A 116,038-nucleotide genomic window follows, 5' to 3' on the forward strand; every position below is an offset into this window, starting at 1 on the left:
TCCAAGACTCTGTGTCTATCCTAGTGAAACAAACAGTGCCAGGTCCAGCTCTGTTAGTCCTCAGACAGCTGGGGCTAACAGGAATGGCCCCTGTACTGACTTTTACACAGCCCAAACACTGTCTGCAAAAGCTCTGGCTGTGCTGGGCTGCAGCTCTGCCATTTAGCAGGGAAGAAAATTGTTTCCCAGTTTTCCTGGCCAGTGCCCAGGCTCTGTTTAATTTACCAATACAGACACAGACTGCATGTATCTGTTAAACTCAGGACATCTGAACTAAGCCTGGGGTCTGGAAGGCTTTAAATAAAGTCACATGGTTTTAGGAAGGCTAGCTGAACTTTCCCTGAAAATAAGGTTTACCTGTGAAAGCAAAATCAATCTTTACTGTAGAAGAAAAACCAAATTCCTTGCACAGCCTCTTTGCATAATTTCTGTTGCTGTTTTTTTCTCAGAAAGCTTTTGTGCAGCTCTGAAGCTTTTCCAGGCATAATCACGAGCAGGTACAAACCTATATGGCTGTCAGATTTGAGAAACTAAGAATTTGAGCTGTTCTAAATAACACTCATAGCTGTGAGCAGTTTTTTAAACAAGGCACAAGCTGAAATCCCTTTAGCACAATGTGCCTTGATTATTTCAAGACTCTCAAACGTATTTGTGACTGTTACAGGCAGTTCAAACACTTTTTGCAAGCTGACAAAGGATGACATTTGCCAAATTCCTCTTGGGTTGCAGACTTCTGGTCCAAGCTGATGTGAAAGAGTGTGACATCCCTGGCACTGAGTACCTTCATGGTTCATGGTTGGTGTTTACCAGCACCATTTCCCAAATGCCACCCTGGCAATCCCCTGCAGTGTTCCAGATGAGGTAACTTGGCTGGCATTCCCACACTGGTACCTTGCAGGATGCTGTTCTCTCCCATCCAGACCAGTTCAGCTGTATGAATTCCTTGGATGCTGTCTTGTTATCTGTGCCTGTTCCTCTGGTTTTAGACTGTCTCATTTTATGTTTTTAGCCTCCAGCATGTCCTCCTGTGCTGTAACTTTGTATTGTGTTATGGTAGCCAAAAATCTGGTCCTCCATGGGTGTTCCTGAGAAAATATCCTGGAATATTTTTTTGTCACTCCTTTTTCTGTTAAATATGCTTTTTCCAGCCTTCTGCTGGTAGCATTTAGCTGGAAGTTGCTATTCTTAGGAATGCTTTCAGGCTGTAGTATCCCAGTAAAGAAGTAATTCTCTGGAGACTCAGTGATACACATAGATGAGATAATAATTTTTTCCCTCCCTAGCTCACAAATTAACTGATGATCTCTCTTTTGTCACTGCTTTGGAACAGAAGCATTTAAAATCCATCCCGATTATGTGTTCATCTACTGCAAAGATTTTTAATGTAGTCTCAGGTTGGCTTTTTTTCTCTCTTTACATGGAGATAAATTCTAACAGGCTGGTACAAAACACATTCCCAGGTTAATGGGCTGAGCAGGCAGGTGCTGTTGTGTTGAGCAGCACTTTGTGAAGCTCTGGAGGCTTCACTTGGAGGAATAATAAGGCCAGGAAGATTCTGAAGATTCAATTTTCAAATCCTCAGTTTTATAGCCATATATAAAGAGCCATAAACTCTTTGAAATCAATGCCACTATTACCATTTGAACCAGTCACAGCCTGGCTAAAAGTTGTGTAAGAGGCTCAAGGTTTCTAAAGGTCACTTGAAAATTGAATGTATGATTTTGGTTGGGATTGCAGGAAGACTTCAGTGTCCTGTTGGCCTCCTTGTTCTGTTTTCACTTGTTTTGAGATGTTGCTTTGGTTACTGTGTGCATTAGTTAAGACTTTAGGTCCTTCACACTTCTTTTGTTGTTTTTCTTCGTGGAAACTTGCATATGATCTGAAAAACCCTGAAGGTTTTTAAAAACAACTTGAATCATTATTATTTACAATTAAATAAAAGATTTAGAAAGCAGATTCTACTCTTAAGAAATTGAGAAGGTTCCATTGTTGCAGGTCAAAGGGAGTGGAAGGAGGCTGGTGCTGAAATCCTCTTCAGCTCTTAGAATTTAGAGCACAAAGTACCTATTTTAATTAAAAGAGAGGAATATGTGCACATGTAACAGGGTGAGCTGGTTATGTAAGTGGGAGATAATGAACTTGAGTCCAAGAACTGGATGTCTCAGGTGATTGACAGCTCTATCCACACTTCTGTGTCAAACTCCGTGCTCCCAGCAGAAAGGAATGTTTTATTAAACACTTGTTCCTGTAAGGAAGTGTGGTACATCCTGACCTGTGCCACCTCAGTGATCCTCGCAGAGGGGATCCTGCCTGGCCTAGTTACACAGTGCTGGCTGGATTTTGGGGTTCTGAGAACTGGGGGAGGCCAGCAAAGCAGATATCCTGCTGGGAGTCTGTTACAGCCCTCCCAGCCAGGATGAGGAGGCAGGTGAAGTGTTCCATGGGAAGTCTTGTCACCAATGCCTCTTTTCCTGTGGGAGACTTTAACTTGCCAAACTTCTGCTGGAAATACAACGCAGCAGAGAGAAAACAGTCAAGGAGGTTGCTGGGCTGTGTGGGAGGTAATTCCTGGCACAGCTGGTGAGGGAACCAGGCAGTGGTGATGTGGTGATGCCCCTCTGGACCTGTTTGTGAGCAGAGAGGCGCTGCTGGGGTTTGGGGTAGCTGGAGATCCTCTTGGGCACCGTGAACACGAAGTGAGAGGCTTTGGTTCTTGGGGAGATGAGGGCTGGCAGCAGAACTTGGACTTTTGGAGGGCAGACTGTGCCTGAGAGCAGGCTGGCACAGTGCCTTGGGAGGCAGCCCTGGAGGGCTGAGAGGTGCAGGAATGCTGGGGATGCTGAAGAAGGACACCCTAAAGGCACAGCAGGAGCCGGCCATCCGTCCCCGTGTGCCAAAGGAGGAGCCAGAGGGGCAGGGCTGGCCTGGCTGAGCAGGGAGCTTTGGCTGGAACTCAGGGAACAAAGCAGGATGTGTGACCTTTGGGAGAAAGGGCAGGCAGCCCAGCAGGGCTACAGGCACACTGTGAGGTTGTTCAAGGGGAAATCAGAAGGGCCAAAACCCAACTAGAACTTAATCTGGCTACTGCTGCAAAAGACAATAAAAAATGTTTCTGTAAATACAGCACTAAGGAGAGTCTCCATCCTTCCTTGGATGCCACCCTTTATTTCCTACCAGAACAGCCCCACAGGGTGCAGCTGCTCAGGAATTTCTGTGTGCACATCCACTTGTGATGTACGATCACGTGCAAAGCTGTCGGGAACTTGAAGCAGGCAGAAAATGACACCGTGTCACGTCCTCTGTGACAGCCTGTGACAGGCTGATCACTGCAGTGCCACACAGCATTGCTGAGCACATTAATTAAGTGCTGAGTGCCGCTGGAGTTAATCAGGAGCTCTGCCATTTGTGAGCAGGGGCATTTTCAGGGATCGACTCCTGCTGCCCCCCTCTTAAATTCCCGTTCCCATGATACACAAAGGGGTTGTTGTGGTGTGTCCCACTGGGTGATTTTTGTCAGCCCACGTTTCACTCTTCATGTTACACGTCTAAAAGTTCCAGGTTTGGGCCTGCAAACATAGCAAGCTTCATTTTAATTCTGTTTAATGCTTTATTTCTGTTTCTGTACATATTTCACGTAGAGTTTCTGAAGGAGACATTGTACCGTAGAGCACAAAATTTAGCTTCAGTCTTTTTGTTATTTTGAAATCTTATGACAAATGATAATTTTATGCCGTTGTCAGCTGTAGAACCTTTCTTTAACAGATTTAGATTTCTGTTGAGACCTATAAAACAAAGGGTGACCAGCCAGGATGTGTCTCCTGTGGCACAAAATGTGGCCATGGCTCAGCCTGCATTCTCTGCTGGTTCTTTTTTGTTGTTTTTTTTTTTTTTTTTTTTTTCCCTGGGGGCTCCCATGCAGCTCAGCCCATGCCTATCAATTGTTTGTGTCCCTTTTTTTCTGGCTATTCATGTCTGCTGTCCACGTGGGGTGTGGGAATGAGCTGTTTGGGAAGAGTGCAGGATGGGTAAAGGTGGAGGGATGGCTTTGGGGCTTCTCTGAGCTACCAAAACCCCAGTGTGCTGGATCTCTGTTTGTGCTTCACTCAAAAAAATTCAAAAATGTCTTTTTCAGCAGATTGCAAGGCAACATGGAAGCTTCTACTTTTAAAGGTTGACAGGGTTTTTCTACTTCAGTGGCATCTGTGATGTCACTTTTTGTGACCCCGTTGTAGCTTATTTTAGTGGCCCATTTAGGGTAATCATTATACAAACTCCTTTCTGTTACTTCCAGAAACAAACTTTCCTGGCCTCAGTGATGATAATTATACCGACCTTTCCAAATGTGAGTTAGTTGTTGAACAATTTAAAAAAAAAATTATCTTAAATTATGGCAAAAGCAAATTAAATTTGAGACAATTACACTGATATATCTTAAAAGAAGAAGATAACAAGTCCTGCAGTGGGGCCAAGCCTTTACCTGTGTCAGTAAAGATTTATCAAATACCTTTTCTGAGTCAGTTGACCTTATTGTGAGATCCTGCCCTTGAACCTGAATTATTTAACATTTGGTTCTTTTGTTTTTCAAAGCAAGAGTCAATGCAAGGTATGATTTAAAATCAGCGTGCTAAAGTGTGCATATTCTGAATATCTAATATGTCATTGTTGTCTCTTGTTTCTGTAATGCATTTGCATTACTATGAATCAATTTTATTCTGCTTCTCTAGAGACTATTGCTGCCTGCACGCTGTGATATATTTGCACTGTTGTAGATATATATATATACATATAATGTAATTATATTATACAAACCATGTCTTTTTCAGGTTGCTTGTTACCTTTGTAGTTTATGCTTCCTGGTACAGTGGACCTGAGTAAAAATGTGGGATGTGGGGCATTCTGATGATATATTACAGTAATAGAGAAATCTTTGTATATTTCTGTATACTTAATACCTGTAAGAAGAGATTTGTATGTGCATTATTTTCCAAACTTAGGGCTTTGTTTTCTGAGACTAGAGAACATTTATGATAATGTAACACACACACACACACACAAAAAATCAAATAAAGTGTTATTATTTTCAGACAGATGCGTTTGTCCCTGTTCTCACTCTGAGGGAAGATGTGTTGGTAGTGATACATTTTTCACTGCCTGCTCCTTGATCCTGGCAGCCAGCAAGGACATGGAATTGCCTGTTTCCAATTGTGGTGGTTTCAGATAACCCCCAATACAGGTGGGTTACAGAGATACCCAGTAAAAATCCTTAAAAGCATGAACTGCACTCACACTGGGGGGTGGAACTAAAGTATATTTGAGGTCCCTTCCAACCCAAACAAGGCTTTTGACACCCCCAGATCAGGGGGTGCTTCTCTGAGAAACCCTACACAACTGAAGGACTTCCTGAACCAGTGGAATTAATTACCTTTGTATTTTCACCCAGTTTTGATTAATTTTTCTGCCATGGATTTATCTGTTCATCTTGCCCTTGCTGCCTGCAAGAGGGAGATGTTCCCTGTGCTGCTTCATGGCAAGAAGCAGGAAAGGATCATTCCCTGTTTGCCTTCTGCTTGGCACTCTGGAATGGGTGGGTTTCTTCCTCCCTTCTTCCCAGAACAAAAACTCTGTTTTATCCCTGCCAGTCCCACCTGTCCATTTCCCATTTTAGCAAACACCCTCATCCTGCCACAGCAGCTGTGTGATGTTCTGCAGCCCTCGGGGCATTTCTGGCACCGGGAAAGTCTTCAGCTGGTTTAGAAAGTCAGTATTTTCGTTTCTTGTGTTTTTCCCAAGATCCACATTAGCCAAAAAGTGACATGCTGACTGTTTCTGCTGCTTCCTCCTGCACTGGCAGGGAAACCTTGGGCAGAAATCCTGACCTTGTAGGGTCCCAGGAGCAACCCCAGTGCCAGGAGGAGGGGTCAGCGTTGGTGTCCTGTGCTTTGGCAAATACTCACTTTGCCTGGGTGGTTTTCCGTGCATTTTTAAGGCTGTATCATGGTGTTTGTGTCTGGTGTTTTCTGAGATTCCCGACGAAGGGAAGGAAATGAGAATCTGACTCCATGTTCTTACAAGGCTAATTTATTATTATATTACATTACAATATAATTTATATTATATTATATTATATTATATCACTATAATATAATATAATATAATTATATATAATTATTATCATATAATTATATGATGATACATAATAATATATCAATATTATTATTGTATATCAATATTATTATATTAATACATTACTATATACAATATTAATATATTAGTATTATATTAATATTTATTTATATTTATATTTGTTTAGTATTATATTAGTATTATATTGCATTATATTATATTATACATATAATATATGGATAATTATATAACATATATATATATAAAACATATATATATAATTATATATTATATGTATATAATTATACATATATAACATTATACATATAACATATATATAATTTTATTATATTATATATATTATTATTATTACGTTATTATTATATTATATTATATTATATTATATTATATTATGCTATACTAAAACTATACTAAACTATACTAAAGAATACAGAAAGGATACAGACAGAAAGCTAGAAAGAATACTAATGAAGAACTCGTGACTCCTTCCAGAGTCTTGACACAGTTTGGCTGTGATTGGCCAATAAGTAATAACAATTCACGTGAAACAATCACCTGTGGGTAAACAATCTCCAAACCACATTCCAAAGCAGCAAAACACAGGAGAAGCAAATGAGATAATTACTGTTTTCCTTTTTCTCTGAGGCTTCTCAGCTTCCCAGGAGAGAAATCCTGGCGAAGGGATTTTTCCAGGAAGTATGGTGGTGACAGTTGTGTGTTGGATTGAGGCCAAGCCTAAACAACAACAGTGTCTTTGTGCCACCCATCCAGACCACCACAACAACCAAATCACCTGCCTTGCTCACCACACCTCAAAGGAAACTGCCACAACTTCTACAAGTGCCCACTCATAAATAACAGGAGCAGGGATGCTTAAAGCAAGGATTGCCCTAAGGATGCAATAGGATCACGTTTTCAAGACAGTTTTCTCATGATGACAGAGATCATACTTTTATGTCATGTTTTATAGCCCTGGAAATAATACTAAATTGAAGGAATTATGTTCCCAAAATCTTGATGCCTCCCAGTGCCAGCTGTTGTCCACAGATCAGGAAGGGAAGAGGAGGAACAGGAGTCCTTCATAGCCTGAGTGGCAACACAAATTACTTTAAGCGTTTTTATATGGCAGTTAATGCTATTAAATAACCCAACCATAAACTTCTCATTAGCAGCACTGCAAAAATTAATACACCTCACGTGCAATTCCCACCCACTCTTTATGAATGCTCTCCAAACGCATTCATAAAGGAAAGAGCACTTGCAACCAAAGGAAGCTTTTGTTTTCTGACAGCTATCCATTTAAATCCTGCTTTGGAATGCAGTCTGAGAGGCTTGGGAAGCTGAGGGGTGGGTAGAGTGAGAGATGGGCTGGAGAGCACAGCAGGTGAGCAGCCACCAGCAGTGACATCTGCCCATGGGACAGCCTTCAGGAAGGGCTTGGTGGGAAGTGCTGCCAGCTTCATTTAGGGGCAGAAAAGCTGTTCCAGGCTGGATTACTCAAACTGACACCAGCTGCATCCATTTCTGTTGTTTAGTGCATTTTAAGTTTCATAGCCGCGTTCGGTTCTGTGTCTCTTTCGTTTTTTTCTGTGCCTTGTAGATCTTTTCAGTCTCTCTTTTTCTCTCTTTAACTCTGTGTGATGGCTTTTCTGGATTCCTGACATTCCTGTTCTAGCCTGTGCCTGCACACACATGGGAAGGCTGAGTAAAAAGTCAATGTTCTCTCTTCGACAGTCAGAAAATATTATCAAGACATGAAGCCAATCCATTGTCAGCTTCTGGCAGCTAAAACACCCCTCAGAGTTTGCATTGTTTCCCCCAAATCTTTCTAGCAGAGTCATTCTCTTGTCCCACTGCCTGTTTTGCTCTGCTGGACAGACAGAATAAAGCTCCATCTGTTCCTAGGACCGTTTTTCTTATCCCCATGGCATCTGTAGAATCAAATATGAAGCAGATTTTGTGGCTTCATCAAGAGTCTTGCAGGTGCTTTTTGTCTTTCTCCTGTGAAATAATCAGACAATAACCTCAAAGTACTTAAAGAAGAAACAAAAGTGACAATAAACTCTTTGATTTTGCTCCTTCTCTTCATTGAAACTCATATTCTGTGTCTTGGTGAAGCATTCCTTGGATGGGGCATGATGCCAAGTCTCAAAAAGGGTAAGAAGCAGGCAAAAATCTCACTTTGTGGCAGGAAGGAGCTGGGTTTTACTTTCCAAATTTACTTCTCATGAAGCTTTCTGAAATCACCACAGACTGGAGTGTCAGTCCACACTGGTGGCAAGTCAGACCCCTTGGGAATTTTCCAGAATTTCTGCAACAGCTACTGCAGAAATATCTTTCTGCAATTAAGATACTTGGCTCAGCTACAGTGAAATATTTTAATTCAGGCCTTCCAGATTCTCATTTCAATTGTGGTGTTCTGGTACTGAATCCCTCAAGGTTGCTGTTTACCAAAACAACCCTCTGTGTGCTCTGAGACAGAAAAGCACACGTTGGAGGAGGCCTGAGGACCCTACAAGTGAAATGAATAAATGGGGCAGGAGATCTTTCTCCTTTTTAATGCCTTTATTAAAAAGAATCAGCTCAGGTGGGGACCCTACAATTGAAATAAATGGGGCAGGAGATCTTTCTCCTTTTTAATGCCTTTATTAAAAAGAATCAGCTCAGGTGGGGAGAAGCCAATGGGTCGCGCGCACGCCGCCGCTGCTCCCAGGAATGGCACGGAGGATGATGATGATGATGATGATGCAGCTGTGTCTGCTGGTCTGCAGGCAGAGCTGGGGATTCCATCCTCACAGGAGATTAGGAGATTCCGCTTTTTAGGTCTAACATTTCAGGTCCTTTCTCTAGTTAATATATTTTCAACTGAGGGTGAGAAGTAAAAAGGATCTTAGCAGGTACTGGATTAAGTTCCTCATCCTTAGACATCACTTAGGTCTCTTAATTCTATGTTGGCTCGTTGTTTTTAGGGGTTTTCCTGGAAAACTGCAAAATTTGGTGCAGTGCATTCTCATCTGCATACTAGCTCTGATGCCATTCCCATTCTCCTGGTACCTGCAGGGTCTGGTGTCACTCCCTGGTGAGCACCATGGGGACAATGGCTAATCACCAACCATTAACAGGGAATTGAAGAACAACTCTCAACAATGAAGCTAACTTAACAGCAACCGGTTCAACTTCTTTTAACTCTGCAACCTTAAAAAAAAATAGATAGCTTTTTATTCATAACACAAGGACCCTGCCAGGGCCTGCCTTTGTCTGGGGGCTTCTCCAAGGGGGATTTCTGGGTGCCACAGCGGGTGTGCAAAGGGAGGTCACAGAGCACAAGGGGTTATCACAGCTAGGTGGATAGAAACACTGCTCTCCAGCAGAAAAGCACTTTGTTTTCTTACCCTGCCCACCTCTGGTGGAAATTTTATGAAATTAAGTTTTATGAAGTGAAAAAGGGGAAAATTTACCATTCGCTGGCAGGGGAAGGAGCACCCGAGGATGGCAAACACTGGAAAAAAGGAGCATCCTCTTCTACAGCACCTGAGTGCTGCCCAGCTGCTTCTGGAGCCCGAGTGCATTCTGTGTTTCAGCACGAATATTTTGCAGCAAAGTCTGTTTGTCTGGCTGTGTTTTTCTAATACTGAGGACACATTTTTAGTCCCTTTGTGTCCTAGGTGAAGTGGGCTGGGACAGGGACCATCCATGGATGGGAGTTGGGCAGCTCACCTTCATACACCAGCACTGGTATATGAATGATTTATATATTTCTAATGCTTTAAAAGAAGGCTCAGATGAGGGAAAAAGCCTGCAGAGAAATAATGGACTCTTCTGCACAGAGAGGATTGTTGTTTCTGGCAGAGAGATGCTTGGAAAAATCACCTGAGAGCTTCTGAAACTCTCACCTGAACTTTTTTCCTAAGGAAGGTTTAGCAGCCATCACCCCAGAGTAGTGAATTTTCATTTTTAGGCTCAGTCTGGCAGTGAAGGCAACCTCTTGGAAACTGAATCTGGGTCTGGAGATCATAATTCTGCCTGGGTTTTTAACACAGGGAGCCAGGCTTGGTCCTTGTGTTTTATTTTCTGTTCTCCAAGCTGTTTAATGGCATCGTGGTGGAGTTTTCAAGCTTTAGCAAAGCCAGGAACTCACACAGAGACCTGTGGCAGCACCGTGTGACCTAGCTGCTCTCAACAGAGGAAGATTTCCATTCCCATATTCTTTTTCACTTCAGTTTAGCACCTTGTCTGAAATCTTTCTTTTGAACACGAGCTTTGCCAGGGGAGGTGTGTGACACTGTAGCAGGATCCATGCCCTGGAATGCCATTTGGGAATGGCACCTGAAGGAAGTGGTACATTAAAAAAACCCTTTTTTTTGGAGGTGTTTGCAGTTAAATCCCTGTTCACATGGCTACAGGTTTGTCCTTTGTTGCTAGCACCCACCTGCTCTGAACTCCTTGTCTGTCCTAGTTTTCTCCCCTGTTAGCTCTCCCTGGCAGCCAAACACAGCTTTCCTGATTACATCAAAATGAACGATTTCCCAGCCCTTTCCCTTGGTGACAATTGCTTTAAAAGCCAGCAGAACATCTCCACTCTCTGAAGCACCATTGCAATCAATCTGCAATGTCAAACACGCTCTATTCAGCCTTTATTAGAAGCTGGAGCTTTGGTGGCACTCAGCTGCCATGGTGGCAGTTTAGGACTGTTGGTTATTTGGGATTTTCAATGTCATTCACCGCATAATGGCCCTGTGAAAAACGCCAATCACTTGTTTTTGAAATTTTAAAAGTTTAATAGTAGTAATATAATCAGAATAATAAAGTTTGAACAACTGAGATTAGAACAATACGAGAGAATAAAAACAAAGAGATACGGATGTCAGGGTACCTTTTTCTGGGCAACACAAGTCTGAAATAGGACCCAGTTAACAGAGGATTAACCCTTAAAAACCATTGCTTGTTGCATATTCATACATCTCATACATGATGCATAAATTCCATTCAAACACAGGATTCTGTCTGGTCACTGTCAGCTTCTTCCTCTTAATCCTCATGCTGTCTTCCTGTCTGAGCGAGGTGGGAAGAAGTTCGTTTTCTGCTGATAAGGGAGCAATAAATTCCCTTTCTCTGAAAGATTTAGGTGTCCTGTGGCGTCTATCTGGTGCAAGTCCTTTCTTAACCAAATATCTTACATAGCATAGTTTCTATTTTAACATTATTTTATAACCTAAACCAGAATTTAATAGTTAATTTAATACACAAGAAAATTAATACAGCATAACTTTCTAACACAACACATCCAATATTCATTTTAATACTTGCGAAAAGCCAATCATAAAATACACATTTTTCACAGGCCCCATCACCACAAAGCCTTTGTGCCACAAATTGACACAAATGGGCTCCTGTAGCACCTTTGCTGACGAAAATCACTACTTTTTGCCCCTTCAGAAAAATATTCAGAACTTTGTTTACTTATTTAGCAGTGGCCACGTGGCCGTGCAGAGCTGCAGGTACAAGGGGTGAGTCTCCATCCAAGGCTTTTTCTCTCTGAGGCTGTAAACGAGGCCCATGGACACTGACTGAGGTGAGGAAGGTTCCTCCTTTTGTAGCCACGTCTCTGCAGGTCCTGCACACTTCTCTTGGGTGGGCACTCCTGTTTTGGGACCCCACTTGGCTCTGCCTGTCATCTTCAAACCCTCAGCGGCTGCAGCTTCCACTCTGCTTCTGCCAGATTTATTTTCTCACCAAAAATGTTAGCTTTTAGAATTCTAGGCAGTTTTTTTTTCAGGTTCATTTGTGTGGGCGTTGATAACAGTCTACCTAGAGAGACCTCGAGCTCTTCCCGAATGTAAATTCCCAGAGCTGACATCATCCCTTTGGACTCAGTGATGCCATGTCCTCAGGCAATAATTACTAGTGCTGTGAGCAGCTAACTCTGATTTATAACCCCAGCCCAGGGGTGGCTTAGCTCTTGGGAATTCTGGTTCATGGTTCATGAACATGGTTCATGGTTTTTGCAGGTGACATCATGCCCAGGGATGATGCTGGGGGCACTTTGTCCAGCCTGGAGAAGAGGAGGGTGAGGGGAGACCTCACTGCAGTTACAGCTTCTTGTGAGGGGCAGAGGAGGGGCAGGCACTGATCTCTGCTCTGTGGGGACAGTGGCAGGACCCAAGGGAATGGCCTGAAGCTGTGTCAGGGCAGCTTTAGGTTGGGTATTGGAATAGGTTCTTCCCCCAGAGGATGGTTGGGCACTGAACAGGCTCCCCAGGTTCTGCTCACTGCAGCAGGACAGAGCTCAAGGAGCGTTTGGACAATGATCCCAGGCACATGGTGGGATTCCAGGGGCTGTGCAGGGCCAGGAGTTGGATTTGGTTTTTGTGGGTCCTTCCCAGCTAAGCATTTTCTGTGATTCTTTGAAACACCTCCAAAGGCCTTCAGCACACTGCTCAGTTTATGGCTCACAATACAACAGGGAATACTGGGTAATATGGGCAACATGAGTATGGACCATATTCAAATTATTATTGAGTCTGTTGGAAGTGGTTGATGAATGACAAATTTTTTACCTGCCTGGATAAAGTTACTCATCACTAAAGTGTGCAGGGGTAAATCAGATCTCCAAGGAGACATGGAAAAGAGGAATATTTTTACAGTGGGGGTGGTGAAAGGCTGCAACAGGCTGCTCAGAGAAGTGAAAAATCCCTGGAGAAGTTCAAGGACAGGTTGGATGGGACTAGGAGCAACATGATCCAGTTGAAGATCCTTGCTCACTGCAGGGGGGTTGGATTAGATGACTTTTTCAAGTCCCTCCAAATAAACCGTCCTGTGGTTCTGTGGTTCTGTGTCTCCATCTTTTCCTCTCTCCCCTGCTGAGCCCTGAGCACAGTCTGCTGCTGCTGCAGTCTCAGGGTCCCCATTTTATTCCCAACACGGCTCTCAGAGGCTCTTTATTGAGCTCTCACTCAGCTGAAGCAGGGAAGCACTCGGGCTGCTGTGCTGAGCATTAAACACTGCCAGGAGAAAGCAGCCACACTCAACACCAGGAGCTTCTCCTGTGTCTGGTGAGACACAGCAGCTCCATTTCAGGTTTAGGCCAGGGCTGGGTGCTTTTAGTTTTGATTTTATTTTATTATTTTATTTTATTTTATTTATTTTATGTTACTTTATTTTTATTTTATTTATTTTATTTTATTTTATTTTATTTTATTTTATTTTATTTTATTTTATTTTATTTTATTTTATTTTATTTTATTTTATTTTATTTTATTTTGTTTTATTTTTAAATGCAGCCTCTGTGCTGCAGACCCATTTCCCAAGTGTGACCCATGGGACCTGCTTGTGATGAGCACCAGGGACAGGGAGATGAGAGAGCAGGAGGTGTTTGAGTCAGACCAGCTATCAAAGGCACCCTTCCCTATGTCTCAATGGGAAATAAAAGCCCAAACCCACAGCTAAATTTATATAAAGGCAAACTCTGAGTATTTCCAGCATTCAGAAGGATGGGTGGCTGGTGTGATGCCAGCTAACAAATTCAAGCAGTCACTTGCAAGTGTGAAGAGTAACTAACACAAAAAGCTGAGTGCTGTGTTCCTTTTGGAAGCACTGGTGCCTGCTCCCTCATCAGCAGGTTGCTGACATGCCAAATTTCCTGGGAAATGGAGAAATACACAGCTTTTAAAATAGAAAATAGAAATAGAGACAGCAAAAAAACCCAAAAAAACTCAAAAACCAAAAACCAACAAAAACCCTCACAAGTTGTGTTGTACTTGTTTTATTACAGTGAAAACCTGTGCAGTGCTAGCCTACAGAGAGAATAAAAGCTACCAGTAACTTTTCATCAGAAAGGAGTCAATCCCAGGTAAGGAACAGCCTAGAAATCGTGGCTGTTGCAAAATACAAAGTCTGAGTTGGGACCTCCATCTGTCGTTCCACTGGAGTAGATCCAAAGGTTGCCAAGTTCTCGATGGAAGTTTCTCCTTTAACAAGCTGGGGAGGTAAAGAGGAGAAGCAGATTTAAGGTTTTCTCCATAAATCACACAAGATGCAGGAAGTGTTTTGCCTGGGACATCCAAAAGGCAAATTTTTAGCCATCTCAACCAACCCCCCATATGTAGATGTGTTTCCCAATTATGATCCAGATCAGTAAAGCCAAATTATGGTGAGCTGTATGAAGTACAGAACACAGTGTGGCTGAGGCTACTGGTTATTAAATATGCTGAAAGGTCAATCCTAACTGAAACAAAGTTAGCTGGGGATCAGAAATTTCTCTAAGTTTCAGTCCACATTTCCAAAGCAAAGCTTTTTATCTCTCATGATAAGGTGGATGTGATTTGGGTGACTGCAGCTCTACTCTGGGATTATCTGGGGTCTTAAACTCACACTGCCCACAAACCCCTGGCTCAGATGCACCAGCAGCACCCCACTCTCTGCTATACAATAAACTGGTTTTTTAGGGTTTAGCCACCTTTTCTATGCTCACACCCTTAGGATTCTCCAGCTGGCACAGCACACCAGGCCTGGGCAGAGCAGGGACACTGGCAGGAGCTGTGGAGCACCCCCAGGGACACGGGGGGACACCTCCTGGGGACATTACCTTCCTCCACGACGCGGTGGTAGAAGCACCAGGGCACGCCGGCGGGGTGTGCCCTGAAGCAGCAGCCCTTCCTTGTGCACTCCCTGGGCTTGATGCCAGGGTGGCCACAGTTTATCCTGGTGTAGGGATCGTTGGGACACACTTTCTTCACTGTGTAAAGCAACAAAAAAACAACAAACCCCAAATCAAAACAAAGGAAGGAAGGACAATGTGTTACTTCGTGCTCTGTCTGCCCGGTGCTGTAATTCAAAATAAAAGGACACAAAGGTGAGGGCACTGGGCAGATGGGATGGCCACTGTGACCTTCTCTGAAACAATTTCAGCCAGCAGATTCACCCAAATCCTCACCCAGCCTCCTAGGAATATTAAATTCCAAAGGGTGATGAAATGCTGATGTGCCCAGGGATAAGAGGAGGGAAAATTCACCCCTGGAAGTGTCTGGCAGCAGCCCACCCTCAATCCAGCAATGGGCTGACAAGTCCTGTGTCTCCTGCAGTGGTGTCACACACGCTGGCCCCTGAGCAGGCATGCCCATGACCTGACCCCATGCTAAGCCCAGGGAGGCCTGGCTAGCACAGGGAAAGGACCACCCAGCCCTCTCTGCACGCCAGCTTCAGTTATAGAAAGGAAATACGTGTTTTAGGAGGAAATCACAGCTCTTCCAGGCACTTAAAACTAAAATCACAAGTAGAGAGATTATACCACCCAGCTTAAATACTTCAGTTTTGCTCTCATGGAGCAGTTCTGCTCAGAAAAGCAGTTCTATGGGAATGCCACCCTAAGTTGCTGCTTCTCCTTTTTCAAGGTTTACAAGAGTTGCAAGCAGTGCTCAACAGCAAAACTATTTTTTCCTACTGGAATTCTGATCCCTGTTGACTAATTCCATTTTATATCAGGTTCTTCTGTTGGGTGACATTGCCTTTGCACCCTCATTTCCTTTCATGTCACCTGTGCAGCTGCTGAGACTGCCCTGAAGTTCTCCCGAGAAGGAGTCGTGCTGTCAGCTCAGCAAATGTAGCTTACATTGAGTTAATTAACACAGCTAATTACACTCCATTACTTAACACGGTTATGTAAAATATACAGCTAATCCTAGAAAGACTAGGAGAGCAGCTGTTATCCTCCCTGAGAAAATAATGGCAAAAAATAGAAGCAGGATTTGTTTGACAGACGTCAAATAACCACACAGCAAACCCACTTATTTAAGTGCTGAGTACCCCTTGCTGTACCCATGGACAAGACCACAAATGACACTGAAATGTCTCTAAGTAATCAGCACAGGCTGTTTGATAACTAGAAGCCTGAAGGAAGAGGAAATGTGTGAAGAGGATGAGGCAGAAGTCAGGTAAGCAAGGCTGAACTTTGCATTTTATTGCCACTGGTCTCCTAACAGAGGTTTGTGCCCACTTTTCTTGCCTAAGGAAAAGCAGAACTGCTCCCTGCTTGTACACGTTTCTGGATAGTCAAACACGAGGTAAATCAATGTTTCTGGCAGAGATATTACCTTTCTTTGGCTTAGGATTGTAGCACCAGGGGACGCTGGGGACTGAGGCGTTGAAGCAGCACCCAATTTTCTTGCACTCTGCTGCTGAGATACCTGGGTAGCCACAGTTTGTCCTCTCCTTGGGAACCACTTTACACTGGCATTTTGCTGTTCAGGACAAAAGGAGCACAAGTTACACGTGTCAGTTTGCACACTTCTCATGGAGGGTTGTTTATCAAATGCTCACAGGGAACAATGCTCTTTCCCTAGATGCTGTCCATCATTTCAGTCCCCTGCTAAGACCACAACCTGAGCGGTTTAAAAGTTGCTTTCAAACCACTACCAATTTTGGTCAGGGCTGTACATGACATTTTGAGAGTCTGTGGTCTCACTTGCAGCCAAGCCAGCCCAGCACAGTGGGGTTTGTGGGCTTCGAATCGACCACACCAAATGGGAAATCCCAAGAACTTCAAATATTAAACTATTAAATCTTTGCTGCTTTGCCCATCTCATGTGAAGAGGAAAAGACTTAGGCTTCCAGTGGATATTCAATAGGTGTAAAGATACGAAATCTTTGCAATATTATAAAGTATAGGATGATGTGCAAATAGCTGCAGCCATTCATTTAACATTTTAAGTCATTTGCACAGTCAGCCACAACCAAGAAATTCTGGAGCTGTCCTCCAGCTGTCATTGAGTGACTTGCTTTCCACTTCTGGAGCTGTCTGAACGACTTGCCTTTAATGAGGAGGCAGACAGACTCCTTTAAAACTGCATTCACATGGCAAAGCAGCATAAACCAAATGTCAGAAGAAAATTTAGACAAAGCTGGCTCGTGTTCCAGCCCTGGCGCTGTTCTAGCGATCACCTCTGCCTTTGCAGTGGGCTCCTGGTTATTCCAACAACCCAAGAGTCCAGCTGCAGTCTTTCTTTGCTATCGATCTCTCTGATAAAAATTAAAAAGTAGGCTCCACTTTGGGGATAAGCAGCAGCACAGGAAACCTTTGCTGCCTGCTGTGCCAAAGCTGCCAGGCTCTGGCTGCAGTCGGTGGGATGAGGGTCCCACACGTACCTGGAAGGCAGCAGCGTGTGGAGGTACTTACTTGGAGGTGCAACTCCCTCTGCCAGGCTGCTGAGGGCTATGATGAGGGTGATGGAGAGTGCACAGAGCACCTTGAGATCCATGGCTCTTGCAGGAGGAGAGGTGCTGCCTTCCCTGGGAGCCGCGGGTTTTATGCGCTCCGCGTGTTTGCCCAGCGAGGCCCGATAACATTGTTCCATCTGAAGCTTCACCCAGAAGGTTGGGTTTTCTTTTGTTTGGTTAGGAAGTGTTGCCATGCATATTTTGATATCCCAGAGATAAATTTCTGCGCTCCCATGAGCTATTGATCACATAACTATTACGTACCTATAGATCCACATCTATTACGTGATCCCAAAATCAAATGGATGCTGCTGGGTGCCTCTGTGTGCCAGAGGCTCTGGCTCTGAGTGCCAGACTTCATTGTGCTCTCATTTCATTGCCTTAAGAGTATTTTAAGCCTCTAGGCAGTTTTATTTTCCAGCCACTACTATATTTTCAGTGTATCTTTTCTGCCTCGATTTTTCCCTGGCCTTAAGGTTTTGGTTATGCTTACTCTGAATCAGGTAAGGGAGGAGGGCTGGAGCTCTGATACCTCCAAGCTTCAGGAGACCACTGTGCACCTGAAAAAATACATAAACACAGAATCTGGAAGGTGGAGCTGGGAAATACTGAGTACATGTTGGTTTCCACACAAGGGGATTTAGGAAAAGAAGGTAAGATCAAGGCAAAAAACAAACCCCCAAAGCCCCAGAGGTCCAACAGCAAGAGACACAAGAGAAGAAATGAGAGTTTCTGTATGATCTCAGCCTGCCCCAGAGATCATCCAGGCATCAGTCCTGAGTGTCCCAGCTTTATTTTGGAGTTGCTGCCCTGTGCAAGGTCCTGTTCCAGAGGTGCCACCACAGGGGCTGTCCCCATCCCCTCTGCCTGATCCCCAGAGCAGAGCACCACTTCCCAACCTCTCCAACACCACCTGCACATGCATTGCCAAAACCAGACTTTTAAAGCACCGTGTTTGACCTAATGATTCCCTGATTGATTTTCTCCTGGTTTCAAAGGTGGCCTCCCAGGCAGATTTTGGGTTGTTTTGGGACAACAGGCATTGGGACTTGGACTGCTGAAGGCTTTAATCTTCCTTTTGGACAACTTTCTACCATTTACTGTAACATTTCTTAACTTCTAGCTACTTGTCAACTCTTAAAGACAATCAGAGCAGTGCCAGGGAGGGAGGAGAAGCAGTGGGGTGGTGGAACCATCTCCCCACAGGAGGCACCTGCAGAGCAGGCAGGACAGGCTGCAGCCCCTTGGGTGCTCTGCAGCCTCACTTTTCCTACAGGAAAACCACCAGGTAACCCTTCCTGTTCATCACCAAAATAAAGAGATTTCAATGCACTTTTTGGATCTTTGACAGAATTGTGTCTTCTTGCTTTTGAATATTATATACAAATTAGTTTTGTGCATATTTCTGTTACAAAGCTCAAAGTGAGAACTTTCAGCTTCTATGGTTGCGATATGGAGGAAATTTATTTGTTGAAAAGTATTTCCAACAAAGTGGGAGGGATTTTGTCCTACAAGAAGAAAAAAAATAGGGTTCTTTTTCCTAAGGGTTAACTTATTCAATACTTTATGGACTCCATTTATATCCATCCCTATTTAAGACATGGGTGGCGTTTCTCATTGACAGTCACAACTGATAAATTAGATATTTTGTGTATCCTCCATGCCAAAAGAGGATGCAGGAAGAAGAGGGAGGTGGAGCAGAAGAGGGAGATGGAGCAGAAGAGGGAGATGGAGCAGAAGAGGGAGATGGAGGAGAAGAGGGAGATGGAGCAGAAGAGGGAGATGGAGAAGAAGAGGGAGATGGAGCAGAAGAGGGAGATGGAGAGGGAGATGGAGAAGAAGAGGGAGAAGGAGCAGAAGAGGGAGATGGAGCAGAAGAGGGAGATGGAGCTGCTGCAGCTCCATCACTCAGCAGCTCAGATCACATTTCTCATCTCCATCACTTAGAGAAAACATCGGACTGAAAACACTAAAATGCAGTTTTCCCCTTATGTGCAAAGGTCCACCTTGATGCCTTGTGCAGAGAAATCACGGGGAGCTTTTCCAGCAGCCTGGGAGATGGGCAGTGGGGTCGGCTGCAGGAGGAAAGCAGCGATCCCGAGGGGGACCGTGGAACTCTCAGTAGATTATCAGCCCATCGTGTGAGTCAGCTGAAACTGCAGATAACGTTTGTCGCCTCTGCTCCTTTCTGGACATTAATTAAACCCTTATCTGCTGGCTGTCGCCTCTTGGGCCCGATCCCAGCTGCGGGCACAAAGGCAAATCTAGCCCCGAGCTCTCGCTGCGGAAAGAGCGTTTGATTGGCATCTCAGAGCAAACACAGGGCAAGGAATGAGCTGCCTGCTCTCTGCCAGGGGATTACTTAAAGATCTTTAATATGTTTATATAGCAAAGCCTTGAAAATTATCTGGGGTTTCCCTGTAAATGTGTTTCCTTCTGTGAGGCCGGCGCCTGCCTAAACCTTTCGGTAAATCTGTGATGGATCTCAGGCTTTGCAGGTGCCCGTGGCCAGGAGGGGCTTGGAGGGTTCCTTCCTCCTCTCCAGGCTCCTTCCTCCTCTCCAGGCTCTGCTTTCTCCCTCATCATCCTCCCCTGGTCCCTTTTAGCTGCACTGTGGTGCTCTCATTTCCTTCCCAGCAAGGAGAACCCACAGCTGGAATTGGATCTTGCTGTGGATTGGTGGCAGCCTGCAGCTCTTTATTCTCCTAATCCAGAATTTTTGAAGGATAAGGGTACTTTTCTCTCTATCTTTTCACTTAAAATAACAAGCAAACAGTACAACTTTGATTTTCATCCTAAAGGGGGTGTTTTGCCCTGAAGGGAATTTCCTTTTGTGGTAACTCTTAGTTTGAATGCTGGCATGAAGAAATCTGTCACTGGGCCAACATCACTGCTTATGAGCCCACGAAGTAAATCCCAAGTTTTAAGTGCTCTCTAAAATAAATCATCATAACAGAGAAAAAAAATTCAGTGGCAAAGGAGAGGGGTGTCTGCAATTTGCTCCTTCCAGCTGTGCCAGGCACAGAAAAGTATTGAGTTGGCACATGAAATTCCTCAAACCAGGACAATATCTGTCTGTCTGAGGAGTCAAAAAACGAACAGAGAAACCCCTACATCTTTATTTTGAAAATGGACAGTTCAAAATAACCCCTGAGATCTATGGCTTTGATAAAATCCCTACCAGAGATGTATTAATGCAGTTGTCAAAATCAATGTTTACTTTGTGAGTGCAAACTCCTTCAGGGGAATTTTTTCAAAGAATATGACATTTCTGCAAACCACAGACAGGGCTGGAAGAGGACTTTTGTCACATTTCTGTGACAAACATCCTTGCCCAAGGTGAAAAGAAAGATTTAATTACTGAAGTGAATCAAATGTGTAACTCAGAGCTGAGTCAGATCTAAAAGCCTGAATTTCAGCACCCAAGACACTACAGAAAGGTCTGGTTGTGACTGCAAAGCCCAGTGCCAGTTTAGAAATACTGATCTGAGCCAGTAATTTTCCCTAATGCTTCTGGGATCTCTCAGCATCGCCATCATTTTCTGTGAGCACCAAAATAACCCCAGAAAATCCTTATCATTCCTGAAACGAGGTGGGGACCAGCCTGTGGAGAGGAGGACACGCTGGCTGGAGCCAGCAAAGCAGGAAAATATGTGCAAGATATATCTTTTCTAGATATATTTTTTCTAGATATCTTTTTGTTTCTTTTCTAGACCCCATCAGATTTGTAGTGACCCTCAGAAATGCAGATCTGATTCAAAGGGGCCGCTGAAAGGTCTTGTGATAATGGTGATGATACATTCCAGTTTACCACAGGCAAGGAGGCAGCCCAAATCCTGGCCTGTTACCATCTAAAAGAGGAAAAATAAATCAAGAAGACTTATTAAATTGGGCTTAAAGGAAGAGTAAAATGTGTGAGATGCTGGCAAACAGCAGGGTGCTGTTGAAAGACACAATATGAAAAACTCAGTAAATATTTACCATAGAACAAAAAATATGAGAAGGATGCCCTCAGGCACACATATAAACCCAGAATAATTGAGAGAAAAAAGGAAGCTACTAGAAAAAAAAAGACCTTTTTTTTTCCTCTCAAAGTAAAATAAAGAAAAGATAAAAAAATACTGCAGGGAAGTAAATTCACAAAGTGGTAAACAAATAACTTCAGAGAGGAGACAAATGTCAGCAATCACAGGGGAGAGGAGAGGATTTTTGCTCAATACACTCATAAATGATCAGGAAAACTTGGTGAATAATGAAGCAATGAATATGCTGATGAGTCAGAATTATTTTCCTTTTTTTTTTTTTTAATTTTTTTAAAGTGCAGCTGAACAGTGGTGGAAATATTTTACAAGATTGACTGGGTGATAAATGGTAAATGAAATAAAAAATAAAGGCATGGAAGAAGAGTAACCTAAGTATATAATCACCAAGATGGGCTGCAAATTAGCTGCTGTCACTCACAGAACTTCCCATCACTGTGCATGTGCCAGCTGAATATTCAAAGTGAAAAAAGGCAAATTGCTTTCAGCAGCTATTAGGAAAGGAGTACAAAGGGGAAAACACAATTCTGGTTCTGTCCCAGCCCCTTTGTGACGTTCTGGCTGCCCTGGGTTAAAAAGGAGACAGTGTAATTAGGAGAGATGCTGAGAAAAGCCCTCTGGCTCACGAGAGCAATGAGCTACGGAAAAATGTTTTGAAGAGAGAAGGGATCGTAGAAATTAAGCAATCCCAGGCCAGATGGTGAAATTGTCTCCTGGATAAAAACAAGCAGAGGGCAGGATGGTTTTCTCTGTGAGGAGAGGCCATGAGAGGGCTCCTGTAGAGTTATGCTGGGACATTTGCAGTCTCACAAACCACCTGAAAGAGGAGGTGAGAGGGAAAAATCTGCTGGTGACACAGAACTTCAGTGGCAGTGAAAATATGAGGCAGCTGCTGGGAGGGATTGTGGATTCCAAAATGGAATAATGACTGCAGGGTTGGATGGCAGGTGAGGCATGGTGTCAGGAAATGTGGAGCGATGCACACCTGGGAAAGGAGCAATCCCACCTTTTCAGCTCCAGCAAAGAACCCTGAGCTGATTGTGATCACTCAGGTGAGTGCAGGAGCATTTGGAGGATAACAGACAGTTTTGGGAAAACACCAGCTCAGTGCTTAGCAACCATGACAAAAGCAAATGACAGGCTAACAATTCTTAGGCGAGGAATCGAGAATCGCAGATTTACAAAGTTTTTCCATTTTTTAAACCCACTCCGTGTCTACTTTTTCATGCTGTGCTCTCAATCTCCAGCCTGTAAAAAGTTCTGTGGAGGCGACAGCAGTGTGGGACAGCATCCACATCAGGAATATTTGTGTACAACGGGTCTCTCCAGGCCCAGACAGGTCACAGCAGGCACAGCTCATGGTGTCATCTAACATAAAAGCCTCAGTGGTAAGGTAGAAGCACATGAAGGAAGGTGGTTCATCACCTAGCACAGGGATGTGGTGCAATTCAGCTGTGGATGCTAAAACTTCACACAAGTCTGAAAAGCAACTGGATGAACTCAGTGAAGAAAAACTGTTTTGGGGCTGTAAAATCCCCAGACTGCACATCTGTCTCAGGAAATGTCTAAGCTGCAAATCCTTGGAGGTTGGAAGGGTGTTTTTGGGAAAGTATCATTGCCTGTGGCTGGCTGGACTTTAGCAAAAGTTACTCATCAATTCTCAGAACAAAACAACCAGAAAGCATTTAATAAAATGATGTAGCAGGATTGGGAAATGAGAATAATGTGAGGGATGACTGCATTACCTTTGATCCTTGTTGAAGTTTTCCTGTGAGCACCTGTGACTGGCTCAGGAAACTGGGCTAGGGAGGGATTAATTTAGTTTGGCCAATCCCATGATGTTATTATTGCATCTTTTGATTTTCATAATTTCTCAAGGACATCTTTTCAAATCATCTAGTGAAAGTTTCAAGCTCAAAGCCAAGATAACCTAGTTTGGGTGTAATACTGAATCTGGTAAAAATGTCCTGGTTTGGAGAATGGAAAATGCTGATGGGTGGAGCTTCACAGATCATTCAGAAACTCACCAAAACCTGAAGCAAACCCACGCCTCTGGATTGGTTGTGATTCCCAGAAGACCCAAATCCAGCACCACTCGTGACGTGGAGAGGGTTTCTGGGTCTGTTCCCTTCCACAGTGACTGGTGGGAGGGAGGGAGGGATTCTTGCAGGTGCAGTGAAAGAGCAACACCTGCAAGGGGCACGAGCCAACACCTCTCACTGCACACAGGGACAGGGGTGCTGTATTTGCAGGGAATGCCCCAACAAAGGCAGGGAGGAATGATGCATCTGACTCCATGCTCTCAGAAGGCTGATTTATTACTTTATTATACTATAATATATTAAAGAATACTATACTATACTAAAGAATACAGAAAGGATACTTACAGAAGGCTAAAAAGATAATAATGAAACTCATGACTCTCCACAGTCCCAACACAGCTTGGCACTGATTGGCCAAAGAGTGAAAACAACTCACAGCAGAATCCAGTGAAACAATCACCTGTGGGTAAACAATCTCCAAGCACATTCCATATGAGCACAACACAGGAGCAGCAAATGAGATAAGAATTGTTTCCCTTTTCTCTGAGGCGTCTCAGCTTCCCAGGAGAAAAATCCTGGGCAAAGGGATTTTTCCAGAGGATGTGAATGCCACGCAGGGGGTCACTGAGATCACCCAGAGCCCCAAACACGGATGTTCTGAGGGCAATGGCACAGAGCAGCTGATATATCTTGCCCATATTGCATCACTTTAGCATAATTCATTCATTAATGCCAGAGCAATTAGCAGTGGAAATAGGAGCAGGGGTCAGCAGCCATTCACCCTGCAAGCTAAAAGGAAATGTTACTCCTTTATTTTCCTGGCAGTTTCTTAGAGCAGATTGAGAGCTCTGGGTTTCACCTCACATGTCAGGGACCGAATATTATTTGGGACACATGAGATATTAAAAAAAAAAAAAAAAAAAGAAGAAGAATCCATGGCTCTCATTTGCTACTGTGGGAACAATGATCAAAACTTTGAAAGCCAGGCAATGCAGGCAAAGGGCTGCAAGGTTATTCCTGACACAAATAGCTAAAAGATAAACACAAATGAGAAATGCCTGAAAGAGGAGACTTAGGAAATAATAAGTGAGCCTAAGACTTCGTGTGGGAGGAAAAGGTCATTTTAGAGAAGTTTTGCCCTAGTGGTTTCAAAAGTGGGCAGCAAAAAGATGTTGCTTGAACAGCTGATGGTGAGGACTGGAAAGGCTGAGAAGGATGAACAGTGTGACAGGGCCTGTAAAAGAATTGAGGTCAGAAAGTGACCTGGGCTGGCTCAACTGAGCTGATAGCGAAAATTACCTACAGAGCTGGCAGAGTGGAGTCGAGATTATTGCTGTTTTTAGCAAGTTTCACTTACTGCTCTTTTCATTGATGGCTGGGAAGGGAGGAAATATTGGCTAGGAAGTGTTTCTTCTGCATCAATTAAATGTGGTTAAAAATAGAGGGAGAAATATTAAGCTCCAATGTTAGCAAGGGCTGATATATGATGATTAGTGGGAAAGCTACTTCAGGGAAAACTGTGTCTGTATTCAGTTCAATTCTTCAAGGGATTTAACAAAATGATGCTGGAAAGGCTGAGAAGGATGAACAGTGTGACAGGGCCTGTAAAAGAATTGAGGTCAGAAAGTGACCTGGGCTGGCTCAACTGAGCTGATAGCGAAAATTACCTACAGAGCTGGCAGAGTGGAGTCGAGATTATTGCTGTTTTTAGCAAGTTTCACTTACTGCTCTTTTCATTGATGGCTGGGAAGGGAGGAAATATTGGCTAGGAAGTGTTTCTTCTGCATCAATTAAATGTGGTTAAAAATAGAGGGAGAAATATTAAGCTCCAATGTTAGCAAGGGCTGATATATGATGATTAGTGGGAAAGCTACTTCAGGGAAAACTGTGTCTGTATTCAGTTCAATTCTTCAAGGGATTTAACAAAATAATGATAGAGAAAAGTAGAAAGTAGAAAGAAAAGAAGTAGAAATTTCAACAGAAAAAAGAAAGGCTAGCTACAAAATTCCTTTGAAATCCTCACTTTAAAGATTTTAAAGAGACTGAGCATATAAAATGAACTGTAAAGTTCTGACAAGAATCAGAAAAAAAAAAAAAAAAAAAAAAAAAAATTCTCTTGAGATGGAAAAATCTTAACAAGAATGTCTTATTTTACTGTGTTTTTTTTTTTTTTTTTAAAGTTACTGCAGATGAGAGCATTGCAGAAGCCAGAGCTCAGCCTAGAGGAGCACACGGGAGGTTTCCAGCTGGGATGAAGGATGCCAAGGATGGCACAGGAAATGGCACCTGAGGCTGCCCTTGCTGTGTCCTGCTTACCTGGAGTAACCCCAGGAAAAGTGCTGCAAACACTCGCTGACCTACAGCAGAGGAGCAAGAACTGGATCGAATGCACCCAGCAGGATCAAAACACAGCTGCTGGAGCTGGCTGGGATCTCTCCAACACAAAGTTCTGTCAGGATGAGTGGATTGAAGCAGAAATTGATGCCTGCAAGGATCACGTTGGCAGAACAGCAGTGATGGCTCTTCCCACCTGAAAGTGCAGACAGCAAGCAAGAGGGGTCCTCGTCACCTCAGCAAAAAACCATTTGCAACGGTTCCTGGCAGGGAAAATCCATGTGGGCTTTTAAAAACACCAAAAATACCTCACCTGGTTGATGAATTCCCTGAGTCTGGAACAGCCAGCAGCGGGGAGGACACATGGAGAGGGCATTTGCCCTCTTGCTGTGGCCAAGTGTGTCCAGGGCCCCAGGCAGCACAGCTTTGCCCTTCCACACTTGCCAAGGACGTGGCTGCCTCAATCTTCACCACTCTCTCTGAAATCCTATCTCAGATCTTCAGGGCAAAGTGAAAGCCAGAAATCCTCTTCGATACTGAGAGCACGAAGCTAGTGTGGTGCAAATAGCAGAGCAAGCAAATGTTGATGGTGAAAGCTTTTGTTCACATTTTCTCTATATGTTAAACAGACAATGCAGTAGCCCAGGAGGGCTCTCACGTTGGATCACTGGGTTAATTCTGTCATTTGTAGCACAATAAAATTAATTGTCAAACATATTTCTGTCCACAGCAGCAAAACAGCAATTAATCCATCCCATAAATACTGGGGGGGAAATGCTAATACTGCAGTAAACCAAGCAGCTTCCCTCTCTAACATATTTTGCTTTTTGTAAATGAGACCTGAATTCTCAATGTCTCTCTGCTAATGGGAAAATTCTCAAAACCTAATTAAAAGGACTCTATTCAATGGGCTGTGGAGAATTTATAGCAGTGAAGCTGCCTGTGTCAGACAGATATGCTACTGATAGTCCTGTGGGAGCTGATGATGAAGGGCTGCAAGTCAGAATGGAGAGGAAAAGGAACTGGGAGAGCAAAAATAACTGGGCAGCAGGGTGGGCATGGCTTCAGACAGCTGTGGTGGTGAGCAGGGAGGCTGGGGAAGGGACAGGGCTGGTGTGAGAAATAGCTACTCCCTTTTCTTTAATTTGGAGAGGTTTTTAAACCTTATCAAAAATACAACAGAAGACTGAATAGAGAAAATGTTATGGTGCCAGGAGCAAAGGATTTTCCCCCCCATGTGCTCACCCACACAATGGAGGTTTTGCCTTTTAACTCTTTAGCCCCTCCCAAAGTTCTGTCCATTGACTCCTTCTTCACTGTCCAGTGGTGGAGTTTGCTTCCTCAAATCCTGACTGTTGGTGAGATATCACCATAGTGACAAGCCAACCCTCCCAAATATTCCAACCCCAGCTGTCCCTTGATAAAAATGCAGGGGGCAAAAAAACCCCCCCAAAAACCCCAAAACCCTTTTCTTAACCCATATACCTGATATTTGTCTGTTAATTGTGAGGGTCACCCATCACATTACTCGTCTATCACAGCTGGGGGCGTGCTGGTGTCAGCTCTAAAAACGTGCTGGTGAGATCCAGTGGCTGTGCTAAAAGCCACTGAGGCTTCTGGAAGGGCAACAGCAGCAGCAGTACCTGTGGAGGAAAAAGAGATGTGCTGAGAGCAGGCTTTGCCACTGATGACCTGCATGCAAACCTGGTGGATTCAGGGGGAGCTCACAGCATTTCTCATTTCACCAGCCACAGAACAAACGCTGCTTTTCTCCCAAAGTAAAACCAGTTTGCCCAAAGCTGGAACAGGCTCTTGCCCAGCTTTACTGGCATGTTCATGCCAGGCAGGTAAACAAAGGAAAGCAGCCCAGCTCTTTCACCAGCCCTGCCCCACTGAAAATGCTTAATTGGTGGCAAATGTCCCCCTCCTGCACCTTTAGAGAGCCCTGAGCTAAATTCTGAGCTGGTCACCAGTGCAGAGCACAGGCACACAGCACTTTGCAGCCAAGGGTCTCTCACTGGAGATATTCCAGAGCCATCTGGACACAGTTTTGTGCTCTGGGATGCCCCTGCTTGGGCAGGGAGGAGGGACCAGGTGAGCCTGACCCATCCTGTGCAGGGCTTTGCAGTGGCAGCACCCACTGCTGAGAGGAGGCCAGTGGGGTTTGATTGCTGATAAACTGAGCTACGAGTTTCTGGTTGCTGGAACCCACTGTTCCTCTGTTCTGCAAATGCTCTTTCTGGGTTTTAGTCCCAGCCCGGTTGGACTTTGTTTGGAGTGGTTCAAAACCTCTTTACTCACCTCCTCGATAACAAAGGAGAGGTTCGGAAATGTGGAGAACATGAGGCCCCTGTAAAAAAATAGGGGGGCTGATTTCTGAAGAACCCTTCCCTGCCTGCTGAATGTCCTCCTCATCTGGCAACAGGAGCAGCCACTTTCACCTAATGCCCATTTAATTGTTAGCACTAAGAAGGGCCACCTGCAAGGGGAGAAGCTGAGAGGGGAATTATGTGAGCCAGAATGAAACCTTGGGAGTTGGGAGCCCCCAGCCTGCTGCTCTCACCTGAAGGTCTCAGGATTGGGGCTTTTCCCCTCATTCTCTTCTCCAGGCTGGACTCGAGGTAAATCCCTGGCTCAGTCCCTTTGTCCCTTAAAGGTATTTTAACTTAATAAAATTGCATTAGCAGTAAGAAAAAAAGTCCTGCCAATGATTTAAATTATTTGTTGCCACCTCTACAAGCCCTGCTGTTTGTGCTGGGATCTGTTCAGAGTAACTGTTATTTAGTAAATGATTTGTTTGCTATTCCTTAGAGTAGTTTTATACAAACTTTGATTAGAACATTCCCTACCAGTTATGGGAGTGAACACACTGGTCAGGAATTTTTAGTCAGAGGTTTTCTTCCCATGCTGGAACTAAACTTGGCCATTGTAACTGCATGATGTAACAAAATAATCACTACTGCAAGGCCTAATTTGGTGAATTTCTTGCTATTACATTGGTCTCAGAGATTTGCAATGTTCAAAGCAAGTGATCCCTGTTGCTGGCCTCAGGGAAGCACAGGGCTGCAGGGGATGTGAAAAGATGAGAGACCCTCAGCTGAAATGCTCCTGAAGAACAGCTCCCAGACAGATTTCAGGTGAGAGGACAGCTGGGGAGTTCTTTAAAGGGCAGCCTTGGCAATGAGGCTTTCTACCTTTTTGAAGGAGCCTTTCACCTTTCCATGTCCAGACATGGAAAGGTGAAATTAATTTGCTTTAGATGTCACCAGGGTCAGGATCAGCCTGGTGTGAACATTTGGCTCCCATTCACGTTAGCTGGGTCATCCTAGTGCCAAGAGGACTTTCTGGGACTTTTCTGACCTCATTCATTTAACATTTTAACAGAAAGAAAGAAAACAAGTTTGCTTATATCCTTGGAGAGACCAATTCCTGTGCCATGGTGGCAGCAAAGTGAATGGGGACAGGATGAGGACAAAGGGCTTTGTGCGCTCCATCTGTCATATTTATGTTCCTCTAGGATATAAAAATGTGAGTCATCTGTCTGTGGGACTGATAGAGAGAAAAGGAAGCCTTAAATAATCTCTTTTTTCCTCTTTTTAGTTTGTTAAATCCAATAGGCTTTGTGCATAGAGACCCCTACAAAGTGCCTTAAATCCTGCCCTTCACTAAAGTTTGGGCCACTCCTCTCTTGAACTCATCCCTCTCTCCTGCCACAGCTCAAAGGAGATTTAGGAGAGGGAAATAATTTTCTTTTAGCATCCTTTTACCTTTCTAGACATTTTAAAACAAAAAATTGCTCCTGCCATAGTGAATACTTGCCTGAACAGCTGCAGGGCTCCTGCACTGCAGGTCACCCCTCTGACTACAAGTCACCTGAAGCTCAGGGTGGGTCACTGGTGTGACTGCTCATGGTCACCAGGGAAAACAGCCCTGAAAAAGCCCCATCCTAATGCTTGGGCTGGTGGATTTCAGCCTGGTTCCAGGAAGATGCTACAACAAGCCCAGACTGAGGTGGCCAGACCCTTTCCCACCTCCCTGCACAGTCCAGGAGGGAGCAGGGTGTCCTGAGCCCCTCATTCCTGTTGGGTCAGTAATTGCTCCTGCAGGAGCAAGGCTGGAATTGCTGGATCAGCCTCATTCCCCGGTTTTGGGAGCCAGCCTTTTGCTCTTGCCTACCTCATTTTCCTCACAGGACAGAGTCAGCAATCCCTCTCCTCAGGAAAGCAGTGGGATGAAAGCAGATTTCAGCAGGTTCTCTGCTTCGTCCCTTGCCATCCAGCTAAACTTAGTGTCTTTCTTCTCCAGTCCTGCATAACAAACCTAAAGCAGTGGGATGAAAGCAGATTTCAGCAGGTTCTCTGCTTCGTCCCTTGCTATCCAGCTAAACTTAGACGGTGTCTTTCCTCTCCAGTCCTCCATAACAAACCTAACAGTTAGCAAAACTGGTTTTGAAATCTCAGATTAATTAGGTTAGAAAAGACCTCTGAGATCACAGAGTCCAAAAAATTCTCCTCCGCGTGCTGTGGGGTGTGGTTAATTATTCAGAGCTGAAGTCATGGGAGTAAAACCCATCTGAAATGTGAGATCCCTGCAGGAGATGGGGAGGGATGAAGACACAGCCCAGCCCTTTTTGCCCCTCTTTCCCTGGAACCACAAGTGCCCAGGGATAAAGCAGCAGGAGTTCAGCTTTAACTGGGCCACAGGGAGGGCAGAACCTGCACCAGCCATGGCTGGACCCTGCCTGTCCCTGGATCTGGGGCCATCCCTGACCTGGAGGAGCTGCACCTCTGGAGCCACTCCTGAGGGCTGCATGGGGAAAGGCTGATAACTGCAAATTCCATTTTTCCTCCAGCTTTCCTCTTCTTCAGCACCATGGGGGCAGGCAGTATGAAGGGATCAGTTACCAGAGATAGAGGTTTTTATTTTTTCTTGACAAACTGAGCACATTTGGGTATGCCCAAGTCCCTGAGTGCTCTTTCTCAGGGCTCAGTTTTGTTGTCTGCACCCTTGGTGCCAGCTGCAATAGCCCATCCCATCTCCTGGGAGGATGGAGGACCTGGGAAATTTGCACAACACCCCAGAGTGAGCACCCCAATCCATGCCCAGCCCCTCTGCCCAGCCGTGGTTCCTGTGCACAGGCGGGTCAATGCTGCTTGTTTGAAAGATTCCCATAATCCAGGGGTTCTGAGGGGTCAAGTTTCCCCCTTCCCCTCCCTCCCTCCACCAGCATCTGAGCACATCCATGCCTGAGCTTGCTGCAGGAGAAAGGAATTTATTTTTTCTGGTTAATTTATGTACTTAATTATCACGGCAGGTTCCCGCTGGGCGCCGTGGCCAGGATAACTCAGTGGAGGCTCAGACCAGGTCCGATCTCCCAAGCCATTCCCAGCTGCAGGCAGCCAAGCAAGCTTAAGCGATTTCAGCTCTTAGTGATAATCAGCTCTGTGATTTCAGCTCTTTTTGCTTGCTAGGTGCCTGGCAGCAGATGCAGGGAGAGAGAGGAGAAGAAGCTGCATGAAGGTTCCGCAGGATTCTTTATTAGGGCCTTCCACGAAGGGTCTCAGTGACAGCTCTTCTGCCGAACCAGGCAGAATTGGGGGTTTTTACACCCTACAGGGCTTTTGGAAATTGTCCAACAGTAAGGGTCAAGGGAAAGGGACCTACAGGCTTACAGAGAGCTAAGAAGGGTCCAAAGGTGGAAGAGAGGGGCTTCTAAGTCATCCTGACTCGGCATTTCCTATCTCAGGCTTCTGACCGCCAGGGAGGCCTTGCAGGCCCTGGGCCTGCCATACTTAATGACCTCGAGACAGAGATGTTTTCCTTTGGCTCCGGCCAGCACCAGGATTACCCTGAGCTCCTCCTAGCCCTTGTTCTTGCCCCCCAGCCATGCTCAGGAGATCTCTGCTGTGGGCACACACTGGCGTTTGCCTCCCCACCCAAGCGCCTCCTCCTACGCCACAGCCCTGGAAGAAGGGACACCACAGCACAGGCTGTCCCTTGAAGGCTGCACGTCACAGAATCATAGACTGCTTTGGCTTGGAAAGGACCTTCAACATCATCTGGTTCCAACCCCCTGCCATGTCACAGGGTCCTGCTTTTCCTTGGTCCCTCTGTTCCTGTCAGGGTCACACGTGCCCTCGCTGGCACTGATGGGTGGCCAGCCCTCCATCTAAAGCAGCCATGAGCTCAGGGCTGCACTGCAACCATAAACAGGCCCAGCACAGGTCAGTCCTCTGAGAAAAGGGCTGCCTAGTGAAGTAGGTTATGGTCCTGGCCTGCTGTCAGAAGTAGAATATATTAATCTTCACGCTTTAATGTGGTATTTTTTCCCCTCTTCATACCAGTCCCTCTCTATGCCTGCAGCCAAAAGGTTGCTCTGCAGGCTGCTGTGCCCCTGAACAGCACCCTGAGGGGGTGCCACTGCCTTTCCCTGTGGGAACAGGCAGTGCTGGAAGCTGGAAACATCAGCTGTTCCGAGGTGTCAGCACAGGGGGTGGGCTCAGTGTGTTGTGAGAGTGATGCCAGGAGGCTGTGGGCAGTGCCAGGGATGGTCCATGGGACACAGGATGGTCCATGGGATACAGAATGGTCCATGAGATACAGGATGGTTCATGGGACAGAGGATGGTCCATGGGACAAGTAAAAGGCTCAAGAAAAACCCCTCAGCTCCAACATGGCACTGATGATGGGTTTGGTGGCTGATTTTGGCCTGCCCTGAGGCAAACCAACCCTTCTCCTCCATCCCCTGGCAATGATCTGCTCCAGCCACCTTGCTGAGGATGCCCCAGGGGCCAGAGGTCCAGCCAGGAGCTCTGAGGCATCACAGCTTGTGCCACCCTGCCTGGGCACAAACACCTCCAGCACAAATGCTTTTAGCCTGTTTCACAGAGTATTGCCCAAAAAACACCTGAGAGACCCTGCCTGTCCCTGTGCTTCTCCTGCTGCTCCTTTGCCAGGGTGGCTAAAGGCACCTCCATAAGAAACCTTAAAGATTTCTCCATAAGAAATCTTTCTGAGCTGTGTACAGCATGGATTATACAGGATGATGCCACAGAAACTTATTTAAATAAAGCTTATGCTATTAGCAGATTAACTAAATGTTTAGAATCTCTTTTCTCTTCTCAATATTGGCTTGTTTTTTGAGTTAATTTATCTTGGAGAATGGAATTGATTCGCTCTTTTGTAGCACAGTCCTTGGGGTATGTTCTCAATGCCACTTCATTTTTCCTGATGTCACATACACAACAGAGTGAGAGGCTCCCATACAGAATTTGAAAGCATCAACACAGCTCTACTCCCTAATTCTCTGCTGGTAGGATGGGGCTGCTCCCTTTGAGCTACTGAATGGTTTAAATCAGCTTTTCACCAACTCAAGGAAGAAAGAATCTGCAATAATTCCTGATCTGATTCAGAAAAATGTTATTTTTGATCTGCTCAACAAGCAGCACTGCTGGGACAGCAGATCTCTGCGTGACTGTGCTACCACAGCTCAGAGAAACACAAATCACTGTTGTCCCAACCTTTACCCCCTGTCCTTTTCTGAGGAATATTGCTCAAATTGCCTCCATTTGCTGTGTCCATCATGTCCACCAAGATCCCATACTGAGCTACATTTCACTTTGCAGGATGTGTATCCAAAGCAAACAATCCTTTTTGAAGCTTTCATTTTACACTGGTTGTGTTTATTCAAACACACTGATTTTCATTGTGGAGCTTTGTTACTGTTTTAATTTTTTTTAGTCACTTTTGATTAACCTGTTTTTAGCACATTTAAAGCAGGCTGGTGGCTGATCCTGGGCAAAGGGAAGTTCAACCATCAAGCTGGGCATTCTCACCAGCCTGGCTCTCATTTATCACTGGGTGTGTGTGTTCTGCCACTGCTGAATAAGTTATCCAATACAGTGAATCACCAGATCAATGCTTTTATATGTGTGTGCAGCAATATTTTCTATTTGCTTCCTCAATTATGAAAGTGATGGGGATCCTTCAAGCAGTGCTCAGTGCAAGGCACAAAATGAACAGGGGCTGCAAGTGATGGGGGGAAAAAGGAAGAAATAGTTTTTTTTCTTTGTGAGGCAGATATGTGAGGCAGACAAGAGCTTCCTCAATTATGAAAGTGATGGGGATCCTTCAAGCAGTGCTCAGTGCAAGGGACAAAATGAACAGGGCTGCAAGTGATGGGGAGAAAAAGGAAGAAATAGTTTTTTTCTTTGTGAGGCAAATATGTGAGGCAAACGAGACAGGATTTGCAGAGGGGCTTTTATTGTTCCTCCTTTCTTTTACCAGTGTTTGGTAGATTTGGTACCTGTGCTTTCAGGTAAAAGGCAGAGCAGTGGTGCAGTCCTTCCATTCCAGGCTCTCCCTGCCTTCCTGGATAATGTGCAGAGGTTGTAGCACTGGGGAAATCGGGGTCATGGGTCTGGTGGAGCTGCAGTTCTGCTGCACAACCATCATTGGCAAAAAAAGCCTGGGAGAAACCTCATTCCCGTGTGTGCCTGTTGCTTCTGGGAACTTCCACAGGGCCTGAAGAGAGCTCATTCACTGTTACACTCGTTGCAGTAATTGCTACCCACAGGGCTGATTAGGGCTCAGTCAACAGTGCAGGGCAGGTGACGTCAGTGGGGTACAAAAGGTGACACTGCTGCCTGCCAAGCTTTGGGGTGGAGGGGTTACCCCAGGCAGGCACCAGCTGGGTGCAGGCAGCACGGGGGAACAGGCAGCCCTTGGGATCAGGCAGCCCTTGGGAACAGGCAGCTTTTGAAACAGGCAGCTTTTGAGAACAGGCAGCCTTTGGGAACAGGCAGCTTTTGGGAACAGGCAGCCCTTGCGATCAGGCAGCTTTTGGGAACAGGCAGCCTTTGGGATCAGGCAGCTTTTGGGATCAGGCAGCCCTGGGCAACAGGCAGCTTTTGGGAACAGGCAGCTTTGGGAACAGGTAGCTTTTGGGAACAGGCAGCTTTTGAGAACAGGTAGCTTTTGGGAACAGGTAGCTTTTGGGAACAGGCAGCTTTTGAGATCAGGCAGCCTTTGGTAACAGGCAGCTTTTGGGAACAGGCAGCTTTTGGGAACAGGCAGTCCTGAGGAACAGGCAGCTTTTGGGACCAGGCAGCTTTTGGGACCAGGCAGCTTTTGGGATAAGACAGCCCTTGGAACAGGCAGCTTTTGGGAACAGGCAGTCCTGAGGAACAGGCAGCTTTTGGGACCAGGCAGCTTTTGGGATAAGACAGCCCTTGGAACAGGCAGCTTTTGGGACCAGGCAGCTTTTGGGATCAGGTAGCCCTTGTGAACAGGGAGCCCTGAGGAATAAGCAGCCCTTAGGCACAGGCAGCCCATGGGAAAGAGCAGCCCCTGCAGGACTGCAGGAGCCCTTCCTGGGGGGAAGGATGCCCTGTGGGCTGGGAGCTCTCCCTGACATCTCCCCTGTCCCTGGGGTGGCTCTGGCTCCATCCCTGCTCTGCTGCACTGCTCACACTTGGATTGTGTTGGTGTCTGTGTGATTCTCATGAGTGACAAATCCCCCTGTCATGCAGGTCCCTGTGAGGACAGGTCTCACAGTGACATCCCTGTGTCTCACAAAGGGATGCTGGCAGTGCTCAGGGAGCTGTCAGGAGCAGCAGTCATCACCCTCCTGTCCAGCAAATCCCTATATCAGGCAGGGACCAGGATTGTTGGGTCCCAGAGTCTGCATTTGCAATGGGAAGGGAATTAAATAATCACCTGAAGCAGCATTTCTGAATTTCAAGTCCCAATCTGTCGGTGACCAGAGATGTTGATGGCCAGCACAGCAGCTGCCAAGGAAAGGAAAGGAAAGGAAAGGAAAGGAAAGGAAAGGAAAGGAAAGGAAAGGAAAGGGTTTATAAATATGAGCACATGCCCAAGCATGTACATGGGTGAACAGGAGAAGGGAAGTCACATAAATACAGAAGCATCTCTACTTGTAAATAAAGAACCATTTGGCTGCGTGGTCCAAGATGGTCCTGACTTTGTTTAAAATGACTGTGGCCCTCTGGCTGGAAAAGCTGGGAAGGGCTGATCCACAGGGCAGCACATCTGGCACTGCACAGCTGGCAGAGCTGGCACTTGCCAACACATAAACTGGGATGCTCCCAGTTTGCTCCATCTGCTGCTGGCAGGGAGGGGAGCAGCTCCGAGTCCCACAGCCCCCCGAGGCAGTGAGGTGTGCTCTGCCTCTGCTGCCACTGACCTGGCCTTGAGTTTCTCCGTGGAGCCCAATCTCCACCAAGCACACCCTTTTGGGAGCTCCTGGACTGAGAAAGGGGGAGCAGAAGGTCCTGGATATAAACCACAAACGTAAAGCTCTTTAACTTTTCCAAGGCATTTTTTTCCCTTTTTGTTTTCTGGCTTATGTTTATTTTCAAGCCTATCTGCAGTTTGAGGCTTCATTCCTTTCTCTGCAAACACCCAGGAGGCTCAGCTCCAGAAGGGTGAAGAGTGAGGTGGCCAGTGGGGCTGTGGCTCCCTTGGGAAGGTGTCACCATCATATTTTATGAAAAATCCCTTCACCAGGATTTTTTCTCCTGAGAAGCTGAGAAGCCTCAGAAAAGAAATGTAAACAGCAATTATCTGCTGCTTTGGAATGTGGCAGGTGCATCTTTGATTGGTTCCACGGGAATTGTGTTGACTTTATGACCAATCCCAGCCCAGCTGCGTCGGACTCTCTGGTCTGTCATGGGTTTTTATTATTCTTTCTTTTCTAGCTTTCTGATGTATCCTTTTCTCTATAGTTTAGTAGAGTTTTAGTATACTATATGATATGATATGATATACATACCATAACATAACATAATATAACATAATAACTGTAACATAACATAAGAAATATAACACAACATAGATATGATATGATATGATATAATATAATATACATACCATAACATAACATAATATAACATAATAAATGTAACATATAACATAAGAAATATAACATAACATAACATAATATCATATCATATCATATCATATCATATCATATCATATCATATCCATATATATCAGCCTTCTAAGAAATATGGAGTCAGATTCATCTCTTCCCTCACAACACCACCAATGGGAAGGAGCAGTGCTTGGTGCCCAGATGTCACTGGAGCAGGGGACCAGGGTCTGCTCAAGTGACACCCGTGCAAGGACAGCAGGACAAGTCCAGGGATGCTCAGGGACTGACTGGGACTGTGGCAGGGGCACAGGGCAGTGACAAGAGGCTCCATCCCAGAGGGGTGAGGAGCTGAGGAGAACAGGGTGCTGCCTTAGGAAGGGAATGACAGCTTAAAGTTTTCTTACACCTTGGGGTTCTGCCTGTTTCTTGCAAGCAGGGAGCACATCTGCCCTCCTCCCTCTGGGCTTCCCAGTCCCCCAGTCACTCCATGCCCTGGCTTTGGCTGGGACAGAGTTAATTTTCTCCTCAGTAGCTGGTGCAGTGCTGTGTTTTGGATTTAGCAGGAGAAAAATGTTGATAACACACGGATGTTTTGGCTGTTGCTAAGTAGTGATCACCTTAAACCAAGGACTTCTCAGGCTCCCATGCTCTGCTAGCGAGGAGCTGCACAAGAAGCCACGAGGGTCAGGACAGGTGATCTGAAATAGCCAAAGGGATGTTCCATGCTGTGGAATCTCATCCTCAATGTAGAAAGTGGGGGCAGCTGTCTGTGAGGGGCTGGGCTGGGCATTGGTCAGTGTGTGGTAAGCACTGGGCATCACTTGGTTCTCCTGGGTTTTACTTCTCTCCCTCTCTCCTTTCCAGTGTTGTTCTTGTTTTTATTGATATTATTATTTTCAGTTATTAAACTGTTCTTATCTCAACCCACAAGGTTCACCTTTTCCTTCTGATTCTCCTTCTGAGGCAGCTGCGTGGGACTGGAGTGAACCCTCAACACTCCTGAACCTGCTGGACAGAATTTGAGAGAGAAACTGCAGGAGAAACTCCTGGAACGGTGACACCAGCATCTGACAAATTTTGTGCCAATTTGTGGCTGCTCCCACTGAGGGAAAAGCAGGGATGTTGCAGGTTTGGCTTGGCACCAGCTGCTGGGCTGGGGGTCTGGTGCCTGCCCAGCTTCCTGCCCATGGGCAGGGGACACGAGGGACAGCCAGCAGGGGAAAGGCTGGCATTTAGGGACAAAGACCCATGGAGAAAGCAAAGGGCTTGTGAGGCAAGAAGGTCTCTGAGAGGCAGAGAGGCTCTGGGGTATTGCAGAGGAGGAGCTATAAAAATCAGGGATTATCGTGGAGTGGGTGGATGTGGGATGCAGAGCCACGGAGGGACAGGGACACAGAGCTCTCCAGCTGCCATGGACGTGTCTTGGTCCTCCTGCAGGGAGAAGCAGGAGGAGGAGGTGATGGAAATCTTGAATCTTGAAGGAAATCTTCAATAGGTGTCACCTTTCTCTTCCCTCTTCATTGCAGCCATGGTGCAATGAATTATTTTGCTTCTAAAGTTTAACTTCCACTTCTCTACCAGGGAATTTTTAAAATTCAGTCGTCTGTACATGGCTGTAAGTGTCTAGCACTTACAGGTACCTGTGCAGAAATATTTTTATGTGATGGTCTTATTTTACCCTGAGGACTGTAAGTTGTGGTCCCATCTCAGTCCTAGCAAAAGTGCTGATAAAAAGGAAGGTTGTTAAACCTCTAAATAAACTTTTTTCTTTCTGTCATCAGTGAGTGACAAAATAATTTCTAAGAGAAGAATCTTTTTTCACTGTTAATGTCCAATTATAAATTCAGCCTCCAATGGGAATATTTGGAGATGTGGATAATAAAATGCTCAATAGATCTCTCTGGGTCAGAGCCAGCTCTGCAGTGACATCTTACTGCTATTCCACTGTAATATTTTTAATATTTTGAAAATAACAATATAGCAATTGAATTGACTATTTGAAAATAACAATAAAGCATGAGGAATCCTGAGGCTGTGATTTCCAGGGCATCCCACAGCGTGAGAAGCCAGCAGCACTAGCACACAGCAGTCACACAATTTGGGGAGCTGGGGCCAGCACCCCCAGAGGAGACCTGGCGAGGTCTGGGGATGCTCTGACCACACTCCCAGGTGCCTCAGAGTCCTCTCCTCTGCTGGGGGATCTGCATCTCCTCAGTGACCTCTCCTCAGACAGCCAAAAATGTGACAAGTGCTGTAACTGCATTTGCGTTATCCACTGCTGGTGGCTGAGGCACGAACTGGTCAGCGTTTATTTATTTATTTTTAACGGAGGATGGAGGCGAAGTTCTGCTGTATGCTGCCATCTGCTGTGGGCTTCACACGGTTATGAGCGTTTCAAATTTGTTTCTGACAGAAATAATGCTGCTTAGGGTAAAGGTAACCAATTAAATGACACATGGAGTTGTATGACAAGGATCTAAAACTCCCTTCCACTTGACCCTCTACGCAAAATATCCTTCAAACAGCGGGAAACCTGTAGGAAGGAATTATGATTGACCGGTGATTTTAAGGGCAAATTATTTCCTCTAAGTGCTTCATGCTGTGGTGCTTTAAGTCATTCTTGTTCTTGTCTCTTTCCTTCTCATTTTCCCCCCTCCCTGCCTTCCCTCTCTCACCTGGAAGCTCCAGGGGGATGAATTTATGGCTGGCAGCCTCGAGCAGAGCTGTGACCTGGGTGCCCGAGGCAAGGCCAGGCTCCTGTCTCAGCTGCCAGCCCTGTGCCTGCATCTACCTTGAGTAAATACACTCCAGCATTAGGAGGTGGGGAAATCAATAATCTTTTTTTCCTCTGGCTCATTGCATTTTGCAATTGCATTGCTCAGACTATCAAAGCTCTCTTCAGGGAAATTAATTGGTGATGGGGTCAGTTTTCTTTTGATCAGGAAATACTGGTCTCTTGTATTTTGACAGCCCATAAGATTGGTGCATTTTTTTACCTCTCCCTTGCCAAAAATGATGCAAACTATACAAAAACTTACTCATGTACCTGATGTCCTCTACTGGGGCTGGAGTTCCACCAGCAAGAAAACGTGTGACAAAAGCAACAAAACAAACTTGGAAGCCTCTGCTGGTGTTAAACACATCAAAAGAGAGATTAGAGGCAATGATCAAGTGTGCTCTTTCAGTCCAGATAAGAAACACTTCCTTGTACCTTCCCTAAAGTCAAACACACCAGGTAAGCTCCTTTCTTACCGTGCTTTATGTAATCTGGGGCTCTTGGTGCCCACAACTCTGATACTGCTTCTCACAGGGCTTTTTGTTGGAGGAAATAAATTTGGCCTGCAGGTCTTAAACCAGTGCTGCACTCCCAGAGATGCTGGGGGTGTGCACCTTTCAGGGACCCAACCAGGCTGGAAGCAGCAGCAGCAGGATGCACAGTGCAGCACTCAGAGTGAAAGCTTTCAGCCTGCTTTGTTTGGGTACTGAAGAGTACTTCACTCTAAGAAGTGAAGACCAGATGTGATTTTTGGAGGAAATAAATTTGGCCTGCAGGTCTTAAACCAGTGCTGCACTACCAGAGATGCTGGGGGTTGTGCACCTTTCAGGGACCCAACCAGGCTGGAAGCAGCAGCAGCAGGATGCACAGTGCAGCACTCAGAGTGAAAGCTTTCAGCCTGCTTTGTTTGGGTACTGGAGGCACTGTAAGAAGTGAAGAGCCAGATATGATTTTTTTTAAGCTTAATGTGCAGTTCTTAAATTTGCATTTACAGACTCACTCGAATCTTGCCCTAAGAGCAGAGCTGGGCAGATCCCCACCTCTGTGCTGGGGTGTACACAGTGCAGGATGTGTTAAAAGCATGTCAAAAGCAAGTTAAATGCATGTCACCTCTTAGAAGGCACTTTGCCTTCCTCAGACATCAATCTTAGGCTCTTGTTTTTATGCTTAGCTCTGACCCTTTACAGAAATTTCCTGCTTATTTGTACACAAGTGGAAAAAATTATTATTTTTCACAAGTGGAAAAAAAATGTTTTGGATTGGCCAAAGGAGAGTTCATCCATGTGATATTTCTCAGAATGTCTGGGGAAAATGCATATTGAATACAAGTCACATGTGGTTCATCCAAACTTACCAGCTCTGTCTCAGTTTCCTGGCTAAACTGTCACAGTGACAGGAACAGATGATGAATGGCAAAGGAATTTTTCTTCACATGCTGGACGTGTCTCACAAAGTCCAGCATGTGGAGAACATTGGATTCATTTCCTGACAGTCTGTGACACGTTGCTGCAAGGCATCCCCACAAGCAGGCTGTGTTTCTAAGGGATACTGTGGTTGTAATTTAACCCCGTGTCACAGCAGTGATCTGAGTTCCCAAAGCAGAAGCTGTTTCATCAGCCTCTTTAATAACGTGGCAAACAGACACTCCCCTAATAGAAAGGTGTTAAACACTCCCAAGGTGTTTACCATGAAACCCTTAATCAGGATTACTTGAAGCAGAGCTGCCTTCAGCCCCACCTGCTTTGGCAGCCCTCTGTACCTGCACATGTGGTGTTGAAAATGATTTTTGCTGAATGAAGAGAAGAAATCTCAAGGAAAAGGAGAAGTTTGGTAACCTGCCTTAAAAACTCTTTGAAAAGTTGCTCTTCTGTGCACCAGTTCATTCCAGTTGTAATACTGATACCAGTCCATCAGCCCCACAACTCTGAATAAAACACAATGCCCATGTCCATCCAAAACACCTCCCACAGCAAAAGTCCTAAACCCCCAGGTATATTCACTTGGCTTAATAGAAATAATTATGTTAATATTTGGATTATATTTATTTTAAAGCCTCTGGCATGAACGTTAATGGCATATGGAGGGGCAGGAAAATCCAGCTGTAGGGAGAGACTCTTTTATGTGGCAAGGAGAATGAAGAGAAGAAATCTCAAGGAAAAGGAGAAGTTTGGTAACCTGCCTTAAAAACTCTTTGAAAAGTTGCTCTTCTGTGCACCAGTTCATTCCAGTTGTAATACTGATACCAGTCCATCAGCCCCACAACTCTGAATAAAACACAATGCCCATGTCCATCCAAAACACCTCCCACAGCAAAAGTCCTAAACCCCCAGGTATATTCACTTGGCTTAATAGAAATAATTATGTTAATATTTGGATTATATTTATTTTAAAGCCTCTGGCATGAACGTTAATGGCATATGGAGGGGGAGGAAAATCCAGCTCTTAGGGAGAGACTCTTTTATGTGGCCAGGGGATTGGAGCTGGATGATGTAAGGTCCCTTAGAAACCAAACCATTCTGTGATTCTGTGATTCTACACTGTAGGGAGAGACTCTTTTATGTGGCAAGGAGATTGGAGCTGGATGATGTAAGGTCCCTTAGAAACCAAACCATTCCGTGATTCTGTGATTCTACATCCTGCCTGTGCATTATTAAGACAGCACAGCAAGGGGTCTAGCAGAAATCAGAAGGAAGAATGAAGGAAGATTTGCAGGCTCACTGGGCTGGGAACACCCATAAGTGATTGTCATTGATCTGGGGGTCAGCGTGGCTTTTGGTTGGGAAGATTTCAGTAGCTTTCCACATTTTACCCTGGATTTCTCTTTAATACAAAAGCAGACTACAATGGATACTTATCATACAGCCTTTTTATAGAAACAGAAGAGTTCAAAAGGAATTTTCCGGGGTCCTTTCAGAAATATGAAATAACAACACTGTCAGCTCCAAAAGCAGCACTCTCGTCTCCAGACTGCTGATACTACTAAAATATCAGCCATGCTGGGCTGTGAAAATGTCATGATAACAAGCAATGAACATTAAAACTCTTCTGAAAATGTCTCAACTACACAAGGGTTCAGCATACTTTGTTGTAGTTCTGTCATGCTTCTGTCAGTTGAAATTAATTCCAGTTTTGGTGTCAGCTTTGCAATAACGATTCCCTCTTCTTTTTAACAACATGCAGGCTTGGGAATTGCTGTTTCCATTGCACTGCAGTTTCTTCAGTCAGGGTGAAAGGTTTTGGAGCAGTGTCCTGTGATATCAAGGTTTGTATCCACAGAACATGGAGCCTGACAGTCCATGTGGGTTTGCTGTTTTCTCTTGGATTTGACCCGATGCATTGCAGCAAAAATTAAGTTGTGATTCTGCCGGCGCTTTCTTGCAGCAGTGGTGATGAAAATACTGATTGAGAAGCACACAGACTGCATCCAACACCACCTCTCAAGCAGATCACCACACCTGATCAGATGATAAGATCAATTTTGGCTGATGTTGGAATGCTCTGACAATATTATCCATTATTCAGCCCACACCATCCTTGGTGATCAATTCTGAAATTACACAACTTTCACCCTGGGATTTTTACAAAGGGCAAGTTCAAACAATCAGGCATTTTCCAGCCTAAAAATAGCTGAGACTGTTGCATTAAAATGGAAATCAGGAAACCACAGCAGCATTTCAGATATTTTGTCCTTTGTCTGGCTGGCATCAGTCATCCCCACACTGATGTCACTAAGAGGCACAAAGGGTGGGGGATCTGTATTGTCCCATTAGCAGAGAAAAGGAAGGAAAGCAGGGCAAAAAGAAGCTCCTCTTCCATTTAAGTTCAGTAATCTCAGAACTTTCCAGTCAAGTTACAACCTGTTGCTCATTTCAGAGCTATTTACTGCAGGAAAACACAGAAGAATTTGATTTTTATGAACTTTGTTCACAGCTACATGATATTACATTTGAATTCAGAGATTATTTTTCCTAAGGGTTGAACATATTTGTCAAAAGTGCCAACTTTCTGCTTCCTGCTTGCTTTTGGATTCAAAGGAATTTGCTGCTGCCTGTGCAACAGAGCACAGACCTCTTGTGTATCTATACCAATACTTTCAGGAAAAAAGGTATTTTGTAGTCTGGTTCTTGGAAGGTAAGTACTAAAATAACAGTGAGCAACCTGATCTATAGTTGTTCTAGACTTTTTCTGCAAAACTTTATCATGATGGCATGCAGGGTTATCAGTCTTAGCTTTTTCCCTCCGTGTAAAATCTGTAGCTGACAGTAAGCACACACGCTGATCATCCATCATCCACCTGCTTCTTGCACCCAAAACAGGCCGGGTGTGCAGCAGTTTGCATCAAATGCAGTTGCCAGAAACAAAAAGAAATGGTGAAAGGCGCTCTGTGAAGGTCCAGAGCTCAGAGCAGGTGACCAGAAGAGTGGGCTGGGTCCTCCTGCAGGGCTGGAGTGTGGTGTGGGTTTTCAGGAGCCCAGGGCAGGGCCACTCCCCTCAGGTCTGCAGTTCTTCTCTCTGGGGGAAAGAAAAACATTTATGCATCTGTTGCAAATGCTGGTGTTGCCACAAGTTAAACTCTGAAAGGGTTTTCCCACTGCACTCGGGTCTCCAGGGGGACTGAGGGGCTGCTGGAGCTGGATCATAGAAACATGGAATGGCTTGGGTGGGAAGAGACCTTAAAGCTCATCTCATTCCAAACCCCCTGCCATGGCAGGAACACCTTCCACTGTGCCAGGCTGCTCCAAGTCTCATCCAACCTGGCCTTGGGCACTGCCAGGGATCCAGGGGCAGCCCCAGCTGCTCTGGGAATTCCATCCCAGCCCCTGCCCACCCTGCCAGGGAAGAATTTATTCCTAACGTCTAGTTTAAATCTACTCTCTGTGGGTTTGAAGCCGTTGCCTCTTGTCCTGTCCCTCCATGCCCTTGCCATTAGTCTCTCTCCATCTTTCAGGCTCCCTCAGGCACTGGAAGGCTGCAATTAGGTCACCCCAAAGCTTCTCTGCTCCAGTTTGATCTGGGCTATGCCCCAGTACAGCTCTGCCAGGTACAAGCCATTCCCTTGGCCACACTTCCAAAGGCACACTAGTTCTACTTGCTTTAGGTTTGCTTCAGAGTCCATTAAAAAGTGTCCAAGTCTCCATGCTGCACCTGAAAATCCTTTCTAAGGGGATAAACTTACATCTGAAGGATGTCCTTCTGAAAAATTCCAATATTTTAGCACTTGGCTCAACAAAGACTTTGCTGTACTTTTTTTCCTCCTTTGATTGCTTTATAATGGAGATCTGTGATTTCATGTGATATGAGCTCTTAATCTGAAATGTTTGTATATGCAAATAAATCACAATGATATATTCAGGGGGAAGAAAATCAGTAATACTACAGGTGTTGAAGACTCAGAAATATTCTGTTTTCCTGTTTTCTCTGAGTGACAGATAGGCTTGTGATAGCACAAATCATCATGTGCAACACAAGTTGTGAAAACAGTGTGTGTCATCCAGCATTCAGAGGTGGGCTGAGCTGAAATTGCACACATCACCTTATTTTGGGCATTTGCTTGTCTGTGAATGTTTGATATTGGCAATATCAAACAAGGAGGAAGTCTCACATATTTCATAAGTGAGATGGCCCCAGGGCTGGTTTCAGCACGTCCCTGCACTGCTGGGTTGCTGCTGCTGGAATGGCACCGTTGCATTTTCTCATCCCCCAGGCTGGCTGTGGGAACAGCAGCTCTGTCTGCCGAGGCAAGGCTGCAGCAGAACAGGATGTTCACTCTGTGGCTTTGCCACATTGACAGGAAAATCACAACTAAAAGCCTGTGCACAGCTCTCTACCTGTGCAGAATCCTCCCAGGGCACTGCAGGAGGGTTCTCCTTCCCCTTTCCAGTGCCACTTGAGGTGCCTTAGTGCACTTGGCACCACCTGAGCCTTTGTAGGGTATCTGAGCCATGGATGCAACCCAGGGTGAGCTGCAGATCCTTTTCTCCTGCAGGAACACCTGTGAGCCTGGCAGGACAGCCTGAGATCTCTGAAATGGCTCTGGATGACCCTGCCTAGGCAATGGAGCCTGCCTGGAGTCCCACCTGGAGCACAGCACCTGTTTGTGCTCAGCTGCCTGAACCCAGCACCTCTCTGGCAGCACTGGAGAGGAGGTGACAGCAGCAGAGCTGCTCTCCTCTCACTGGGCCACCCTTGGGTCAGGTGAAGGTGGCTGCAGTGTCCCCTCACTTCCCTGTCTCTGCTCTCCTTCCAGCCAACATGGTGTTCCCTCTGCAGTGTCTTTGGCCAGGCTCTCCAGGCTCCTCTGGAGCAGCCCCACAGCTTCAAACCAAGTCACAGAATCACAGAATGGTGAGGGTTGGAAGGCACCTTGAAGATCAGCTCATCCCAACCTCTCCTCCCACTGTCCCAGGCTGCTCCAGGCCTTATCCAGCCTGGCCTTGGACACTGCCAGGGATGGGGCATCCATCACCTTCCTGGGAAACCTGAGCCAGGGCCTCCTCACCCTCACAGTAAAAAATTTCTTCCTGCCTAACCCAAATTTCCCCTCGTTCAGTTTCTACCCATCACTCCTTGTCCTAACACTCCAGTTCCTGACAAAGAATCCTTCTCCAGCTTCCCTGTAGCCCCTTCAGGCTCTGGAAGGTGCTCTGAGCTCTCCACACAACCTTCTCTCCTCCACGCTGAACAGCCACAGCCTTCCCAGCCTGTCTTCTTTGTGGAGGTACTCCAGTCCTCTCAGCAATGTTGTGTCCCTTCTCTGGACTTGCTCCAACCTTCCCATGCCCTTCCTATACTGGGGGCACCAGAAGTGTACATGATATATTCCTCAAGGATCTCTTTCCTTGCCCCCATCTCCTGACTCAGCCCTTCCTGACTCCCTGTTCTGCTCCAGTCCTCCTCCCCTGTGATTCCCACCCCTATGGATGTGCTGTCATCTCCTCTGTACCCCCGTGGGGTGCCCCCAGCCCCTCCCCAAACCCCTGCACCCTGCTCTGCCCCAGGGCCAGTCCCAATCCCCAAACACCCCCTCCAATTTCACACGTCCATACAACACAGCTCAGCTCTGACCAATATGGGCCAAACCCCGTGTGGCACAAAGTGACAACCAGAGGTGACAACCAGGGCAAGCCCAGACCTCCATCTGCTCGTGGATCCAGTCCAGGAATGAGGTGGTTCTGCTGTAGACACCTGGCTTGTTCTTCTCTGCACAGCCCACTCCAAAGCTGGTGGTCCCCACCAGCTTCCAGACACTCATATCTTCACAGGCTAAAGGGCCCCCACTATCCCCCTGAGGGAAAAAGAATTAAAATTCTTGTAATTCCAGAAAAGGAGGGAATTGTCTGTTTGGGGAGGTAGGGGGAGAGACATACTCCAGTAATTCAAAATCTTTTGTTTCTGCTCTGTTCTGGGTCCTGGGAAAAGCACCTCACAGCTGGGCTTGGAGACTTTTGGGACATGTAGAGGACCCTGTTTTTCTTTCCCTGGCTCCTGGCTATTGAGCTGAGCTGAGCCCAAGGTTGCAGCACCAAGCTCACATCTGGCCTCCACCCCTGCCTGCTTTTCCAGCCCTTCCCAGGCACTTTGCTATGCAGGCTCAGCTCAATGGACTCACATCCAAGTACTGAAAACTTCCCATTTCTTCTTTGCTGGGGCAGTTTCCTGCCCTACGAGAATCAGAGCCAGCACAACAATTGGGAAAAAGGGAATTTGGAACAAGCCTGTCCCACTGGTGAGCAGGGCTCCTCGTGTCACGTGGAGCTGTGTGCTGAGCACGCTGCCTTTGGGCAGCTCTCCTGGGCACAGCTGGTTCCAAGTGCCTTTTTGGGGGAGGTTATGTGCAAAAAGGGGACGAAATTCGGTTCTAGACACCCACTGTCTTTGCTTTTTTTTTGGCCCCAATTTTAATTGGGATGGAGCAAATCTGGAAACATGAAGTTCCCAGAATCATAGAGAGGTTTGGGTTGGAAGGGACATTGAAGTACATGTAGATCCAAGCCTCCTGCTTGGAACAGGGACATCTTCCACTAGGAATTCCTCTCCAGCCCTATCTGGCTGCTTTTCACTGTGGGCTTTCTGCACCTTGCAGGTCCCTGGAGCTGCTCACAGTGCTGGGAAGTGCAATTCAGTGCAGCGCAGAGGTCACAGCCAAGGCAGAGAAAGGATGGCACCGTGCTGCAGCACATGCAGAAAAATATGTCTTAAGCAAATCTGGCTTCAGAAGTATCAGATAAGGCCCAGAGAAGAAGTATAAAAAGGAAATTGTAGCGTGTGAATGCACACGGTCAGTGATTGATAATTGCGGTAAGCAGAATAAATGGCACAAACCCAAATGTTTGCCCAAGAAAAGCCTGGGAGTGCCTTCTGATAACTTATCACTCATGTTTTTCCATTTCCAATGAGCGCAGTTGCAGTTTGGAAACTTCCATACCTGGCAGGTGTCCACCCCTCCCTTTAGGAAACCAGCACAAAGCATTGAAGAAGTTATGATCCCACCGTAGACATCCCTGTGATTGCAAATTGCATTGGAAATCAGAGGAACACCTGCATAATTCATGGTGTCAGATGTGTCACCTGTTAAAAAAAAAAAAAACAACAGAAAAAAACAGTTAAAACCTTCCTGTCCTTGAAATTAATCTCCATTTATAAACAGAGAATGTTTTATATACAAAGAATTGGCAAGGAAGGATGAAAGAAACATGGTTAAATGGCAAAACAAAAGTAAGGCAACTTGGTGTCTCATCACTTGCAGAACACAGCAATTATCCACTCTGCAGAAGTGTGGGTTATCACAGTGTATAAACTAACAATAAAATCTGCACATTGTGTGTTTCCACTTCAAACTAGACAATTAATGACACTAATAAACTAAAAAGCTTGTTGAACATTGTGTTCAATACTAGTGCCAAAACCTGTTCTGAATTTATCACCTGTTCTGTTAGTCAACAAATCATCTACAAACATCTGATTTACTTTATAAATATTTATTTTATTTAATTCAGAGCCTGAACAGATCCTTTCTACAAATGGGAGTATTTGCACACTGCCTATTGTCAGTTTAGGGCTGGGGTTTTTTTATGTAGCAAACCTTGCTTTCATTTTCTCCCCACCTTTGGCTGTTATCTGTGGGTCAGGTAATGTTCTGTTCTTGTTCTCTGAACAACAGGAACACATTCAGTGACATGAATGAAGAGTGATAAAAAACAATTAATGGGTGACAATTCACCCATTTTCACGTGAAGGTGGTTCAGTTTATGTTATTGATTAACACCACCCATGAGTCATGGGGAAAAAAAAATTTCCCTTTTCTTTTTGATTTTGTTTTATCCAATTTTACATCACCCAACCTGCCATTAAATAACACATATGCTTTCTCTAAAAAAAGGGGATGGTTAATTCTTGAATTCACGCTGTGCTTCCTGTGCTTGGAGTTCTAAAGGGCACAGGCTGTTTGACTGAGGCTGGGTACAACACTGGGACATTTTATGTGTGTCATTTTCAACTGTTTCAGAGGATACCCATCCATTCCTTGTGACAAGAGTCTGCACAGTGCTTCTGCAGTACAGTTTGTGCATAAATTTTAGTAATATGTCTTCTTTCCCCCTCCAGATATTCCAGAAAATTTAGTGTTAAACAGTGCCCCAACCAAATCCTGTATTTACTGTATGTAAGATGTGTGCACATAGTGAAATCATCAGCAGGCAATTTAAAATACCTCCTTCCACAGTTGCTCCCCATCCTGATACCCAACACATTTTCCCTGCTGGGAAATGTTCACCAAAATTGGGCAGACAGATCGGTTCGATGTGACCTATTTATGAAGAAAAAAAAAAAATAAAAAGGAGAGAGAAGAGAATCAAAATTTAGCAAAAAAAGTTTATATGTCTCAGAAAAACTTGAAGATTTGGCTTGCAATGAACTTGTGATGAACACCACCCACTCCCCACATAAATAGCCTGGCAGTTTTCTGCAGGTTTTTTTGTCTTGTGGACAACACTGAGACTTTGAGACAACCCCCACAGTAGCCCCAGAGAGTTTTGGGCATGAAGCAACACGAGGAGCAGCTCAATAAATTGAAGAATGAACAACAAGAAATGAAGCTGAAGGGCAGATCAGAGGCCCTGGGTCTGCTGGGGTGAGACAAGGAGCACTTCTCAAGGGTGAGAAGGGTGTGCACATCCCCGAGAGGGCAAAAATATTCTTGGATCCTTTGCTTCCCACCCATCAGCTCGCAGAGTTTCGGGACATGGAATTTCATGGGATAAAATCAGAGCTTGATGCTTGCAGGGACAAATGGGTGCTGAGGAAAGGGAGGGAAAATACAAAATATAACTGGGCAGCTCCCAGGGGTTCTGTTCTGCACAGTGCAGTGATCCCAGCTCAAGGCATCAAGCTCCTAGCGTGGGACACAGTGGGATCATGCTCAGGTGCACAGCCACTACTATTCCTTACTATTCCTTCCTACTATTCCTTATTTCTCAATTATCCCTTAATATTCCTTATTGCCAAAGCTATTCACGAGCAGAAGAAATCAGCAGAAATCTGAGAGAAAAAACAGAACAAAATCAAGCTGAATTTTCATTAAAAGTGAAATTTTAAACCATTACAAGAGAATTGATTTAGAAAGGGACTGCCTAGATGTGACAAAGAGCACCAGCTCCCCTTGCAGCCAGCTCACAGTGATTAGGAGGCATTGGCAGGTATTTCAATTCATACAACATTATTACATATTATTTCAACTCATTGTATCAACAGCAGGTAGCATCCTGTCAAGAAGATAAAAGTAGTTTTCATTTAAATAATCATTATATTTAAATCACCTTCTCTTCTCTTTGAAATTCAGGCTTGATTTTCAGCTTTGGACACTTGTGGATCCCCCAGTACTCATGGAAAGGACATGATAAAAATCTCAGTGACCTCCAAGCAGAATGAGGCAGGGTGTTTATTTTAGATAGGAAGAATATTTAGAAAGAATAAAGTTAATGTTTGCCTATTAATAAATGCCTGCAGTAAATCAATACCAGAGTGGACTGGGAACACTTTGCAGCACGTTGTTGCTGTCCATGGCTGGATATGGAATACAGAGGAGGTGCTCACACTGAGGCTGGGGGGTTTCTGCTGGTCTTGGGTGGACAGGGGTGTGTTAGCTGGGGAGGTGAGAGTATCAAATGCAAGCTCACAGAGATAAATTACCATTGAGAGCGAGAGGTGCTGCCAGTTTCATCAGTGCTATGTCATTCCCCATAGTCTTGGGTTTATAATTCCGATGGTAAATGATTTTTTCCACTGAGTGGGGGTGAACCTGGGTGTCCTGCTGAGTCACAAAACCAACCTGAACACTCCATGAGCTCGGCAAGTACAGGCTGGAACAAAGAGGTAGAAGAGAGGGTCAGACTTCCAGGAAAACCCTCAGGTTTTTCTAATTGTCCCCTGAGCTTATCCATACAACAGGCAAATAACCCCAGTCTGCTGTGCTGGCTTACCTACCTATTAATAATGGCCATGTTTTGCATCTAATTTTTAAAAATGTAAAACTATTTTTATTAAGACACTGGGTGACTGATCTTAGTAAGACACTGGGTCACTGGTACATTATCAGGGCAATTATATGTATCTCACTACAAATATCTGAGAGTTTTTCATCAGCACTGTCTGTGCTCCCGTGAGACCCCACAGGTGCTGCCTGGCACACCTGCACTCAGCCAGACCTCAGCAGCACTTGTGGCAAGGCATTTTCAAGGAGAAACTTCCCTTCTGGAAGGTGTTTCTGCCCCAGTCCACGAGCTGGCACATCCTTCAGCCTCCAGCACATGAGCAGCTCCTCTCCTTTTGGCCTCACTTCCCTGGGAAAAGGCTCCAGGGATGGGGGTTGTGTTGCCAGCTCCCATCCCCATCACCCTTCAAACACACCACAACCACCTGGGCTGGGGTGAAAAAGTCAAGGACAAAGGTTCTAAAATGCTGAATTCATAAGTAATTTTTTATGGCAACACAGGGCTCTAAATAGGAACTTGGAGTGGGGTTTGTCTATCCCATCTCTTCTCTCTATTGGGCATAAAAGCATCCTACAAGAACTTACTCAGAAGAAGACATCCATGTTGCAGGTGCTTAAAAGTGGGCAGACAAATCCCATTTTAGCTGTCTAAATGTCTTTGGTGAAAGTGGTCAGGAGTTTGTAAGAGCAAGAGGTGCTCCTGCACTATTAGCATCAAACAAGACTGCAAAACCAGACAGCTCATTATGAATATGTTTGTAATTACACAAAGAAGAAGAGTTTAAATAACTATTTAGCATCTATTTACCACCTGAAGACCTCTTCAGCTGCATAGAAAGGAGCAGTGAGTAAGTGGCAAAGGGCACAAAGCACAGTACAACTGACTAATAATCACTGATTGGTCCTGTCAACTTGAAAAGAATCCTGTAATTTATTTTGGAGCTCCAGTGGGTCAGAGAAGCCAAATACAAATTCTGTACATGCAATTTACAGAAATTGCAGGTTGGGATACATAAAATCTAGCACTTAAATCTTGTTTTAAGATGTTTTCCCAGGATGCTGGGAGTGGCTTGATCATGTGGAAACAGGGATTCTGGATTTAGATCACTTCTTGGGGAAGCTTTTTTTTCAATAAAGACTCATGCAAAAAGAGAGGAACAGCTTAAATGTTATGAGGCCTTTTGGGGACTACCTTAAAACAGATGTCAGACAAAATTAGGGAATAAAAAGTAGTTCTATTTATTGAAGGGCCTTCAGGTACATTTAGGAGAGACAGAGCCCCCCCAGGGGCTACACCCAAAAATGGACAATGGGTCACGGGTTTTCACACTTTTATAACTTTGGTCCATTTGCATATTGGGGGTGTGATAGATGAGTAATGCAATGATTGACTCTCAAAATTAAAAGGCAAATATCATGTATATATGTTCAGGGTTATGTTTTACCCCCCCGTGTTGTTATTATGGGATGGCCTGGGTTTGGGACATTTGGGAGGGTCAGCTTGTTACTATGGCAGCACCTGATCCAATCAAGATTTAAGGAAGCAAACTCCACCGCTGGATGGTGAAGGAGTCAATGGACAGAACTTTGGGAAGGGCTAAAGGGTTAAAAGGCAAGACCTCCATTGTGTGGATGAGCACATGGTGGGAAAGATCTTCTGCTCCCTACCCCATAATATTTTCTTTATTCAGTCTTCTGTTGTATTTTTGACAAGGTTTTAATAGACCTTTTCGAATTTTGGAAGTGAATATCATTTCTCACAGGGGTTAATATTCCAATCACAGCTTCAGGAAATGAAGTCATTGATCCCAAGTTTGCTCCCCTAACTCACTTTTGTCTACATTTCTTGGGGTTCAAGACAGCGAGGTATCCTTGATTCCCAGGCCTGGAGAGGAATTATGTTGTCTGACCAAACTGGGAGAGCAGCTAACACCCTGTACGGAGTTTAGAGCTATACACTGAAAAATCACAGCGTTACAAACACATGGAAAACACCAAAACCAAACCCTAAGGATCAGCCACGGATGAGGCAGCGCATCCTGCGGGTTGTTTCTAAGAGCAAGCAGAGCGTCCCCGGAGCAGGGGGCTTTGGGCACTCACTCGTAGACGCAGTGGGCGGCCGTGAGGATCCAGAGCGGGGTGATGACCGAGCCCCCACACAGGTGGTGGCCCTGGAACTGCAGGCTGACCTGCCACGGCCACTGCTGGGGTGACGACGCGTTGCCCCCCACGATCCGCGGCCCGTAGCTGGCCCGAGTCCCACACGCTGCCAGGAAGCAAAGGTTACGGTCCAGAGAGGAAACACAGCCCCAGTTTGGGTCACGTTCAGCCTTGCTGAGCTCCCTGCAGCTGGAGCATCCTCACCCCATCCCCATGGCCACATCCCAGAGGTTTCTCCTCCTCACTCCCATCCCTGCAGGTCACTCGTGGTCTGGGCTTTGTGGGGTCCATGTTTCTCCCTTCCCTGCAGGTGCAGTGCTCAGCTGAGCTGTAAAACCCCCCTGCTCTGCTCTCCTTCGTCCTCAGGGTCCCACACAGGCAGGATCAGGCATCTCCTCTCCCCTCATGGTGATTTTGCTGTTGTATTTTGAATTTTTGTATCCCAGTCTGGAAATTAGGTAGCATGGAGAGGTGCAGGATGAGAATTCAATTAAGACAGAATTTCACTTTTCCTGCCAAGATGCCAAAGACTTGGAATTACAGTGTGAGCCCCTGGACTCAACACACAGTCCTTAAATATACACTTCCTACTGGGATTCTCACTGAAATGCTCCTGCTATCTGATGTTGCCAATCTGTCCTCCCAGCCTATTTTCATCTTCTGAGATGCTTTCAAATTTTACATAAAAAATACAATTTTTCTTTGGTGTGATAAACTGATAGTATAATATGCCCTTAGTACACAGCTGCTCCCAACTCTTGCTATAAAGAAGAATAGTCTCTGCTTTTATTTTCACTTTTTCTGATTCTTACCCAAACACTTTAAGATGATCACATTGCCAGAAGTGCATTCCTCCCTGAGATGAGAAGACAACGCAGCATTAGTCCTAATTCACAAATACCTTGTGTTTTTTTCAATATTATATCCTTTTCCTGTGCCCATAATTATAAGTAGCTCAAATACTGAAAGAGGTACAAAGGCATGAACTCATCCAATCTAATCAGGGCCTTTAACTGGAATACTGAGGTCAGGAGCTTGGCCACCATCAGGAGGCTGCAAGCCACATGCTGCCCTGCTGAAGAGGGCTTCACTCTTCCACCAGGAAGATCTGAAGTCTCCTTGGATCCATTGCTCCCTTCTCACTGGAAGGTAACTAAAAAAAACCCCCAGCATTTGTCAGGAGGAGTAAATGGACCATAAAGGGTTCATAAACCCACTGGGAAACGTGTAAGGATCTGCAAACTGAAACAAACTGCTTGATAAGGGGAAAACAGAAGTGCCTGGTGCCTATCCATTTGCAAAAATGGCATCATGGGACAAACAGTCATTCCAAACAGCTCATTTGAAAGCCTTTGTTGATTTTAATTGGTCCTGGATCAGACTCTCAGTTTATATTCCAGCAAATTGCTGCTGAACCTCAGTCTAGCATGTGTAACACCACCAAACACCTACAATGTGCCTGAAAAACAGCAACAACCCTAAACTATCAATAATTCCCCTTCTACTGATTGCTCTCTTCCTGAAGCAGCTGAGGCATACCTGAGGCTGGTGGCATTGTGCAGGGATGTCACTTGATCAGCTGAGAACCAGTGGCTGAGGGATACGAAATGTCTTTGGAACTGTTTTTCAACTGCAGCCACGGGCAGGTAACCTGAACTCACATAACTGCAAATAAACCACAAACACAGCTTCTTCCCCAGACAGCATTGCAGCAATCTGCTTAAATAATTCACCAGTTCTGCTAATGAAAACCACAATAATCAGATTCTGGCATTCGGAAAAAGTAATTATTTCCTCCCCCTATGCTCCTTACCACGTGCATGTATTTTTGACATAATCACGTGGGGAAGCCACACATGCTGAGATGTATTTAACTGGCAGAGAAAATAAATTTTAGTTGTAATACTACAATGAACTTTTCATTGTAAGTGGTTGGCACACTACCTGAGCTGCCTGCAAGCTCATTGTCTCCTTTTTTTAGAGTTATGTTTTGTGGCAGGGAGGGTGAATAATTTTAAATTTTTTCTTCTCTTTGTTGAAAAATTGAGATGTATTTTATCCTAAAGGCAACAATAATTTATTCAAAGAAGGTTGATACTGCTAACTATAACAGATATCAGAATGATGCCATGGTAAGAAATAACAGAGCAACATGCCAAATCACGACTTCAAATTTTTCTCAGTTTTATGAAAGTTTGTGAAAGAAAGAGTGCTTTTTCAGGAATGGGATTAAGCCAGCAAGAACTGCCTTGCCATGTTCTTCTCTAATTATGAGGTGGACCTTAAATCCTGTCAGATGCCATGACATAAATTTTATATATATTTATTATAGGTATACAACTGTATATTTATTATTAAGAAGCGGAAAATGCTCATATGTTTTTAGTGCTTATCTGACAGGCTACTGGAGTGACAAATAGGATTTGGGCACCTGCATCACACAGGGAAGATTTAGCCAAGCCATTCTATTTAGCCATCATGCAGGATTTATAGCAGTAATAAAAGGTATTTGCCCTGCACAAGTACATCATCTCAAATCTCCTCAATCGTGTGGCTCACAAAGGTGGATTAAGTCATTTTTAAGGCACAAACTAACACAAGGTTTCATGAGAAAGACTGAAGAGCTCAGAGCTTGTTCAAAACGGGAAATGAAGCTGCTGGCCCTTGGTGTCCATACCTGGAGAAGCCCAGGTGCCTGCAGGTGCTGTTGCCATACTCTGCCCTCCAGTCGTCGGAGCAGACCGTGCGCCAGGAGCCAGAGGTGAACACCTGCAGCACTGCCCTCTTCCCACTCAGCCTGACTTTGGGATGCAGGACAAGAAAAGCCTCAGTCAGCTGTGAAGATCATAGTCAGCTATGACATCAGGCACAGGACAGTGCCGAGGCACCGCTGTGGTGTCTGTTTTCTGCCTCACTGAGCCACTACTTATCTTTTTCATCATTTGACAGAATTTTTCTGTGCTTTTCTTTATTTTTTTTTCCTTCCATTAAAGAAGGGAAATAAGGTATCCTGAGCTAGGACAGCTAGAGGAATACTCTAATACAGGTGGTGGAGGCTGCCTGGCCCTCCAGGGAGCTTTAAGCAAGTCTTGCTGATTGCAGTGAGCTGGAGGTGCAGATGCTTTGCCCTGAGGGTACCTGTGGTCAGGGTAAGGCATGAAGGTGGGCATCTCCTGTGTCAGAGAGGTGACACTGTCCTGGACCTGGGAAAGGGCACATCTGTGAGGGAGAAGGGAGGCCATGCACATGGTCACTGCTGATCAGGGCTCTCCCACACGTGCCCAGATTCCAGTGTTATGGAATTGCAAAGAGGTGTTGCCACTGGCTTCACAGACACCTCGAGCCTCCCTGGGGAAAACTCTGCAAATGCTGAACACATTGTGCAGGGTTAGCTGGGGCCAAAAGCTCGTGGTTCTTGTCATTCCTGCTGTTGCACAGATGGAAAGCTGTGCTGCCTCCTTACCTGTAGGTACAGGAGCCAGGATTACAAGTGCTCTGAGCTAAAACCCAGTAATTCTGTTTATTAATGTTAGAGTCCTTTCCCTCCAGGGGCTGTGAACATCACAGTCACCTTCCATAGCACAGGACAGGGAAGTAACATTCAAAACATCCTTGTGATTCCCAAAACTACCACAGAGAGAAACTCAGAAATAAGTTGTCCATCTCACACGTGAAGCAGCAAATTCTTCAGCACTGAATGCACAAAAGTCTGATTTCTCCCATTCCCACATCCTTTAAGATAATACCAGGATTTTGCAGTCTTCAAAAGTGACACGGCACAACGGCGTGCCAGTGAATTCAGAGTATTCTGTATTTACACACCATAAGGCAGTGGGGTTACACCTTGCAGGCAGTGGAAATGTGAGAAGTCAAAAAGCATCTGGGCTTCTACTGGAGATAATTATCAAAAATGGCAGTAACAATATTCAGCAGTCATCACATTTATCCAAAAAGCAGCCTGATTTTTCTTAAACTGTAAATCAGTACCTCAGAGAGACTGTTCCTCTGAAGTGGTGATTTAGATATTCCATTGGTCTCTGTCTTTCTTGTCCCACCCAAAATCTTTACAACAAGCATTCCTTGATAACTTGCCAGTTCTACGGGAGGAGTTAGGAGCGATTTATAATCAAAATTAAATTACCACATCTGTATTCATCCTCCCCTTCTTTACAGTTGAAGACACCATTGCACCTGGCTGATTTCTGGATACACTTAAAGGACGATCGACAGCGAAACTTCCCGATGCAGTTGTACTGGACTAAAAGGAATGAAAGAACACAGGGCAATGAAAACACACTTGGATTTTAATTTAACACTTCTGCATTCCATTCTCTGTCCAGGTTTCAGTCTTGCTAAGGAAAAGGCAGCTCCTGTACTCCAGGAACTTTTGAAATACAACCTGGAGGTTGCTACATGGTGCTGCTAAAACTCATTTATTAGTAATGACAGGTAGGAGGAGTCAGCCTTGCTGCGTGTGCTGACTCCTTCCCAGCTCCCTCTCACAGTTTAAGTTTCACTCGAGGGTCAGTTCCTGCCTGGTGCCTCAGACCCTGAGCAGGAAATTAGGGAGACCCTTGGAAAACGCATCCAGTGTTTGCTCTCCCCAGGGGGATGCCTCAGCCTCTCACAAGCTGCTCCCTATTCCAGGTGTGGAGACACAATAACCCCTGGACACGGGCAGGTCACACTTCCCAGCCACAGCTAAACTCATTCTGCATTTTCTTTTCCCTTGTAGAAGTTGTTTTTGATAGGGGGAAGTTCTTTAATTCCTTGAAAGCAAACTTAGAGAAGTGAATTACAAGACTAAAATATGGTGTGGGCTACCCACAGGAGCCTTTTTACCTCCAGTTTCTAAACTCAGCTCATTGCCTGATGGGAGCTGACAAAATTTTACTGGAGGAAGGTTTCCTGAAGCTGCAGGTTCCCCAGTGTTGTAAATATTACACCAATCTTCTCAGGAGCGCCAGACCTATTTTATCTCTACATGTAAATAAAATTTAAGCCATCACCTCAACAAGATTTTTTACTTCCACAAACAAGCCACAGTAGCAGTTTAATTCCATTCTCAGTAAAAGGCTCATGAAAAATTAAGCATTTGAATGGCTAAGTGAGAACTTAATAAATAACTAATGGTACTCACCACCCAGGCCAATGGCAACTGCTAGGATTACTGCAAGGAATAAACCACAGATATATGGGAAGTATTTTAGGGAGACAAGAGCATGGCACATTGAAGGTGGTTCAATATCTCCTGGAAAACAGACAGAGAGAAAGCTTCTGTGAGGTTAAACCAGCTGAGCTGGCAATCAAAAAGATTTATCTAACATTAAACTAGATGTCATCAATAACTCCTGAATATGCTTCCTGAGCTGATCTCACCTGAAGGGATTTAGATTTGCTCTTTCAGGGAATGAGAAGGTTCCAGGTGCTTTGGGGCTGCTGCTGCTCTCAGACATCCCTTGAGCATTTGCCTTGGGAGGGTGTGAGTTGTGCCCTGCAGAGCACCTGGCCTGTCCCCAGTGCAATCAGCAATGTGAGCTCCAAATTTTCATTTTCATGGGCTACATCACACTGGGAGCTTTTCAAGCATGTGAGCACCTCTGCTGAAAACTTGAGTTCTGGGATAAAAATGAAATTCAGACCTCTTCTCTTTGTGTAATCAAACCGGTGTGCAGCTCATAAATAAAAGTTCAAGACAAGAAAGAGGAAATTCACTGGTCCCTTTGGTCTTGGAAGCAAGGTCAACTGAAAATTACTGAAAGCTAAATATGCAAAAAAAGGAAAAAAAAAAAAAAAAGGAAAAAAAAAAGAAAAAAAAGCAGGATCCTCCTCTACCTAGTCTCAAAAACTGTGAAAAATTGATTTGTTCAAAGTTTTGCTGTAAATGCAAGAGTGATGGCTTAAAGTTGAGTCTTGAGTTTACAAGTACAAAAAGCTGCATCTAAAGTTAAAATATACATCAGCAGTTATTACAGAATACATTTAATGAGCTGGATCTGTTTACCAACCACTGGCCTCCAGATCTGACCTCTGCTTAGTGATATTGCCAGTCTGGAAGATGACAAGAGATTCTGCTGAAAATAATGAGTGATTCACTTGTCTCAAATGCATTCTGATATACAAAGGGCAAACTGTGGGGAAATAGCAAACACAGCTGGGTCAAGAGTGCACACAGGCACTGACAGAACCTTGTCTTCAATTTTAGTTCTTACAGCTCTTCACTTCCCCATTCCTCAGGCTTTATAATTGAGATTGGCAGATACAATCAGTCAAGGATAAGGAGTGTCTCCAAGGGTTTACAGACTCTCTAGGTAAATCCCAGCTTCCTCAGACTCTCAGGAGCAGCTGAGTAAGTGGTTTTGGCAATGGAGTTGGTGTCTGCTATGCCAAAAATCCTAGCTGTAGCAGCTAATGGACTAGAAAATTAAATTGCTCTATTTTCCTTCTGGAAGCTCAGCCTGTCTCTGTTGGAACCCATGGTTATTTTGAAACCAATGGGAAGCAGCAAACAGACACGCTAATCCTCCAAGGCTGCTGCATTGTATGTTCAGGTTTTTTGACGGACCAATTTCCAGGTTGGCAAAATTTCAAACAAACCATTCAAAAATGTGTCTGGAAAGCGTGGGGAAACATTTGTTTCCGTGTGAATAATGTGGCTGTGAAAAATGCTCGTGTGTTCAAGTCGACACAAGATGTCATCACATCACTGAGCTGGCAAACCTCACACCTGGAGAAGGGAGGTCGTGTTTCCTCCTCCTCCTCGGCGTGATTGCTTGCTCTGGGTGGGCAAGCACAGCTTGGCACACAGTGGCCACTGGGATTGCAAAGGCCAGAGGGCTGTGGATTGTCCCTACCAGATCCATCTGCACTCGGGTCCACTCTTGCTTGTGGTATGAAGAAAAATCTTTTGAAGGTAAACTGAATTTGTGGTACTGGCGGTTCATCTTCTGTAACGGAGATGATTTCAAGACTTCCAGTAGTGGGATTTGTCTCTTGAACCTGGATCAGCAGGAGAGGGGAAAAAAAAAAGAAAAAAAGCAAGAAAATAATCATTATAATGTTGTCACAGAGGCACAGAATGGTTTGGGTTGGAAGGGACCTAAAAGATCTTCCTGTTCGACCCCCTGCCATGGCAGGGACACCTTCCCCTGTCTCAGGCTGCTCCAAGCCCCATCCAACCTGGCCTTGGACATTCCCAGGGATCCAGGGGCAGCCACAGCTGCTCTGGGCACCCTGTGCCAGGGCTTCACCATACTCACAGTGAAGAATTGCTTCCTAACATCTCATCTAAACCTTCTTGCAGCCCTCTTTGAGTACTGGAAGGCCACAAGGTCTGTTTGGAGCCCTCTCTTCTCCAGGATGAACAACACCAACGCTCTCAGCCTTTCCTCATAACAGAGGTTCCCCAGCCCTCTGAGCATCTTTCTGGCCTCCTCTGCCTCACTCCAGCAAGGTGCATGTCCTTCCTGAGCTGGGGACCTCAGAGCTGGACACAATACATCGTTATGTACTTAATTTTCATGAGAGAAGCACTTATAATTAATTTACCGTATTTTCCCCATAATTTTTCATATTTTTGTTCAGATTTGTCTAAGCACCAGAGCTACTTTTAATAACTCACACTGGGGCTGTGAATCCACCTGCTGCTCTATAATTGCAATAGAAAACAAGAGAAAGACTAAAATGCATAGGACAGCAGCACAGTCCTGACAGGATCCTCATTCAAGGGAATTTTACTCCAGTAAACTTTTGATGACTTACTACACAGGGAAAAAAATAAATTTAGCTACACTAGAATTTGGGGCAAATAGATTTTAAATGCTAATTTCTGACTGGGTTCTGCACAATGGCAAAAATAATCAGATTTTTGATCTCAGAGTGATGTGAAATAGGTCCAGGTTTGTTAAAGACAGTGGAGCTGGTTAGCTGTAAAAGCAGCATGTTTGCAGGGTCAGTCCCAGACAATGCTTACAGTGACACATTTTAGGCAAAGAATACATGTTTTATCTGTGACATTATATCTATAATCGAAAATACCCTGGAGTATTTTTTCATGCTTCAGCAATAAGGTTTATGCTCTTTCATTTGGTAAAATTTCACCTACATTTCATTGAACATATATTAAACTTTGAACATAAATTAAATTTATTGAACATAAATTAAACTTTTTAGAGAATCTGCCAGCATGATCTTTAAATATTAAAAGCAAAAAAGCCTTCTAGCTGGTGCATAATTTGCCCACCAGGAAACAAAACAGCATTGCGAACTAAATTACACGCAACACTGACATTTCGCTTATTCAGAGGTTATCACGTGCTCCCAAAGCTTCACTCACCTCTTCCTGAGAAGTCATAGTTAAAAGCAAAACTGTTTTCCCTCTTCATTATCAACAGCAGCCCAAAGGAAACTCAGAGTTTGCTGAGCCTCTCTGCTCGGGGAGGGTTTCCAGCCGGCCGCTGCGCGCGGCATCAAGGCCGCAGCCCGTGTAACCCAACCTGGAGAGGGGTATCGGGTGGCCCTGGATGGCATGGCTACGGAAAGGGGCAGATAAAAATTCAGCACGCTGTTTAATTAGCTGAAAAACACCAGGCAACGCTGCGGGATGTGCAAACCTTCCCGTGAGCCGTCAGCAAAGGAGCCCCGCGAACGCCACGTGAGCGCTCGCTCGTCCTCCGCCAAAAGCCGGGGCCCTGAACACCAAGAGCTGTGGGTGGCAGGGAGCAGCAGCCCCAGGGCTTCATCTCTTCATCTCTTCATCTCTGATCTCACAGACTCACCTTTTGCTGGGTTTAGCCTTTGCCACGTGCCTGCAGAGGGTTTGTGAAAAAGCAGCGTCTCGTGTTCCTGATGGATCAGCTCAGTTGTACTCCGGGATTTAGCAAATGGAAATGTAGGTTCAGCTGCAAGGAATGCTCGAGGGTAGTCATAGTTTGGCTGGGTTGTTTTCACTTAGAAGAGAGATTCCTGACAGAGGGAAGGATGGAGGGAAGAAGGAGAAGGAAGGATGATGCAAAAAGCCACAGGACTGTAAGTGAAACAAGGCTCCTGAGAGGCCAGCGAGGAAATGAAAGTTTTCCATGATAAAACCCATGTCCCTGGAATATGGCTGAGACAAACTCTTCAGTCCTATTTCTGTGCACGATGGAGACTGGCACTTCCAAAGGAGAGGACACCACCTCATGATCTTGTTAACTTAAGCCATGACGTCAAGAATCCTTCATCATCTCCTGTGTCACTCTTTCAGCAGCCTTCCCTGGAAATGGGGACACTCTCCCCACCAGGCTTCAGAAAGTTCTGATGGTTCTCCAAATGGCTGGAGAACCAGCTCAAGCTGGCCAGGTGTCCCAAGGGGAACTTCAGCCAAAGTGGGGAAAACATGAGGGCTCATTTCAGGTGACCAGCAGCTCAGGTGATCTTTTCAGTCCATGGGGTGAGGTGTCCTGTCCTCCAGAGGGAACACTGATACCTGCAGTGAGGACAGAAAAAAACTGTCTCCAATCAATTCACCCACTCTGGCCATGCTGGAAAGGCTGGGGACCAGCCAGGGCAGCTCTGCAAAGGCTCCCACAGTGGGACTGGCACCACTGGAAAGGACAAGTTCTTCTCTCTGCTTCCATCCTGGGCTGCTCCAAGCTCAGCCTCAGGGTGTGATGTCTGGACAGGACATTGGGTTTAATCTTCCACAGTTTGGGTGCTCATTGCCTTTGGCTGAGAAGACCAAAGCAGGAGCCACATATGATATGGGCAGGAGGACTTGAAAACTGAGCCCAACTTGAAAGTTTTGGCCTCCAGACTAACTTCCTACACGCTGCAGGACAGCCCTACTTGTTCCCCCCGGTGCAGTTGTAGCTCAGGTGGATTTTCTGGCTTCCAGAAGACAGTTTATAGTGAAAAGCTAAAAGATTCCACGTCAGCCCCTTCAGCAAGCCCACTCTGACTGTGGTGGCTACCTTTGGTCTCCTCATCTTGCTCTGCCAGGGCAGATAGGAAAAGCTTTTGCTTTTTCAGCCACCCTACGACAAAAACTCAGAGGCGCAGATTCTATGAAAACAGGATGTCAGTTTTTGTCAGAAAAGATCACAAGGGGTGTAAGGTTGGGTTTTTTTTTTTTTTTTTTAATTTCATCTGCCTCCTTCTCTCTCTCTGTTTCATTTTCTGACTCCCTCCCTCCTTCCTTCACAGCCTCCTCCCACCTCCCAGTTTGTGTCAGCGCTGTGGGCACGCGGAGAGGCGAGGACACGGAGGAGATGGCGGTGGCCGAGGCGCAGCTGTACGCAAAGGTGTCCAACAAGCCGCGGGGCAGGAGCGCCTCTGCCCTCCTCCAGCCTCTCCTGGCCAAAGGATTCCCGGCTCATACCGCGTGAGTAGAGCGCTCAGCTGCCCTGCCACTGCCAGATTTAGTTAAGATATGAGGTGTTTGCCATAAAATCCCAATACAGGCAGCCTGGTTTTTTTGGTCTGGAGATTGTGCTGCTCTGGGGGGGTGATGTCCCCTTGCAGGGATCAGACCTGTCTTGCTCTGAATTTCATATATGAAATTCTGATGTAGAGTATGATATATAAAATATAATTATGAGACTAATTATTCTCATGTAATTATTCTCATATATTCCCATTTATATATTCTTATATATAGCATGTATTGCCCACACAGCAAAACCAATCTGCTCAATATCCAATATTTTGAAATACTGTGTAAATCTAAAATACTGTGTAAATCTAAATGTATTGTATGATATATGACATATATTCTCATATATATATTCTCATATACAGTGTCTATATGGTTTTGTCCACACAGCAAAACCAAAATATCCAATATTTTAAAATACTGTGTAAATCTAAAATACTGTGTAAATCTAAATGTATTGTATGATATATATTCTCATATATTGTGTGTATTGCCCACAGAGCAAAACCAATCTGCTCAATATCCAACATTTTAAAATACTCTGTGAATCTAAAATACTATGTAAATCGAAATCTATAGTATAATATATGATATATATTCTCATATATATATATGTATATATTCTCATATGTAGTATGTGTTGCCCACACAGCAAAACCAATCCACTCAATATCCAATATCTTAAAATACTGTGTAAATCTAAAATACTGTGTAAATCTAAATCTATAGTATGATACATGATATATATTCTCATAAATATATTCCCATATATAGTGTATATTCCCCACATAGCAAAACCAATATCATCTGCTCAATACCCAATATTTTGAAATAATGTGTAAATCTAAAATACTGTGTAAATCTATAGTATGATATATGATATATATTCTCATATGTGTATATATATATTCTCATATACAGTGTGCATTGCTCACACAGCAAAACCAATCTGCTCAATATCCAATATCTTAAAACACTGTGTAAATTTAAAATACTGTGTAAATCTAAAATACAGTGTAAATCTAAATCTATAGTATGATATATATTCTCATATATAGTGTATATTGCCCACACAGCAAAATCAATCTGCTCAACACCCAGTATTTTAAAATACTGTGTAAATCTAAAGGCACAAACCCTTCCACATCCTGAGTTTTGAGAGGCTTCTCAATGAGTTGAGAACTTGACCATGGTTTGCTCTTGGGATACATCCTCTTTCATTTTTTTTCTGCTTATTACTCTTATTATAAGGGAATTAAACATGGGTGTAATTTCTAGCCAAAGGTTTTCTCAGGCCTGGCAAAAATCTCCTGCTGGTTGGTGTCACTGGAAACTGTGTATTTTAAAATACTGTGTAAGTCTAAAATTTTTTCTGAAAGTTTTTTCTCCTCAAGATGCCCCCTAAGTCTGTCAATTTTAATTCCTGTCTTGAATCAGGATCTTGTTCCAAAAATCATGTCCTGCCTAGAAAATTTCATAGTAAAGAATGAGGCTGTATTCTTGGCAACTCCAATGGATGAGAGGGTAACTGGTGGCAGGTAAACAAGTTAATGCAAAAGAAAAATGCCAGTCATTCCTCTCCCAAATATCTCTCATGTTGGATGGGCAAGTTTTGGGGAGAATTTTCCAATTTCTGCATGGCAAGTAGGGACATTTTCATACAAACTGTTCAAAAAATAAATCTTATTAATTAAATATAAAAGAACCCCTCATAAAAATATTTTAGAAAGAAAGGCAATATCTGTGTACCTTTTGAATCAAAATTGAGTGAGTGGAAGAGGTTCCAATTGTAAGTGCTGTGTTGTTTTTTGGGAACAGCTGTGGTATCAATCAGTATCAGACACGATGGGCACAGCTCACAATGGAACTGTCAGTCCCTTGTTCCCAGTGATGCACAATGGAATTTTAGCTGAAAATATGGCTCATAATTTCTCTATTAATACTGTAACTTCGGTCAGCTCAAAGTAATGGCTATTTTTTGAATTTTTTTCTGTTTTATGTGATGCTTTTCCAATCCCCTTCAAAACACTTTCTGCTGTTACTGAGATGACATTGTGCTTCCCAGTTCAAAATCAAGAAGCAGCAGCAGAAATACAGTGGAAATTGATGTAAGATAACAAAATATCAAAAATAAATTTTATAAAATTTATTTCCCATTATCGACCTTAAGACCTTCAAAATTTTGGTTGCATTTTTAAAAAAACTTTTAGCTGTCTATGTCCTTCCTCAATTAAACCATGAATGAAAGTACTGAAAAGTTTCTTTTGGGATGTCCTGGCCTAAGAAATGTGAGGTGGGGTGGAAGTATTACAAAATTTTCCATCACGCAGAACCAACAGGCCACAGCATCATTTCCCCAATAAACAAAACTCAAATATGTGAGGGTCAAGTCTAGCCTAAGATCAAAAAATTTCCACAAGAAACTGTGCCAGCCATTTCTATTCTAGGGAAGAGCCAGCTTATTCTCACTGTAGATGCATTTTTAATCTACTTTCATTACAGATTCTCAGTGGTTTATTCTTCTCTCTAGCTGAGATAAATTGGTACATGCAGAACTTACTCTTTGCATTATTTTTCAGTTTTAACTTCTCATCTTGGAAGTGTCAGCTTAGTCACACCCCTAGTGCTAAGGGCTCTGTAAACCTTGCTGGAAATCATCCTACTGGAATTTCCTGCTGGAAATCACATCCTCATATGTGATGAGACAAAAGGTGGGACAGGTGTGGAGAGGAACACGAGAGAAGAACGAGATGGGACTGAGCAGGATGGCAGTTCATGGCCTCAGGTCTCACTTGTATTATTGCATTTAATTTTGAAGGCCCCATGGTAAAGAAAAGCTGAAGCCAAGCTCGGTTTTAGCTTCAGAGCTGTTTGCACTGAGCTTGTGCCCAGGTGGGAGAGCAGCATGGCATGAAGTGGTACAGCACTCCCTTGGATGTGCACTGAGTGGCTCTGAACCCTGGCATCACTGCCACTGACACTCCCACGAGGCACAGGGTGGGAAATGAGGTGTAGGGAATTCTCTGAGCCTGACAGAAGGCTCACACAGTGTGCATCTGTATGCAGAATTTGAGATAAGAAATGCTGATTTAGAAATGCCATGGAACAGGACAGATATTGCTGGGAGAGAAATGGAGTTAGAAACAAGTTTCAAAGGATGGCTTTGCAAATAAGACTGGATATTTTGGAGAAACAGAACTGTGAAAGATGAATTGTAGTGGGAACCACGAGGGGTAATTTTAGATGATTGGCTTTAAGGCATTTACAGTGCGGTGTGGCTAAAGCTGATAGGCCAAGAAACACTTATAGTGCATTGTAAGTAGGAAATAGTCAGCTTCTGATTGTGATGGCATGCATTGTAACATCTGTATTGTCACCCTTCACATGAGACTGAAAATGGAATAGAACTTTTTAAAATGCCTCTCAGTTGCCCCATCTCTGGGTCAGAAAAGGGCTTAATCTGACAGCACATCAGGAAAGGCTGCGTGAGGAGAGGGACAGAAGGAGGGCTCAGCAGAGGCACAGAAATTAAATGTGCAGTATTCAGTTAAAGAGGGCCTGGGCTGGCTTTAGACCTCGTGGTTGTGCATTGATCTGGCCACGGGAGTTGATTTATGGAGAAGAGAGGTAGAAGGTAAAGTTTGAGTGGAAAGGCTCATGTTTGTCCTCATACCTGTTGATTCCCACTGAAGAGCCAGCAATGGCTGCATATAAATGTTATTTACAAGCCCAAGTGTAGTTTTTGCACTGAAGAGAGGACAGAGGACTGGGAGAGAACATAAGGATGAGCCTGAGTCCTGGAGCTCAGTGCACACACTGCTGATGTGTGATGGCGTCACGGGGATGGATGAAGAACATGAGAGGAGACACAACTCAATGCCCTCAGAAGCCAGTGGCCAGAGAAGATGGCCTCAAAAGAGACGGAAAAACATCAGCAGATGGCAAGAAATTCAGTAGTTTTTTTCCAGTGTCCTCTGTCTCTACTTCCCCTTCATGTTCCTTCTGAGAAGTTTGTAGGTGGCTTTCAGGGGTGGAAATGGGGTTCATGAGAGCAGCTGCTGATTGAACACTGGAATCCTTCACCCATCATCCAGTATTTAGGAACAAAGATTTGCTCATGTGAAACACGTAGCTTTTTGAAAGCCCTAGTTAGAAAAGGAAACCAAATCCTAGCCCAGAGAACAGAAGTTGCATTAACAGAGAGAAAGAAGAGATTTCATCCCTCACCTTGGACTGAGCTGCTGGCTTAGATCTGGCTCTCTGCTGGCTCTGGGGGTCCTCAATCCAGATTCCAAACCCCAATATAATTTTGCTTAGTTTTAATGTATGGGTTTGGCCCTGGCATCTTGAATCAGATCCTTCTTGCTGTGAACCAAGAAAACCCTGTTCTTACAGTGCTTGGATGGATGGTTCATCTCACCCCAAGGAAATTCATATAGTCAGTGAGGCTGCTAAGGAAACACCTCCAGAACACAAAGGAAGGCATCTCATGGGGAGGACAGGTTACCAATCTTCAAGGAATTAAAGACCTGCAGTGAGAAAAAAGCTATTTGGAAGGCTTCAAGAACAATAACATTTGCTAGGAAAATCCTTCTTGTTAAAGGTCCTGCCTGTGCTGGAAAATAGACTTGATGAACAAAGTCACTGGGACGCCTTTCCTTCATAAAAGTTTTCTTTCAGGAATTCTGAGGGACCAATTTTGTGCTTTTTCTAGGCAAAAAGCCTTGGTTGCTACTGGACAAAAGACAGTAGAAGATGCAGTAAAATGGTAAGTACTGTGATTTCTAAGGGGTGCCTTTACATTCAACCTGCCTAAAAATCCTTGTTGATGTCCTCATTCTTCACTGAATTTGAAGTCAGGTGCCATAAAAAAAAAAAAAAACAAAACCACAAACCTGAATTTAAGATTTTTTTTTCATTTATTTCACTCAGAGAGAAAAATATTTATATTTGTACTTATTCTAGGACACAAGGAAACTTGCAGAAGGTCCAGGTAAATTAAAAACAAGCAGCTACTTTTATCATTGAGTCAGTTCACAGGACCAGCTGGTCTGGTCAGAAAATCCTCTCAGCTTTAAGCCTCCTGAGAGAAAGGAACAAGGAAACAGGAAAATTTTTGTAAACCCATAACTACACTTACAAACACATGCAGAAAGGACAGCTGAAGGGGAACAGAAGGGCCCACCACAGATTAAGGTGAAAGGCTGATGGTCAGAGGGAGGAATTATTACAATTAAAATCACTTCTCAGTTTTGAACACCACAAAGTTTTCTCTTCTCTACCAAGACTCTCACAGAGTATTTATATGTCAATCATGTGCTGATAACTGATTTTTTTTTGTTGTTTAATTCACCCTACACATTAAATACAGTCTTTATTTGCACTTTCTTTTGGGTTTTGTTTTGCCTTTTTTTTTTCTTTGCTCTTTTTTTTTTTTGCTTGGTTCAGTTGCTTTTTTTCTTTTTTCTACTATTTTCTTTTCTTTTGTAAAAAGCCAGAGGAGGCATTTGAGAATGGCGTATTCTTTCCAAATAATTTTTTTCAGGGATGCTGCCACACTTCCCAACAGTCATTCCCAATCCAACAGCTGCAAAGACAAACACACATCATGTGAAAGACATGGTGAACGATATCATCACATGGCATATAAATTTCTGACCTTTCCTTGTGTGTTTCTGATTTGTCTTGCTAGCTTTTCTTAGGGCTGAATAAAAAGGCTCAATCTGAGTGTTTTTTTAATCTTCAGCTGGTTTTCATTTTGTCATTCTTCAACATTTTCCATTCCTCCACTTCTGTTTCCAGTCATGAAAAAGGGAAAAAAATCCCCAAACCTAAAAAGCTTTTTTTTGCTTGGTTCAGTTGCTTTTTTTCTTTTTTCTACTATTTTCTTTTCTTTTGTAAAAAGCCAGAGGAGGCATTTGAGAATGGCGTATTCTTTCCAAATAATTTTTTTCAGGGATGCTGCCACACTTCCCAACAGTCATTCCCAATCCAACAGCTGCAAAGACAAACACACATCATGTGAAAGACATGGTGAACGATATCATCACATGGCATATAAATTTCTGACCTTTCCTTGTGTGTTTCTGATTTGTCTTGCTAGCTTTTCTTAGGGCTGAATAAAAAGGCTCAATCTGAGTGTTTTTTTAATCTTCAGCTGGTTTTCATTTTGTCATTCTTCAACATTTTCCATTCCTCCACTTCTGTTTCCAGTCATGAAAAAGGGGAAAAAACTCCCAAACCTAAAAAAGTTTTTTTTTGTTTTCACTCATTTTCAGACATTGACAGAAGTAAAGGCACATGCTAAAATGTAAAGTAGTCATAAAATAAGCAGGAAAAAAAAAATTCTCGGTTATTTAGTGCTGCAGAGAGAAAAATGAGCTTTTACTTCAGCTTTTCATTTGAAAGAAAGTAATAAAAGTGTATTTCCTTTTTGTGATCTCTGGTATGGAGGCCTTCAGCCACAGGAAACCAGAGCGGTGCACACACTCACTCTCAGCGTTATGCCCTTGATTTCAGGCTGCATTCCCACTGCAACGACCCCTCCTTGGATGACCCAATCCCCCAGGAATATGCCCTTTACTTGTGCCCCCGGGGCCGCCTGCACAGCCGCCTGCAGGACTTCTGGAGGGAGAGCAAGCGCCAGTGCGGGAAGAACAGAGCGCATGAGGTTTTCCCACACGTCACCCTCTGCGACTTCTTCACGGTGAGGCAAGCAGAGTGCAAGGGTCGGGTTTTAGCTGGGTGATATTTGGTGAAACTGGGCCACCTGCTGTTGTCTGACACCAGAACTTGTTGGTGATCGAATGACGTGACCCAGGTTCAGGCACGTTGCTTAATGTCTGAGTGATGCTGAATGTCTGAGTGATGCTGCATGTCTGAGTGATGCTGAATGACTGAGTGATGCTGCATGTCTGAGTGATGCTGAATGTCTGAGTGATGCTGCATGTCTGAGTGATGCTGCATGTCTGAGTGATGCTCAGTGTCTGAGTGATGCTGAATGTCTGAGTGATGCTGAATCTCTGAGTGATGCTGAATGTCTGTGTGATGCTGCATGTCTGAGTGATGCTGAATGCCTGAGTGATGCTGCATGTCTGAGTGATGCTGCATGTCTGAGTGATGCTGAATGTCTGAGTGATGCTCAGTGTCTGAGTGATGCTGAATATTTGAGTGATGTGAGTGTGCTGAATGTCTGAGTGATGCTGCATGTCTGAGTGATGCTGCATGTCTGAGTGACGCTGAATGACTGAGTGACGCTGAATGACTGAGTGATGCTGAATGACTGAGTGATGCTGAATCTCTGAGTGATGCTCAATGTCTGAGTGATGCTGCATGTCTGAGTGATGCTGCATGTCTGAGTGATGCTGCATGTCTGAGTGATGCTGAACGTTTGAGTGGTGCTGAACGTTTGAGTGATGCTGCATGTCTGAGTGATGCTGCATGTCTGAGTGATGCTGAATGTCTGAGTGATGCTGCATGTCTGAGTGATGCTGCATGTCTGAGTGATGCTGAATGTCTGAGTGATGCTGCATCTTTGGGTCACAGTTAATGTTTGAGTGGGACGCTTCAGGGTAGCTGGCAGCTGGTACTGGAATCAGATTTATTTCATTTCCTGAGCTGTCATTTTCTTTGCTACAGTCATCTTGCCTTTGCCATCTTTAAGAAAATCTCTGCCTGCTCAGCACAGTGTTTCAAAGAGCATGGTTGTTTCCAGTGCCATTTTGGTAGATCCATCTAGAGCAGCCTTGTGCAGTCCAGCTGCTGTCAGGCTTCCATGTGTCCATTGCTGCATGGATTTAGGATGATAAACCTTCCCAGCCAGGGCAGCAGTGGCTGCCATCAGCCAGCAGGGACAGTGTTATCCTAGGATGCAGACAGCTTTGGTACAAGCCTGTGGGAATCTCAGGAAAAGTTCTGCCTTCCCTAGAGAGCTCCATCAGCTGCTCACTGCTATGGTGGTGTGTCCCAGATTTTATTCTTTTTATTGAAGCTGAAGATTTTGTGAAATCTTTTGTGATGTCCAGCACTGGACCGCTCTGGAAAACAACTCTGGAGCTTCCTGGAATCCAGTTTTAGCTTGTTGATGGTGCAACACATGGACATCAGCTGTGTCTGGGATGTGCTGAAACAGGCTTGGGCTAGAGCAGCTGGACAAAAATGACTTTGTTCATCATACTTTTGTGTTAAACCATTAAGTGCTTCCTTCCCCCTAAGGGTGGGTCATCTCAACCATGCCAGAAAGTAGAGACAGAGAAAATAAGCCTATTTTGTTGCAAAATACTGAGTGGTGCTCTGTGACCATTAAACACAATTATACAAAACAAAAATCATGAATTAATAATGAATGCCATGCTTTTTGGAGGCATTAAGTTTAAAGGCCTGTCTGGAAGAGACAACTGCATTGCAACCCTCACCTTGCACAGCTCAGTAAAGGACTGTAAGATAACAATAACACAAATTCCTACTTAGAACTGAAGAAGGAAATCATGATCCCTGTCTCATTTCAGACTGGTTCCTGCATACCTGACAGATGGCAAAATATTTAGATAAACCAAGCTAGATAAACCTTGGGTTGAAGGCTCCATCTCCTGTTACAGAACCAGGACACTGTGCTGATCCAACTGCCAAACACTGCTGGGTTTAATGCCAGGAATTTCAGGCAAATTCCTAGGTATTTTGTGTTTCTCAGGAAGTTTATAGCCCCACAGTTTTCTGGCAGTGCTCTATGACAGAGGCTACAACACTGGCTGTGAGCTGGTGGGTAAAGCCTGCTCCTCCTCTGTTTTCTTTCAGTGTGAAGACCAGAAAGTGGAATTATTGTATGACATCTTAATGCAAGTCGGTGACAGCTTTTCCCAGAGCTTTCCACCATCCATTTCCCTAACACTACATGCATCTCCCAGCTACCTTGGCTTCTTCATTGATGACAGCCAGGCAAATGTCCTCAAAGATTTTGCTGTGGCATTCTCATCAGAGGCTTCAGCCCTGGCAGGTAGGACCAACCCCAGAGGGAAAACGGGAAGGTTGCAGCACAAATGTGTAGCCACAGTACTGAAAACATTCCCTGTGTCTTCAGGGGAGCTTAGATGATGTTTTCCTGCCAGCTAACAGCCTTTGCTCCTACAGATTTGCAAGCAGAGTAGCCAGAGGAGCATGTTTTAATCTTTGAAGCACTTTTGCCTAGAAGCTGAAATGTGTGCAACTCCAACTTGGCAGGTGATTGATCAGGATATCCAGGATGGGCAGGGACATAACACATCCCAGATCTCCACCCTCATGGTGCTGTGGCACCAGGATGGCCTGGCTGCATCCCTAGGAACAGGGCCTAATACCTTTTCCAAGGGAAACTGCATCACCAGTGGAGACTGAAGGGGCACAGCCCCACCACAGCTTTGTCTGGGAGATATGAGCTCAGTACACCTCAGGCTGGGAGAGGAAATCCAGCCATGATAATTTCTTTTCCTCACAGATGAAGCCAGGAAGCAAATCCAGTCCATATTTGTGAATGATTTTACCATTATTAAAACCATTACACCCTTCAAAACCATTATTCAGTAGACCTACTCTACCACTAGTTACTATAACACTTCTTACATCATGCAGATTGTGTAGGACAAAACAAGAGGAGCTTTAAATGACCTTTGTTCCTATGTTGTGATGTGATTGTTTCATTCCTAGACTGCCACGTGAAGCCCTCCTTGAAGCAGTTCCACCTCACCTTGGCTCACAGGTTTTATCCTCACCACCAGAAGACTTTGGAACAACTGGCCAAATGCATTAACCCAGGGGAGCCCTGCCAGTGGGTGGCTGCTCTCTATTCACGGGACATGCGTTTTGTGCATTACCAGGTACTGCAATCAGATTTGTTTCATTTCCTGAGCCTGTCATTTTCTTAGCTACAGTCGTCTTGCCTTTTCCATCCTTAAGAAAATATCTGCTTGCTCAGCACAGTGTTTCAAAGTGCGTGGTTGTTTCCAGTGCCATTTTGAGCTGAAAAACTGCACTCCTGAATCGGTAGATAATAACTTTACTTTGGTAGGTTGCTTGACCTGCATGTCTCAAAATCTAATCCCAAACCCCAAAGGAAAAAAACCTAATCTTACCATGACATGAGAAAATAAGAGACAGGAAAGTATGATCCCTTAATATTTTCTAGGATTTCTCAGTTTACAGTTCTGCAGCAAAATCCCCCTCAGCAAAATTAGTTTTCTTGATTGTTCCAGCTGTGATGAAAACTGCAGCTGTGAGCAGGGGTCAGTTCTCGCTGATGATTTTCTGCTTGGCAGACCCTTAGTTGAAACCAGTCAGCATTTTTTCAGTTCTCATTTCCAAATGTAAATTACAGAATGTTCAACAGCTTTTTGTCAGATCAGTAAATCACTTTGTCACAAGTCTTGTGTTGGATTTTAGTCACACTCAGGAGAGCTGCACGCAATCACAAAAATAGGTCAGATCTATGTTTGCTTTCAAATAAAAGCAGTTAGAGGGGGGAAAAAAGTATTTTTGCGAAAACCAAGCGCCTGTTTTTAAACACATTGTAAGTGTGATAGTGTCTTCCTTTTCTGCTGGAATCCGAAATGCAGGGAATTCTCAGAACTTTGGGCCTGGAAGCCAAAGAATTAAACACAGGATTTAATCTGAGACCTTGGAAAAGGCTTCCAAACTGAGGTGCTAGAAGCAAGAATGTTTATTTATAGTTTAAAGCAGAGACATGTTAAGCTAAGGAAAGTTTGGAGTTTTATAGTTTAAGATATAGAATAAATAAAAGTAGTTACAAAGGTAAACAAGAAGTTTAGAATGCAGCACTGTAGGTTTGTGTCTCATAACATGATTGGCTAAGAAAGCTCACACTGTAGCGTGAGCCCATAAGACAAAATATTTAAGGATTGGGTCAAAAACAGAAATATCCTTCTTGGCAGTGTTTTATTGGCCAACAAATCCTTAAAAGGTCTCTAAAGTAGAGGTCTTGTGACCTTCTGAACCATGCAGTAAAGATGTGAGCCAAACTCACCCTTCCTGTCTATGTAGAAGAAAAATAAATCGCATCATCTAAAAACCTGAGAGATCCCATCTCAAATTCTTTCCAAAACCCCCATGGGTTTTTGGAAACTTTTCCTCTGCCAAAGTGCCACTACAGAGCAGGCTGCAGAGTGGAAAACAGAGCTGGTTCTGTGTCCAGGAGAGGCGAACAACCATCCCCTGAGCAGCTGCAGCACGGGGAACGCCTTGACCCTGCTGTGTGTCCCCGCAGAGGCTGAGGGCTCTCTTCCAGTACAAGCCCCAGAACATTGACGAGCTGATGATCAGCGCTGGGGACTTGATCTACGTGGACCCGAGGCAGCAGAGCGACGCCAGCGAGGGCTGGGTGATCGGCACCTCGCACCGCACCGGCTGCAGGGGCTTCCTCCCCGAGAACTACACCGAGAGAGCCCACGAGTCAGACACCTGGGTCAAGCACAGGGTGAGCCAAACTTCATGGGTAAATCCATGGGTAAATCCAAGCTTTCCTTGGCAGCTCGTCCTTGCTGGGAATCCTGAGGGTCTGGGTGGGATGCTGGGACATCTGAGAGAAAAGAGACAGGGCACGCACCAGAGTTCATAAGTTCAGCTGCTCGAGGGATGACCCCTGTTCGCTCTTGAAGAACCTGAACGCCCTAATGAATTTTGAAAGAGCACATTCTGCCAGGGCAGGCTCAGCCTTCAGCCTGGCTCTCTGCTCTCTTCTTTTTTTTCTCCTCATTTCAAGGGCTTGTAAAGTTAGCTTGAAATGAAACCACATAAAGGTTGCTCCACCACCTTGGCACCACCCTTATCTTGTTGATGTGCCCTGCATCAGAAGGCACCTGTCTGGCTTCCTGCACTTCATGCTGCAGCTCACATTCTGCAGCACAGCTGATGCTACTTGTAGATTAGAGCTGATTTTTCTAAGCTGGGAAGTTTTGGTGCACTTCTTGATGTCTCAGAGAAAGGGAGGAGGCCACCAGGTAGTTATTTCCTGCTTGAAGGTCCCACTTGGCAGGGTTACACCCAATATACACCATCAGTTCCTGATATTTTAACCTCATTTTTGTGGGGCATATTCTAAATGAACAGCAAAGTAATGAGGTGAATTGCATGTGTGAAAAAAGTATTGAATGGAACATGAATCCTGACTTGCTAGTCCTGTAAACAACATCATGACTCAGAAATCTCTTCTATTTGTGTGCCTGTATGTTTTTGTGTGTGTGTGTGTGTGTTCCTTCTACTTTTTCTGCAGGGAATATGTTTTTGACACAGCTTCAAGATCCTGCACCAACACTGAAAAGGAACCCAATGTCAAGCCAAATGGGGAAGCCCATAATCTCAGTGTGTCAAGGAGTGTAACCAATGCTCTTTCTCTTCAGGTAATTGGTTTTTCCATTCCTTATCTTTGCCACATGCTTTGGCAGATGTGCTATTAATTAATGGCTTTTAGTAAATTTAGTAGTATCTTCCTTTTCCTCCCTCATATTTTCATATTTTGTTGTACATTTATACACTGTTTTTATTTAGTATATTGTACATTTATATATACATATACACTACTCATACTGTATTGTATCATATCTCATACATTTTTCTGTAATGTATATGATTTATATCACACTTGTGTTTCATAAATCTTTCCCTGTTCCTGTCAGAGTAGCACAACACATGAGTTCTCTGGTTTCTCTGAGCACAGCCTCAGTGGGTATGGAGACAAGTCTGACAGGTGAGACACAGGCACAACCTCCCCTGACTTCCACACGGCTTCAGGCAGAGTAAATAAATCAGAATAGTCTCACTGTTCATGGCTGCTCTTATGTCTGGATTCTATGGATGTTGTCTTGGAGGTTTCCATGGCCCCAGATGACATTTAAATGTTCAATTTTCTTATTTATTTTTAAATATGTAGCTAGTGCAGATAACTGCACAGAACAGCTAGCTGGAGTGGTTAGCAGCACTGCTAGGATCACATTTTTCACCCAGGTCCAAAACCTACAAGCATCAATTTTTCCCATGTCCACTGGTCTTCTGGTAGGAAGAGCAAAACAAATAAGGAATCTGATTTTTTCCTACAGCACATTTGCACCTGTGTTGCCTTTTTGGCTCTGTCAGATATACCAACATGCATTTTCACCACAGATGTGCCTCAGCAACCCCTTCAGCTTGCTGGCCCCACAGCCTCTCTGCTGTGCTGGGCAATAACCCTGGGCTGGTTTGTGTTAACATCAGAGAAACTGAGGGCACCTTGAGGGAGCTCCATCCCAGGGCCTCCAGGACACCATGTATATGACTGTAAGAACTTTCTGAACAAGTTACACACCCTTCCTCTGGCTCTTGGCCTCTCTTATCCAGGTCAGATCTGTGGCAGAGCCAAGGCTTGGCCTGAGAAATGTGTTTTGCAGAAGGGCACATCTCCAGTCTAGAGTTTCTGTGGCCTCTGGGTTCCTCTCAAGAAGAAGAGGAAGACACAAAACCTTGGGTTTATACTCTGATCTTGTGGTAGTTGATGGGTGTTTCATGGCAGAATTGCAAGTATTCAACAGAATGCATGAATACCAATCCTGCAGCACTGTTAACAGTGCTATTTTAAACAGTAATGCTGTTTTAAATTTTAAAACCTTCGACCTGTTTCTTCTTATTGTCTTCTCATTTGTATTTAATGTGCATTGTATACTAACCTCAAACTACTTCAAATTTATTTGTAATTCCATGCAGTCTGAGTCAAAAAAGGGTCCTTGTAGGAGATCTGGGTTCACAGTTGATTTGGCCACACAGTTACAAAAAAGTAGAAATAGTATTTTCACTAGGAAAAGAAGGAGAAGCTTGGTGTTAGTCCTGGTGTAAAAAAGGGCATTGCCAGTCAGATCTTAGCTAATTTTCTGCTTTTTGTTTATATCACCCATATAATATAAATTAAAGTAATGATTCCTTCCCACACTAAGGTTAAAAGATCTGTTTCCAGCACTGTCTTTCACTTGTGCTAACACAGAATTAGAACCTGCAGCCCATGAGGGTCAGGGATGTGACAGGACAAGAGGAAGTGGCCTTAAGCCACACCAGGGGAGGTTCAGTCTGGATATCAGGAAGAATTTTTTCCACTGAAAGGACGGTCAAGCACTGAACAGACTTCCCAGGGAGGTGTTGAGCCACCAAAGCTGGAAGTGTGCAAGAAACAACTGGATGTGGCACTCAGTGCTGTGCTTGAGTTGACAACGTGCTGGTCAGTCAAAGGCTGGACTCAATAATCCCAAAGGTCTTTTCCAGCCTTAATGATTTTATTATTCTCTTTCATTTGCTTTCAGTGGAGAGCCAGTCAGACTTATCACTGTCCTAAGATCAAGCATCTATTCTGCTGTCTCTTCTCCAGGAATCCAGGCTTTTCCTGCAGGTTGTAGATAACATCCTTATGAAACTCCCTTTTCCCAGCTGTCCCAGAACGCTGCCCTGAGGAGAGGGGTGCTGGTGATGCGCCACGGGGAAAGAGTGGATCAGGTCTTTGGCAAGTCTTGGCTTCAGCAGTGCCTGACTGCAGATGGTGAGTAAGGTAACAGGAGGATCTTCAGAAACCAGGACCAAACCCAATTAACCCCAGTAATGGGTAGAAGAGATTCAATCTTTGTGTAAATGTCAAGGCTGCACAAAGGAGCAATAACAGTGCAAGTCAGCACTGCTTCAACCTGCACATAACCAGGTCACAATGTCCTGAAGTCCTTCATGTTTATGCTCCCTACATTCTGCAGAAAAACAAAGCTTTTGTGCTGCTGATGGAATTGTGTCTCACTGTACATGAACAAATCACAGGAGCACCCTCATCACCTCTCATTACACGGTTCTTGTCAGACCCCTCCACCTTTCTGTGCCTGAGTCAGAACCATGGGCTCTTGATCAGTCACACTACATCAGTAGTCCAGCTTGGGCAATCTGTGGTGGAAATTAAATTTTCAGCGCTGACCTAAATGAAAATCTGAATTTCTTCTCTCTCTCCCCAAAAAGAAAAAGAAAAATTTATGTTTTCAGGTGGAGAAAACTGACCCAAAACTGGGAAATGTGTGTCAGGAGGAAGGAAGGGAACAAGAAGGTGGGAGTTCACAAGTGAGAGCTTTATGCTGAAAGTCTGCCTTGCCATGCTGGAGATTCCTCATGTTTAGTGCATGGAATTCAGCAGATAAGGAGAGTGGTACCATGTAGCTGCATAATCAATGCATTGTTTTCATTTTGATTCAGTGGAAATGGGTTTTTTTGGTCATTTTGGGATCTGAAAAGAATATTGACAGGGAGTCAATTTTTGTTTCTCTTGAGTCCCATAAAGCCAAATTCTCCTGATTTCCTGTTCTTTCTCTCCTCCTCCCCATTTGCTCCTTCTGAGCTTGAAGAAGAGAGGCTGTTCTGTTAGGACAGATGATTTGCCAAGCCAGTGTTGTGACCTTAAAACATGACCCGTTTAAGGTAATAGCACTGGCTGTTTTTCATCAGTGTGACACTGATTGTCTGTAAAACCAACATAACACAGCTGCTGCCTCCCTGTGCCACAGCAAAATGTCCTGCCTTGTTTCAGGGAAATACTAAAGAGCAGATCTGAACTTTCCCTCCTCCCTGCCGAGGCAGAAAGACAGCATGAAGCAGTTGGAATGTGATCCTCCTTTATCTTGCTGTGGTATTTTCCAGTCAAGGCTTATAGGTAAGCTAGATATTATCCTCCTGCAAATGTAAGGGTTTGGGAAGCAGGCTGTCATCATCTGCCAAAGCTCATGTTGGCCTTGCAGCAGAAAAATTTCCTGCCAGCACTCAGTGTGGCCACAGTTTTCTGTAGGCAACCACTGCAAGATCTTCTTAAATAGTAAAACAGAGAACACAGCTGGTTACTTGTCTTTCAGAGCCCCCTCTGCCAGTTCCTGGAAGAAGCAGAACACTACCTGTGCCCTGCTTCTTGTCTGCAGGGGATGAATGTCTTATGCAGCTGTCCCTGAGTGGACAGTGGACAGTGCAGGGGCTGGCCAGAGGAAGCAGCTCCATGGTCAGCAGAGTGTGGTCACCTCGCTGCAGGAGGATGGGTGGTGTGGGTTAGGCTGACTCAATTCACTCACCAGATGAAGTTGTTCCTGCTCCATGAGAGAGAGGCAGGACTGTTACAGTGCTGGTCAGGTGCAATTGCTTGTCTCTGATGGTTCAGATATATGGAGACAGCCACATGCCTAACTGCTGCTTGCAGATTTGGGGTGAATCTTCTGTAATTATCTTTCCAGCACTCATTTTAGAATTGATGTTTCCACCAGAATGAGCTTTCTAATGAGCTCAATGAGTAGATAGTGGGAAAAAATATAATAGAAAGGGACTGTCAATATATGTCATGTTGATGAAATTGCAAAGCTCGGAGGTGGTTTTTTTTTCAGAAAGTGTTCTGTAGTAATTTCTCATCTGTCACACTTTGATGTTGCCTTCCAGGGGAAGCTCTGCTGGACCAGGAGGTGACAGTCAGCTACGCGTACTCGTCCCCTGCCCTGCGCTGCGTGCAGACAGCTCAGCATCTTCTGCAGGGTAAGGCAGCAAAACCTGCCAGGTGCTTCTGCCACACTGCAAACATCTTAACCAAACCCCTGTGAAGCCTCCAACGTGAGCAATTAAGGAAGATGCGCAACTTTGAGGTTGTTTGTGGTTTTCTTTAAGCAGCAAGATGAGGTGGTTTTGACTGCTGGTAGTGCAGGCAGCAACAAACCTGCTGGTGTGTGTGCATTCTGGCGGATATATCCCAGTAACTCTGGGCCTACCTAGTCAGAATGGACCTGCTGGTGTGTGTGCATTCTGGCGGATATATCCCAGTAACTCTGGGCCTACCTAGTCAGAATGGACCTGCTGGTGTGTGTGCATTCTGGCGGATATATCCCAGTAACTCTGGGCCTACCTAGTCAGAATGGACCTGCTGGTGTGTGTGCATTCTGGCGGATATATCCCAGTAACTCTGGGCCTACCTAGTCAGAATGGACCTGCTGGTGTGTGTGCATTCTGGCGGATATATCCCAGTAACTCTGGGCCTACCTAGTCAGAATGGACCTGCTGGTGTGTGTGCATTCTGGCGGATATATCCCAGTAACTCTGGGCCTACCTAGTCAGAATGGACCTGCTGGTGTGTGTGCATTCTGGCGGATATATCCCAGTAACTCTGGGCCTACCTAGTCAGAATGGACCTGCTGGTGTGTGTGCATTCTGGCGGATATATCCCAGTAACTCTGGGCCTACCTAGTCAGAATGGACCTGCTGGTGTGTGTGCATTCTGGCGGATATATCCCAGTAACTCTGGGCCTACCTAGTCAGAATGGACCTGCTGGTGTGTGTGCATTCTGGCGGATATATCCCAGTAACTCTGGGCCTACCTAGTCAGAATGGACCTGCTGGTGTGTGTGCATTCTGGCGGATATATCCCAGTAACTCTGGGCCTACCTAGTCAGAATGGACCTGCTGGTGTGTGTGCATTCTGGCGGATATATCCCAGTAACTCTGGGCCTACCTAGTCAGAATGGACCTGCTGGTGTGTGTGCATTCTGGCGGATATATCCCAGTAACTCTGGGCCTACCTAGTCAGAATGGACCTGCTGGTGTGTGTGCATTCTGGCGGATATATCCCAGTAACTCTGGGCCTACCTAGTCAGAATGGACCTGCTGGTGTGTGTGCATTCTGGCGGATATATCCCAGTAACTCTGGGCCTACCTAGTCAGAATGGACCTGCTGGTGTGTGTGCATTCTGGCGGATATATCCCAGTAACTCTGGGCCTACCTAGTCAGAATGGACCTGCTGGTGTGTGTGCATTCTGTGGGATACATCCCAGTAACTCTGGGCCTTCTTAGTTAGAATGGAACCTAATGTTATATGAAACAGAGGTGTATCATATCTGCTGGAATTCAACATTAGTAGCTGCTCATCAAATCACTACTGCTACCTCTTCCAGAAAATATTTTAACCCAAATATCAGATGTTTCCAGAGCTCTGAAGGATCTGAATGTGAATCAGGGAAGACTGCTTCCATGCTTCCTTTTGCAAACCAAACTATTTTAATCCTTCATATTGCAGAACATCTTTCCCTTCCTTTTTTCTCCCTCTCTTCTTTTTTCATCTCCTGTTCCTTTCAGCAAGTTCACAGTTCATTACCATGTTTACATCAGAATGCATTCACTGCCACTCAGTAACCTGTCTTGAGAATACTCAAAATAAAATATTTCTTTTGACAAGAGAATTCAATTTCTGGACAATTTGGACAATTTACTGCCCTATTGAGGGCAAATCTACTGAGGAATATTGAGCAAAATGCTATATAAAAATGGTAAAAATATTTCCTGTCTGAAGTTTATTCAGATTGCAACATGGCAAAACTGATTTTTTCCTTCTAGCAGAGCATCCATAATTCAAAAATTATGATCATGATGATAATAATTTGCAGTCCCTTTATGTTAGTCATACAAGAATATAATGGTGGCTTCCTTTAATTAATTGGTTGACAATAAGTAATTCATTTTCACTAATAAAAGTACAACAGCAAACAAGGCAGAATGCATAGGGTGAATGGAGCACTTCGAGTGTACCTTTCTCCTAAGATCTATTTCTTGTTCTTGCAGGGCTTAAATTAAATCCAAAAGTCAGAATCAGGGTGGAACCAGGACTGTTTGAATGGACCAAGTGGGAAGCAAGCAGAGCAATCCCTAAATTCATGACTGTGGCAGAACTGGTGGAGGCATCTTACGACATAGATACAAGTTACAGGTAATCGCTCTGTGTCTGGCTGATAAAGCTGTGGGGTTTTTCCCTGAGGTATCTTGTCCTTTTATGTGCCACAAATCATTACAAAAGCTGCAAAGATGGGGTGATTCTGATTAAACTCAGATCAAAATAGGATATAAAAATAAGATATGCTGTCACCAGCACATGGGTGCACTAGCACAAATTGTGTCTTGTGCATGGGACCAGCCCTCCTCTGGTGTTGCCTTGACATTATGGGCATTAATGTCAGGTCCAGGAGCTTTGCTTTTTTCTTTGCTTCACGTGAAAGACACTTTGGAAATGTGAAGAATAACCTGATTTTCAGTGACAAAGAAATGTGACATTATATAAGGTTAGTCAGCCCTTGGCTGAGGGTCTGCAGAGCAGCAGCAAGAGGTTTTGGGGACAGGCGAGATAAGAGCATTTCACTTTAATTGATGTTTCTGGCATCATTTTAAGTTGCTCAAAGATTAATACTGTGCTCAGCAAGGACCTTTTGGAGCCCTCATAACTTGGTGGGGTGAGGGTCGATGCCTTTGCTGAGCACTTGCAAACCACAGGCTGGCAGGAAATGATAAACCTCCAATTCAGTGTAGTTCCTCATCTTGTTCACAAACCAGGCTGCTCAGTGTTTGCAGCACACAGCCAGATCCAGGAAATTTCTCAGCTGTCTCTGGGATTTCCCACATATTTAAGAAAGGGGGAAAGGAAACATCTCATGTCTTAACACATTCCTTACAGCCAAGGATGTATCTTTGTTTGAGATCTCCAAAATCCTTCTCTTTTTAGAGCACAGGTCTTTCTAGTGTGTTCTTCACTAACAGACTGTATTCTCTAGGGTTTTCTTTTTTTTTTTTTTTTTTTTTGTCTGAAATCACTTGCCTCAAAAGAAACTGTGCAAATGCACAGCAGTGGGAGGTTCAGAGGGGAATCTCTAAGGCAATGTTAACTACAGTGTTTAGGCCCCTCATAGCTCACTCAAGCCCAGGCAAAAACAGGGTGCATGAGCTATAAACTTGCACATGGAATGCCAGTTTCTTCCCATCACATGCAGGGCTAAAAAATCCTTGGGTGCCAGGTGTTATGAGCGAGTGAGGAATCACCAGCAAAGGGTAGCAGTAAAAACCAGATATAAAATTAGGCATCAGTACAACAAAATTCATTGGCAAGGTTCACTCTACTACTGAGCACATTGGACAGGAGGGTCTGGTTTTACCAACTCGACCCCTGCAAAAGCTGTCCATCACCCAATCCCCACCAGACCTGTGAGGCTGCCCTGATCCACAGCAGTGTGAGGTCTGGCTCTTAGGTTTTTTGGGTGCCTGAAAAGCCTTGGTGTATAAAAGAAAGAAGAATGCCTGGTCTCAGCAGAAGTGCTCAGTTATTTTGGAGTGATGCATTGTGATTACTGTCCCTGGAAACACCTTTTTTTTTAAACTCTAGCAGTGGAAATTTTTACTATCCATTTGGCCAGCAATGCAGATAAGCCTCATTCATTAAAGCTTTTTATTTATTTGGTTTATTGAGGAGATTAATGCTAGGTACCAAATCTTGCAAGCATTCTTATCATTATTGTCTCTCCTTTGTTTGAACTCAGTCAGGATTGGAAGACCCAGGCAGCTCTGCAGCTCATGTCTGGGCAGTGGTCCTTGCTGGCAGAATTGCTCAAAGCTTTTCTTAAGCATAAATCCTGATTTAAATAATCTCCACTGCAAACTTCAAGTTTTATTGAAGCCTGGTTTTCCCTGCATCTGGTGCTTTATGAGCTATGAGACTTAGCCATGAAATTTAATGGAAACTACTCAGAGAGAAGCTAATGCTTCAGACAAGCAGAGGTAACAGTGTGTCAGCCAAGCCAGTAGATAAACCTTTTAACTAAGTGCCTTTTCTCTGGTGTAGTCATTCAGTGCTGCTAAGAGTGAATTCATCTGCATTAACACATATTTGTGATTTTATTGTCAGGGGTAACTTCCCACTCTCCTCTCTGGTGCCATCGGAAAGTTACGAAGACTATGTCAGCAGAAGCTCTGCAGTTATAAACCAGATCATCAGTGCCTGCCCCTGCAAAGGTAGAGGTTTCAGGTCTTTGAATATTCTGTCAGGCCCTTGCAATAACAGAAACTGGCAGAGATTTGCCATCAGAAACACATTTAATGTGAGCTGTTGGCACTGCACAGAGCTTAAGGTAGACTCAATGCTTGCCCTGGGCTACACTGAAGTAACAAAAATGCAATTTATGGAATAGAAATGGAAAAGAGTAAAATAAAAGCGAGACAGTAGAGTAATAAATTGCAAAAGTATATACTTTTCTTCATCTTTCTACATCAGGATGTAGATCAGCAAAAGATAATATGATTTTCTGGAAAGCTTTTTTCTCCTTCCCTCACAAATGCCTTCTCTCAGTAGCTGGCATGCTCAACACACCAGGTATTTTCTGCCCATCACAACACACTCTGCCACATTATCAAAGAGGTTTGCAAAGACGAACAGCCCCGAAGCCACTTCATCCCCATCTGCTGATGGGGAACGTGGCAGTGCTGCAGCTCCCTCACCATGGTTCTTCGCTTTTCCTGCTGTGCCAGGTGTCATCCTCATTGTGGGCCATGGCTCCTCCTTGGTACCTCTCACCCGAGCGCTCACGGGGCTCCCCAGCACAGGCAGCAGAGACTTTGCCCAGATGGTGCAGAAGGTGAGAGGATTTTATTCCAGCAGGAAGCCTTTGGGTTGTTTCATTGTATTTTTAATAAGGAGACTGCTTGTGCAGCTAGATGTGTGTAACAGCCCCAATGACATCAGCTCTCTCGTTCCAAAGGGAGTTTCACACAGTTTTAGCAAAGCACTGGAGGTAACGAGAAGGATTTTATTCTGGGGGCTTTGCATGTGACTGGCAGCTAAGTCTTTGGAGAAGATTTTCATCTGGAAAGTCAATGCCATACCTACAGACAAGAGGCACATTTGGAAGCCTCTCCACCTGGAGCTAGTCTCCTCCCTTTCAAAGTGGGAAAAGAAGGCTTTGGGGTGACCTAATTGCAGCCTTCCAGTACCTGAAGGGAGCCTACAAGAAAGATGGAGAGAAACTTCTCAAGAGCCTGGAGTTAAAGGATAGAGGGCAATGGCTTCAAACTAACAGGGAGTAGGTTTAGATTGGAGGCTAGGAAGAAATTCTTTACTGTGGGGGAGGGTGAGGCATGGGAACATGTTGCCCAGGTATGAATGGGGAGTGGTGACACAAGTTCAGCTTTCACCCCTCAGGCTGCCAGCTTGGTTATAGTTCATTTCAGAAGTGAGAGAATATCAGGGGCTGCTCTGTTTTGTAGCAAAGCCCCTCCTTCATGTCAAAGCAATGACCCTGCTGGTAATTTCCTTCTCAGATCCCTGCCCTGGGCATGTGTTTCTGTGAAGAACAGAAAGAGGAGAACAAATGGCAGATGGTCAACCCACCAGTGAAGACATTAACTCACGGAGCAAACGCAGCATTTAACTGGAGAAATACTATTATGGAAGATTAAAAGATCATCTCTGCCTCTGCAGTTGTCAAAAAGGAGCCAAAGGCAGGTTATGGTTCATCACAGTCCAATGATTCATCCAGAGGACACACAGAAGGAGGGAAATGCCCTCCCTGAGCTGTCAATGCACAGAAAAACACTTCTGAGTTTGGTGCCTGGATTTTGTTTTTATTTTGGTGACAGAGAAAAATGAACTTATGAAGTGGCATTCAAGTGAGAAATAACACTTCTGATAGTGATGAGAAAAGCACCTTTTAACCTTTCCTGAGCATACAAATGTTTAATAAATATGGATATATAACTACCTGATTATAAACTCCATTCCAAGAGGCACCGAAGTAAACAATGCTGTATTTTTAAGACTGAACTACATCCACCAAGAATTCCCCCCTTTTTTTTCCTTCTTTAGTCATTTGTATATTTTCAGACAACAGAAAAACTAGGATAAAAAAAAATAAATCAACTTCCATCTGAAGAGGAGACCAGCTCTAGCTAAAGCCCCTGTGTTTCCTGTTCACTCCATCAGTTCTGTGACAGCTAATAGCGCAGACTCCTTATTCACCTCTTCTACACAGGGAGTCAATTTTCTACCACATCAGCTCCTCATCCAGCAATTCTCAAGTGATGCATATAGCAAAAGGGTCTAAATTATTTATTTTAGAAGGGAAATCAACCGATTACTTTACTATTTCTGGGACATAGAAAGGTGCCCTGTGTTACTGTACAGGTGAAAAAACTGTGACATGAGCATCTTTAAACACTTCCCGAGGTGGCACTTGCAGCAGAAAATGTTTGCTTTCTGCTGGTTAGTGCTGAATATATTAATGATGACCCACCTTCCCAGTGGGTCATCTGGCAGGTTTCTGCATCTCTTCTCTAGGTGAGGGAAGTTCTTCTTTGCCTAAGTTGTGATATGTGGCGTCAGCAGAGCAGTGACTCCCTGGCCACCCAGCGCTGCTTGCTTGCTTGCTTTCCAGTAAAAGATATAAAAATGAAATTGTGTTCAGCTATGGAAATTTTATCTCATGCTCCGTGTTGGTGTGGCCCGTGCGGGCGGAGCGGGGCTGGCGGGAGCCGCGCTCCCCTCAGAGCCCCTAAGGGCGGCAGCAATGGCGGCGCCGCTCCCTCAGCGCCCGGGCCCGGCCCCGGCGGGCGGGGAGCCCTCGGCAGCGCCCTGCGGGCAGCAGGGAGCGAGCCCCGGCCCGGCCTCTGTGCCCGTGGCTCCGCAGAGGCCGGGGCAGAGCTGCAGGAGTCGCTGCCTCAGGCACGGGCCCGAGCCAGGGGCAGCAGCCGGGCCCCGGCCTTGTGGGAGCGCAGGAGGCTCTCGTGGTGCCGCTTCTCCAGCCCGGCCAGGTGCCTGTGCACGGCCCCGTCCTTGCGTGCTGCCCCTGCCCCGCTCGGCTCCCCGTGCCCGCCAAAGGCGCCAGTCGCCAGCCCCTTGCCCAGCTGGCTGGAGGCCCCCATCGGGCAGTGGTCAGGGGCAGTGTCAGGTCAGTCCTGCCACTGTCACAGACTGAGGAGGAGGAGGAGGGATCCTTTGCCGACATGGACCGTGAGCATTCCCAGAGGGAAGGTGAGAGTGAGGAGGAGCTTTCCCAGTGGGAAGTTGTGGAAGAGACACTCCAGAGCGGTCAAATACAGAGAGTCCAAGAAATGTCCCATCAGAGAGCCAGGAGCAGCCAAGAGATGTGCCAACACCAGGTACGTGTGAGAGTTCCAGAAGTTTCCCGCTATAGAGGTGGAAACTGCAAGAGCTCTAGGAAGAGAAAGAAAGTGTCATAGTGCGGGAGCTGCACCTGTGGGGAGGGGAGAGTGAGATGTAGGGAGAGGTGTGCAAGTGGAAAGAAAGTGTGACAACCCAAGAGATATCCCAATGGGAAATGGATGTGGGTGGGCTGCAGGATTTGGGATGGGGAGAAGACAAAAGATGCCATGCGCTGTCCCTGTGGAGAGATGTGAGTGTTCCAGAGGATTCCCAGTGGGACAATGCCCAAGAGCTTTCCCAGAGGGAAGGTGAGAGGGAGCAAGAGCTCTCACGCATGGGGACAAGATGTGCACTCCCACATGTCCCAATGGGAAGACAGGAGAGAACTGGGATTGTCCCAGGTGAGAGACAGCAGTGCCAAGGAGCTGTGCCAAGGAGCAGACGCTGCAGCCCAAGAGCTGCCCTGCTGGGACAGTGGGAGTGAGCGAAAGCTGTCCCAATGGGAGGAAGATGTGAGCAGGCAGGAGCTGTCCCAATGGAGAAATGGCATCAGCTCTGAGATGTGGGCCAGAGCCTTGCTAGCAGTGAGTGCCGAGGAGCCTCAGCCTTGTCCCCCAGAGGGGCCCAGCCCTGCCAGCCCCGTGGGCACAGAGGTGGCAGCAGAGGCAGTGCCTGCCCTAACCAGCGCCTCTCCTTCCCTACAGAGTCCCCCGGAGGCCGAGCCGGCAGCTGCTGCCCCAGCGGGAGCTGCTGAGGAGGAGGAGCCCCCCGAGCCTCTGGCTCCTGAGGCAGGAGAGGCAGCAGAGCCTCCTGCCCCCAGGGAGGAGCTGCCATCAGCAGGGACACAGAGCCCAGTCCCTGCCCCTGTCAGCCCCCCAGGCTGCAGCCAGGCTCTGCTGGAGATCCAGGGATCCGGGCAGCAGCTGCAGGAGCAGAGGCACCTGGAAGAGAGTCAGGATAGAAGACAAAGATGAAGACTAAGAATACAAGTCGGAGAAGTCTTATTTAAGAATACAGCTCTGACTAAATCCAAGAGCCACGTTGTGTTTTCCTGAGATCCCAGCAACACAACTGCAAGGGCACACGCAAACTGGTTTTTCTCATCAGCAGGGTTGAGTTACAGTGTAGCATCCAAAACCTTCACAGCTTTTGTGCTGGTTCTTGGCTTCTTTTTTCTTCTGTCAGGTCAGGATTGAAGGCAGCTGAGATTATAGTTCATGCTCAGACTCAAATGTTTATTTTTTCTTATCTTTTTCTTATTATTTCTTATGTTACAGTCTCACAAACTGCAAGTTTTTCAGTATTTCATTAGAAGGTACAAAAACAGCTAACTTTCTCTACAAGGTCTTTTAAGGATGAACTGTCCAATTAAGAAATGACACCCAAGTTATTTTTAATAAATAATACCCAACCACCCATGCCCGCAATGGGGACTTTTTTATCCAATGACACAAAACCACCCAAAGCCATGGAGAAGAAGGTGAAGAAGAAGGAGCAGCCTCCACCCTAAACCCTCCATCTTGCTTTATATCTGTTACTGCATTCTAAACCCTTAAGCTCTGAGTTTCCCACCCTGTGATATCACACACTTCTATTCAAACTGCACAGCCACAATCCCAGTTCTGTCATTCCATTCTGGAAGCTTCTCCAGGCCCTCAGGTCAATGCAGTGTTCTCCTGGGGGTCAGTGCCTGGCAGCACACAGAGTCTGGAATTCTCAGCAGCCAGGGTTCCAACACTTTTGCAATTTTTTCCCCTAAACCCAAGGCCTCTTCCCACAGAATAGATTACCCTGAGAACTTCTGGCCTTCCCTTCAAGGAGCTCTGGGGCATGACTGATGAGGTAATTCTTCACAAAAACAATGTTCCTGTATGCTTAAAAAACCAATTTATAAGCAGCCCTTTGTTCTGTGCTGATAAGCAATTAATAATCCCCCACAATATTTATTCCCAGTGCCTTCCACTCCAAGGCTTCCCAACCCAAACTGTTCTGGGGGAGGCCAATGTCAAAGCCAGCCAGCATCACCTCCCTGACTCCTGATTAACAATTAACAAGCCCATTATTGATTTGCCATTACTAACAGCTTTATGGGCAATTGTTTCCAGCTCCTTCAGCCTCAGAAGAGGCAATTTTCCAGCTCTGAGAGTTTGAAAGGCAGTAAGCAACATTTCAGCAAATGTAGAGCTCTCCATATCACCTACAGTTCTTGTTGCTGTCACATGGAGAGCACTTAATTCAGATTTAATTAAGGAAACTTCTGGCTGTGCAATAAAGGAACTGAGGAACACTTTGCTCTGTCAGGTCTGTAGTTTATTTTCTCTGTTTCCAACTCACACATCACAAATCCCAGCCACAAACTTAGCTGCAGAAAATGAAAATATATTTTCTGACTTTTTAAGTTTTTAGTACCACAATAATTAAGTGTCAGAATATAAATCAGTAATTATTTATTGATATATTAATAACACCAACCTATTATGTTTGGCTATAAATGGTGGATCAGTGCTATTTTATTTTCAGCTGATTTCATTTAGTTCTGATAGTAAGGAATGTCTGTCCAACAGTGATTCTGGTCTTGAGTCTCCCCCCAGACAGATCACAACAGCTCTAGAACAACCCCATCCTCTTAAGAAAACCCTGTGCAGCCTCCAGAGCAGCTCTGGATCCTGGAAAACTCTACTGTGATGAGATAAGGCACCTGCTTCCTCATCCCAGCTCCATGAGACCCATCCCAGGGGAGAGGGAAAAGGGAACGATGGAATTAGGAACAAAATCAGGAAAATGAGCTCAGCCCCCTTTCCATCCCCACCTCCCTGAGCTCACCAGGGTTTGACAGTTTTGTCACTGACAAACTGGCCATGAGGAGCATCAGCACTGGAAGGCAAAAGGGCCAAATAAACGGGGGTCTCAGCCCCCTCCTCTGGGGACTTGGTGGCCTTGGGCCCTGCCATGTCTGTCCTCACCCAGCCGGGGCAGCAGGCGTTGAGGAGGATGTGGTCGCCTCTCCTCTGCTCGTTTAAGAGCCGCGCTTGGATCCTGGACAAGACAGTGACCCCGATTTTGGACACCCCGTAGGCAGTGTTTGGCCAGCCCTCCTTGTCATGGACGCCTTTCTTGGTGTCTTCCACGAATTTGGCCATGAGCTGCACCAGCTCATCCTCAGTGATGGTGTCACTGCGGAACTTCTGCTGCAGCTCCTGGCTGCAGCCTTTCAGGGCTGAGATGCTCACCATGCTGGAGACATTCACCACCCGACCTGAAAAGAGAATAAAAATGGATTTTTTTCCACACATTTTCAGCTCACACTGAAGTGGGGCTGCTCTCCAGTTCTGGATTCACTCCTCAGGTGGATATCTGTAAAATATTTTAGGTGGGTTGTTTTGCAGAGCTCCTTGAAAATCAGATTAACTGATTATGTTAACTGACAATGTTCTGATTTCTAGTAAATACCATGAGAGGTAATTTAAGGTGTGAATCTGCAAAAGTTTCAGATAAACCTCGAGGAAACAACTTCACAGTCAGGAGGTACACTCTTACTACAGCAGAAATAATACCAGGAGATTTACAAATTTAAGAATTTCTCTCCCAGCACTTCAGTAAGAGGAACAAATCAGCTGAACCAGTAAATCACTCATCTCCAAAATTATGTTTCACTGTTTCCCTACTTACCTGCTACTTCACAGCCATTCTGATGGTGAATTTGGGGATTTAATCTTAAAAGCCACAGAAATTAATGATGTTAATGACTTTATTAACAGTCATCCTTCACTGTAGTACAAAAGTTCAAGACTGCAACTTCAGCACTGCTTCCTCTCTTCCCAAAATTCGCTCACTCTGTTCATTCCTTCTCCCTCAGAAAATAAAAACCTGTTTTTCATGTACTTAACTTCTTTTCTCCTTGAAAACCTTGATGTATTTAAATATCAGGAGAGACCACATTTCATTTATAGCAGCAAACACATCACAGCACCACATCTGAAACATTGGTGCAGTGCCTGAGACTGGAAAGGATTTCCCATTTAAAAGGGTCAAAATTCAAACAAAACTCTTTTTTCCACTTGTTGTTTCACTTACCATAAGGCTTCACAAGAGGCAGCAATTCTGTGCAAACATTCCTGGTTGCAAAAAAGTTTGTCTTCAGTGTAACCTCAGCTTGGACTGCAAATGGAGTGGTGTCATGAACTGGTCGTAAGAGGTAGGAAGGGAAAAAAAAAAAACAAAACAAAAATTAGAATTGTAACACTGAATAGAAATTACCAAACCCCAAAAGTTCATCTTAGTTGCATTTTTAATAATTAGAAAACAGGCATATGATCACAGACTGGGCAGGTGTTCATTTTCTACAAATCCAACATAATTCAAAAGAGAAATTGTGACAGGCCACTATTTGATGTGGTTTTTATTGTAAAACACGTTTAATGATGCATATTCATTTGCAAATCACTCACCTGCATTTAAATCTCACACCTGAAGCCAGATTGTGACCCATTGCAGGGTTATGGCAGGGGGAGAACTAAAATCCTACAGAACCCCAAATCCTGCTTCCATATCCTGCCTTCCTTGTGAGAGAGAACCTCCTTACACCCCAAACCCCACTCATGTCTAACAGAGTGTATGGTAACATCCTGAACTTCCTTGATTTAAGAAGCTTTATCAGACAACTCTTTCCAGAGAGGCTCATCCAGAAGAAACCACAGCTCCACCACCATTTGATACAGGAAGTTTTTGCTGGTTCAAGGACTTCGCTGGAGAAATGCAGCACAAAACCAAAATAACAAAACTTACTGGCAAATCTAATATTTGACAGACTGCAATAGCACATAATGCTACTAAGAAAGGAAAGCATAAATTCTGGGATGGCAGCAAAAACTTAAGCTTGGGTAGAAACAGCAATCTGGGAAGCAAGAATTAAAACTATGAGAGAGACATCACAGCAAGTTCTTCCACAGATGTTACACCCTCCGTGCTTGATTACTCACAGCAACAGTTCCTTTATCACATTCTAAATTGTGGGACTGCTGACTCAGCTGTAGTCAGCTTGAGGAAAGTCAAGGCTAAACATCTGGAAGTGATATTTTAACTGCTGCTGGAATCTTTCCTGAAGCTCAGACAATTCTATTAACAGCTGCCTCCTAAGCAGCTGATCTTAAGCAATCTTCCTATAAAGTAACAGGCAAGAGAGTCAGGACATCATCACTGCACTCCCACTCCATGAGAAGTTCCCTGCTCTCTTTCAGTGAAGCTGTTCCCCCACGGAATGCCCCAGTTAGGCCACCCCAAAACTTCTGCTGTGCAGCTGAACAATCCCAGCTGTGCCAGCCTTTCCTGCCAGCAGAGCTGCTCCATTCCTCTGCTCATCCTGGAGCCTCCTCTGGGCTCTCTGCAGCAGCTCCAGCTCCTCCCTGTGCTGGGGCAGCTCTGCAGGTGGGCTCTCACCTGTGGGAGCACAGGGACACAATCCCCTCCATAAAACCATCATCCAGACTTGTGATTTCCTCTGTCTGGAGCAAATTCTGATTCTGCATTTCATATACACAACAAAAATGCATTCTTCTGCCTTGAAACTGCCGTGTCTTTGTCACTTTCCCTGCCTTTCTGCCCACTGGGAGGTGTAAGGGTTAAATTCTTGCCAGGCACAGCAGGATTTGAGTGGTTTAGAGGTGACTGAAAGGCCTGAGAAAGTTCGAGACAGCAAAGCCCACCCAGGGACAATAAAGTTGCTTTTTCATCAGCTGCAATCCCTGAGCAGATAGTGCACAGAGGAGAGCATGGGGGAGGAGAAGAGAGAACACACAGCTCCCTGAGGCACAGGGAGACATTCCCAATGGAGATGGGCTCCCATGGCTCTGCTGGAACTCCTGGGCACTGAGGCAACTAACCCAACCCAGCCCACCTGCCCTGTGTGCCTCCACGTTTCCATGTGGTGCAGGGAAGAATGTTTCCACGCTCCAGGGAGGCATGTTTACAGAATCATGGAATTGTTATGGCTACAAAAGCTCTCCCAGCCAATGGAGTCCTCTCTGGGCCTGATGCCCACCTTGTCCCCAGCCCAGAGCACTGAGGGCCACCCCCAGCCCTTGCTTGGACATCTCCAGGGATGAGGACTCCAAACCTCCCTTGTGGGAATCTATAAAATTAGAGGGTTTTGGGAAAGCTGCAAAAGGCAGGCCTCAGAGACAGCAGAACTGTGATTAGAGCTAAGCAGTAGCTGTAAGATAGGTCAGCAGAAAAAATATGTAATAAGTAAAAAAGTAAGGACAAATAGAACAATGGTCTGTGTATTAATGCTTGTCAAATAACTCCTTAAGTTGCAGAAAAGTATATCTAGCGAGATATTAGGAAATTCTAAGCTTAATAATGGAGCTTTGTGCATTGTTTTATGGCTTACAGACAGGTATTGTATTTGAAATAAGCATTTTTTTAACTGATGATACGTGTGCTTATAGTGGTTGGATGGAACTACTGACAATATGCTTTTGCTTTGTGTGATCGGGCAAAAAACTTTTAAAGTAAGTTGTAACATGAAGTTCTTAGTCTGCTGCCTGGGATGGGAGCTGATGGCATCTTCCCATTGTAATAAGACTGATGCTGGAAAATAAAACAGCTCAAGGCACGTTCCTAGCAGTCCCATCCTGTTTGTGATTTGTACATAGCCCCCGGCCGGCGACACTCCCTGACCACCCTTTCCATGGAGAAATTCCTCCTGATGTCCAAACTGACCCTCCCCTGTTCTCACACCATCCTTAAGATGGGAAACTTGCCCAAGCAAAAATCCAGCATGGCACTGGCACAGAAGTGTTGGATGCATCCACTGCCCTCTCCACAGAACACAGCACTACCCCAACAGAGCACTTGCTACCTTTGAAAGCGATGCCAGCGTTGTTCACCAGCACGTTGAGCCCTCCATACTTCTCCTTGAGGAAGTCCCGGAGCGCTCGGATGCTCTGCAGGTCATCGATGTCCAGCTGGTGGAAGAGCGGGCGCAGCCCTTCCTGCTGGAGCTGTGTCACAGCAGCCTGGCCACGGCCGGGATCTCGGGACGTCAGGTACACATCCCCCGGGAATTCCTTGCACAGGGCCCGCACGATGGCCAAGCCAATCCCTTTGTTGGAGCCTGTCACCACAGCCACCTGCACGTTGGACATTGTCCCCTCGGGAGGCGAGCCAATGTCACAGGAACTGCCAACAGCAAAGGAAAGTTCAGTCAGACAGACAAAATGGCTGTCTGGAAAGGAATTAGAATCATGGGATGGTTTGGGTTGGAAGGGACTTTAAAGATCATTTCACTGCCATGGACATTTCCACTATCCCAGGTTGCTCCAAGCCTCATCCCACCTGGCCTTGAACATTTCCAGCAGTGTGCAGCCTCCCTAGGCAAGTGTTTTTCCTTTAAAATATTATTTAAAATTCCACCTTGGATTATGTGAAACTACATTCCTGTGCAAGCCGTGTAAATCCCTAAGGCAACACAAGGTATTCACAGAGAAATCTGGCGTTAAGTGTTCTGAAGAAAGGCCAGCCTAGTGATGGATAAAAAGAAATGTCTCGACTAAAAAACAACAGACTAATCTTTAGTACTAAATTAACTTTTTGTAGGAGTAAGCTTTTTTGCATTTACACCTCACAGAAACACTTTCTACCTTTTAGGAATATTCAGTTGGGTCAGTTCAAGTTTTGCTGAAAACTTCAGGCTCAAAACCTCAGCAACCTGGTTTAGTGCAAGGTATCCCTGTCCATAGCAAGGGTGGGAAGAGGATGATCTCTAAGGTCCCAAACAATATATAAAAAAAGGATGGAGTATCTTTATTTTTCCAGTGCCAGACATGAGGAGCAATTATAGCCTTTTCGGGGGGAAACAGCAGAGCACAGGCTGAATACAATGGCTGGTTGTGTAACACAGCATCCGAAAACCTCTTGCTGCTTTTCGAACCGATACAGTGCATTTAAAGAAGCTGCATTTCCCCCATAAAAGTAATTTTTAACGCTGGGTTTGCACCCTTTTGGCATCATTACCACCTCTCTTCCAAATTTATTTGTAACCCTAAGCAGGTATCCAGCGAGTATTTAACGCTCCAAGAATCTCCAGAGTGACGGCCCAGGGTCAGGAGCGTCATTCCCCCTCAGCGCAAGCCTCCCGTCCCCCTCAGGGAGGGAAGCCGCGGGCCGCCATAAACCCCGACGCCCTCAGGGGGGACGCGGGGGTGAAGGCTCCGGGGGGGACACCCAGCACCCACCTCCAGCACCCCAGAACCCACCTCCAGCACCGCAAGCGCCTCCCTCTCGTCCCTCAGCTCCACACAGCGAAGACAGAACACGTTATACCCAAAGCACAGATACCCACAAACCTCGGGGACGGGAGATGGGGCCCTAAGATGGCGGGGCAGCCCCGCCTCAGAGGCGGGAGAGCAGGCGGGGACTCGCGGAGAGGGACAGGGAGGGAATGTCGGTCCTTGCGTCCCCTTTGCAGGTGGGTTTGGGATATCGGGCAGTAGTTCCAGCCTGGGAGAGACTCGGGAATCACAGTCTGGGCTGGCAGGGGAGGATGCGGTTCCGGCTCCCAGGGGGAGTGCGCGGGGCACGGGCGGTCCCTCAGGAAGTTCCGCTCCCGCAGCGCTGCCGGGGCCCTTGCTCTCCCTCCCGTCCCGGGGGTTTGTGCCGAGCGGGGAATAGGGGTCTGGTCAGCACGGGATTCCCAGTTCTGGGGGTGGGGTGGGATGATAGGGGATGGGGTTTGGAGCTGATGATCTCTGAGGTCTTTTCAATCCAAAGGACTGGGATGGGATGGAGGGCCGGCCTCTGGAGGAGCCCGAGCGCCTGTGGACGATGCCGGCTCCCTGAGGCCCTCTGTCCTGGCAGGGAAAAGCTGCGCTTTGAGGTTCAGTTCAGGGCAATTTTGGAAAAAGGAAGGAGATCAGGGAAAGGTTCTTCCCCAGAGGCTGCTGGCACTGCCCAGGCTGCCCAGGGAATGGGCACGGCCCCGAGGCTGCCAGAGCTCCAGGAGCCTTTGGCCAGCGCTGCCAGGGATGCCCAGGCTGGGCTTGGGGTCTGGGCAGCGCAGAGGTGTCACTGGATCATCCTTGTGGATCTTTCCCAACTCAGGATATTCCATAAGTCGATGAAATATCATCCCATCCTCTGCCATGGCAGGGACACCTTCCCCTGTGCCAGGCTGCTCCAGCCCCAGTGTCCAGCCTGGCCTTGGGCACTGCCAGGGATCCAGGGGCAGCCCCAGCTGCTCTGGGCACCCTGTGACAGCCCACCCTCACAGTAATAAATTTGGAAGTGACTTTAAATGTTTCTAAATCAGTTATTTTTAATTTTTTTTTTAATTTAGGTTGTCTAAAAAAGGCAAAATCTGTTGCTTAATATGAAGAGATGCAGAGGTCGGACAGATCGAAAGAGAAGAAGAAAGCACTTGAAGAGTTTTGTGGATGGAGGTATCATCATGCCTGGAAGTTCCATAATAAAATAACCAATTGTTTCTCAAGGTGTCATTTTATTTTTTTATCTTTTCAAAAGCCTTTGTGCTTGTAAAATTACATTCACAAATGTTACTTTTTGTATGCAAATATCTGAGCTTTGGTTTACAGTCGCAAGCAGAGCACAGTGAATTTTCCGAGCTCACTTTTCTGCCTAATGGCAAATATCACATTATTCTAAAATTCCTTGGACATGCTGAATAACTCACACATTTCTGAGACCTCCCAATGCCCAGAGAACCGAAATTTATTTCATTCAATTCTTTCTTGCTATTCTGTTATGATTTAAAATGTCCAAAATACAGTTTCTCTGACTATACAGTAAAATGTTTGTATTTCCTTTATTGTCCAACAGAATGCTCTTTAATAGCATTAATTTATTTTTCTGTTTTTAGTCAACTGCAGTCACAAGCTGGAATACATTAAACTTAAGAAGTGGCTAAAAGAGAGAGGATTTGAAGACAGTAATTTAAGGCCAGCAGAGTTCTGGGGTAATGCTTTAATTATTTATTGGTGGTACAAATTTCTGAATCTTGTAAGAATTTTAGATTCCTGCTTTCATTTTGAATTATGCCCTTCTCTGGCATCAGGAAAAAAACCAGTTACTGATACTCTTCCAAGGATTCTTGGAATGTCAATTTAAGATGAAAATTAGATGTCATTTTGAATTATGCCCTTCTCTGGCATCAGGAAAAAAAACTGGTTACTGATATTCTTCCAAGGATTCTTGCAATGTCAATTTAACATTGAAAAGTAGATATGGAGGCCTGAAAAAGCCAAAATTTGAAGTGTTAAAAAACCATTTTTTGTAATTTAACCCTGTTATAACTTGTTTATCTTTTCACTCCCAAGCAAAGAATTATGCCCTTCTCTGGCATCAGGAAAAAAAACTGGTTACTGATATTCTTCCAAGGATTCTTGCAATGTCAATTTAACATTGAAAAGTAGATATGGAGGCCTGAAAAAGCCAAAATTTGAAGTGTTAATAAAACAGTTTTTGTAATTTAACCTGTTATAACTTGTTTATCTTTTCACCCCCAAGCAAGTTCAGCAGAGAGCTGAGGTTCAGTTAGTAATCTTTACAGTAAAGATTTATACTTATATTTTTTCTCTTTCTGTAGGTTATATTTTAAACATTTTGTAATATTTTAGACAGAGCAGAAAGAATAGAATGATCAGAGAAAAATATTGTGACTAGAAATACTAAAGTTTAGTTAAAACTCTGAAACCAAGAGCTGCAGCTGGTGAGGAAAGATGTGTTTGAGGAAAAAATGGAGAAAAAGAAGGTGAATAATTGCTATAAGTGGGGAAGAAAAAGCTGAATAATTGCTAGAACTGGACAGCAAGTGCTGCAGGATATGCAGGGAAAAGATCCTGAAAAATAAAGAGAATTGGAGAAAAGGAAATGAGGTATATCTGGAACAGTCCATAATTGAATTTATGTTTTGTTACACATAGTGCCTGTTCTTTTAGAGCTTTTCCTTGCTAATCACTGATTTTCCATATCTACCTTTATTTACTCCTGCTCTTTGTTCCTTCTTCAGAGACAGGCAGAGGGCTGATGACCACAAAAGGTCTTCAGGTGAGTGATGTTGTTTCTAATGCAGGAGCCCTTCAGGTTTTTTTGATATTTAATGATTTTTGCAACAAGCAAAGCTCAGAAATCCATTCTGAATGTAATTTCTGGCTTTTGGACTGTTGCAGCCCTGATGTGAAACCACCAGTCCCCACAGTAATTACATGAGTCTTTACACTTGATTTTTACTGGTTTTTGTGTGTAATTTTTTTCCCTTCTCCCTCAAAGGCAGGAGATGTGATTATTTCATTGCCTGAGAAGTGTTTGCTCACCACGGGCACTGTCCTCAGCAGCTGCTTGGGAGGCCACATTGAGAAGTAAGTGACACTTGGTGGCCTTTAGAGGGGTTTTTTTCAGCAGTAATGAATCCTCTAAAGGGGTGGTGGAGCCTTAAACTGAATATCCTGAGTGGTGCCAGCACTTCAGGGATGTGGAACGCTCAGATAGGGAAAATTTTAATCCTGAACATCCCTTTTTAGCTTGGCAGAGCTGGAGAGAGGGCACAGGCTGGAGCTGGAGCTGCCTCAGAGCCTGCTTGGCCCTAAATGCTACTTAGGAATGGTTTTTTGGGAATTTGGGAGTCACCTTCAATAGGAGAAGGAAGATAAAACTGGGCTGCAAAGCCAGGGCCTTTTAGAAAATCAGGAACAAATTGGAAATTTGGAAAGTTTGGAACAAAGCCCCATGCTGGGCACTGAATACTTGTGTATCCTGAAAAAACCCAGCCTAAGGGTGAACCTGAAATTGTTACTAAAACCAGCTTTTATTGCCCCTTTGAAATCAGCCAAAGGCCCTGGAGATGAACTACAAAGAAGTTTTAAATAGGAGCTATGTGTAACTTCCAGAGAGCTCTGAGAGAGGTGAAATCACCTCTGTGGGTCTGCTGCATTGATATTTTTTTATTATATTATTTTTATTTTTACTTTTGTTTTTACTTATTTTTATTTTTAATTTTTATTTTGTTTTTATTTTATTTTTACAGTTGTATATTTATATTTATAATTTATTTATTTCTATTTATTTATTTTCATTTTATTTTAATTTTTATTTTTATTTCTATTATATTTTTCTATTTAATTTATCTTAAATATTCTTTCTATTTTATTTTTATTTTACCTTTTAATTTTTTAAAAATTTTAATTATTATTTATTTTTTACATTTATTTTTATTTTATTTTTCCTTCTATTTTATTTTTTATTTTTATTTTACCTTTTAAAATTTTTTATTTTTATTTTACTTTTAATTTTTATTTATTTTTAAATTTTAATTTTTATTTTAATTTTTTATTTCTATTTTAATTTTTATTATATTTTAATTTCCTTTTTATTTTCCAATAGATGGAAGCCCCCTGTGTCTCCTTTGCTGGCTCTGTGCACGTTTTTGATAGCAGAGAAACACGCTGGGGAGAAATCTCCATGGAAGCCCTACCTGGATGTTCTGCCCAAGACTTACACTTGCCCTGCTTGTTTGGAGCCTGATGTCATAAATCTTCTCCCAAAACCCTTAAAAAAGAAGGCTCAGCAGCAGAAAATGATGATCCAAGAGCTGTTCAGATCTTCCAAAGCTTTCTTCTCTTCCCTGCAGCCTTTGTTTGCTGAGAGCACAGGAAGTATTTTTAATTTCAGTGCTCTGGAGTGGGCTTGGTGCACTATAAATACCAGGACAATCTACATGGAACATCCACACAGGGAGTGTTTCTCCCTGGAGCCAGATGTTTATGCATTGGCACCATATTTAGATTTGCTAAACCACAGCCCAAATGTCCAGGTAAGAAGCTCAAAATAGATCAGTAAATTTCTTTATTTTTACGAAGTGCACTCTGTCGATGCCATCTGCATTTATGTGATGGATGGGGAGTGTGGGGAGGGCAGGGAGAGATCTCACAGGGGGAGAAATGAGAAATGTCTCAGCTCCTCAGGAACTGGAGTGCCAGGACACAGGGAATGGGTTCAAACTGCCAGAGGGCAGGGTTAGGTGGGGTATTGGGAAAAAATCCTGTCCTGGGAGGCTGGGGAGGGACTGGGATGGAATTCCCAGAGCAGCTGGGGCTGCCCCTGGATCCCTGGCAGTGCCCAAGGCCAGGCTGGACACTGGGGCTGGAGCAGCCTGGCACAGGGGAAGCTGTCCCTACCATGGCAGGGGTGGGATGAGATGTTTAAGGTCCCTCCAACCCAAACATTCAGTAATTCTATAATTCAAATATTTCAGTTTGTGCAGCAAAGCCAAGTACAGGGAGAGCCAACAGTGGCTGGGGGAGATTTGCATCCAAAACAGATGGATTTGCTTCCATCTTCTTTTGCACCCCCCTGACCTGCTCCTAAAAGCCAGACAAATTCCTTGTCCTGACACAAATTCCGTGGTCCCTGTGTTACTTCACCTCTGGCTGAAGCCTCAGAGCAGCCTGAGGGGAATGCAGAGAGAATTTCCACCTTCTGCCAGGCTCAGGGTGCCACCACTGAGCTGGGGCAGCACAGGAGAGGCCAACCCGGCGTGGAACCATCTGTGTTTGCAGATCTGGGGTCTCTCCAAGAGGTCCCCACAATTGAACAAGAATTTCAATCCTCTGGCGTTTCAAAATTCAAAGGTTTGTTTCCTTTTTCACCCTACCAAGAGTAAAAACCTTTTATTTTTCACTCCCTGAAGGTCAAGGCTGGGTTTAATGAGCAGACAAGGAGCTATGAAATTTGGACAAATTCACAATGCAAAAAATACCAGGAAGTTTTGATCTGCTATGGACCTCATGATAATCAGAGGCTGCTGCTGGAATATGGATTTGTTGCCATGGACAACCCTCACAGCAGTGTTTATGTCACAGCAGGTTGGATTTATGGATTCTCTGAGCATTGAAAGGCACAAAAAACAGACAGCTGAATGTGTAGATTCTCAAGGAGTGGAAAAGGATTTGATACCTCTTTGCATAGACTTTAATGATTTCATTTTTGCTTAATTAAAATGGCTTTTGTTACTATGTTATTTTTTTTTAAATTGTTATTATTAACAACATCTGTGTAGAGATTCCAGCTGGATGTCTTAGATTGCTGCATTGAGGATTGAAATCCAGATCTCCACAGACTGAAATTGCTTGGAGTGTTTCATAACTTCAGTTTGAGTCAGGAATTCTGTTAGAGCCCTGGAGAGTGCTGATAGCTTTTGAGAATTTTCAAAAGTTCACCAAAATTTAACAGGTTTTGATCTTAGTCCTACATGAAAAATATGGTTGAAATCTTTTCTCAGAATTGATTGTGGTTTCTCTTACATACAACTGATTTATATATTTAAACTGTATTTTTCTGCAGATACTCTCCTCAAATATTTCTCACCACTGGACAAGCAGAGAAAGGCCAAAGTTTCTATTCTAAAGGATCATGATTTCCTAGAGTAAGTATCTGGAGTTTTTCATTTCCTGGTGAGATTTTCTTCAGTTTTTCTGGGAATCAAATTTTGCTTCTAGTATCAAAATCCAGGAAAAGAAAAATTATAATTATTTGTTTTTTAGCAAACTCACTGCTTGAGAGAGATGGGGAAGTTATAAACACCAGTATCAAAGCTGGAGATCTTCCATGGCTCATGTGACTCAGGAAGAAAACTCACTCTGAAGCTCACCTTAACTTCATCTCATCCCTTGGGCTTTGTAGGAACCTGACCTTTGGCTGGGAGGGACCATCCTGGAGACTCCTCACAGCCCTCAAGGTGCTGAGTCTGGCAGCAGATGAATTGTGAGTTGGAGCACCCTGAATATTTATTTGGTGGGTGTGCAGGTGCCTTTTGCCTTGATTGCATGGAATCACCAGGGTGGGAAGAGCCCCCCAGGATCACCCAGTGCCACCCCAGTGCCACCAGCATCACCCCAAAGCCTGTCCCCAAGGCCACATCCAGACTCCTCTGGGACAATCCCAGTGACTCCAAACCTCCCTGGGCAGCTCAGCCCAAGGCCTGACCACTCTGCCAGGGAAATTTCCTTTCCCAGACTCCCACCTGAGCCTCCCCTGGTGCCATTTGAGGCCATTTCCTCTCCTCCTTTCCCTGCCCCTCCTGTCAGGAGCTGTGCAGAGCAGTGAGGTCCCCCCTGAGCCTCCTTTTCTCCAGCCTGAGCCCCCCCACTTCAACTGCTCCCCCCAGGCTTTGTTTTCCAGCCTCTTCAATATTTTCTGTTTCTCCTCACTCTTTGTTCTCTGCTGGCTGTGAGTGACACACTGGGACAATTGTTGCATCTCCTGTGTCTGTTTTGTTGACCCCAGGTGAGAAGTGAAAAGAAGAAAGGCAGAGAACACCATTAGTAAAATCCCTCCCTTTTTGCTGCTTTGGTGATTTTCTTTCTTGCATTATTTTCCCTTTCTATTTCAAGCCACAGATATCCCCTGAAGGTTCAGGCTCCAGGCCTTTTTCCTGTTGGTTTGATGAAATTTTAAATGCTCTTAACCTGGCTTGATTTCCTTGAGTCATGTGTTCCACAGGCTGGAATTGCAGGACCAAGGAAGTTGCTGAAATTCATCTCCAGGGACTCTCAGTGCACTTGGAGCATTTATTCCAAAGGCAAATCTGCCTCAAACATCAGGGCTGGAAAATGATTACCTGCACTTTGCTTGGAATAAATGAAATGAGGGAATAAATTAATGAGAAAAGGCTTCTTCAGAGTTGTTTGTGCTTTGAAGATTCATTGCTGAGTGGAATAAATTGATCTAAGAACTAAAAATAAACCCCTGGGCTGGGTTACAAGCCCAGGCGAGGGCCAGGCCAGCAGAGCCACGTTTGGCATCCAGCTGGGGAGTGCAGCAAATAATTCTGTATTCTTCAAACATTTTGGTTCCAGTGCCTGCTGGAGGAGGATCCTGCTTGGTGATGTCACTTCAGCCAGGAATGAACAGCAGGCTTTGGGTACAGCAGCAAAAATTTGTCAGTTTTTAATAGAGGAGACCCAGCACGTCCTTCTCCAGGTAACTTGGGAAAACAAGGACCTCAGATTCCTTTCTCTGTCAGAACCATGTCTTTTTCTGGATGAGAATTTTGATGATTTTTCCCTTTCCCTCTTTTTTTTTTTTTTTTCCTTTTTGCTACTAAAGTTTCTCTTGTGGAATTTAAAAAACCCACTATTTTAACAAAATCAATAAAATCCTTACAGATTTCCACAGATTTTCTCTTCATGTCCTATTAAATAATCAAAATTTTGAATCATTTCATCCCATTTGTCTCAATTTCAGATTTCCCAGCTGAAAAGAGACAAAGAGAACCTCAAGACCCACCTGGCTTTGGTGGAAATGCTGCGCTCAGAAGACCTCAAGATCCTTCAAAAATCAGCTGAGATTCTTTGCAACTTGAATTTAGGAACAACTTGAGCCCCCTGGAGCTGTGACAGGGATTATTGCCAGATTATTGTTCTTTTAATGGACTTGAGCAGCAAAGAATAATTTAAAATTTCATCAGAGTAATTTTGTTCTTTGCTGACCTTCACACAAAAGGTTCTGCTGAAGTGGAGAGCTCGAGCTCCTTGGTTTGGAGAAAAGAGAACTTTTTTAGTGGGCATTTCAGGGCAGGACCCTTATTTAAACTGCAGAAACTTCATTTGGGAGTGGGATTCTCTTGTGATTATTGTCCATGATGTGATTTAAAAAAGTGCTTATTTTTGTAAATATATTGCTTCATTTTCTACGAGACTTGTCTGTTTTATTTTTCTAAAATCCTTTCTGGAGCTGGAACTCCATTTCTTACATCCTTGAGGCCAATTCACCTTCAGATTTGCCTAAATTATGTTTTTAAGTCACTTGCCACCATATGTTACACTCTAATCAGTCCCATTAAGCCCTGATCAGTTTAGATTAGATATCAGGAATCTTTTTTCATGGGAAGGATTGTAAAACATTGGAACAGGATACCCAGAGAAGAGTCCCCCATCCCTGGGGTTGTCCAAAAACGTGGATGTGGCACTTGAGAACTTGGTTTGATGGTGACCATGGGGTAATGGTTGGACTTGGAGCTTAAAGTCTTTTCCAGCCTTAAGGATTCTGGCATTTTCTGACCTCCTGAGGTTCCTTTGGATTTGGGAATGCTGTTCTGTAGGGAATTCTCACCAGTTTTCCTCCAGATCCTTCAGTGACTGGCTCAGCTCTGCCCCTGTGACTGTTTGACCTTCCTTTAATAAACCCCTTTTCATTCTCTGACACCAGCTGTGTTTCTAATTTTATCATTTTATCACAAAATGATGCCAGAGTTAAAGGAGATAAGGATGTTTGGCTGGTTTATTCCTCTTTTTTTTTTTTTTTTTTTTTTTTTTCCCTGAGGATGGTTATTTTAAGAACAGCTCCTGTACAATGTGTCTGGCGAGGTGAATACGAGTTGGGCAGAAGTTGATTTGGTTTTGCTGGGGGCTCCACATTTATTCCAGGTGCTTTGGATATGAGCTCTGCTCCTGGAACTCCCACACACCTCCAGGGAGAGCAGGAAAGGGGTCTGGAAGTGCAGGAAAGAAGGCAGAGCGCAGCAATTTATGTGTATATATAAAAATATAACTTAAATTTAAGATTAAATTTTTTTTATTCAACCTAAACTGTGTGCAAGACAGGGCTGAGAGCTGAGGTGCCTGAGGAGGCACCAGCCCTGGGAATGCTCTCTACCTGTTTTACAGACTAAATCAAATTTTCAGAGGGAAAATTCTCCCTCTCAGCCTCTACTTTGAGCTGCAAGCAGCATCTCCTCAGTGATGTGCTGCTAACATTTCACTCTGGCTCCCTGTTCCCTGAGAAAGGATTGAGCTGGGATCTTACTGGGAAAAAAAAAAAAATAAAAAAGAAGCTTGATTTCCCTCTTGGTCTAAATTTCCTTTCAGATTGAACCTGCAAATCTGAGCAACATTGGGAATAAAGTCAGCTTCTACCCAGGAGTGCTACAAACCTGGGCCAGAGCAGGCCAGGGAGCTGGTTTCTCTCCCAGCTTGTGCAGTGTTACCCAAAAAGTGAAATTGAGGGGTTGGAGCTTGGCCACAGAGGGCAAAAAAACTGGGAAAGGGCTGGAAAACAAATCCTGGGGGGAGCAGCTGAACTGGGGGGGCTCAGGCTGGAGAAAAGGAGGCTCAGGGGGGACCTCACTGCTCTGCACAGCTCCTGCCAGGAGGGGCAGGGAAAGGAGGAGAGGAAATGGCCTCAAATTTCATTCCTAATAGGAAATTGGGGAAAAAAAATCTCTGTCAGAGTGGTGAGGCCTTGGGCTGAGCTGCCCAGGGAGGTTTGGAGTCACTGGAGTTGTCCCAGAGGAGTCTGGATGTGGCCTTGGGGACAGGCTTTGGGGTGATGCTGGTGCTGCTGGGGTGGCACTGGGTGATCCTGAGGGGCTCTTCCCACCCTGGTGATTCTGGGATTGAAGCTGAGCTGAAGTGGGAAGGCACTCAAAGACAAATTGGGTTTGTTCAGGTAATAAGAGCCACCAGATTTCATGCGATAAGAGCACGAGGCAGAAATAGCACAGTTGATTTTTTTAAGAGAGGTGTTGATTTAGTGCAGTCACTGAAGTCACTGAAAAATTATAAACATGAAACCTCCTGACACAAATCTTTGCTGTGTCAGTTTATGTCAATAAAACATGGATTTCCTTTGATCTGCTGCAGAAAGTGGCTCCCAGTTGAGAGTTTTCTCCTGTAATGTGTGGAGCTCATCCATCACTGCCGAGTGCCCTCAGGCCTGTCTGGCTTGGGACAAGATAAGGGAGTATCAACTTCACAGCCTGATAATTAAAGCTTTTAAATAAGCTATGAAAACACTGCCAAGATGACATTCCCATAGAAAGAGCTTTTAAAAATGACATAGTCCAAAAAGTGCCACACTTGGGCAGAATTTGCAATGTTTGCAGTCAGTCATTCAAGTGATGGATTTCATATTCTATGGGACACTGGAAAAATCCCCAAAAAAAACCTTTATGTGTTTCTTTAAACAGTAAGAGGATCAGGTTTCTCAGAGAAGATGTGGCTGCCCCTGGATCCCTGGAAATGTCCAAGGCCAGGCTGGATGGGATTTGGAGAAACCTGGCAGGGGGTGAAATAATTTGTAATGTCCCTTCCAACCCAAACCATTCCATAAATGGAAAGAAAAAATTCCATTTCCAGCTCATTTCACTGTATGTTCCAGTGGATATCTACAATCCCAGAATTCAGGTTTAGAAAGCACTTCACTGAAGTGTATTCAGGGGAAAACCAAAGATAATTAATCCCAAATCAATTGTATAAAATGTAAAACCGATGCAATCTCTGTGCTGTCCACTAGATGTTGCAGCTGTACTGCAGAGAAATAAGGAATTACAGCAGATCCACATCCAATTATAATCCTATTTACTGTCTTACATTTATAACAGTAAAAAGCATTGTCTTCAGTGATATACCCCACCTGCATTTAGATAAATAGTTCAAAATGTCGTTTTCTTTCTGCTCTGAAAGTGAAACATGAAGGTTTGTAGTTTTTTATCTTAGTTTTATTGGGATTTAACTTCTTGGGTTTTTTTTTTGTTCCTCTCACAAGTTTCCTCATGGCATTCCTCTTGGAATTCTCAGTCATTCAAATCATTGCCTGGATGATGCTGAAGGTCTCTTCCAGCCTTGATGAACTCTACTCTGATGGTTTAATTAGTGGGATTGCAGTGGAGAAATGTCTGTTCCTGTGTTTCATTCCTTCAGAATTTAGGGGCCTGATGGATCTTTGGCACAGATCCCTCTCAATAATGTCCTTGGATGGAGTAGATTGAAACATTTCCACTGACTGGGGGGGATTTTGGAGAGGAGAAACTTCAGGGTGACCTCATTGTGGCCTTGCAGGACCTGAAGGAGCTGAGAGAAACACGGAGAGACAATTTCCAAGGGCTGGAGGGACAGGGCACAGGGAATGGCTCCCACTGCCAGAGGGCAGAGTTAGATGGAATTTTCATGGGAGCTTTCAGTCACCCAGGCTTAAAGAGATCAATAATGATTCAATGAGTTGTTCCACGGGGCTGGGAGGGAAAAATTACCTGTAAAATAAGAAATAATGGGATTAAACCTTCACCTGTTGAGACTCCTGGAGCATCTTTTGGGGAAATCAGGGAGGATGATTGGCATGAAACCCTTGGTGGATGGATGGGCTTTGGAACCAGGATGGGCAGAGGGAGGGATGGAGCAGCTCTGCTGGCAGGAAAGGCTGGCACAGCTGGCATTGTTCAGCTGCACAGGAGAAGCTTTGGGCTGAGCTCAGGTTGGCCTTGCAGGGCCTGAAGGAGCCCCAGGAAACCTGGAGAGAGACAATTTCCAGGGGATGCAGGGACAGCACACAAGGAATGGCTTCCAGCTGAAGGAAGGCAGGGTTAAATGGGATCTTGGGAACTAGGAGTTGTTCCCTGGCAGGGTGGGCAGGGGCTGGGATGGAATTCCCAGAGCAGCTGGGGCTGCCCCTGGATCCCTGGCAGTGCCCAAGGCCAGGCTGGACACTGGGGCTGGAGCAGCCTGGCACAGGGGAAGGTGTCCTTGCCATGGCAGGGGTGGCACTGGGTGGGCTTTGAGGCCCCTTCCAAACCATTCCATGATTCCATGGTGCTGGAGTTGGGCAGGAGGAATCATCAGGTGAGCTCTGCATCCCTTGCAGACATTCCAGAGGTTCTGGATGTGCCCCTGGAAGGAGCTGGCAGGGGCAGCTGGGCCCTTGTGACCCCTGGCAGGCAGCGATGAGGGGACAAGGGACACTCTCAGCAGGAGGCTGCTGCCACTCCTGGCTGTACCAGCCTGCCCAGGCTGGCATCCAGAGCTTGTTCAGAAGAAACCAACAAGGAATTGCATGAGAAATGGATTTACAGAAAATTTTTAAAGTTTAATAGAAGGTTTATATAGTGTGTATACAAAATAACTTTATTACAGTAAGTATAGTGTGTTACAACATAAGTTTGTATACATTAAATATAATATAATATAATATAATATAATATAATATAATATAATATAATATAATATAATATAATATAATATAATATAATATAATATAATATAATATAATATAATATAATATATAATGTAATATAATGTAATATAACATAACATAACATAACATAATATAATATAATATACTACAATATAATATAATATAATATACTACAATATAATATAATATAATATACTACAATATAATATAATATAATACAATATAATATAATATAATATAATATATAATGTAATATAATGTAATATAACATAACATAACATAACATAATATAATATAATATACTACAATATAATATAATATAACATAATATAATATAACATAACCTAACATAATATGATATAATATAATATAATATAATATAATATAATATAATATAATATAATATAATATAATATAATATAATATAATATAATATAATATAATATAATATAATATATAGGAATATTATAACTAAGTTTATATACATTAATTATTATAGTGACAATATTAGTAATAGTGCCTTGTGTACTTCACTGTACACAACAATCAATACAGAACAAACTTATAACATATTGGAATTAGGAAATAATTGGCTTTTGATTGTGATGACGTGAATTGCAACATCTGTGTTGTCTCACCCTTCTCATGAGACTGAAAATGGAATAAAAATTTTTAAAATGCCTCTCAGTTACCCCATCTCTGGGTCAGGAAAGGGCTTAATCCTACAGAATTTAGGGAATTTGGGTGTCCTTCCCACGAGGTGAGTGCTGAAAGGACAGAGATGGACTTTTGGGGAATATGGGTGTCCCAGAGATGGAGTTTTGGGGAATTTGGATGTCCTTCCCATGAGATGAGCACTGAAAGGACAGAGATGGACTTTTTGGGGAATATAGGTGTCCCAGGGATGGAATTTCAGGGAATTTGGATGTCCTTCCCATGAGATGAGCACTGAAAGGACAGTGATGGAATTTTGGGGAATATGGGTGTCCCAGGGATGGAATTTTGGGGAATTTGGATGTCCTTCCCATGAGATGAGCTCTGCAAGGACAGAGATGCTCGGTGGGGCTGGTCTGGCCTGCAGAGGATGTTGGGGAGGGATCAAGAGGGACCTTTTGGCATTTTTTTGGCAGTGCTGGAGCCTTTTTGTTGCACTGGTCCACCTGGGGGTGTCACTGCTCCTTGCACAGATGGATATGGACACAGATCCCAGGTAGGATATCTCTCATTTTCTGTTATATCAGTGTATCCCAGAATTCCAGAATTTTTTGGGTTGGAAGGAGCCTTAAAGACCATCCCATTCCACTCCTGCCACAGGCAGGAACACCTTCCCCTGGAAAAATCATTCAGGGAATTGTGGAGAGCAAGAAAAAAAAAAGGAGGAGAGAAACAACACTGAAAAAAATCAAATGGTTAAACATTCCTAATTTCCAAATAAAATGTTTTTGTTAGAGAAAATGGGCAGAGGATTGTGAAACAAAGAAACCCCAGACCCCTGCAAGATGAAACAGCGTGGAAAATGTTGTTAATGCACCCAGATTCTCTGGAGCTTCCCCCTGCTTTCCCCACTGGTTCAAGATTTGGATTTAAGTCAATAACAAAATGCAACTGTTGAATGTCAAGGAGGGGGAAATGGGAGTGTTCCTTGGATAATTCACAAAGCAGCTGCTGCTGTTGGGTTGTGTTACTTAGGAAAAGATGCTGCTCCCCTTGGGAGGAAGAGACAAATTTCTGCTAATTTGGTGTTCCAGGGGCAGCAGGGTTGATGCTCTGTGAGCCCAGCAGACAGCAAAGAGAACACGAGGACTGAGGCAAACTCTCCTGACAGTTCAGGTATAAATGTGCAGCGAAATGGACCTAAATCTTCTGTCTAAAAATATAATATAATATAATATAATATAATATAATATAATATAATATAATATAATATAATATAATATAATATATAGGAATATTATAACTAAGTTTATATACATTAATTATTATAGTGACAATATTAGTAATAGTGCCTTGTGTACTTCACTGTACACAACAATCAATACAGAACAAACTTATAACATATTGGAATTAGGAAATAATTGGCTTTTGATTGTGATGACGTGAATTGTAACATGTGTGTTGTCTCTCCCTTCTCATAAAACTGAAAATGGAATAAAAATTTTTAAAATGCCTCTCAGTTACCCCATCTCTGGGTCAGGAAAGGGCTTAATTCTACAGAATTTAGGGAATTTGGGCGTCCTTCTCACGAGATTCAGGGGATTTGGATGTCCTTCCCATGAGATGAGCACTGAAAGGACAGTGATGGAATTTTGGGGAATATGGGTGTCCCAGGGATGGAATTTTGGGGAATTTGGATGTCCTTCCCATGAGATGAGCTCTGCAAGGACAGAGATGCTCGGTGGGGCTGGTCTGGCCTGCAGAGGATGTTGGGGAGGGATCAAGAGGGACCTTTTGGCATTTTTTGGCAGTGCTGGAGCCTTTTTGTTGCACTGGTCCACCTGGGGGTGTCACTGCTCCTTGCACAGATGGATATGGACACAGATCCCAGGTAGGATGTCTCTCATTTTCTGTTATATCAGTGTATCCCAGAATTCCAGAATTTTTTGGGTTGGAAGGAGCCTTAAAGACCATCCCATTCCACTCCTGCCACAGGCAGGAACACCTTCCCCTGGAAAAATCATTCAGGGAATTGTGGAGAGCAAGAAAAAAAAAAAGGAGGAGAGAAACAACACTGAAAAAATCAAATGGTTAAACATTCCTAATTTCCAAATAAAATGTTTTTGTTAGAGAAAATGGGCAGAGGATTGTGAAACAAAGAAACCCCAGACCCCTGCAAGATGAAACAGCGTGGAAAATGTTGTTAATGCTCCCACATTCTCTGGAGCTTCCCCCTGCTTTCCCCACTGGTTCAAGATTTGGATTTAAGTCAATAACAAAATGCAACTGTTGAATGTCAAGGAGGGGGAAATGGGAGCGTTCCTTGGATAATTCACAAAGCAGCTGCTGCTGTTGGGTTGTGTTACTTAGGAAAAGATGCTGCTCCCCTTGGGAGGAAGAGACAAATTTCTGCTAATTTGGTGTTCCAGGGGCAGCAGGGTTGATGCTCTGTGAGCCCAGCAGACAGCAAAGAGAACACGAGGACTGAGGCAAACTCTCCTGACAGTTCAGGTATAAATGTGCAGCGAAATGGACCTAAATCTTCTGTCTAAAATGAGAAAAGTCAAGAGAGAACTAACAGTGAGTTATTGAAATCATTCTTTAAACACAGTTGGAGGGCCTGAGCTATTTTTACCTGTCCTGAAGCTCTCCATGATTAATAAGCAATTAACAAGAAATATAAATTATATAAAATAAATACTAATAAATAATAAAAAATATGGATTATCCTGGTTCTTACTGGTTGCAGCTGATTCATAAATCAAGTGCTGGTGGCAGAAAGCTCCAGCCTCTTTTGCCCTCTGCCCACTTCAACACCGGGGAATCATTCCCTCCATTAACGCCCTGAAATTTCTGAGGAATGATGTGGAACAGAAGTCCCAGCAACTCCTCCTTTGTTTATAGCCAGAAACTCTCTGGCTGCTTAACAGAACATGAAAACCAGTTCCTTTCCTATTACTGTCAAACAAACTTCACCTCCCCGCTCGCATCCCACGGGATTTGTCACCGGCAGGAAGCTCAAGCCCAGCCCTGTGAGTACAGAACTTCCAGTCACTTCAGAGGGAGGAAAAGAACCCTTTCATCATGTTCAGTTTTCTCCACTGCTTTATTTCACTTAAAACATCACTCACTACCAAATGGTCTTTGTCAGGAGTAATTGGCAAACGCTGGAGGCGCTTTTCAAGGCTGTCTGGATGGAAAATCTCAAAGCTGTTGTCTGCACTGAAAGAAAATATTGCATTTGATCTTTTTATGATTCCTGCAGACATGATGTATGTCTGCATTCCTCAGCCTGAGGAATTCTCCCTGTTTGGGTTTCTCTGCCTTTCAGTGACAGGAAGTAGCACTTCACCCTCATTCTGCAGTATTGTCTGGGAATTAACCACAACATAACAGTAATGTACATTTTCTTTTTGTGCTTCACAGAGGTCGGTTTTTATTAGCCATTTATTGTGGTTTTCTCGTTGGCAAGTGGCAGATTGTCTCAGTGATAGCTGTGGCTATTGCATTTCAGCTGGGTTTGTATTTAAACATGGATTTCTTCTGGTGGCTCCTTCCTAAGTGATGTCCTGCTCTGAGCTTCCCATGCCATAAATCAGCTTTTCCCTACTGCAGTTGTACAAAGGTGGCACTGCCCTGGTCACCTCCACTCTGCCCCTGAGATTTTGGGTCACCCAGAGAAAGGACAGACAGGAGGTTACATTAACCCTGTGGATTCCTGGCATGGAATTGTGGAATCATGGAATGGTTTGGGCTGGAAGGAACCTTAAAGATCATCCAGTGCCGTGGCAGGGACACCTTCCCCTGTGCCAGGCTGCTCCAGCCCCAGTGTCCAGCCTGGCCTTGGGCACTGCCAGGGATCCAGAGGCAGCCCCAGCTGCTCTGGGAATTCCATCCCAGCCCCTGCCCACCCTGCCAGGGAACAATTCCTCATTGCCCAGATCCCATCCAGCCCTGCCCTCTGGCACTGGCAGCCATTCCCTGGCTCCTGTCCCTGCAGGCCTTGTCCCCAGTCCCTCTGCAGCTCTCCTGGAGCCCCTTCAGGCCCTGCCAGGGGCTCTGAGCTCTCCCTGGATCTTCTCCTCTCCAGACTCCTGGGAATGGCACAGAATCATCAAAGTGGAAGAGCCCCCCAGGACCACCCAGTGCCACCCCAGTGCCACCAGCATCACCCCAAAGCCTGTCCCCAAGGCCACATCCAGACTCCTCTGGGACAATCCCAGTGACTCCAAACCTCCCTGGGCAGCTCAGCCCAAGGCCTGGCCACTCTGCCAGGGAAATTTTCTTTCCCAGTCTCCCACCTGAGCCTCCCCTGGCGCCATTTGACGCCATTTCCTCTCCTCCTTTCCCTTGGGATACGGCAGGAGACACCAAATCCCATCTCAGTGGATCTGGCAGATTCAGACCCCTCTCAAAAGGAGATTTATTAATTCTGCTGCCTGTGGAATAACATGGTGCAATAACACACAGTGCAGAATTCAACCATATGAGTTTTTTTGGTTTTTTTTTTGTGGTTGCTGGGCCACATCTGGATGACTCTGTTGATTGTCACTTTTTCACAGTTCCCAAATTAATGCCACATCAGAGACTCCTAAGCCAATAGCACAATTAGTGAACAAAACCATGTGAGATTATGAGGAAAATTAACGGCAAACTCTGACAGTCAAAAGTTTTATGTTTAGTGATTATCCTCCAGCAGTTACTGTTGTCTTCTTGTAAATCTTACTAAGAGTATTTAGGGATGTTTTGCTTCATTTTTGTCACCAATCAGCAGAACATTAAATGCACAAAGAACCCTTCGTTTTTCTCCCTTGTGCTGACATGAGGAACTGAGGATTCGGTGATGTGGGTGAGAAATTATCAGGATTTTATTTTAAAAAGTGTTTCCACCAGAAGGAGAGAGTGGAATGCCAGATCCCACAGGGTGTCACTTAATTCTGACTTTGTGCAGGGCTGCCTGGTCAGAGAAAAGGCAAGAGAAGACCTGTAACCCAGGGAGATGCTGGAGCATCCAACAGATCAGAGAATGCCAGGATCTCTGATGTTGGGAAAGTTTTCCAGTGTCACAGAGTGCCAGCTGTGCCCCATGGCCCATTCCATGGATCCAGCCTGTCCTGGTCCATCCCAGATGCCCTGGCCACATTTCAGCCTTTTCTTCAGGAATGAATTTACCCCATTAAAGATTTATTCTTCACCTGAGCCACTTTGAAGTCGGCTGGCCAATTTAATTTGGGGATTTGGCTGCCTGCAGGGTACAGGTGTCACCTTGGGACAGTTGGGTTGTGGTGGGTGAAAATGTTCATTCAGTGCTCAGCAAGAGCCAAAAACTAATGAACAGAGCATTTTTTGTGTCCTTTAGAACTCATGGATGTGCATCCTTACAGACAGGAATAATTAGAATAGAATAGAATAGAATTTGATAACATATGATAGAATAGATTATATCAATGATATAAATAAATTATGGTATAATATAGAACTAGAATAGAATATAATAGAATAGAATAGATAAATAATATAATATTATATAATATAGGAATATAATGTAATAGTATAATATAATATACTTAATAAAATACAATAAATATAACAGACACTGCTTTGGGCATCACTTCTTGAATCCAGCAGAATTAAAGGAAAGATCAGAGATTGAAGTGATCCCTGCAGAAATGAAGATTAAAGATAGAAATTTCCTTAAGTTTGGGAAAATGGACAAATGGGGTAGGAAAGGGTCACGATGGGTGCCTATAAAATCCTGAATAGCACAGAGAAGGCAGATAGGGAAAGCTGAAATCTTCTTTCCCAAAACACAAGCAGTAGGGGGTGCCTGGTGGGATTATAAAGCCAAAATACAAAAGGAAAGAGCTTTTCCCAGCAGTGTGGAATTGGTTTGTGGAGCTTTATTGCCTCAAGATGTCCTGGAGGCCAAAAGGAGAAACGTTTTCCAAAGGGTCGGGACAAGGACAGCGCCAAAGGCCTGGATGCAAACTGGGACAAGAGCATCACTTTGTTCTCTGGTTTAGGCTTTTCCCTGGAGTCTCTGTCCTGGCTGGACACTGGGATGGGTTCTGTCCGTTCCCATACGGAATTGCTGTTTCTCTCTCTGTTTTGGGAAGCTGCCAGGTGATGGCTTCCTCAGCCCTGATGGCTCTGCCACTTGCTCTCTTCGAGCTCTGTCCCCACCGAAGGTGTGGGATGTGTCTGGCAGCCACAAACTGGGCACAGGGTGGGATTTCCACTTCCTGAGTGGAGAGAATCATGAATGTGTGAAAAACATGTTCATTCTCCTGTGAAAATGTAAAAATTTCATAAAGGACAATGGGAGACAAGGAACAGAGCAAAGGTTATTACTCAGCCAAGAGCACCCTGTTATCTCCGGGGATACTGTCACGTTCGCGACTTCCTGAGTGGAGAGAATCATGAATGTGTGAAAAACATGTTCATTCTCCTGTGAAAATGTAAAAATTTCATAAAGGACAATGGGAGACAAGGAACAGAGCAAAGGTTATTACTCAGCCAAGAGCACCCTGTTATCTCCGGGGATACTGTCACGTTCGCATTTTCTGAAAAATCCCTTCGCCCAGGATTTTTCTCCTGGGAAGCTGAGAAGCCTCAGAGAAAAAGGAAAACAATAATTATCTCATTTGCTTCTCCTGTGTTTTGCTGCTTTGGAATGTGTTTGGAGATTGTTTACCCACAGGTGATTGTTTCATTGGTTTCATGTGAATTGTTTTGACTCATTGGCCAACCAGGGCCAAGCTGTGTTGGGACTCTGGAAAAAGTCACCAGGTTTCAATATTATCTTTTTAGCCTTCTGTCAGTATCCTTTCTGTATTCTTTAGTATAGTATAGTATAGTATAGTATAGTATAGTATAGTATAGTATAGTATAGTATAGTATAGTATAGTATAGTATAGTATAGTATAGTATAGTATAGTATAGTAT

At 44.5% G+C, this 116,038-nt stretch overlaps 5 protein-coding genes across 7 annotated transcripts; 2 read left to right on the plus strand and 3 right to left on the minus strand.

Moving 5' to 3' along the window:
• Positions 1 to 14,044: 14,044 nt before the first annotated feature.
• LOC121333539 (trefoil factor 2-like) lies at positions 14,045 to 17,396 on the minus strand. The gene is made up of 4 exons (XM_041399967.1): positions 17,315 to 17,396; positions 16,233 to 16,379; positions 14,729 to 14,878; positions 14,045 to 14,121 (listed from the first exon to the last, which is right to left on the minus strand). The coding sequence occupies exons 1-4, from the start codon at positions 17,394 to 17,396 to the stop codon at positions 14,114 to 14,116; spliced, it is 387 nt and encodes a 128-aa protein (XP_041255901.1). The 3' UTR covers positions 14,045 to 14,113.
• Positions 17,397 to 43,932: 26,536 nt separating this feature from the next.
• TMPRSS3 (transmembrane serine protease 3) lies at positions 43,933 to 58,556 on the minus strand. The gene is given in 12 exon segments (XM_041399868.1): positions 43,933 to 43,953; positions 46,574 to 46,726; positions 47,867 to 48,009; positions 49,151 to 49,246; positions 50,629 to 50,798; positions 53,030 to 53,195; positions 53,902 to 53,945; positions 54,629 to 54,754; positions 55,767 to 55,890; positions 57,231 to 57,347; positions 58,230 to 58,340; positions 58,469 to 58,556. Coding segments are annotated over 12 exon segments (1,359 nt in total).
• Positions 58,557 to 63,336: 4,780 nt separating this feature from the next.
• Positions 63,337 to 85,761, plus strand: UBASH3A (ubiquitin associated and SH3 domain containing A). The gene is given in 14 exon segments (XM_041399881.1): positions 63,337 to 63,449; positions 68,215 to 68,268; positions 70,020 to 70,206; positions 72,294 to 72,492; positions 73,179 to 73,348; positions 74,752 to 74,957; positions 75,754 to 75,883; positions 77,931 to 78,039; positions 79,060 to 79,182; positions 79,947 to 80,039; positions 82,111 to 82,255; positions 84,215 to 84,321; positions 84,835 to 84,941; positions 85,624 to 85,761. Coding segments are annotated over 14 exon segments (1,881 nt in total).
• A 3,997-nt stretch (positions 85,762 to 89,758) lies between these two features.
• LOC121333523 (carbonyl reductase [NADPH] 1-like) lies at positions 89,759 to 95,849 on the minus strand. The gene is made up of 4 exons (XM_041399929.1): positions 95,719 to 95,849; positions 94,323 to 94,642; positions 91,538 to 91,645; positions 89,759 to 90,719 (listed from the first exon to the last, which is right to left on the minus strand). The coding sequence occupies exons 2-4, from the start codon at positions 94,606 to 94,608 to the stop codon at positions 90,283 to 90,285; spliced, it is 831 nt and encodes a 276-aa protein (XP_041255863.1). The 5' UTR covers positions 94,609 to 94,642; positions 95,719 to 95,849; the 3' UTR covers positions 89,759 to 90,282.
• SETD4 (SET domain containing 4) lies at positions 95,805 to 104,122 on the plus strand. Of its 3 annotated transcripts, none has more exons than XM_041399923.1 (11): positions 95,805 to 95,930; positions 96,798 to 96,900; positions 97,338 to 97,433; positions 98,487 to 98,524; positions 98,747 to 98,835; positions 99,857 to 100,286; positions 101,163 to 101,337; positions 101,816 to 101,897; positions 102,155 to 102,235; positions 103,330 to 103,453; positions 103,718 to 104,122. In XM_041399923.1, exons 2-11 carry the CDS (start codon positions 96,831 to 96,833, stop codon positions 103,850 to 103,852), a joined length of 1,320 nt encoding a protein of 439 aa, XP_041255857.1. In that variant the 5' UTR covers positions 95,805 to 95,930; positions 96,798 to 96,830; the 3' UTR covers positions 103,853 to 104,122. The 3 variants fall into 3 exon arrangements, with proteins under 3 accessions (XP_041255857.1, XP_041255862.1, XP_041255858.1); XM_041399924.1 differs by having other exon boundaries at positions 95,885 to 95,930; positions 96,798 to 96,951; XM_041399928.1 differs by lacking the exons at positions 102,155 to 102,235; positions 103,330 to 103,453; positions 103,718 to 104,122 and adding an exon at positions 102,016 to 102,108.
• Positions 104,123 to 116,038: the final 11,916 nt, after the last annotated feature.

Source organism: Onychostruthus taczanowskii, unplaced genomic scaffold (assembly GCF_017590055.1).
Source record: "Onychostruthus taczanowskii isolate IOZ18803 unplaced genomic scaffold, ASM1759005v1 scaffold17, whole genome shotgun sequence".
NCBI classification, from domain to species: Eukaryota; Metazoa; Chordata; class Aves; order Passeriformes; family Passeridae; genus Onychostruthus; species Onychostruthus taczanowskii.

Coding starts and splice junctions, on each gene's coding strand:
- SETD4 (XM_041399923.1), top strand. CDS start 96,831: ATGAAGAGATGCAGAGGTCGGACAGATCGAAAGAGAAGAAGAAAGCAC. Junction 97,434..98,486: donor AAGGCCAGCAGAGTTCTGGG/GTAATGCTTTAA, acceptor TTCCTTCTTCAG/AGACAGGCAGAGGGCTGATG. Junction 98,836..99,856: donor TTGGGAGGCCACATTGAGAA/GTAAGTGACACT, acceptor ATTTTCCAATAG/ATGGAAGCCCCCTGTGTCTC.
- LOC121333523 (XM_041399929.1), bottom strand. CDS start 94,608: ATGTCCAACGTGCAGGTGGCTGTGGTGACAGGCTCCAACAAAGGGATT. Junction 91,646..94,322: donor CGCTGGCATCGCTTTCAAAG/GTAGCAAGTGCT, acceptor TCTTACGACCAG/TTCATGACACCACTCCATTT. Junction 90,720..91,537: donor GCCTCTTGTGAAGCCTTATG/GTAAGTGAAACA, acceptor TTCTCTTTTCAG/GTCGGGTGGTGAATGTCTCC.
- LOC121333539 (XM_041399967.1), bottom strand. CDS start 17,396: ATGGATCTCAAGGTGCTCTGTGCACTCTCCATCACCCTCATCATAGCC. Junction 16,380..17,314: donor AGAGGGAGTTGCACCTCCAA/GTAAGTACCTCC, acceptor TGTCCTGAACAG/CAAAATGCCAGTGTAAAGTG. Junction 14,879..16,232: donor CAATCCTAAGCCAAAGAAAG/GTAATATCTCTG, acceptor TGCTTTACACAG/TGAAGAAAGTGTGTCCCAAC.